Source organism: Mesoplodon mirus (assembly GCF_964341445.2).
Source record: "Mesoplodon mirus genome assembly, chromosome: 3".
Lineage (NCBI taxonomy): Eukaryota > Metazoa > Chordata > Mammalia > Artiodactyla > Ziphiidae > Mesoplodon > Mesoplodon mirus.
Genome location: NC_138978.1, coordinates 120239057 through 120377972, shown reverse-complemented (window position 1 = coordinate 120377972; position 138916 = coordinate 120239057). Strand labels below are relative to the sequence as shown.

The 138916-nt window shown below is 48.6% G+C and overlaps 9 protein-coding genes and 1 pseudogene across 18 annotated transcripts in view; 4 read left to right on the top strand and 6 right to left on the bottom strand.

Moving 5' to 3' along the window:
• TSACC (TSSK6 activating cochaperone) overlaps positions 1-993 on the bottom strand; it is a gene marked incomplete at both ends in the record, with an annotated part of 6240 nt that extends 5247 nt beyond the window's left edge. The window contains 2 exon segments of the mRNA XM_082612196.1: positions 574-686; positions 971-993. Coding sequence (XP_082468322.1) covers positions 574-686; positions 971-993 — 136 coding nt within the window.
• On the top strand, positions 871-16432 carry CCT3 (chaperonin containing TCP1 subunit 3). Its single transcript, XM_082615740.1, has 14 exons — positions 871-1022; positions 2893-2954; positions 3669-3719; positions 3809-3871; positions 4576-4672; positions 6955-7072; positions 9274-9460; positions 10382-10531; positions 11589-11721; positions 11903-11984; positions 13773-13953; positions 14708-14953; positions 15229-15360; positions 16102-16432. The coding sequence occupies exons 1-14, from the start codon at positions 992-994 to the stop codon at positions 16204-16206; spliced, it is 1638 nt and encodes a 545-aa protein (XP_082471866.1). The 5' UTR covers positions 871-991; the 3' UTR covers positions 16207-16432.
• Positions 16433-24259: 7827 nt separating this feature from the next.
• On the top strand, positions 24260-28345 carry GLMP (glycosylated lysosomal membrane protein). 2 transcript variants are annotated; one of them, XM_082612698.1, is made up of 6 exons: positions 24260-24382; positions 24894-25151; positions 25355-25555; positions 25680-25898; positions 26370-26626; positions 26741-28344. In XM_082612698.1, the coding sequence occupies exons 1-6, from the start codon at positions 24305-24307 to the stop codon at positions 26904-26906; spliced, it is 1179 nt and encodes a 392-aa protein (XP_082468824.1). In that variant the 5' UTR covers positions 24260-24304; the 3' UTR covers positions 26907-28344. The 2 variants fall into 2 exon arrangements, with proteins under 2 accessions (XP_082468824.1, XP_082468825.1); XM_082612699.1 differs by lacking the exon at positions 26370-26626 and having other exon boundaries at positions 26741-28345.
• Positions 28346-28349: 4 nt separating this feature from the next.
• TMEM79 (transmembrane protein 79) lies at positions 28350-33193 on the bottom strand (the record flags this gene model as incomplete). The annotated part of the gene is made up of 4 exons (XM_082612700.1): positions 33098-33193; positions 31502-32304; positions 31009-31222; positions 28350-28563 (listed from the first exon to the last, which is right to left on the bottom strand). The coding sequence occupies exons 2-4, from the start codon at positions 32259-32261 to the stop codon at positions 28350-28352; spliced, it is 1188 nt and encodes a 395-aa protein (XP_082468826.1). The 5' UTR covers positions 32262-32304; positions 33098-33193.
• A 1735-nt stretch (positions 33194-34928) lies between these two features.
• Positions 34929-62802, top strand: SMG5 (SMG5 nonsense mediated mRNA decay factor). Its single transcript, XM_082615965.1, has 22 exons — positions 34929-35164; positions 39094-39192; positions 39717-39840; positions 40207-40363; positions 42292-42381; positions 43335-43424; positions 44146-44224; positions 47551-47676; positions 47782-47850; positions 48311-48519; positions 49223-49360; positions 49506-50105; positions 51772-51947; positions 53102-53177; positions 53884-54059; positions 55077-55235; positions 58556-58615; positions 59017-59176; positions 59597-59687; positions 60524-60598; positions 61031-61169; positions 61350-62802. The coding sequence occupies exons 1-22, from the start codon at positions 35091-35093 to the stop codon at positions 61431-61433; spliced, it is 3051 nt and encodes a 1016-aa protein (XP_082472091.1). The 5' UTR covers positions 34929-35090; the 3' UTR covers positions 61434-62802.
• Positions 61064-68173, top strand: PAQR6 (progestin and adipoQ receptor family member 6). Its single transcript, XM_082615973.1, has 8 exons — positions 61064-61169; positions 65353-65428; positions 65891-66018; positions 66151-66356; positions 66481-66607; positions 66999-67095; positions 67302-67452; positions 67787-68173. The coding sequence occupies exons 2-8, from the start codon at positions 65378-65380 to the stop codon at positions 68059-68061; spliced, it is 1035 nt and encodes a 344-aa protein (XP_082472099.1). The 5' UTR covers positions 61064-61169; positions 65353-65377; the 3' UTR covers positions 68062-68173.
• A 709-nt stretch (positions 68174-68882) lies between these two features.
• Positions 68883-71517, bottom strand: BGLAP (bone gamma-carboxyglutamate protein). The gene is made up of 4 exons (XM_082615972.1): positions 69864-71517; positions 69592-69630; positions 69318-69387; positions 68883-69164 (listed from the first exon to the last, which is right to left on the bottom strand). Exons 1-4 carry the CDS (start codon positions 69925-69927, stop codon positions 69035-69037), a joined length of 303 nt encoding a protein of 100 aa, XP_082472098.1. The 5' UTR covers positions 69928-71517; the 3' UTR covers positions 68883-69034.
• A 124-nt stretch (positions 71518-71641) lies between these two features.
• On the bottom strand, positions 71642-116583 carry LOC309801299 (solute carrier family 25 member 44). 6 transcript variants are annotated; one of them, XM_082615967.1, is made up of 9 exons: positions 116436-116583; positions 114826-115012; positions 110468-111105; positions 102048-102175; positions 98362-98549; positions 75919-76024; positions 75069-75169; positions 73654-73849; positions 71642-72152 (listed from the first exon to the last, which is right to left on the bottom strand). In XM_082615967.1, exons 3-9 carry the CDS (start codon positions 111090-111092, stop codon positions 72099-72101), a joined length of 1398 nt encoding a protein of 465 aa, XP_082472093.1. In that variant the 5' UTR covers positions 111093-111105; positions 114826-115012; positions 116436-116583; the 3' UTR covers positions 71642-72098. The 6 variants fall into 6 exon arrangements, with proteins under 6 accessions (XP_082472093.1, XP_082472092.1, XP_082472094.1 ...); XM_082615966.1 differs by lacking the exon at positions 114826-115012; XM_082615968.1 differs by lacking the exon at positions 114826-115012 and having other exon boundaries at positions 73654-73788.
• Positions 116584-123561: 6978 nt separating this feature from the next.
• On the bottom strand, positions 123562-124035 carry LOC309800753 (large ribosomal subunit protein uL23-like; annotated as a pseudogene). The gene has a single exon. The product of its transcript is annotated as a large ribosomal subunit protein uL23-like (transcript).
• A 2367-nt stretch (positions 124036-126402) lies between these two features.
• Positions 126403-138916, bottom strand: part of SEMA4A (semaphorin 4A) — a 20448-nt gene continuing 7934 nt past the window's right edge. For all 3 annotated transcript variants that reach the window (XM_082616549.1, XM_082616548.1, XM_082616550.1), the window contains 9 exons: positions 138460-138576; positions 137971-138095; positions 137637-137809; positions 136430-136580; positions 130953-131133; positions 128744-128862; positions 128477-128634; positions 128095-128195; positions 126403-127708 (listed from right to left, as the gene is read on the bottom strand). In XM_082616549.1, the coding sequence (XP_082472675.1) occupies positions 127116-127708; positions 128095-128195; positions 128477-128634; positions 128744-128862; positions 130953-131133; positions 136430-136580; positions 137637-137809; positions 137971-138095; positions 138460-138576 (1718 nt within the window). In that variant the 3' untranslated portion in view covers positions 126403-127115. The remainder of the gene's footprint in view (positions 127709-128094; positions 128196-128476; positions 128635-128743; positions 128863-130952; positions 131134-136429; positions 136581-137636; positions 137810-137970; positions 138096-138459; positions 138577-138916) is intronic.

The window sequence follows — 138916 nt, the reverse complement described above, 5'->3', positions numbered from 1 at the left end:
GAGTCTCCTATGAACGGGCAAATATTCTGTGTTCTCTCCTAGTTTTAATTTCTGTAATATCCGTCCTTTTCCTGTCTTGTAAGGTAATTTTAAAACTCTGGCTTCCCAACATCTCTAATGCACCGGTAGCTGAGGAGATGGTGGGCAGAGGAGGGAATGGGCGTGGAGAAAAAAAAATCTTAGAGCACTACAGGGAACACTTGAAAAAGTGTTTTAGATAGGATAACTCGGGGGAAAAGTAAGCCATCACCCTCCGGTACCGCTCACAGCCTCAGCAGAACACATTTGCCTAAGAAGGTAAAGGTCCACGCACAGCAACGAGTCAGAGACAATAAACCACAATTCCCAGCGTGCCCGGAAGAATAGTTAACCGCCCAGCCCAGTCCGATCGGACTACAACTCCCATTTCACCCCGCATCAAACCGGCCAGATCTTCCCTCAACCGCCGGTTTAAGCCCCGCCCCTCCATCCCTCCCGGTTGCTAAGGCTGGAACGAAAGCGTGGAAACTGTCACGCCTTACTTGACCTTCGGAACCCGAGAGGAGCTGAGACGCAACAGTTTAAGGACCTCACCTTCGGTGTTAATCGAAAGCCTCAACCCCAGCACCCACCCTTGTAGTTGATACACATGCGCAGTGGCATGCCGGCCAACTGCCCGAGCCTTGGCGCTTGCGCGGAGGTTCGCGCTGCACGCGGCCGGGAGCGGCCACCCTATTGCGCAAGCGCCTGTGCCCTCTCATTTCCATCATCGTGCTCTCTCTATCTAGCTTTCCCTGCGTTCTTACGTAGGGGGCGGGGCTAAGAATGTCAATTGGTCTGTGTGCGTGCCGGTCAGTGAGGTGGGTGAGGTGATTGGTGGTGACCCGGAGAGTAGCGGGTTTGCGTGTGAGCCCTGTGGAAGCGGCGTTTTCTGGGTTTCGCTGGTTCTCTCTCTCCAGAAGGTTCTGCTGGTTCCCCCAGCTCTGGGTACCCGGCTCTGCATCGCGCCGCCATGATGGGCCATCGTCCGGTACTCGTGCTTAGTGAGTTGTGGGAAAGCCGGGGAAGGGACCCCCCTCTTCACCACCCCTCTTTTTCCGCACTTTACAGCCTTGCCTCAGCCCAGTCCCGCTCAGGTCCGGCCACTGAGCCTTCCAGTCGGTAATTTTGGAAGCCCCTTCTCCCGTTTTCCTCTCTTCTCTAACCCATTCCCCTGTCTTGGCAAATGCAAACTGACCTTCCTGTCGCCGAGCCTGTTGAACGGAACGGCGTTCCGTTCTTCACCCCCAACCCCCGCCCTTGCACTCTTCCTGGAGCGATTTTCAGTGTGTAGCTGAATGAATAAAGATTTTTTAGTTTGGCCTAGCTTTATAATCTTGGCCCATCCCTTAGTAACGGTGTGGCCTCGGCCAAACTGCTTGATTAAAAATGGCTCCATCTTTGTTATTAGGGTTAACAGTATTTCCTCATAGGATTGTGAGGCTTGATGAGATAAGGAGATACAGCTGTTTAAAAGAGGGTCTGGCAAACAGCGAGTGGTATCCTTGGCCACTTCCTTTTCGGTAGCCGTCCTCTTGAATTTCTGTTAGTCAACCCCTTTTCACGAAGTAACCCTGCTTCCCTCACTGGTCTGGCTTAGATGTAATTATTCCCTCAAGTGTCCCCTCCGTTGTAATCTTTCCCACTTACCAGCTGAGTTTTCCCAGATTCCTCGATTGGTTCTCTTTACCCTTCGGGAACATCCCAGATTTCTTTCCTTACTTACGAGTCCCATTTCCCTTGTCTTCCCTTGGTATGATTCCAACCTGTGTAACTTACGTATCCTATTTGCAAGAGCACTTGAGATGCCTGACTAGCCATTTTCCCTCCCTCACCATCTTCTTTGTAGAGAATGCTATTCCAAGATTTTATCTATTTTGTCTATACCTGGAAAATAACTGTTTTCAAACAAGAATTCACTTAACCCAGAAAAAAAACCCTGTTTTTTCTGATGACTCCATCAGAAAGGTTCATGCAGGATTTTAGTTATCACTGCCTGAAATAGGAATCGAAATCCTGAGAATTGTGTTTAGATTTGATGGGACTGGATCGAAAATTTTACAGCAAATTGTAGGGAAAATATAATTTGGAGAGAGGAGTGAGACATTACGTAGGTTCAGTTATAGTCATTGGCTTGTCTCCCATTGAGAGGGCCCTGGGGTGACTGAGAGGTGCATTGTGCAGCCCTTTGGAGGTCCACGTTAATCTCTGGCATTAGTGGCTGTATCCAGTTAGGCTCCTTATTAAAATACGTAGTCATCTCTTCCTAATGGTAAATGGGTGACTGAGGCATTCTTGTTGTGTCCAAGCATGAAGTGACTATCTTGGCAAACCCAGACACTTGAGTATGTGTTCTCATTGCACAGCACAGTGTGGGGCACTATCAGTAATTATGCTGGGACTGTCAGTATGATTCCCCATATCCAAGTATGAGAATATGAACCCCCAAACTCCCTTTTTACATAAAAGAGAGATTGATGCTTGTTAGAGACACCAGCCCTTTGAGAATCTCATGGATCTCAGATCTCAGGTTATGAATTCTTGCTGTAAATACATGAATGTTTGGCTAGAGGGAAAGTGATGACCAAGATTCCAAAGTTGAAGCTTTATGGATTGTTTCTTCGTATACCAGGGGTTGAAGTAAATAAAGAAGTAAGTAGCCATAAGTATGTATGTTTACTTTTTAACAGTTTATCGAGGTATAATTGACATACAATAAGCTGCACATATTTAAAGAGTACAAGTTGATAAGCTTTAATCCGTATATACATCATGAAACCTGGGTGTGTTTTTATTTTCAAAGATTGGGGAATAAATAGCTTATATACAGTGGGGCAGTCCTGGGGTGTTGCCTTTTGTTTTTATCTATTTTAGGCCAGAACACAAAGCGTGAGTCTGGAAGAAAAGTTCAATCTGGAAACATCAATGCTGCCAAGGTAGCACATCTTTTAAGTTGTTTATAGTAGTTTGCCTGTATCTTCCTTCCTAAGTATTTCTGTATTTGTTTGCAATTTCGCAGAGGAAAAGTTGACTTCCCTTCCTTCAGGACATTTCCCTCTCAGTGGTAAGGAGAAGGAAGCCTTCCCTCTCTGAGCTAGGCCTAATGGTCTTCTCATATTAACTTGTGCATATTCTATTACTGTACATTGTCTCATAATATTCTATTTGTGTTTGTCTCTCGTACTAGACTGAGTTAGTTGAAGGGAAGAACTGTATTAATTTCCTTTTGTATTCCTAGTACTCATTGTAGATCCTGGATAGGTAGGTATTCAGTAAATATCTTTTGAATGAAAGAATGAAATAGCCCTAGATCTAATTAGCATGGGGTGGAGGCTACTATCACGGAAAGAAATATAAGTACGTGGACCTTCAGTTATCTGGACTGCTGGGAAACTGAAGCTCTGGGAGGCATGTCCCTTTATTTCCTTGTGAAAAGTTATTTCTTTCTGCATCCAGAAAACATTCCCAAAGCGGAAAAAGCAAAGAACAGAATCTAGCCATGTGGCGTGCTGTATTTAAAGTGGTCGCCACCCCTGCTTTAGAAGTGTCCTTGTTAAAACACTGGCTCTGTGGGTTACTCATGCCTCTTCCCCTAACACACTCACCATCTTCTGATTTGTGCCTACATGTTTTGTATTTTCTTTCCATAGACTATTGCAGATATCATCCGAACATGTTTGGGACCCAAGTCTATGATGAAGGTAGGCTTATCTCATACTGAAACTTCGACTACAGATTTTCCCTTTCTGTTTCCTGGGACACTTAAATATAACTTCTGCTTTTCTCCTAGATGCTTTTGGACCCAATGGGAGGCATTGTGATGACCAATGATGGCAATGCTATTCTTCGAGAGGTTTGACTTTTCGTTTTGCTTTAGAAAGCAAAAGTATTTTATAAAGGATACATAAAGAGATAATGTAAATAATGATTAGCTTTTTTGGGCTGCTGTAGCAAATTACCACAGACTGTGTGACTTGAAACAACAGAAATTTATTCACATGGACTGCAGGCTGGTGGTCCAAACTCAGGGTGTCAGTAGTGCCTTTCTCCTTCTGAAGGCCCTAGGGAAGAATCCTTCCTCTTATAGCTTCTGATGCTTGACCACATTCCTTGGTTTATAAACTCCCCTTCTGTCACATTGGCATTTTCTTGTGTGTCTCAAGGACACCAGTGGTTGGGTTTAGTGCATACCCTGATTACCCCTATGACCTCATCTTAACTTGGTTACATCTGCAAAGACCCTATTTCCAAATATAGTTTTCAGGGGATGAGACATCAACATGTTCTTTCAGAGGACACAATTCAACCACAACAATGGTGTTCCCAATAAATAAGCTAAAAGATACTGTTCTGTTCTCAAGAAACTTCAGTAGTTAAGTTGTCCTAATGCATTTTTCCCCCAAAAGAAAAAGACTTGGAAAGGTGTTTTACTTAGATATCTTAGGGGCCACTTTTAATCTTTAAAGCTGTGGTAAAACAATAAAAGGGAGTAAGTGTGGAAGCAAGAAGCTCAAGAGTTAGGACCAAGCAGAATGGGTTAAGAGGTCTTTCTTTCAGATTCAAGTACAGCATCCAGCAGCCAAGTCCATGATTGAAATTAGCCGAACACAGGATGAAGAGGTTGGAGATGGGACCACATCTGTAATTATTCTTGGTAAGAAAAGAATGGAAGGTTGATAAGGAAAATTAGATTGAAACATTAAGATTTTTGCCAGAAATAACGTCAGAGCTTTTTGTTTTGTTTTGTTCTGGCCGCAACGTGCGGCATGTGGGATCTTAGTGCCCTGACTAGAGATGGAACCCGCTGCACCCCCTGCAGTGGAAGCATGGAGTCTTAACCACTAGACCGCCAAAGAAGTCCCCTGAGTCATATTTTAAGAAGAACATTTTTACCAATCCACTAATTATAAATGTTTAAAGAACTTTTTGCTAACTTTCTGTGTATTCTCTCCAACTGAGCATAAAATGTTCATCGTGGTATAGGATGAGCTTTGCAAATCTGGTTGAATAAAATACAGTTCATTGTTGTTACTCACAATAAGTTATATTCTATAAAGTCACCACAAACACTGAATTAGTGAATACCAAACCATCACTCCGGGGGGAGTATGGGGTTAGGTTCCTCAAGCCTCCAGTCACATATTTATCAATGCATAAATATATATGTTTTATGTTTTATTTGTTTGTTTTAAAGACACCTTATTTAATATATATTGTTGATTCATTAACACTGGACTCATGCCCAGTAGCACTATAACTTATGCCTGAACAAAGCTTATTTAGTAAGTTATTGTCTCTACAGGGCACATTACAGCTTTCTTGCACATAGGAAAACTAGATAGTACTTTAGGACTAAGGCCATTTTAAACAGTGAAATCAACAAGAAAATGCACAAAAAATGTGGAAAACATGCCACTAAATATACCACGTAAAGGACACTTGTTTACATGTGTTACATGGGAATTCCCCGGTGGTCCAGTGGTTAGAACTCCATGCTTCCACTGCCGAGGGGGTGGGTTTGATCCCTGGTCCGGGAACTAAGATCCCACAAGCCGTGTGGCACAGCCAAAAATAAAAATTAAAAATTTAATTAAAAAAAATGAAAATCTGTAGCAATATGTTTTTAGGAATTGAGAAAAAAACTATTTTCAATTAGGAGATGCCAATTTATAGTGTTGGCCCACAGGCCTAAAAATAGAATCCTTAACAAAATTATTATAATATGAACTTTTTAAGAATTTTTAAATGCCTTTGTACTGCATTTTGAGAATGGTGAGTTGGGTGGAAATTTGCTTGAGTCACCACCAACTAATCACATCTTTAGATCCAGTTCTTTTGTGGATTGAGAATTAATTACATATGGCTAGTTTTGTACTTTGAAGAGAAACTTGGAGGATGAAAGAAGTAGGTAAGACTCCGTATGCTTTTTCACTTATTTGGGTAGAAGATGAGCTTTAGGTATCAGGCAGAATTTTCTAGCTGGTAATCTTAGTTAAATCTCGTGGAGATATTAAGTAGGTTAAGTATCCATGAGTCTAGGTTTCTTAGACTTAGGTAGCTTTTAAAAAACCAAAACTGCCATTTCTGAAGATACCTTTCTTCTGTGATACTGTTCTGATTCTTCTTTAACAGGGTATAGTCTTCTCTAAGTTAACTTATTAGAGCATGTTTCAAAATATTTGATTATCTTTCTTTTAATATACATGATGGTCACTTAGGAATTCTAAGGTATTGAAATCAAACATTTGAGCACATGCCAAAGAGTATACATGTGAACTTTTACACATTTGTGTACATTTAAAAAATTAGTGTCAGTGGACCTGGTAGTACAGGCCCTTTGTGCAGAAGGTCCTTTTTTGACCAAAATAACTGGTTTTTCCTCTTTAAAACTTTTTTTAGAAACAAGCTTTTGTGTGTGTGTGTATGTCAATTAGAATTAGAAAGTAAGGACAGTTTTTAAAAGGAAGGGACATTTTACCAATAATCCCTCTTCCAGAGGGTAAATTTTGTAAATTTTTATGGGTATTCTTGCAGGTATAAAGGTTTGTGGGTTTTTTTGTTTTCAGTACCAGCAGTTTGACTACATGCTAGGTATTGAAATAATAATAAGCAAGTCAGTTTTCCTTTATTTTTCTTTCAATTTTAGAGTCTTCGGGAAAATGTTTACCATTTGTTTAGGAAACTGGGAACAAATATTTAGTTAGATCACAAGAATAAGTCAACCCTGGGATCAATCTTTGATCATTTAAAATATATCTGTGAGACTATTTTTTTTTCCAAATTTGTTTGTACAAAGTATAAAATTTGGAATAGTATTTGCATACTTTTGGGGAAACCTACTTTAGAAAAAAGAGCAGGTATTTTTAGAAGCATAATGAAGTTGCCTTGATATCGAGGTACTTTTCAAAATGTTTTGGTGTATGTATCTTTTTTCAGCAGGGGAGATGTTGTCTGTGGCTGAGCACTTCCTAGAGCAGCAGATGCACCCAACAGTGGTGATCAGTGCTTATCGCAGGGCTTTGGACGATATGATCAGCACCCTTAAGAAAATAAGGTATTGGAGGTGGGGACCAGAAATGGGTAGTGTCAACTATGGGAGGCCTGGAAGACTAATCTGTTCTTAGATGGTAAAGGAAGGCCGAGCACATCACCAGTAGTTTATACCCTGGTATTATTTTGTGAGAAGAAGAAACAAAGAGGGGAGCAAAATGAAGGGAAGGATAAGAGAAATAAAAGTTTTTAGAAAATGGCAAAGGAGGCAAAGCAGACAAATAAAAGAAGCTAGGTTTAATTCTTCAAAATATATTTTGGTTATATGCAGTCTGCTGGTTTCCATGTTAGGCACTGCTATGGGAAGTGTGTAGTAAGTAAAATACAGTTACCCTCCAAAGTTTTAGATTCTAGTGGGAGAAATAAGTTAAGGAGTTAGATAACTATTCAGGGCTTAAAATACCCTACCATCGTGTATGATTATAACTAATTCATATAATAACCAATTTCTCTAAAGTACTGTGGAGGATGGTAGCCAGTGGTTTTCATTAAAATCAAAAGGACTGGTACTGAAAATGCTATTTGAATCCTCTCTAGTTATCACAGAGCTTGCTGTTAGTCTATGTTTGCTGAGTGCTATAAGGTAATAAAAGGAATATAGGAATGTGTGACTTCTACTTGAGGAAATGTCAGTTAAGTAAGAACATGATAAAGAATGCAAAATTTTTTTGATTAAAAGGGTTGTTTAAAATGTAAAGCCTGGGACTTACCTGGTGGCGCAGTGGTTAAGAATCCGCCTGCCAGTGCAGGGGATACAGGTTCGAGCCCTGGTCCGGGAAGATCCCACATGCCGTGGAGCAGCTGAGCCCATGAGCCACAACTACTGAGCCTGCGCTCTAGAGCCCGCGAGCCACAGCTACTGAAGCCTGCGCGCCTAGAGCCTGTGCTCCGCAACAAGAGAAGCTACCACAATGAGAAGCCTGCGCACCACAAGTAGAGAAAGCCCACGCGCAGCAACGAAGACCCAGCGCAGCCAAAAATAAATCAATTAATTAAATAAATTTATTTTTAATTAGTTAATTAAAACCTATAATTTTCTACTCATATCCTTAGGTTGTCGGGTACACAAGTACCTAGCAATTTGGTGAGCTTTGTATTGTACTTCCTGCTGTTAAGAAACAAAGTATATGATGATATCTGTCTAGCACTCATACAGAAGGAGGTGTTTGATTTAAAAAATTTTTATGGGGCTTCCCTGGTGGCGCAGTGGTTGAGAGTCCGCCTGCCGATGCAGGGGACACACGTTCATGCCCCGGTCCGGGAAGATCCCACATGCCGTGGAGCGGCTAGGCCTGTGAGCCATGGCCGCTGAGCCTGCGCGTCCGGAGCCTGTGCTCCGCGACGGGAGAGGCCACAGCAGTGAGAGGCCCGCGTACCGCAAAAAAACAAAACAAAACATTTTTATGAAGTAAGCTTTGTAAGAATGTAGAGTACACAAAGGATTTATTGAATATTTGGAGCTGAATCGTTAATTTTTTTTTTTTATCAAGCAATAACTGCCTGTATACCTTAGATAATATTTTTGGAGCTATTGCTTTTTCCCTAAAATACATTAAGTCAGCAACTATTTAATGATTGCTTATTGTGTGTCTTACGGTGTTAAAAGGGATTTCAGCAGTATGTGAAAATTTGGACAAGATAGTATCCAAGGTCTCTTACAACTTATGATTCTAGATAGTCTTGCCATGTACAAATTTATAATCTCATTAGAGGAGGCTAAACACCTAAAGACACTGTGGCGCACCGTGTATTATGATGCTAGGTCAAATAGAATCAGTTGTCCAAATGGATAGCACAGACCAATGGTGATTCTCAAGAGGAGCTCTCAGAATTTGCTAGTTATAGGATGAGGTTTCAAAGATAAAATGTATCTTGACCCAAGTTGTGAAAGTAATAGAGTTTATTTGGTTGGAGCAGAAGGTAAAGAAATTTTACTGTAAACTCTGTAAGTGTGGAGAGTTGTCAGACATGAGAGCAGATTACTCAGGGATTTGAGACACCTTTCAGGGATGGGTTAATTGTAATCTTGCTAAAAGGCAGAGGGTGGACAAAGTTACTTCTTGATAACACTTAGTTTCCTACAAAGGAACAGATTCCCCTTGTTCTGCCTGTTGGCCCACTATTATAGTCATCAAGATATAGATGAGGACTTCCTTAAACATCCAAGATCCCATTGAGCATATTATTCGTTTTTCTTTTCTCCAGTACCCCTGTTGACACCAGTAACCGAGATGCGATGCTGAACATCATCAACAGCTCCATTACTACCAAAGTAATCAGTCGGTGGTCTTCTTTGGCTTGCAACATTGCCCTGGATGCTGTCAAAACTGTACAGTTTGAGGAGAACGGTCGGAAGGAGATTGACATCAAGAAATACGCAAGGGTAGAAAAGGTAAACTCTTTGAGTGTGTACTTTGGAGACAAATTATTTCCTAGCATGAGTCATCACACTTGTGGAGGAAATAAGTTTAAATCAGAGCAAGATATTTTTATTATTAGAACCAGGAAGAAGAGTATTTGCTACCTGGAAAACAAAAACTTGAAAAAGAGGGTGCCAAAGAGTTATCTGAAATAATTCTGTTAGCTTCACTGCTGTCCCTACACAAGGTCTACAGGGGCAAGAGAAAGGCTTATTTTTGTGTCTGTATTTGTGCATTTGTGTACATATCAGCCACTGGGTCAGGGAATAAACAAGGGCTCTACAGCATAGCGCTAATAAGCCCCAGAATGCTTTTTCCATCTTTATTAATTTAAGATTTAAAAGTAGCATTAATGTCTTGTGGCCAGTAGATGGAGCCCTATGTCTAAAATTCATGGAAATATCTTTCAGGAAGTAGGGATCTGCGCCCTTTTTTTTTTAAGAAGTATTGTGTGATTCACTCATTCATTCATTCATTCATTCGGCTGCGCCAGGTGTTAGTTGCGGCATGCGGGATCCTCATTGCAGCATGAAGGATCTTTTAGTTGCCGCATGCGGGATCTAGTTCCCTGACCAGGGATCAAACCCAGGCCCCCTGCATTGGGAGTGCAGAGTCTTACCCACTGGACCACCAGGGAAGTCCCTGTGCCCCTTTAAATCTCTGTCAATCACTGAATTTCTGTCTCAGCCAACCTTCAAATTGTGTATCATGGTCTAAGATTGATGTGCTTCCTAGAGAGAGAAATGTGATGGCAACTGTAGTTGTTTTAGAGGTTCATGGAAAAAAGATACTTTAAAAATCTGAAATGGTGGTCATTTGGGAAAGATGAATGTCTGGGCAGGGAGTTGAGAAATTGTCTCCTGGTTGTGGATTGAAGTGGTTCTTTTGCTCAGATACCTGGCGGCATCATTGAAGACTCGTGTGTGTTACGTGGAGTCATGATTAACAAGGACGTGACCCATCCGCGGATGCGGCGCTATATCAAGAACCCTCGCATCGTGCTGCTGGATTCTTCTCTGGAATACAAGAAAGGAGAAAGCCAGGTAATCCCTGGCCCTATTCCTTAAATTTGATGTAAGAATCTGTTAATATGGGCAGGGGAATTAAAAAGTGTTTGTTACATGCTTACTCTGTGACCTTTACAAGTAATCTCTGATTCTTACAACTACCCTTTACAGCAGATGATACTGACTTCCATTTTACAGATGAGGGATCTACACCTCAGAGAAGTTAGGTTAATTGCTTGAGGAACACAGCTGGTATTGGCCAAATCAGAATTTGAACCCAGCTCTGTTCAGCTTCAATTCCACACTATCATGCCACCTTTCATAATGCATCAGTAGAACATAGAGTAGGAGTTAATTGAGCTTTGAAGTGCCACAGAATTTCCAGAGGGCAGGAAGCTCACAAGGCTCCATCACCCTTGGATAAAACAAAGTAATTGAAGCTTATCAAACAGCAGTTGGGGGCTTCCCTGGTGGCACAGTGGTTGAGAGTCTGCCTGCAGATGCAGGGGACACGGGTTCGTGCCCCGGTCCGGGAGGATCCCACATGCCGCGGAGCAGCTGGGCCCGTGAGCCATGGCCACTGAGCCTGCGCCTCTGGAACCTGTGCTCCGCAATGGGAGAGGCCACAGCAGTGAGAGGCCTGCGTACCATAAATAAACAAACAAACAAACAAATAAACTTATTTTAAAAGGGACTGAAAAGTCAAAAAAAAACGGAAGGGAGAGTTTAAAAAAAAAAACAGCGGTTGGGAACAAGAATCGATTTATTAGTGGGAAGAATTAAGATGCTGAGTTACCATGCACACTGACAGGTCAGAGGAAACATTGAACTAAGTGGCTAGAGACCTTAGCCAGACTCCACTAATTGCATTGTGACTTTGCATTCCAGTTGCTTTATAATTAAATGGGGTTAAACTAGATGACTGCTGGAGATAAAGTGGCTTATAGAGGTGTTGGGTCGTGGCTTATTCTAACTCATGCTTTCTGGGGTACATGAGAGTGCTGGATGGAGGGAGTATAGTAGTTGGGATGACCCTAAAGAGCTTTACCAATCCAAAATTTTTAATCCAGAGTGACTTTTTTTCACCACATAGACTGACATTGAGATCACACGAGAGGAGGACTTCACCCGAATCCTCCAAATGGAAGAAGAGTACATTCAGCAGCTCTGTGAGGACATTATCCATCTGAAGCCAGACGTGGTCATCACAGAAAAGGGCATCTCGGGTAGGACTACATTCATTTTTCCAGACTATTGTTGTGGTAGAAGAGGGTCGGTGATTTTTTTCCTCACGTGTTGCCATACACTGAACATAATTAACATGTGATGGTTAGGGTACGTGGAGGATAAAAACCTGTTCAGAACCCAGGGTTTCTCGTTTCCAGCTTGACACCTCTATTCTTGCAGATTTAGCTCAGCACTACCTCATGCGGGCCAATATCACAGCCATCCGCAGAGTCCGGAAGACAGACAATAATCGCATTGCTAGGTGAGTAGGCCAGGTTAAAATAAGATTCTCCTTCCCATGTGCTTTTATTTTGTAGCTTCATAATGTAGTCATCCTTATCTGAAAAAGTTTAGCATAGGATAAAGCCAGCCAAATTATTTACAGATGGAAATAACCTGGGTTTAGCCATCTGCCCTCTTCAGAAGTCCTCTGTCTAGGGACTTTCTGGTGGTCTAGTGGCTAGGACTTCATACTCCTAGTGCAGGGGGTCTGGGTTCGATCCCTGGTCAGGGACCTAGATCCCACATGCCACAGCTAAAGTTCCTGCATGCTGCAACTAAGACCCAGCACAGCCAAGTAAGTAAATAAGTATTTGAAGAAGAAGAAGTTCTCTATCTAGAGTAACAATTATCTGCTGCATGAGACTCTACTGCTCCTAACCAGTAGTGAACAGCTTATGCTTAGACATCTGTGATCACTACCTTGGTGTAGGGGTCCATTTCAGATTAGTCTGTTTTAACTAGCTCAGAATATAGCAGATCCAACAATTACCTTGATTGGATCCTCAGCTGCTGTTAATGCAACCTTAGATTGCACTCACTACTTCAGCACAAATATCTAGGCTCAGATACCATCTATTTTTTTTTTTTTTTTATCTTTATTTTTGGCTGTGTTGGGTCTTTGTTTCTGTGCGAGGGCTCTCTCTAGTTGCGGCAAGCGGGGGCCACTCCTCATCGCAATGCACGGGCCTCTCACTATTGCAGCCTCTCGTTGCGGAGCACAGGCTCCAGACGCGCAGGCTCAGTAGTTGTGGCTCACGGGTTGCTCCGCGGCATGTGGGATCTTCCCAGACCAGGGCTCGAACCCGTGTCCCCTGCATTGGCAGGCAGACTCTCAACCACTGCGCCACCAGGGAAGCCCTCCATCTATTTTTAAGAGTAATTTTTTTTAAAGGTAAGTCTATCCTAACATCACATAATATGCCATAGATCCAAATCCAATTTTATACTTAAAACGCTTTTTCTGAAATGGTTCGGCATACATACATATACATAGCTGACTCTACATGCCCATGAGTGGGGAAAAAGTGACAAATAAAAAATTAGCCCTACATGGGCTTCCCTGGTGACGCAGTGCTTGAGAGTCCGCCTGCCGATGCAGGAGACGTGTTCGTGCCCCGGTCCGGGAGGATCCCACATGCCACGGAGCGGCTGGGCCCATGAGCCATGGCCACTGAGCCTGTGTGTCCGGAGCCTGTGCTCCGCAGCAGGAGAGGCCACAACAGTGAGAGGCCCGCGTACCGCAAAAAAAAATAAAATAAAAAATTAGCCCTACATTCATTAAAACTGGGTGAGACATACACTATGTACTTAATCACCTTATTTCTTGCTTGACCTTTACATTGTTTTTAGTACAGTCCTGTTATTGGCCTTGAGATCTAACTGGGCATTATAGGATGAGTTCTATCTAGAAATGACCATTATGTGTTGCACACTTGGTCAGATATGCATAAGAATTCATTTGTCCAAATTTTAGGGTCCACTAAGTATACTTTGAATTAACCTGTATCTCATTACAGTAGTTGCCTTAGGTATGCACACTTTCACTTATAAAGCCATATTAGTTTAAGGAAACTTCACCTATATATTTGGAAATCTGTTTCACCAGGCAACCAAGATGTCTCGAGTTAGGTAGAAATGTTGCTAGCAGTCCACTTTGGCCCTTAACCCTTACACCCCACCACAGACCCTAAGGACCAGGAAGATGAGTAAAAGTATTTGACATCATCTGGTCTTCTCCCTGTCCCCCTTCTCTCCATCTAATCAATAGAGCCTGTGGGGGCCGAATAGTCAGCCGACCAGAGGAACTGAGAGAAGAAGATGTTGGGACAGGGGCAGGCCTGTTGGAAATCAAGAAAATTGGAGATGAGTACTTCACATTCATCACTGAGTGCAGAGACCCCAAGGCCTGCACCATTCTCCTCCGGGGGGCCAGCAAAGAGATTCTCTCGGTGAGTCAGCCTTGGAAGTGTGACTGAATGATCTAGGTCATTCCATTTCTTGAGAGTTTCCCAGAGGGCCTAAAATCATCCTGTTGCCCATTTATAGCTATTTAATTGCCATCTGAAGCCACAAATCTCTCTCTCCTTCTTTTTAATATTTTTATTTTTAATCATGGTTTAAAAATGTTTTAATGTAAAATTTATCATCTGAATAATTTTTAAGTGTACAATTACAGCAGTTTTAAGTGTTTTCATATTCACATGCAACAGATCTTCAGAACTTTTTTTATCTCAAAAAATTGAGACACTATACCCGTTGATCATCGTTTCCCCATCCACTAGCAACCACTGTTTCCTAGTTTTTTAAGTTGAAATTATAAATATTACTTTTTTTTCCTTAGTGAGGTTAAGTATTTTACCAAGGCATATAGCTAGTAAGTAGAGAGTTTCCACTACACTGTGCAGCCTCCTAGAGTACACAGCTAGACAGGACAGAGTAGAGTTATAGGTCTGTCGAGCACAATGGACAAAAGCCTAACATCCCAGAGTGACACCACATTCTCCCTGGCCTTGTTGCAGTTGTAGTTAATGTGTTTTTCCAGAGTTAGTAGCATCTGCCCTGCCCAAAAGGTTTGAAGGACCTTTCTTAGTTTGCCCTCCTTGGTGGTTTACAGAACTTGGCAGTCAGGAAGTCCTTTGGTGCTTCTGATTTGTCCTTGAGTCATCACGCTTTGGCTTTATACTCTTTGTTTGCTTTCCCAAGGAAGTAGAACGCAACCTCCAGGATGCCATGCAGGTGTGCCGCAATGTTCTCCTGGACCCTCAGCTGGTGCCTGGGGGTGGGGCTTCTGAGATGGCTGTGGCTCATGCCTTGACAGAAAAATCCAAGGCCATGACTGGTGTGGAACAGTGGCCATATCGGGCTGTTGCCCAAGCCCTAGAGGTCATCCCTCGTACCCTTATTCAAAACTGTGGGGCCAGCACCATCCGTCTACTTACCTCCCTTCGGGTGAGTTCCTTTCCATGCTCTGCTCTTGATGGGGTAGGAAGAGCTGTGTTTGGCCTAAGAGGGTAGTTCATGTCTGTCTTTCCAGGTTCTCCTGGTAGCTTGTTTTCCTTAAAATCTCTTCTCTTTCTTATTTTTGATTTGTTTGTTGTCATTGCCGTTTCCTCTTATCCCTACCTTATCAGTGCAGTGTATTTGATTTTTATGTAGTGGTCTCTGTCAGCTTACTTGTTCCTAGTATTTTCCCCTTTAATTATTTATGCTTGTTCCAACTATAGGCCAAGCACACCCAGGAGAATTGTGAGACCTGGGGCGTAAATGGTGAGACAGGTACTTTGGTGGACATGAAAGAACTGGGCATATGGGAACCATTGGCTGTAAAGCTGCAAACGTATAAGACAGCAGTGGAGGTGAGGCACTCTTAAGACATATGCTGTGCTGTTTATTTCCAGATAACCAGAAAACAGTGTGTTTGGTCCAATCTTGAGGAGGGGAGGATAGAAGGCAGAGTATTCCCCAAAATATCTCCCAAGGAATTCCATCCCCCTACTTATATTTAGCTCATTTAAAAAGCAAGGTAGGGGGACTTCCCTGGTCCAGTGGGTAAGACTCCATGCTGTCAATGCAGGGGGCTCAGGTTCGATCCCTGGTCGGGAAACTAGATCCCGCATGCATGCCGCAACAAAGAGTTCGCATGCTACAACTAAGAAGTTCGCATGCTGCAACTAAGAAGCCCACATGCCACAACTAAGGAGGTCCCGCATGCTGCAACTAAGACCCGGTGCAGCCAAAAATAAATAAATGTTTTTAATTTAAAAAAAAAAGGTAGAGGGAATTCCCTGGCAGTCCATTGGTTAGGACTCCGTTCTCTCACTGCTGAGGGCCTGGGTTCAATCTCTGGTTGGGGAACTAAAATCCCACAAGCTGTGTAGCATGGCCAAAAGAAAAAAAAAAAAAAAAAAAGGCAAGGTAACATAGCATAAGCTGCATCCCTTACTGACGGAGAACTGCATTTTACATCCAAGACTCTGAAAGGGTAGATTTCAGATAAAATGGTAATTATATAGGAGGAGCTAGGTGATACGTCTAAAAGAAAACAAGTGTCCTTCCCTTCCTTGCTAACCTCTTTGGGACTGTGGTTTTTCTCCTAGACGGCAGTTCTACTGCTGCGGATTGATGACATCGTATCAGGCCACAAAAAAAAGGGTGATGACCAGAGCCAGCAAGGCGGGGCTCCTGATGCTGGCCAGGAGTGAGCGGTGGCAAGGCGACCTCAACGCACAGAGCCAACAGTCTCCCCCTTCCCTGAGCCAGACTGCCAGGGACACTGTGGGTGTCTTTGTTTGGAAGGGATCGGGTTGAGGGGCAGCCCCAGTCCCTTTCTGTCCCAGCTCAGTTTGCAAAAGGCACTGACATGTAATTCTTCTCTATTGTAAGCTCTCCATTTAGTTTGCTTCCGATGATTAAATCTAAGTCATTTGAGATGGTGGTTATTTGTTTTTCAACCTTGGGTCATATCTCTGCCTCCTGGCAAGGAGGGAAGAGGCAGAAAACCTTACTGGGAAGAGAGATGGGAATGAGGTCATTCAGTATATTTGCCTCCTTGAGAGGGTATTCTTCAGACTTCTCAGTAGATGCTGGTTGCGAAGGCTCTTGGAGTTCAAAGTATGATATTGTAAAGCTTAAAAACGTACCACCTTGTATTCACCACTCAAAGAACAGGAAGAACCTGTCCAAACCATGGGTGTTCCTTGTATGTGGTTGTATGTAGAGCAACACCCAGTACGTGCTAGGGCTCAGGCATTTATCCTAAAGGACATAGAGCATCTGTTTCTGTACTGTATCCTGTAACTTTTCAGAATCTTTACTATCATAACTAGAATTCTTTTTCTCTGCCCTCTCCCAGTGTCGTTCGTTCTTTTTTTTTTTTTTTTGCGGTATGCGGGCCTCTCACTGTTAGGGCCTCTCCCGTTGCGGAGCGCAGGCTCTGCGGCCATGGCTCACAGGCCCAGCTGCTCCACGGCATGTAGGATCTTCCCGGACCGGGGCATGAACCCGCGTCCCCTGCATCGGCAGGCGGACTCTCAACCACTGCGCCACCAGGGAAGCCCCCCGGTGTTATTCTTTTTTTTTTTTTTTCCCCCAGTGTTATTCTTGATTCCAGTCTGTTTTGGCTTGCTGGCTTATTTTCCTGGCATGCTTGTGTCACAGTAGGGCCTCTGCTTTCCCTGTAAGCAGAAACAAAAGATGTAAGTCCCATTTTGTGCTTTGTTTTTATCAAGGCAAAAAAAAAAATGTTGTAGTGGCCCTGAGATGCTGGAACCTAGGTGGGGCTAGCCTTTGATTTCTTAAGAGTCCTTCCTCTGGGCCTTCCACTGTCCCCTTTGTCCTCATGACTCATGCAATCAGACTGTGTCTCCTCCCTGACCACGGGACTTAGTGTTACTAAGTTGAATACTAGGTAGAATAATAATAGCTAGCACACATTGCCTATTGTATAATAGATATGTTCTGTTCACTTTGCATATCCTCAAAAGGACCCTGTAAGAGGGCTTCCCTGGTGGCGCAGTGGTTGAGAGTCCGCCTGCCGATGCAGGGTACACGGGTTCGAGCCCTGGTCCAGGAAGATCCCACATGCCGCAGAGCGGCTGGGCCCGTGAGCCATGGCCGCTGAGCTGGCGCGTCTGGAGCCTGTGCTCCGCAACGGGAGAGGCCACAACAGTGAGAGGCCCGCGTACCGCAAAAAAAAAAAAAAAAAAAAAAAAAAAAAGGACCCTGTAAGATAGGTAATAACCCCATTTTATGATGGGGAATCCAAAACATAAAGTAGCTTGTCCAAGGGCCCCAAAGCTGATAAATGGCAGACCTAGAATTCCTGTGTAGGCAGTCTGGCTCTGTAAGTGCATTTACAGCTGGCTATGCTGCCTGAACAGAGGTGTGCTGTGGAAAAGGGCTTCTGGAGACTCTGCTCTGTTCATGCCTAGTATTTAGCTTCCTGCTTAACCCAGTCTAAAGTCTTCAGCTTGGGACTTACCTGGTGTCACAGTGGTTAGAGTCCACCTGCCAGTGCAGGGGACACTGGTCGTGCGCCACAACTACTGAGCCTGCACTCTAGAGCCACAAGCCACAACTGCTGAGCCCATGTGCCACACTGCTGAAGCCCTTGTGCCTAGAACCCGTGCTCCACAATAAGAGAAGCCACCGCAATGGGAAGCCCGTGCTCACTGCAACTAGAGGAACCCCTCACACAGTAATGAAGACCCAACACGGCCAAAAATAAAATTTTTTTTAAAAAATAAAGTCTTCAGCTTTTTCTCTTCAATGAGAGGCTCTGAAATAAGCCTACCTATCTTTTGCTGAAATCCCTGCGTCTTGTGTTAATTCCCTCAGAGCTTTAAGACCTTAAAGATGAGTTAATTCTCAAGTAAATAAAAAGATCTTGAAGAAGTAGTGCTTGGAAGTTGTGGAGGGAGGAACTGCCTCCCATTTGTTCCTTAACACCTTTCTGAGTCCATTCTGGTTTCAGCTGTAATGGTTAAGCACTTGGATAATTGTACATAGTAGTCTTCCCTCCTGTCATCAGTGCCTCTTTCTTCTTTAAGAGTTACAGCGTCTCCTGAACCTATGAAAATTCCTCCTGGCATGTTAGATCAATCTGTACTCTTCAGTCCAGCTTTCAAAGCCCCTTTGTGCTGTTCAAAGGCTAAATTTTAACAGTCATTAAAGGCTACCCAAGCCACTTTGTTGCTTGCATGAACTCTAAGTGATTCCATGAACACAACTTTGCTGCCACCTTGACTTTGTCATGGTTCTTCCCTGTCAAATTCCTGGATTCAACTAAGTCCTATTCCACACCCCGCCCCCCAAAAGTGGTGTATTGGGGGTGGTGGGGAGACGTGAATTACTATTTACTGAAACCCTTTGAACTCAGCCAAGACTCTTGCTTATATCCTTGCTTGTCAAGTCCAGAGTTGATAACCTCAGAGGGTACAAGTACTTTTTTTCTCAAGAAAAGTGAAAAGTTTTTTTTAAGTTTTATTGAAGTATAGTTGATTTACGATTTTTTTAAAGTTCCAAAAGAATATTTATTAAATACAGAAAAATAGAAATGATTTTCTAAAGAATCCAAAGCCCCTTTATCTGAATCCAACCACTGTTAGTATTTTGTTATCTTTACTTCTAGTCTTATTTCTGTGCAAAACTTTATTGAAAAAGAAAAACAAAAACAAAAAATAGGAACAAAAAGCTCAACACATATAGAACATTTTTCTCATCTATAGTGTCACTTAGCATTGGGGTCAGAGGCATTTTCTCATGGCATTATAACTTCTCTGTAAATTTTTTTAACATCTTTATTGAAATATAATTGTTTTACAATGGTGTGCTAGTTTCTGCTTTTAACAAAGTGAATCAGCTATACATATACATATATCCCCATATCTCCTCCCTTTTGCGTCTCCCTCCCACCCTCCCTGTCCCACCCCTCTAGGCAGTCACAAAGCACCAAGCTGATCTGCCTGTGCTATGTGGCTGCTTCTGTTGTACAGCAAAGTGACATATCTTTTTCGTATTCTTTTCCATTCTGGTTTATCACAGGATAATGAATGTAGTTCCTTGTGCTATATACAGTAGGACCTTGTTTATCCATTCTGTATGTAATAGTATGCATATGCTAATCCCAAACTCCCAATCCTTCCCTCCCCGACCCCCACCCCTTACTAACAACCACAAGTCTGTTCTTTATGTCTGTGAGTCTGTTTCTGTTCCGTAGATCTGTTCATTTGTGGGTTTTTTTCTTTTTTGGCCACACCGCACAGCATGCGGGATCTTATTTCCCTGACCAGGGATCGAACCCGTGCCCCCTGCAGTGGAAGCACAGATTCTTAACCACTGGACCGCCAGGGAAGTCCTGTGTTGTATTTTAGATTCCACATGTAAGTGATATCATGTGGTACTTGTCTTCTTCTGACTTACTTCGCTTTGTATGATGATCTCTAGGTCCATCCATGTTGCTGCAAGTGGCACTATTTCATTCTTTTTTATGGGTAATATTCCATTGTGTGTGTGTGTGTGTGTGTGTGTGTACACCACATCTTTATCCATTCATCTGTTGATGGACATTTAGGTTGTTTCCATGTCTTGGCAATTGTAAATAGTGCTGCTATAGGGGGTGCATGTATCTTTTTTAAATTATAGTTTTGTTTGAGTGTATGTCCAGTAGTGGGATTGCTGGATCACATGGCAACTCTATTTTTAGTTTTTTGAGGAACCTCCATACTGTTTCCCATAGTGGCTGCACCAATTTCTATTCCCACCAACAGTGTAAGAGGGTTCTCTTTTCTCCACCCTCTCTCCAACATTTATTATTTGTAGACTTTTTATCTTTTTTCCTTTTTCTTTTTTCTAGCCACACTGTGCGATATGTGGGATCTTAGTTCCCCAACCAGGGATCGAACCTATGCTGGCTGCAGTGGAAGCACGGAGTCTTAACCACTGGACCACCAGGAAAGTGCCCTTGTAAACTTTTTAATGATGGCCATTCTGACTGGTGTGAGGTGGTACCTCATAGTAGGTTTCTCTTTATGTATAATTAATTTTTATTGCAGTATGGTTGATTTACTGTAGTTTTGATTTACATTTCTGTAATAATTAGCGATGATGAACATCTTTTCATCTGCCTATTGGCCATCTGTATGTCTTCTTTGGAGAAATGTCTATTTAGGTCTTCTGCCCATTTTTCAATTGGGTTGTTTTTTTGTTATGGTGTTGTATGAGCTGTTTGTGTATTTTGGAAATTAATCCCGTGTTGCTTGCATCATTTGCAGATATTTTGCCCCAGTACATAGGTTGTCTTTTCATTTTGTTTATGGTTTCCTTTGTACAGAAGCTGGTAAATTTGATTAGGTCCCATTTGTTTATTTTTGCTTTTATTTCTATTGCCTTGGGAGACTGACCTAAGAAAACATTGGTACAATTTATGTCAGAGAATGTTTTGCCTATGTTCTCTTCTAGGAGTTTTATGGTGTCATGTCTTATATTTAAGTCTTAAACCATTTTGAGGTTTTTTTTTTAGTATGGTGTGAGGGTGTGTTCTAACTTCATTGATTTACACGTGGCTATATAACTTTTCCAACACCACTTGCTGAAGATACTGTGTTTTCCCCATTGTATGTTCTTGCCTCCTTTGTCAAAGATTAATTATCTTTAGGTGTGTGGGTTTATTTCTGGGCTGTCTATTCTGTTCCATTGATCCATATGTCCGTTTTTGTGCTAATACCACGCTGGTGTCTTTTTTTTTTAATTTTTTGGCCATACTGCACAACTTGTGGGATCTTAGTTCCCCAACCAGGGACTGAACCCCCGCCCCCTGCAGTGGAAGCATGGAGTCTTAACCACTGGACCGCCAGGGATGTCCAATACCACACTGTTTTGATTACCGTAGCTTTGTAGTATTGTCTGAAGTCTAGGAGGGCAATGCCTCCTGCTTTGTTCTTTTTCCTAAGGATTGCTTTGGCAATTCTGGGTCTTTTATGGTTCCATATACATTTTAGGATTATTCTAGTTCTGTGAAAAATGTCATGGGTAATTTGATAGGGATCACATTAAATCTGTAGATTGCTTTGGGTAGTAAGGCCAGAAAAATGAAAGTTTTTAAGGAAACTTTAGTTTATCCTAGAGTAGCCATTTGGGGAAAAAACTGAAATTGGATCCTTTCTTCACTTATTACAGCAAAATTAATTCCAGGCGACTGAAAGATTTAAATATAAGAGTACTAGAAGAAGACATGAGATTTAAAAACATACTTACCAGGGGAATTCCCTGGCAATCCAGTGGTTAGGACTCTGCACTTTCACTACCAAGGGTGCGGGTTCCATCCCTGGTCAGGGAACTAAGATCCTGCAAGTTGCACAGCGTGGCTGTAAGTAAGTAAGTAAGTAAATAAATACTTATCAGAGTGGGGGAAAATAATAAATATAACAACATAGAATATTTGCATGGCAAAAAAAGAACAAATGGGAGAGGGAGGATGATGTTTGCAACAGTACAAGAGTTGATTTCCTTGAACTTTTAGAACTTGGCCATTAAGAAGATAGGGCCTCAGAAAAATAGGCAAAGGGTATAAATAGCTCCAGAGAAGCAAAAAGTAAATGACTAATAAAACATGAAGAGATGTTTAACCTTATTCATAGGGAAATGCAAATTAAGTTTGGTAAGCACTTGCCAGGGTGTGGGGGAAATGGGCTCTCAAACATGGTGTGAGTGTCAATTGATGAACCTCATAGAGGGCAACTTGACTGGGCAATTCTACTCCTGGGTATTTATCCTATAGATTTGGTTACAAATATGTATGAAGTGCTTTTCATACAGGGATATTCCTTTCAGTGTTGTTTGCCATAGCAAAATGTTGGATACTATCAAGGCTCTGGCTAAATATACCCATGGAACGTCCACCCTGCAATGAAAGACTGGAGAATGAGACAACTCCAAGTGCATTGATACAGAACATTCCTCAATATATAAGTGAAAAAACAAACTGCAGGGCTTCCCTGGTGGTGCAGTGGTTGAGAGTCCGCCTGCCGATGCAGGGGACACGGGTTCGTGCCCCAGTCCGGGAAGATCCCACATGCCGTGGAGCGGCTGGGCCTGTGAGCCATGGCCACTGAGCCTGCGCATCCGGAGCCTGTGCTTCGCAACGGGAGAGGCCACAACAGTGAGAGGCCCGCGTACCGCAAAAACAAACAAACAAAAACAAACTGCAGAACAGTGGATTCCATTGTATCTTATTATACATATGTATATGGGTATATATGTATATGTATATATGTATTATCAAGTGTGCACACACATACACACACACACGCACACTTGAGGGACTTCCCTGGCAGTCCAGTGGTTAAGACTGCACTTCCACTGCAGGGGGCACGGGTTCGATCCCTGGTCGGGGAACTAAGATCCCACATGCCACATGGTGCGGCCAAAAAAAAAACCCAACAAAACATACACTTGAGCATGCATAGAATATTTTATGAAGGACACATGAGAAACTGATAATAGTGGTTGTCTCAAGGAAGGACCCAGGTTGCTGGGGAATAGGGGTGGTACCCTTTGGTGCCTTATGAATATTGTACTGTATGCATTTTTTATTAGCCAAAATAATTTTAGGATTAGCAAAACAAACAAACAAACAAACAAGAAAGGACTTCCCAGGTGGCGCAGTGATTAAGAATCCGCCTGCCAATACAGGGGACACAGGTTCGATCCCTGGTCCGGGAAGATCCCACATGCCGCAGAACAACTAAGCCTGTGCGCCACAACTACTGAGCCCACGTGCTGCAACTACTGAAGCCTATGCGCTCTAGGGCCCACGCGTCGCAGTAAAGCCCATGCGCCTAGAGCCTGTGCTCCGCAACAAGAGAAGCCACCACAATGAGAAGCCTGTGCACCGCAACGAAGATTAGCCCCCACTTGCCGCAACTAGAGAAAGCCCGCACGCAACAACAAAGACCCAACATAGCCAAAAAAATAAATAAAATTTAAAAATTAAAGAAAAAAAACAAGAAAAATAAAAAGTGCATTCATTCAGCCAGACATGAACTCCCTCCTATGACAATTATGTATCACTTTCATGTCCTGTTTTCTGAGGTTTCTTTTCTCCACAATAAAATTGTGAGCTCTTCCAGGACAAGAACCTGCATAGCTGGGGGCTCAATAAATATTAAAAATTGACAAAAAAGGGCTTCCCTGGTGGCGCAGTGGTTGAGAGTCCGCCTGCCGATGCAGGGGACACGGGTTCGTGCCCCGATCCCGGAAGATCCCACATGCCGCGGAGCGGCTGGGCCCGCGAGCCATGGCCGCGGAGCCTGTGTGTCCGGAGCCTGTGCTCCGCAACGGGAGAGGCCACAGCAGTGAGAGGCCCGCGTACAGCAAAAAAAAAAGAAAAAAAAAAAAAAATTGACAAAAAGAACCCTCTGAGGTGTGCTATCTCTCCCATCGAATTCTTCAAATTCTTCTCTGTGCCTTCCCTGCCACAGAATCATTCTATAGATTACATTTGGATGTTGAATCCAGACATCATGCCTGCCTATAGGTAACTTTAGCAGGACTAGTTGGGTAGGAGAGGTTGGGAGTATGTCTGCAGATGTAGCCTGGGATGACTTGTTTGCCAGGTCAGTTGGGGATGACGAACTCCTAACCCTTCTGATTCTATTCTCACTCACAAATCTGGGTTAAGGGAGGCGGTCTCTTTAAGAACTGTTGTGATGGTCCCGCCCTTTAAAGAGATCAGCTGAATCTGTGAGTCACATGATTTTAGCGTCTCTTCCGCCCTCTGAAGTCGGGACTGCCTGAGAAGCTATGAGGAGCGCCGTGCTCCTCCTGAGTCTACTTCTGACAGCAGCTCCGTTTGGCCTTCTGGGGGAGGAGACCCGCCAGGTGAGGGGCTAGAGCAATAGGTGTTTCAGGATATGCTACCTTGAAGGGTGGTTGGAATCTAGGGCAAACAATTGGTGGGGGTGGAGCGTGCTTGCATTGACAAAAGAGTTTTTCAAACTGGGGGTCGGAGCAGCCATGGGTCAGGGGACAGGATTGTGGAGTAGGGTGGATGTGAGAGCTTCCTGTCTTCCGGTGAAACCTGGACCTTGACTTAGCCCTGAGTGAGCCAGGTCCAAGCAAGTGTTGGATTTCTTTCTTCCTCTCAGCCCTGTGCCCTGATCTCTCCACCAGGGTCAAGGCAGTTCTGGCTCTACCCACCTCTCCTCCACCCCACCTCTGCCCCTTACAACAAGGTTCTGTTAGCTCCCACAAGCATTCCTCTTGCCTAGGCCCCCAAGGTCCCACCCTTTCCCCATCATTTTCCAAGGCCCCTCTCCTTATCCCCAAACTTCTTTGCCCTGTGTCTCTCCCTGATCCTGTTCGCTTGACCCTCCACTGCTCCATGTTCCAGGTGTCTCTGAAGGTCATCTCTGACTGGCTGGACCCTTCCCAGAACCTGCTTCATATCCAGGCAGTGGGTGCCACTTCCACCCTGCACTATGTGTGGAGCAGCCTGGGGCCCCCAGCTGTGCTGCTGGTGGCCACCAACACCCCCAACAGCACCCTGAGTGTCAACTGGAGCCTCCTGATTTCCTCTGAGCCTGACGGGGGCCTCCTGGTGCTCCCCAAGGAGAGCATCCAATTTTCTTCTGCCCTCGTCTTTACCAGGGTGAGGAGGTTGGGGGAGAACCAAGGGGAAGAGTGCAGAGGGGAGGGTTCATTCGAGTTAGAGGGAGAAACTGAAGACTGGGGGTAGGTGAAGTCGAGTCAGGTATGAGAGCGTGGGGTGGGACCAGTGAACGGGGGGTGGTGGTGATTCAGGAGAAAGCTGGACTCAGGCAAGCCTAGTCCCTCCCCACCCCCACCCGCCAGCTGTTTGAGTTTGACAGCACCAACACATCCGATGCGGCCGCCAAGCCTCCAGGAAAATCATATCCCCCATACTTCTTGGCCGATTTCTCCTGGGACAACATCACTGACTCTTTGGATCCTGCCACCCTGAGCGCCACATTTCGAGGCCACCCCATTCACGACCCCACTGGGGCTTTTGCCAATGGCAGCCTGGCCTTCAGGGTAAGGGTATGGGGCATCAGAACTCAAAAGGCTGGTTTACGAGGGTGGGAGTTAATGATGGGGGTCGCCTTCAAACACAGGCATCCACCTGCTTCCCACACCTCCCGCGCCTCTTCCATCCTAGGTTCAGGCCTTCTCCAGATCTGGCCGACCAGGCCAACCCCCTCGCCTCCTGCACACAGCAGACACCTGCCAGCTAGAGGTGGACCTGGTTGGGGCCTCTCCCCGGGGAAACCACTCCTTGTTTGGCCTGGAGGTAGCCACGTTGGGCCATGGCCCTGACTGCCCCTCAGTGCAGGAGCAGCACTCCATCGATGATGAATATGCACCTGCCGTCTTCCAGGTCAGGCTTCCAGCAGAGAAACAGATGGGTGTGGGGTGAAGGGGGACCCCATTAGGACCTCAGAGAATCATTCAACTATTTACCATTTAGCAACACTTCATTCAGCTCCTTTAAGTGCTGGGCACTGTGCTAATGAATTAGCCCAGTCTCTGCTCTCAGTGGAGAAGCCAGAGGGAAGGCGGTACAGTGTGACTAGTGCTCTGACAGATGGGATTTGCAAGGGCCCGGGGGCCCAAAGGAGGGAGCTGAGTGCAGGCTTGCTGAGTGTTGAGGCTGGAAAAGGACCCAGTGCCATCCAGTCCAGCTCCCCTTTCTACAGAGGAGAGACTGATGCAAACAGCCTGTGAGTTCTAGAACCAGGCCTAGGATTCAGGACAACTCGTGACAGATGGAGGCTGGGAAAGGGTGGGGGAACAGAAAGGTCGGGCACCACTGGTCCTCCTCATCCTGCCTGTTTGCCTTTCTCCCCAGTTGGACCAGCTGCTATGGGGCTCCCTCCCATCAGGCTTCATGCAGTGGCGACCAGTGGCTTTCTCCCAGAAGCAGGGGGGCCGGGAATCAGCCATGCCCTGCCAAGCTTCCCCTCTTTACCCCACCTTGGCATACCTTCTCCCCCAGTCACCCATTGTCCGAGCCTTCTTTGGGTCCCAGAACAACTTCTGTGCCTTCAATCTGACATTTGGGGCTTCCACAGGCCCTGGCTACTGGGACAAACGCTACCTCAGCTGGTGAGAGTCAGGGCCTGGGCCAAGGGTTTGGGAGGTTGAAGTGGAGGAGGGTTGGGCCTCTCGGCCTTCCCCGCTAAGCCTGCTCACCTCTCTTTCTCACTCTGCTTGCTCTAGGTCCATGCTCCTGGGTGTGGGCACCCCACCAGTAGATGCCTTGTCCTCGCTAGTCCTAGGCATCATGGCAGTGGCCCTGGGTGCTCCAGTGCTCATGCTGCTGGCAGGAGGCGTGTTTCTGCTGCTGGGCCACAAGCGATACTCAGAATATCAGCCTATAAATTGAGGCCTGCTCTCTAGAGGGAAGGACATTACTGGACCTGCCTTGCTGGTCTGCAGGTTTGAGGGTCAGTATTCCCAGCCAGCTGCTCCCTTTTCCCATCTTGCTTTTCTGCAGAACCTCAGAGACCAGCCTCAACTTCCTCCGGACCCAGGTGGGGCTTCCTTCAAACTTTGAGGAGGGACCAGGGACAGAGTGATTGCTAGAGGGAGGGTCCCCTCAGTGTTGCCTCCCCGCCCCTCCACCCCCCAGTTCCCTTGAATGGGACTCACAGGCCTAAATGAGAGGCCTTCTGACTTGTCTGCTACCCTGGAGGGCATGAAATAGACTAAGTTTTCCCCCAAGGCTTGTCTCTCAGTGTGTGAGTGTTGCTGGGTCTGGTTCCAGGGAATGAGAGGGCTGGAGGTGGGCATGGAAGGCAATTTCTTGTTTGCAGCACCATTTCTTCCCCAGGCCTAGTTCTCTCCCTTGCCATGGGACCAGGCTCCTGCCAGCCACTCTTCAACATGCAGAGCTGGGAGGTCTCTGGTGCAGTCTGAATCAAACAAGGAAGGGACACTTGAGACGAGGGTGCAAACACGAAGGAAGAGCCAAGGAAGACAGTGGTAGTTGTTTATTGTTACACACACATTCATATGGGGTTAACATCAACCACTATGTCTTCCAACCACTCCCAGCCACCACAGGTGTGGGTGCACACGCACGCACACACACACATACATGCACGCACACGCACACACACACACACACACACACACACACACGCCTCTTGGGAGGCAGGTTTCCCTGTCTGCTCCTCTTCCCATGAGAGAGGTATGACTTCTGGGCAGTTTGGAGGTGCAAGGTTACAGGGACCTAAAGGGTTGGAAGGGAGGAGGCAGCCACACTGGATTGGGACAGCTGTAATTGACTTGACTGAGGCTCAAAAGCCTATATGGCCAGTTATGGAGGGTCCTGAACACAGGTCCCCAGGAAGGTTTTCACCAAACATGAACGTCCTATTTGATCTGATGCCCAGCCATTACCTTTAGGCATGGGCAAGGTTTCTAGTCTCTTTGAGGCCCTCTGCTTAGACACCCAGCACAGAAATGGTCAGAGTTTTGGCTGTGGCTCTGCTGGCTGCCTCACAGGAGGCTGGAGAGTGCAGCAGAGTCCAGCCACTGTGGGCCCTAGTGGCAGTGGTGGGAGGCTGCTCAGGACGGAACCATGCCTCTGCTCCTGGTTCTGTGCCCTCAGCATCCTTAAGGAACATGGCTGTCCACCTCTTTCCCTGAAAGAATGTCTGAGTCCCTCCCGCCTAATTGTCCCAAGCTCCAAAGGTGAAGAGGAGTGCCCCAACTCGGAGAGCAGGGGACAGTCCAGGCTCTGATTGGATGGGACCCCTGTCAGGGCAGTAGGTGGGTTCATCCCACCCAGGTACCAGGGCTGGGAGCAAGGGGGTGGGGCGGCTTAGCCCCAGGAGCGAGGCCTGTGGTCTGAGGCTGAGCGGGCATGGTCAGGGTAGTCCAGGCGGCTCTCGGAGGCAGTGAGCATGCGTTCAGGCTCCACCACGAACATATAGTAGAGGTTCCACACCAGCATGGACAGCAGGGGCAGGAATGTCAGGCCGTAGCCAAAGCCTCGGAAGGAGGGGCCCACGGCAAAGGTCAGCCAGTATATCAGCCTGGGAGGCAAGAAAAGATCGGGTTTTCCTCGAGGGGAGTACATGAGCTAACTGGCAACAGGCTGATGATGGGGAGAATACAACGTGAAGGCAGTAGATGGGTGTTGGTCAGCACAACTGATACCTCTAAAGACAGCCAGTGTTTCTGTACTTACCATGTGCCAGGCATGGTACCAATTACTTTAGGGGCAATGTTTAATTTAATTTAGACCCCCACATCTCTATGAAGTGTGTATATTATTCACCTCCCTCTTTGTTTACTTTTCAAATTTTAATTAAAAAATTTTGAGTAGGCAGTATACATTTACATGGTTCAAAACTCAAAGGTACCAGTGAGTATAGTAAAATGTCTTCCTTTACTGATTCCCAGATACCCTATTCTCGTCCTTGACCTTCTCACCTCTGTTCCACTCCCACCCCAGACATCCAATATTATGGTTTCTTGTACATCGTGATGTTTTCTGTACATATGAGCGAAAATATTTATGTTTTCCTTTTCCCTTTTTTTTTGGAAGTTTGGTAGCATACTAAATATAGAGATTGTTCTGCACATTGATTTTTTCCCCTCATTGAATGTATCTTGGAGATTGTGTTATATTAGTATATAAACAGCTTCATTATTTCACAGCTGCAGTACATTCCATTGTATTTACTTCCCCTTTTGCAGATGAAGAAACTAAGATTCCAAAAGGGTTAAGTAAGACTGGTCCAAAGTCACACATTGGGGAAATAGTAAAACCATAGTTTGAACCCATGCCTGTTCATCACCCCATCTCCTGCCATTTTAGAGGGGCTGAGGGAAAGGAGAGAGTAAGGAAACCAGCTTCAAGAGAGCTTGAAGCCCAGAGGGATGGACTAGGCACAACCAAATTTCCCCTCTTGGAAGATCCATTCAAAATACACACTCCTCAGTGGCGGGAGGACAGCAGCTTCCTCTTAATGTATGAAGGATCACTTATTACAAGATTGTGATGTCTCTATTTTTTTACCTGGGAAATGGAGGAAAGAGTAACTGCTGCTTCTCTACTGCACCAGGAGGCAGCATAGCATAATAATAATATAAAAGTTCACATTTAGTGAACACTTACCAAGTACTAGACTGTTGCAAGCACTCTACATGAATTAACTAACTTAATCTTCACAATAACTCCATTTTACAGATGATGAAACTGAGGCACAAAATACTTAAGTAACTTGCCCATGGTAGAGAAGAAGGACCCTGGATGAGAGAAGGAAGGGACCTGGGTTCTAGTCCTGCCTCTGCTGCTGACTGACCTGTGTGACTCTTCTCCCCCAATCTGTAGTCACTTTCTCTCTGTAAAATGGGTAAGATGGACCAGACAATTGCTGGTCCTTTAGCTCCCTGATGATTCTTGGTGCTTAAACCAACTTCTGTCTGAGACCAGCATTCCCCGAGAGGGAGATGAGAAGTTGAGTTACATGAGCAGGAACATATTTATCTTGGGAAACATCTACTGGGAGAACTTGCAGGGCTGCATGATGGTCAGGAGGCTGGTGGGACAAATGACCACTAGACTACAGTCAGAAGTGACAGGAAGACAGATTTAAGCTAAATAGGAAGAATGCTTTAGCACTTAAAGCTACCTGGAATGCTATATGGAAAATAACAAAAGGAAATGTATTAGGGGAAAAAATGGAAAGGCCTGCATTTGGCTTCAGAAATTCAAAGGTGCCTTCTGGGTTAACAGTAGTTCACATGAAAACACCCCTAAGGACTTCAGGTGCCTACAAATTCTAAATGAAAGCAGAGTAATGAGGCTGCCATGAGACCTATGTGGCCTTGGCTTGTATGAACAGGACAATACCCTTGACCAGCCCCCATCCCTCCCATTTGACAAGCAGGAGAATTTCCTGCCTAGAGGGAAGGACACAGGATAGTGAAGGGACCAGGGCCACTTAGCAAAGTAAACACTGGGGAAGCAGATGTTTGGAGTGGGGAGTTGAGAGCTGTTGTCAAAGATCTGAGTTTGTCTAGGCAATTACAGAGGTCAGAGTCAGGGCAGCAGTTTTTAGCACAATATAAAAAAGGACTTTCTAATAATTAGGACTTTTGAAAAATGAAACAAGACTGTCTTATAAAGAACTAAGCACTTGGTCACAGGGGCTGTTCAACCAATGTTCAGCCAATGGCCACCTGACCAGAGTGCCACAGTGGAGTGGCTGCAATGTGTGGGAGGTTGGTCTAGGTGACACCTGAAAGCCCTTCCAGTTCTAGGTTGATACATGTATCTTATGAAAGACATATGAGCTGATCACCTGCTACCAGGTGAGGTAAAGTGCAAGGAAGAAAGTGACTCAACTTTCCGGGGTGCACATTTGGGCTGATGCAGAATCCAGAAAGCTCCCTGGCTCTCCAGACATTCAGATGCCTGGGCCTCTTGAGCACCAGCACCTCCCTCTGCCCCACCCCCAGCCCCAGCTCACCGGGAGATGGCGAAGAGACCAGTGAGCAGAGGGAGCAGTTTGAGGGTGTCTTGGGGCAGGTAGGTGGAAAGCACGGCCAGGTTGAAGAAGTAGAGGATGAAGAGCTGGACCGACTGGGCCACATATTGCCGGTGGATCTCCACCTCTCGCCGTGGCTCCCCAAAGGGCCGCAGGGCAGAAAAGCACAACAGGCTCAGCCCGTACACCAGGATCCCTGGGTGGGGTTGGAGGACACATAGGGTCAGGAGAGGAGCGGCAGGCAGGAAGCTGGAGGCAGGGTTCGTAGCAGAGAGCTCATGGGCATGGGCTCTGCACCGTGGGTGGGGCTGAGGTGGTCCTGGGAGGAGGTGGGCACACAGGGGTGACAGGGTGTGGGAGGCCCTGAGGGTCCAGGTCTAGTGAAGGGAAACTCTCCTGCTCCCCAAGCCAGGCAGGCCCTGCCCTCCAGCCCAGCTCCCACATGCCCCCTCCCTTCTTGCAGGCCCAGGCTCACCCAGTACAATGGGGAAGGTGGCAAAGACCCCGCAGCGCAGCGTGTAGATGAGGCGGGAACTCATGGTCGGCAGGCGCGGGGCATCGAAGGGCAGGAAGGCATATGCCCCATAGAGCAGGCAGGGGAAGAGGATGAGGGCGGCTCCCACCGAGGCCATGGCCTTCAGCCCCTCATGGCCTCCGCATCCCCTGCAGCACCCACAGGAGTACCCAGGCGGCCTCACCACTGCCTCGGCCCACTTGCGCTCCGCGGGCTCAGGGTGGGTGGCCCGGGTGGGCAGGAAGGTCTGGCGGCGCTCACCCTCACTGGCCTCACAGCACACAATGAGGTCTTCCTGGGGCCGCCGCTCAATGCACTGTAGGTCGATGGGCACGAAGGCCCGGGCCACCTTCTCGGGCAGCAGGCTGGCGTCATCTTCGTGCAACTCCTCTAGCTTGGTGGGTGGCTGTGACTCAAGGGGCTCAGGCTCAATGTTCCTCCACCCAGGGGGATCTGAGAACGGGGCACTGGGCTGGGGGCCAGTCCCCCAGGGCAAGGTGGCAGCCTCACTTACTGTGCTGTCTAGACCATCCTCCGTCCCCTCTCCGGCTGTGGGAGACCCAGCTGAAGATCCCGCTCTGGAGGACTCAGCTCCAGGGGGCTCAACCCCATCCTCCCCTTCCAGCTTCCGGCCATTGGGGACCAAAGCCTGGGGTGGGCTTTTCTCCAGGGCCTCGGGCCCCTTCACTTCCAGCAGGGCCAGGGTCTCGGGTTCTGTCATCCTGGGGCTTCACTTCTGGGGTCTACCGCAAGGTCATGTCACCCTGGAGGGAGTAAAGTTCTGTCAGAAGCTGCCGTCCTCTGGCCCTCAGGAGGGGCTGACAGAACAGGAAGTCTCCAGGGCAGCCGGCCTCGTGGACTTTAGTCCTTTCTGGGACCTTAGGGAGAACATGGTCCGGAGGAAGGTGTTGAAACAGAGGGAGGCAGGAGGGAAGTGAGAGCCGAAATGGAGGCACCCTTTCGACATCAAATGCTATTCAGCAGGAGAGGGTGAGTCAGGGGGCACAGGCGCTGGCAGCTGTGGCCTCAGCCAGCCTCCACCCATGCCTTCTACCCCCTCCACCAAAACCCCTGGGGTCATGGCCACCCTAATGCAGGAATGGGAGGAAAAGGAGAGGTCTAGAATTTTGCCAAGGATTTTATTCCCGCTAAGGATCTTCTTGTGGGACAGAGAAGCTGCCCCTTCACCTCCACACCCCCCATTCCCCTGCAGATCCCCAACTGGAACTCTCCTGGCAACTGATACCAATGATTTGCCAAGAGATCTGTCCCAAGGAGCTGGCAACAGCAGTGCATCCTGTTCTTTTGTCTCCAATCTGGGTACCTGGTCAGTTTCCAAACTTCTCAGTAACCCACCCACAACGTCTCCGGAGGGCCTGGGTCTGTTCATTCTGATCTCTAAGTCTAATCAAGGCTGTTTCCCATGCCTCCTCTCTGGTCTTTCTTCCCTCCCTGCCGCCCTCCATCTCACTGCTTCTGGATGGGGCTGATTCCCCTCTCTCCACCTCCTCAAGGACCTCCTAACCCTTAGTGTTTGGACCCATGACACCCACTTACTTTCCATCTGGAGAGAGGTAGAGGGTCCCCAGTGTCCGGGAAGGAGCTGCCCAGCTCCCTGCTGGCTCTGCGAGTATTCCTCTCAGTCTCCCTCCCTTTACCTGTGTCTCCAAACCAGTCTGACCAGAGCAGGTGGGGCCCACTTTAAAGGGGCAGGCCCCGCCCTGCTGAATCTGCCGACAGAAAAAGCATTAAAGGAGGACGTCATCCTTTCTGAAAGTGGGGGTGCAGCTGATCATAGAGGTAAGTGTGTGTCTTAGCAACATGGGATGCGTAGGAACCCCCAGCACAGGAAAGCAAAGGAGGAAGAAGTGGGTTTGGACATCAGAGGGTGCTTGGAGTAGATTGGGATACCCAAAAAGAGGTTGAATTTCTACACTTATTCATTCAATATTTATTGGGCACCTATTATTAGCTAGGCACAGACACAGGAAAGAACAAGATGACAGGCAAAGTGTCTGTGCTTGGGACTTCCCTGGTGGCGCAGTGGTTAAGAATTCGCCTGTCAATGCAGCGTGCACGGGTTCTATCTCTGGTCGGGGAAGAGCCCAGATGCCACGGAGCAACTAAGTCCGTGTGCCATAACTACTGAGCCTGTGCTCTAGAGCCTGTGCGCCTAGAGCCTGTGCTCTGCAACAAGAGAAGCCACCGCAATAAGAAGCCCGTGCACCACAACGAAGAGTAGCCCCTGGAAGAGCGGCCCCGCTCGCCGCAACTAGAGAAAGCCAGAAAGCCCACGTGCAGCAACAAAGACCCCACGCGGCAAAAAAAAAAAAAAAAAGTCTCTGCGATTAAAGAGCTTGTTCTTTTGGGATAACAGATAATAAAGAAGCCTAGCAACTAAACCAATATGACAATTTCAGTAGGGAAAACCTCTTTGCCAAAATGATATTTGAGCTGAGACCTGATGGGAAATCAGGAGAACGAGTGTTCCAGGCAGAGAAACAGCAGGTGAAAGGCCAATAAGTGGGAAAGACAGGTTGTTTCAGGAACAGAAAGAAGGTCGGTGGCTGGAAAAGGAATTTATGTTCCCATTACAGCGGGTACACGGGTCCCCTGAACACCTTGCCTTTTAGGTTAGGTTTAAGGTTTAAGAAAGCAATTGGAATCCAAGGTGATCTTTCCGGGGGCAGAAACGCTTAAGGGTGTACCTTCTCAGTCCTGTGGCTCTTTTCCCCTGAAGTTATTTGAGCTTTGTGAGGGCAGGGACAGTGTCTGGATTGCTCATTCTGTGTCTCCAGAACCCAGCATTGTGACTGGAAGACAGCGGGTGTTCAATAAATGTTTGCTGGACTGGTGAGAGATGAACATGCAAGTGGAAATCTTTGGGTTGGGGTGCGGGAGCTGAAGGGCCGAGGTGCCTGTACAAGAGTCCTGTATTGGAGGGCCTTACTCTTACGCTATGCTTGACTCTTTCCAAGAAAATTTTCACATACACGTTTTTTGTTTGTTTAAATAATGGGGGAAAAGGGAGAAATGGAATCACCCTAACTAGTAATCTTAAAGGGGCTCGGCTCAAATGGGGCGGGGGTGGGGGGTGCGGGCAGAAGGATGGACAAAATGACCACCGTCGGACAAAGCAAAGTCATGCTCCTAGCTGTGAGTCCATCTGCCCAGATCCAGCTTAGCCTCAGCTCCCCCGCAGAGTTCACTGTTCGTTCTCTGGCAGCTTTGTCAATAAAGTTTTTCTTAAGGGCTTGCAGAAGCCAGAAAGAGGCCATGCTGCCCAGAGTTAGTTCTGGCAACTTCCCGGGAGGGAAAACGAGTTTCGCGAGATTTGGTAGCGGCAGGCCACTGGCCCGCAACTTCCAGCTGGTATCGCGAGATTTGGCAGGCGGAGGAGGAGCTGTCTCGGGCAGCCGCCTCGCAGCTATGGCGGCCGAGCAGGGCCGGCGGCGGTGGCGGCTGCGGCTACGGCCGGAGACGGCAGTGGTGGCGGTAGCGGTAGGTGGCGGGGGTCTGTGACCGGGATCCGCCCCCGGGCCCGGGCACCATGAGCCAAGGCCCCCCCACAGGGGAGAGCAGCGAGCCCGAAGCAAAGGTCCTCCACACTAAGCGGCTTTACCGGTGAGAGGGGCCGGGGCGTGAGTGCAGCCGCCAAGGGAAGTGGGGGGACAGCGAGGGGCGGGGCCTCCCGGGCGGGCGGGCTCTGGTGCCGGGCTGGGGTGCGGGCGAGGGAGGGGGTGCAATTTTGGAGGGAGCAGAGGGGGCGGGGTCCCGTAACGCGGGATTGAGCCGAAAGAAGAAGGAATTGGGTGGGTGGGAGGTTGGGAGGGAAGCACGTGGAAGGATACCTCCCGCAGTGAGCTTGGGGCGGGCACCGAGCTTTGCGGATTTGGGGTAAGAAGGTGGGAATTGGGGACTGCAGGGGTTGGGAAGGTGAGGGTGGGGTCACAGATAGGAGAAAAACCCGGAAGAGAATGGTGCTTAGAACCCTGTAAGGACTTACAGGGAAGAGCCCTGGACTGAAATCAAGAGAGCCAGTTTCAGCTCCTTGCTTTGCCATTCTCTCACAGTTTAACCTTGGGCCTCAGTTTTCTCATCGTTAAAAGGAGAGATTTGGATTTGATCGGCTTTGAGGTCCCTTATGGCTCTAAGTTTTGGGAATCGGAATGAAAAGAAAGAGGCTGGAAGACTATTTGTGTTGGACTGGAAGGGCGGTGAAGGACTTTGAGTCCAGAATGTTCTTAGGTCATAGGAGCCCATTTCAGGGCACCTGGGGACTCCTGAGTTCTGCCTTCCTTCCAGCCTCATGACTACAGTCTCTTGCCAGGCAACTTCCATTCCTGGTTTCTGATTTCCACAGTGCCACTCACACTCCTCAACATCTTCAGCCTTTCAGCCCTCTGTTGGGAACAGGCCAGTATGAGCTCTTCCCATCCTGAGTGAGCTCCTCCTGCCCCGAGTCGAGGATTTTTTGTGTGGGGCAACTGAAACATGGGCTTTTGAACTGGATCAAAATAGGTTGAAGCATAGAGACCAAATGGAGTTTTCTGCTTTCTAAAAGGGAGTAGGGTTTGGGGTTTTCATTCGGCTCAGGCTCTATAGAACCAGAGGTGTTTGCATGAGAAGACCAGCTTCAGAGCCATGGGCCTCATCTTGACAGTGAAAGAGTCAAGAACATGTTGTCTTTTCCTCCCTTGAGTAGGCATCATGCCTGTTCTGGCTTCCTAAGCCAGAAGGCAGAGGGGAGTATAGGCTGATCCAAAAATAGAAAAGTGATCCAATCTATCAGCCCCTGGGCTCTCACTGTGGGTTGCCCCAAGCAGTCTCCAGGTGGGTGAGCAGTTGGCTGGGATGGCACGTGTGCCTTGTCATGCTGCCGATCGGGTGTCAGTGCTGCCTGTCAGACAGAGCGTGGGCAGTGCTTGCAAGATTCCTTACTTGTCTCCAGCTTTTGGAAATGGCTCTGGTCATCCTTCTAATCATTCACAAATCTTGTTTTTTTCTCAAGCCACTACCCTCACAGAACTGACTGACTTAAGCTGATATGTTTGCATGTGTGGCTTACATGTGTGCATGTGGGTATCTCTGCTGGTAATTGTGTGTTGTTGGCTTTGGGCAGGATGGAAATTTGAGGCAGCGGATCTCTTTTTATTATTTATTATAGCAATGTTGATTGGTGGGAAGAACTGGGGGAGGAGGGTCTGATTTCTTGGCCCAAGGTAAATATGTTTTTAGACTATGTAACTGTCATCCGACCTTCAGTAAATTTGGGAAATTCCCAGTCTGTTTACAGAAATGAAATTCTGAAATGTTTTAAGCCCCTCAGAAAAGGCAGCTGGAAAAGGGATGCTGGAAGGGACACAAGCACCAGTTAATTAGGCCAATTTTAACTGTTTTTTAAAAAACATTTTCCTTTTTTAACACTGTGCTAGGCCTAGGATTACAATAGTGAATGAGACACAAGACTGGTTTTTGTAGTTTTTGTTCTAAAGGAGATTACAATTTAGTGGAGGAGCTTAGGGTCTGGTGGGAAATGTAGAAGAAAGTGCAGAGACCTCTCAGGTTTAAGAGTTTGCAATTAGAACTTCCTTGAGTAGTGGTTACTAACCTTTTTGAATTGAGAATCTAAGGAAAGCTCCGGGGCCTGTCCATAAAAATACATACACACACAGCCTCCTTACATCCGTGCATGGCACTGAAGGTAAAAGCCCTTTCCTGGGGACTAAGCTGGCATATCACTGATGGCTGCCTGGTGCTGCCCTTGGCATTGAGGGCCAGGATGGCTGAAAGGGCTTGGCTTCCATCTCTAGGCAGCCCAGGAGGTGTTTGCAGAAATGCTGGGCTCTTAAGATTGCCTATGAGAAGGCCTTGATTACCATCCCACCCACTCAGCTGGGTCTTGGCGGTCACTTCGCCCTGTACAGGACAGCTTTTAGTGGTGTACCACCTGAGCCACCACAAGATGCTAGCCTGCTGTGGCCCACTTTCCCCAGCCCAAGAGCATGTTTCAGTATCCTGAAACAATTTTGGACTGTTTTAGGAATCATCACTCCCTATTTTTTGGTGGTTTTGTGTCCAGAGCTGTGCCTGATTCACCTGTTCTCACAGCTGCTGTCTGTCCTCTGGGTTTTACCCTTCCAGAGATGATACTTACCCAGGCACCTCTTGGCCATCCATTGTAGAGTTTCCTTGAACTTTTCTCTTAGGGTCTGGAATATCTTCCTCAGGATGAAGACTAATATTTTTTGAGTACTTACTGTGTACGAGGCACTGTTACAAGTGCTTTATATATTAGCTAATTTAACCCTCACAAAGTAGGTGATGATATTAATCCCATTTTATAGATGAGAGAACTGACACATAAGGAAGTTAGATTTTTTTTAAGGGTTTTTTTTTTTTTTTTTTTTTTTTGGCTGCATTGGGTCTTAGCTGCGGCACACGGGATCTTCGTTGAGGCAGGCGGCATCTTTCATTGTGGCGTGCGGGCTTCTCTCTAGTTGTGGCTTTTGGGTTTTCTCTCTCTAGTTGTGGTGTGCGAGCTCCAGGGCACATGGGCTCTGTAGTTGAGGCACACAGGCTTAGTTGCCCCGCAGCATGTGGGATCTTAGTTCCCCGACCAGGGATCGAACCCATGTCCCCTGCATTGGACGGCAGATTCTTTACCACTGGACCACCAGGGAAGTCCCAGAAGTTAGATTTTTTACCCAGGACCACATAGCTGATAAGAAGTAGAGCTAGGATTTGAACCCAGGCTGTCTGGTTCCAGAGCCTACACTTTATATTAAAGAAACAGTTCCTTCAGCAGGATCCAGGAGACCTTATAACTAAGCAGTTTAGGGACACCCTCCCCCTTTCTCTTACCCCATTATTCCAAAGCAGAATTTTATATTAGGAATGCCTTTCCTTTATGTCAGAGATAATAAGCCTTTGCATAATAATAATTTATTCATTCCACCAATATTTGTTGAATGCCTGCTGTATATATATTATTTCATTTAATCCTCACAACAGCCCTTTGAGGTAACTGCTATTATTTCCACTTTTATGGATGTGGTAACTAAGGCTTAAAGAGGTAGGTAATTTTGCACAAAGTTATAGAGTTAGTAAGACACAGCCAGGTTCAAACCCTAGATGTTTTGCCTGGCATCACAGCCTATGCTCTTTCCATTGAGAGAGTCTACCTTCCCATATCACAGAGTTTCTCTACCTTGGCACTGTTGACAGTTGGGGCAGGATAGTTAAGGTGGTAGACTGTCCCATGTATTGTGGGGTGTCTAGCAGCACACAGTAAATGCCAATAGCAACGCCTCTTCTTCCCCTCCCCCAGGTAGTGACAATCAAAAATGTCTTCAGCATTGCCAGATGTCTCCTGAGGGGACTGCTGTATCAGGATGGAGACTGTGTTCATCTTGTTTTGTACGGAGCTCAATCTGCAGCCATTTAGTTTCCCCACCCCAAATTCTTTAGCTTTTCCTCTAGGATCAGTGTTCCAGCATCATAGGTGGACCGTACACATGGCTCAGAGGCTGTTTGCTTATATTTCCCTGCAGGGCTGTGGTGGAGGCTGTGCATCGACTTGACCTCATCCTTTGCAACAAAACCGCTTATCAAGAAGTGTTCAAACCAGAGAACATTAGCCTGAGGAACAAGTAAGCTGAGACTCTAAACTACACATGCTTACAGTTTCTTTATTCCTTTCCACCTGAAGCCCTGTCACATATAGACACACGTTCCCTTTTATCTCCTGACCTCATGGTACAATAATGGGGTATGACGTCTCTGGCCTTCCTAAGAGGGAGAGGGGATCCCTCACTCTCTGCAGCTTCTACATCTAGCACCATTAGAATGGTGTTTGAGTTGGAGGAGTTGGCCATACTGCATAATGAAGGAAGGAAAGAGGAGATACAGAGGCAGAGTAAAAAGGAGAGAAAGGTGCAGGGAGAGAAATGAAGATTATTAAAATTCTTATTGCTCCTGCCTCTGTCTTCTGGGGCTCCCACTGCCTTCCAGGACTGCTGTTGTCTTGGGTCCTACTGACTGACCCTGGATGTCTATTGGGAGGTACAGAGATTTGTCAGTCGGGGTGTTGGCAAATGCCTTCTTGTCCTCAGTTCTTGTGTCCCTCACCAAGGGATGGGCAGTCCCTCTCATGCTCTCCTCTACACCATCCCAGGCTGCGTGAGCTCTGCGTCAAGCTTATGTTCCTGCACCCGGTGGACTATGGGAGGAAGGCTGAGGAGCTGCTGTGGAGAAAGGTGTACTACGAAGTTATCCAGCTTATCAAGACTAACAAAAAGGTAAGGGGAGGTCAAGATCTTGGGAAGATGTTTGTCTAAAGAGGGGAAGCTAAGGAAGAAAAGGATAGCTAGGCAAGTAGGCCAGAGTATGGTTGTAGATAGGGAAACCAAGGAAGAGATCGCAGAAAGGGAGGGAGTCATATGGAATTAGGATCAGGGAAGGAGGGGAGCCTGATCCCAGATGGGGAGACCAGAGAAGTAGGTCTAAGAGTATAGGGGTAACTTGTGAGTGAGAGGAGATGTGGATAAAGTTCCAGAGCCAAGAAGATAAGTTTATTTCTTCAGGGAGATGACTATGATTAGGGATGGGGGAGCAGAACTCTGATCTTGTTGCTTAACTAGCCCCTTCCCTTTCCCAATCTCCAGCATATCCACAGCCGGAGCACCTTGGAATGTGCTTACAGGACACACCTGGTCGCTGGTATTGGCTTCTACCAGCATCTCCTTCTTTATATCCAGTCCCACTACCAGCTAGAACTGCAGTGCTGCATCGACTGGACCCATGTCACCGACCCCCTCATAGGTCAGTGAAACCTGAAAGGTGGGCTCAAGGAGCAAGTTCATATACTTCTACTTCTGGCCTTCTTATCCCTCAGGATCCATGTACCTTGTGACCCAGCCAGGCAGAGAGGATTCTAGAAGACCTACAAATGCTTCATGAAATTTGGATTTATCCAAACAAGCGTATGACTTGGGGTAAAGATCTTAAAGAAAGAGAGAGAGAGACCTCTTCAGTCTGGGATTGTAGACCAGTGGGGAGTCGGGGAGGGAATGGAATGATCTAGAGCAGGTCTGACACTACAAGATGTTATTAATAGCATTTTTTTTTTCTTCCAGTTGAATTTGGCTGGCATTTCTTTTAACTTTAGAGATTCTTTCCTAGTATTTGATGGAAGTATTAAAGTTTTTAGAAATGTTGGGGAAATCATGGACATTCTTTCAAGATAGTGCAAATCTCTTTTTGGCCTTCTGAGGTACTGGCAGCTATGGTGGTTTTCTCTTCAGTTCAGCTATCCTTTAGAGCTCCTTCCCTCTTCCTCCAACTCCCCTTGCTCTTTATACCCCCTACCCTCCCCCCCCAGCCCCATGCCCCTTCCCTCACCAGGACAAAGACATTCTGGGTCAGAGATGGAGGTTGTGTCTGCACCCCTATGTGGCAGCATTCTCTGGTCGGAAGCGAGCACTGTACTTTGTACATTTAAAAACATTTAAAAACAAAACGATGGGGAGTTCCCTGGCAGTCCAGTGGTTAGGACTTGGCACTCTCACTGCTGGGACCCCGGGTTCAGTTCCTGGTTGGGGAACTAAAATCCTGCAAGATGTGTGGCGCAGCCAAAAATAAAACAAAACAATGTCAATCCAAGGCAACATTTGTAGGTGTTATACCAGATTGCCAGAGGGGTCCATAGCTTAAACAAAGATTAAGAACCCTTATTTCAAAGGGTCAGTTCCCCAAACCATTTTAGTTTTTCTCCTTATTGATACTTCTCATTCAGCCAACTCAGCGATGGTCTCTATAAAAAATATTAGGAAGGGCTGCTCAGAATGGGAGCTACACACCCAGGAGGGTGACTGCAAAGTGGAATGGATAGGAGGATGGTTTCTGTAGCCATACTGCCAGTTGAATCCTGGCTCTGTCACTTACCTGCTGTGCAACTTTGATTTCTTTAACTGTAAAATGGAAGTAACAAGAGTAACTACCTCATGTGGTTGCTTTGAGGATTACTTAAGTTTATATTTTAATACACTTAGAACAGTACCTGGCACATGGGAAAACTGCCTGCCAAGTAGCTGAAGCTCTCTGAAGTTACAAGGCTGCCTGGGTGAAGGGAGAAGAGAGAGCCCATGCAATATGCATGGGTGATGGCTCTGGCCATCACCAGTCCTCAGGTCAGGCAAGATGACCTCATTTCCCTCATGGATAGACTCTCCATAGGCTGCCTTCTCTGTGGACCTCCCACCAGGCAGAAGCCAGGAGCATTTACCTTGGCCTCATTCAAATGCCATTCTTCCTGGGCAAGTTTCCCATCTTTATCCAAACCTTTTACCTTTAGGTAGGGAGCTGCTACCCAAGGCACCCACAACTGTACTGACACTTGAGCCTCACCTCTACTTTCTAGAAGTCTTCCTATGATGACCTTTCACATGACCTTCCCCCAGGGAGCTGTCCTAGGTTGAGGACTATAGCCCATCTGTTCTAGTTCCTTTCTGTCCTGTGAATGACTCCTGCCTATGAGTTTCTGTGTGCCTACGTCTGTCTGCCTGTGAGCCTGTGTCTCTGTCTGTGTCCTGGATGGGTGACTTCTCTGCCCCATAAGGCCGTGTTCTAAAACTAGCCCTGGATTCTTTATCTCCTTTCTCCACCTAGGAAAGGTGTTTCCCCTAGGTAGGGACAGAGGAGTGGGCTTATAAGCATCTCTCTCTCTCTGTCTCTCTCTTTCTCTTTCTCAGGATGCAAGAAGCCAGTGTCTGCCTCAGGGAAGGAGATGGATTGGGCACAGATGGCATGCCACCGATGTCTAGTGTACCTGGGGGATTTGTGTAAGAATCCGAACCTTTCATTTTTCTCTGTTTTGGGCTACAGGACAGGATCCAACTGCTCTTGTTGGTACCACCCTTTACGTGATTGGAGAGCAGGAGGCGCAATGTGGCCTCTGATAACTTTTCCCCTCCAGTCTGTTCACAGTGTTTCCTTCTTTTCAACTGTTCGTGCATGAGTCAAAAAGGATGGTGAATACACAAAGAAGGAAAATGTCTTTGCTTTTTAAGAAAGTTAGGGTGATAACCTGGTTTCAGTGGTGGGTTAGGAAGATTTTAATTTGATGTCTTTCTCCTTTGGGGTTTTCTCTTCATGGATTCCTAGAGGAATTGCGGTTAGACCTCAGGGAGGACTTACCTGCTTGAAATATGTTTCTCAGAATGGAAAAGTACTCTCTTGCTTTATGGCCCCCGTCTCTAGTCCTGATAGACAAAGGTTCTGTCATTAGGCTGCCAGTGTGTGGCTCTCAGATGCATTATCCTTTATTGATCTGAGGCTCGTCTTCCTGCCCCCATCCCACTCCTGGACCCTTTATAGGCAGGGGGCACAGAGAGAATCAGCTGTTTCACAGTAGATTGACCAAGTGTCATTAGTAATGTCTTCTCTCTAGAACTGAGCAGTTGAATTCCAGAACCAAATATCAGAAGTCTTTTCAAGCATTTATATATGCTGCAGCCCCTTCATTGGGAAGAGATAATCAAGAAGAGCCTCTTTACTTTACAAACACTAAATATTCTTTACATTTTGGACCTACCAGCAAGGAAGAGAGTTGAACAATTTGCCCATAGTCATGCAGACTTAAGACTGTGCCAGAGACCCAAGCAGCCTGCCTTCTAGCTCAGGTATCTTCCTCCCGGGCTCTTATTACAGTTCTCCAGAGTAGACTCCCAGATGAGGGGAGGTTTTTCTGAAACACGGAATCATTGTGTTTCTTTTCCTTCTCTCCCTCCTGCAGCACGATATCAGAATGAATTAGCTGGCGTAGACACGGAGCTGCTAGCTGAGAGATTTTACTACCAAGCCCTGTCAGTGGCTCCCCAGATTGGTAAGCGGACCGCCCCCCACTGGGGCCTCCCAACCCAGCAGCATTTTCCAAGAGGAAGACAACGTTGAGATGGCAGGCAGGCCATACTCACTTCCCCCTCGGTCCTTCCCACCCACTCTCAATTCTTTCATACTTCACCTTGGTTCTGCATTCTGCCCCTTGTAACACACACTCAGAAGATGGTGGAAGGAGAAGAGAAATGGGAAAGTCTTGAACTAAGAAGGAAGGAGGCAGAAGAAGAGGGAGAGACAAGATGGCTTCCCTGTCCCTGAGGTTTCTGTAGAAAGAGGAGACCGTACTTCAGCTGCCCCCACGGAGGCACAGTGAGGGAAGGGATAAGGGATAAGGCTCCATTACAGGGAAAGATGGGGATTAGCATGTAGGAAGGAGAACTCAGAGGTGAGAGACTGAGCTGGGATAGAGGAGAGGGCTCCATGGAGTTCAGTCAGCATTGGAAGAGGCACAGCTGCTGCTGAAGGCATGGCAGCCGTCAGTGCTGCAATCCCTGGTGGTCCAGGTGGGCTTAGACTGATAGGAAGTGAGTCTAGAATAGATAACGCCCTGGAGGAGCACGATTAAGCTGCTGATCACCTGAGACACCAGTGTCACCTGCAGACCCACTGTTCTCCCCGTGAGTTCTCTGATGCTTAACGTGGGTTGGGCCTTGCAGCTTTCGGTGAGTATTATGGCTACAGACTGTGTGACTTCTCTTTCTCTCCAGGAATGCCCTTCAACCAGCTGGGCACCCTTGCCGGCAGCAAGTACTATAATGTGGAAGCCATGTATTGCTACCTGCGCTGGTAAGTATTTGCCAGCTCTTTCCCCAGCCCTACTTTCATGTCTGCACAATTCCTGCTTTGTTTTCTCTCTTCCCTTTCTCCCTTCTCTAGCTCCTGGGTGAGATAGATAGGAGAATGCTAAGATTGAGGGGGTCCCTTCTCTCAGGGGCATCCTGACACAGCCCTGCTGCTTTTCACACAGCCACCTGGACTTGTAGATACTTGGGCAGCTGAAGTAGCTGTCTGCTGTCATGAAAAATAACAGGATTGCTGCCTTCCTGAAGAAAGAAAGAAAGTTGATATAGTTGATAAAATGTTACCAAAGTAGCCTCTGACAAGAACTTCAGAACTGTAGAGCTTCAGTGTCTTGAGGTGACAAAGATGACAGCATGCGGGGACAAGTTTAACAGGGTGGATCACTGCTTCCCTGGCTCTCACACTTAGCTCTTAGAATGGAAAAACAATTTTTTCAGGGCACCCAAAGTTGATTAGGCTTAGGTTACTAAGTCACCATAACCAAATGCACATGAGACTGTTAGGTAAATGAGAATGCCATTGGTTAAGTTTTAGTGAGACATAAACTGCCAGGAAACTCACTGTTGCCATATAATCAGGGCCAAAGTCTACTCGAGAAGCCAAATCTATCTCAGAAGAAGTTATATAGTGAATTGGGCTTCAAAGCCTAAAGGGAAAAAGGGTGGTCTTCATAGCTTAAATGCTCAGCTACTAAGGTGTAAAGTAAAATAACCTAATTCTGCCTTCCTGGTCAAGGAAACCTGTTTTCCTGTATCAACAAACATTTACCCTGTTCCTTTACTAGATCACTACAGACTGTCCTCCCATCCACTGTATTCATTTTTTTTTTAATTGAAATATCCTTGATTTACAGTGTTGTGTTAATTTCTGCTGTTCAGCCAAGTGATTCAGTTATACATATATATACATTCTCCTTTATATTCTTTTCCATTATGGTTTATCACAGGATACTGAATATAGTTCCCTGGGCTATACAGTAGGACCTTGTTGTTTATCCATTCTATATATATATAATAGTTTGCACCTGCTAACCCCAAACTCCCACTCCATCTCTCCTCCACCCCCACTTCTCCGTTGGCAACCACAAGTCTGTTTTCTATGTCTGTGAGACTGTTTCTGTTTCGTAGATAAGCTCATTTGTGTCAATATTTTGGATTCCACATATAGGTGATATCATGGTATTTGTCTTTCTCTGTCTGACTTACTTCACTTAGTATGATAATCTCTAGTTCCATCCATGTTGCTACAGACAGCATTATTTCATTCTTTTTTATGGCTGAGTGATATTCCATTGTATATATATATATATATATGTATCACATCTTTATCCATTCATCTGTAAATGGACATTTAGGTTGTTTCCATGTCTTGGCTATTATAAATAGTGCTACTGTGAACATAGGGGTGCATGTATCTTTTTGAATTATAGTTTTGTCTGGATATATGCCTAGGAGTGGGATTGCTGGATCATATGGCAACTCTATTTTTAGTTTTTTGAGGAACCTCCATATTGTTTTCCATAGCGGCTGCACCAATTTACATTTCCACCGATAGTGTAGGAGGGTTCCCTTTTCTCCACACCCTGTCCAGCCTTTGTTATTTGTGTATTCATTCTTGAATATGATTACCAGGTTTATAACCTCCCGTTGCATCTTTCCCATTCCTTGCGTGCCTTCCAGGGAATGCCCCTCTTACTTGTCCTGGATCCCTCATCACATTCATAATCATGATTTAGGGTGAATCACTTTCAAAGAGAGCCAAGCACATCCAGGTTTGGGAGGTGCCAAATAAGGTCTTCCTCTACTATGCTTAAACAATAATATCTCATGGTTTGTGGGTTAGGCATTTGGCTAGGGCTCAGTTTGGCAGTTCTCCCCCTGTTGGCATTGTCTAGGGTTAGTCAGTGGTATTTGGCTGATTTGGGGGTCTGATATGTCTGGAGGGTTGGTTCATCTGAACCCCTCTCCCTCTCCATGTAGTCTCAGGGCCTCTCCATGTGGTATCTTCCTCAGGGCAGATTGGACTTCTTACATAGTGGCTCAGGGCTCCAATAGCAAATAATGACCCAAGAAACTTGGGAGTAGAGTCTGCCAATCTCTTAAGGCCTGGGCCTGGAAACTGGTGGAGTCACTCCTGCAGTATTCTCTTGGTCAAAGCAGTTGCATAGTCATTGTCTCCCACCCTCACCCCCTGCCAAGATTTAAGGGGAGGTGACACAGAACCCACTTCTCAGTGGAAGGAGTATCAAAAAATTTGTAGCTATATTTAATTCACCACTGATGTGTATTTCTTCTTTTCTATCACTGCTTTTTGTTATTAAAAGACGTTTCAAAAAACAACATTTTTTAAAAAAGTATAGCATGCTGTTAAGGTCATAGGCTTTGTGGTAAGACAGACTTGGGTTGGAGACTCAGCTCTACTATGTTTTAGCTATGTGACCTTTGTTTTATTGATTGATTGATTGATTGCCGCAATCTTGGGTCTTCGTTGCCCCGCATGGGCTTTTTTCTAGTTGCGGAGAGCAGGGGCTACTCGTTGTTGCGGTGCACGGGCTTCTTATTGTGGTGGCTTTTCTTGTTGGGGAACACGGGCTCTAGGCACCCGGGCTTCAGTAGTTGCGGCTTGTGGGCTCTAGAGCGCAGGCCCAGTAGTTGTAGCGCACGGGCTTAGTTGCTCCGCGGCATGTGGGGTCTTCCCAGACCAGGGCTTGAACCCATGTCCCCTGCATTGGCAGGTGGATTCTTAACCACTGCGCCACCAGGGAAGTCCGTTAGGTGACCTTTGCATTATACTTGATCTCTCAGGCTTTACTTCCTCATCTGTAAAGGTGGATAATAGTAAGGTACAGTGCCTGCCTGACACAGAGTTGGGTGCTCAGTACATATTTGCATTTGAATGAATATCGTGAGGATGAACTGAAGTAGTGTATGTAAATATCCTTGCACATAGTAAATGCTTGTTAAATGCTACCTATTAAGTGCTCTGTGCTTTAAGAAAGATGAAGGATAGTGTATTTCAGGGATGGTAACTAAGTTAAGTTTGTAACATTCAGTGAGATTAATTGTCCCATTTCTAGATACAGAGGAGATGGGGACATCATCATTACTCTGATTAATCTGGAAGTTGTATGTGTGTATTTTATTAGTTGTATGTGTGTATTTTATTCACCCTGAGTACATACATGGAAGGGGAGGCTGGGGGCAGCCTGTATTGACTAGAAACAGTGCTCCCTAAATCCCTGGAAGACTGACATTTCCCCCCTCCACCTCTGCCTCTGCCAAGACTCAGTAGCTCACCTCTGTCTCCTCCAGCATCCAGTCGGAAGTGTCCTTTGAGGGGGCCTATGGGAACCTCAAGCGGCTGTATGACAAGGCAGCCAAAATGTACCACCAGCTGAAGAAGTGCGAGACTCGGAAGCTCTCTCCCAGCAAGAAGCGGTGAGTGGGGCCTGTGGGAAGAGGGGGTCTTCCTGCAGTTGGTGCAGTAGGACCACAGGGACTCTGGAGCTGTTCACCATTTACCTTGGGCTCCTCTCATTTCAGATGTAAAGACATCAAGAGGTTGCTGGTGAACTTTATGTATCTGCAAAGCCTCCTGCAGCCCAAAAGCAGGTGAGTGGAAGAGAGTGAGCAAGAACTGTGTCCTGTGAGCCCCATCCACGATGGCTTCTTTCTGGCAGGGGACTTGAAGAGGAGGGAGTGGGCTGGTGAATTCTGCCTTTCGATTGGAAATTCTTTAGCTGGTTAGTCCTTTCTTGGCATCCCTCACTGTCTCACCCTAGGTTCTGTGCCCGTTCTCTGGGTGGCTTACCCTCTGGCACAGTGGGTGCTTACTAGATGTTGAAGGAGTGGCCTAATGGGAAGCCTACCCACATCCCTTCCACTGCGTGTCTGCCCTTCCCGTGTTATTCTGTCTGCTTTGGAGACTAGCAAGCACTGATTCCCCCTGCTCCCCTTTCTGAAGTCTCCCCTAAGGATCCTGCGGTCTTCTCTCTGAATCCTGTATTCCCAACTCTTTTTGCCTGCCCCAGCCCCCATCACTGACCTCCCCTGTTATCCTGCCCTTCCATAGCTCTGTGGACTCAGAGCTGACATCACTTTGCCAGTCAGTCCTGGAGGACTTCAACCTCTGTCTCTTCTACCTGCCCTCCTCACCCAACCTCAGCCTGGCCAGTGAGGATGAGGAGGAGTATGAGAGTGGATATGCTTTCCTCCCGGACCTTCTCATCTTTCAAATGGTCATCATCTGCCTTATGGGTGTGCACAGCTTGAAGAGAGCAGGTAACTCTCCCTCTGTCCCTCATTTCTCCCCGACTGGCTTCTGGGATCCTCACTACCCTTTTCTGCAGCTCCTTATCCACAAACTTGCTTCCACAAGCAGTCCCTTCACTACCTGTGTCGCTGCCTGGCTGTGGGAGATAGGGGCAAGGAACCCTGCCCTAAAGAAGCTCCTAGTGAATGAACAAAGGCAACAGCGTATTCCCACCCCCTCCGCCCTCCTGCACCCACAAACACGCGTACCGTTGGCCAGGACCCAGGCAGACACAGTGGTTGAGATGCTTAGCTGATGATCCAGACGGAATTCAGACTTGCTGGGGGTGGGGGCAGTTAGGCAGTTCTGGAAACCTTTCTGCCGGAGGTGTATGTAGAGCAAAGTTGGATGGAAGGGAGGGAGAGGCAGGGCTGGGTGCAAAGATGCTTGGGGCATATGGGGAGACGCTTGCGTGAAGGCATCAAAGCCAGGGAGGATGAGATGGGACAAGAGCATCCATGAGCTTACATGAGGAGGCAGGATGAGCTGGCACATTCCACATTACAGGATGAGAGTGAAGAGACCTGAGAAGTCCTTTTTTACCTTAGAGGAAGTTTTCAGAGGTAGTTGGATCCTTGGAAGGGTTGAGAACAGGTGAGATGAGGTTGAAATTAGTGGAGCCTATTCCTCTTCAGGGCCCTGGGCCCCTAATGCTGGCTTTCCTGGTTTTAGGATCCAAGCAGTACAGTGCAGCCATTGCCTTCACCCTGGCCCTCTTCTCCCACCTTGTCAATCATGTCAACATACGGCTGCAAGCTGAGCTGGAAGAGGGCGAGAATCCCGTCCCGGCATTCCAGAGTGATGGCACAGGTGCAGGCACGGGGGAGGTTGTGACTGTGGAAAGGTTAGCATGGGGTGTGGGGATCGTGGCAGGGGAGGTGCTGTCAAAGAGCACCTGCCAGTGTCCTCGTTCCGGTTTGTCCCTAGGCTCCACCTGACCATCCTCTTTCCACAGATGAACCAGAGTCCAAGGAACCCTTGGAGAAGGCGGAGGAGCCGGGTCCTGAGCCTCCTCCTGCAGTATCTCAAGATGGCGAGGTCAGAAAGAGCCGGAAGTTCTCCCGCCTCTCTTGCCTCCGCCGCCGGCGCCACCCACCCAAAGCTGGTGATGACAGTGACCTGAGTGAAGGCTTTGACTCAGACTCGAGCCATGACTCAGCCCGGGCCAGTGAGGGCTCAGACAGTGGCTCCGACAAGAGCCTTGAAGGTGGGGGAACGGCCTTTGATGCCGAGACAGATTCAGAAATGAACAGCCAAGAGTCCCGATCAGACCTGGAAGATATGGAGGACGAGGAAGGGACACGGTCCCCAGCCCTGGAGCCACCTCGGGCCAGGTCAGAGGCTCCTGAATCCCTCAACGGCCCACTGGGCCCCAGTGAGGCCAGCATTGCCAGCAATCTACAAGCCATGTCCACCCAGATGTTCCAGACTAAACGCTGCTTCCGACTGGCTCCCACCTTCAGCAACCTGCTCCTCCAGCCCACCACCGAAGCTCCCACCTTGGCCAGCCGCAGGCCCTGTGTCAATGGGGATGTGGACAAGCCCTCAGAGCCAGGTACTTGGGCCTCTCTTCATCATCTTGCTCTGGTCCTCACCTCCGTACCATCGGCATTCATCTGAGAGAGAGCACTTTTTTCTCTGTTTGTGTACCTCTCATCCCCCCCCTCACTGCCTGGCTTTTGGCTGCTGCCTATAGTGTGGCCTGGCGTTTTTTCCTGGGAATCCCCTCTGCCGCTCACTTCCTTATTCTCAGCTCCCAGCTGATTTCATGGTCTTGTTCTCCTCCCGCTCCCACCTTTGCCCCGTGGGTTTGGGGCTTTTCTCCCTACACAGTACTGCAGCTGTAACTCCCTCCCGTGCCATCCCAGGTCCTACCAGGGCTCCTGGAAGCTAGAAAAACCAGCACCCACCGGGGCAGGTGGATTAGAATGAGACTGGTTTCCTGAGGGTCTTCCCCTGAGGTGCAAAGGGAGCACCTGCTCAGCAGCAGCAGTGAGCATTTGCGGCATCTACTCTATGCCAAGCACTAGGTTGGATTTTTTGGGGGTCTTATCTAATTTTCACTGCAGTCTCGTGGTGGAAGGGTTATCATCCCTATTCTAAATTCTGTTCTTTACCTCCAAGCTTCTGTGCACAGTGCTGCTTTGGTCTGGAACATACTTTTCCTCCCTTGCCCCGAGCCTATTGCTTGGCTAATTCTCACTCTAGATTTTAGCTTGAAAGTCAGTTGGTCTGGGATTCCTCCAAGGGTAGGCTTCTTGTGGGCTCCTGTAGACTCTGCACCTTGGCAACTTCCAGCCTTTTCCCACTCAAGTGACATTGTCCGTTGACTTGTCTGTCCGTCCCCTGCAATACCATGAGCCTCTTGAGGGCAGGGCAGTCCATGTTTTGTCTATCGCTGTATCCTCATTACCTAACACAGTGCTTGGCACATGGTTGGGACTTAGAATGAATAAAAGAAATGAGGAAGCTGATGCTCAGAGTTGGAGTGTGAACTACCTAGTGTTCTAACCTGCAGACTTGAAGAGCTAGGAGTTGGAAGTAGTTCTTTTAATTCTGTACCCCTTTTCTCCCCACCTGTAGCTCACTTCTGACTGTCAGCCCTGCCTTCTGCACAGTATAGGCACATCATAAATATCAGTTGAGTTAGTAGCTGTAGACCTCACAAATTAGCTCGTATTTTTATTTATTTATTTATTTATTTATGGCTGCATTGGGTCTTCATTGCTGTGCACGGGCTTTCTCTAGTTGCAGCGAGCAGGGGCTACTCTTTCGTTGTATTGCGTGAGCTTCTTATTGCAGTGGCTTCTCTTGCTGCAGAGCATGGGCTCTAGGGCACGCGGGCTTCAGTAGTTGGGGCACGTGGGCTCTAGAGTGCAGGCTCAGTAGTTGTGGCGCATGGGCTTTGTTGCTCCGCGGCATGTGGATCTTCCCGGATGAGGGATCGAACCCATGTCCCCTGCATTGGCAGGCAGATTCTTAACCACTGCACCACCAGGGAAGCCCCTTAGCTCGTATTTTAAAAGGCACTAGGCTCTTGGCTTAAAAGCAACCAGTTAGTGGGCCTAGAAAAGTTAGGCAGGAGCCTGATTCCTCTCTTCTCACATCAGAATTCTTCAGAAGAGTCCAAGCAGGTTGGGGCATGCTCCCCCCACAGAGCTGAAGCCTGTTGCCATGTGCCTACTAGTCGCTCATCCTGGTTCTCTGTCACCCACCCCCAGCCTCTGAAGAGGGCTCTGAGTCGGAGGGAAGTGAGTCTAGTGGGCGCTCCTGTCGGAATGAGCGCAGCATCCAGGAGAAGCTGCAAGTCCTGATGGCCGAAGGCCTGCTTCCTGCTGTGAAAGTCTTCCTGGACTGGCTACGGACTAACCCCGACCTCATCATTGTGTGTGCGCAGGTGTGTCACTCCACTCCCACTGCTCTCTGTCAGGTCCCAAGGTGTTAGGGGAGGGCGCCAGCCAGGATGGGGTGTGGGAATCCCCTCAGGTGGGCTGGTCAAGACAAAAGTTATTGTCAAGCACCTGCTCTGTGCTGGCTCCTTATGCTTTTTACGGGTCAAGGATTGGGCATGACCTTTGTCCTCAAAGAGTCTGTGGCCTGGGCTGGGGTACAAATTTTGTGGACTGGGAAAATGAGAGCACTGCTTATTCTGCTTTGTGTCCCCAGTGCCAGGCATAATGCCTGCCATTATGAGTAATGTCTATGACAGTATGTGTTCAAGGGCTAACCTTGATAGGTAAACACCAGAGTCCAGAGAAAGGAGAGAGCACTGAGTAGTGACAAGAGAGATGAGACTGGGAAGTGACAGGATATTCAGACAACGTGCAGGTGTTGTGAGCAGGGAAACGGCTTAAAGAGAGTCCTATAGCTGGAGCGAGTGGTGTCAGAGGCGGGCTGCCATGGAGACTGGCTGGCGTGATTGTGACCTTTTCCTTCCTTTCTCAGGTTCAGAGTCTTAATCTTGAGCCTCCGGTGCCCTGAGGCTTTTCTTCAGTGTTGCTTTATTCCAGTAGCACACCTGCCTGCTGTGGAAGACCCTTTTCCCTGCAGGTCGCCCTCTTCCCTAGATGAGGGAGTTTAGGTCAGGGCCAGGCACAACCTTGGGCATGTGCTTGTGCCTGATGACAGCTAGTTAGTCATTGTTAGTCATCGAGGGCGGTGTGGTGAAGATGGGGGTGCAGGTCATATCCCCAGAGAGGTGGCCCAGTGTGGGCACGTGGAGGGCTGAAAGGAAAAGTTTGTGCTAGACAGGGAGAAGCTTCCTCCAGTGCTCTAGCTTTTTCCACTACCAAGATCCAGAGAGTTTCTCCTGTGGTTTCAAGCCTTCAGCGGTTGATGAAGTTCAGTGAGGCTTCATGGTCCCCTTCTTCATTCCTCCCTGTTTTCCAAGTCCTCCGTGAGCCTCCCTTGGCCTCTTTTGTTAATTTTTCTCTCAAACGCTTCTAGGCCTGTGACCATAGTCCCAGGCCCCCCAGATATAGTGCTTTTCTTGTTCACTGCCAGCCTCCAGCACTGCCCCAGCTGAAGGCTTCCTCTTCTCTCTCCCTCAAGAGCTCTCAAAGTCTGTGGAACCGCCTGTCTGTGTTGCTTAATCTGTTGCCAGCTGCTGGCGAACTCCAAGAGTCTGGTGAGTGAGTCCCTGGCACTGTCCTCCCTCTCTCTCCCTCACTGGCCCCACAAAGCCCGCCTCCCCCTTCCTGGTAACCTGGCCCTTAGGGTAAGGAGGTTAATGGGATTCACTGCCTAGCCTCCCTAACACACAGCAGTCATTGTGGTCTGGGCCTCTCTGGTTTCCTGCCCCAACACTGCCCCACTGTGGGCAGGTGGCCTGGTCCACCAGGGAGTGTGCTCCCTGAGGAAGGCAGTGGAGTGGCGAGAGCAGAGTGAGGGGAGCCTGTGAGCCAGCCCCAGTCACTGGTGTGGCACCGATGCCTTCCTCATTGAGCATTGACCTTGACCATCAGAGCCCATCTGTCTGGTTCATCCCCTCCTGCCACCTTCCAGCTGGAAATCACCTTCTCCTACCTCTGGACTCACCCAAGGGCAATCCATTCCTTCTTCCAGAGCTCCTCCTCTCACATCCATCCTAGTGTAATTGTCCCTCTGTCAGGGGGCCGTCCCAGTCTGAGCGGTCCTCTAACCCTCCCAGCTCTGGTCTCCTAAAGCTCTGCCTGACGGCCCTGTGTACCCATCTCTCCTTTCCTCCCCCCCATCTCTCCCCACTTCGTGTCCGAGGAGTGTGTCCTGTCTCACAGCCTCTGAGGAAGGACTGTGTCCCTCTGACTGGGGGCTCCCATAGGGCAGGTGGTCTCATGTGTCCTCTTTCTCCCCAGGCCTGGTCCTGTGTCCTGAGGTCCAGGATCTTCTTGAAGGTTGTGAGCTGCCTGACCTCCCGTCTAGCTTGCTGCTCCCAGAGGACATGGCACTTCGCAACCTGCCTCCCCTCCGGGCTGCCCACAGACGCTTTGACTTTGACACGGATCGGCTCTTGCTCAGCACCTCAGAGGAGGTGAGGATATCATTTCTCACGCCACAAGCTCTGTTGTTCATCAGACTCAGTAGCAAAGCAGGGGCTCAGGGCTGGAGGGGGCGGGCAGGCACCCCTTCCATCCAGACAGGGAGCATGTCCCTGGAGCTGCAGCTGTGAGTCCTTTTTTACTCGGTGAACCATTTGGACTTCCTTTCCTTCTTGGCAGGATGTCCTTCCACAGGTTTGCTGTTGGTAGTGTCTCCCTTTGTAGAACAAGCCTCCTTCCCCTTTCTCCACCTTTTGGAGAGGACAAAACAAGTAAATTATTAGGGCTTTGAAATCTCTGTTGGTCTCTTTTCTCTTCTGAGCCCAGTCTCCTCTAAACTGACCAGCAAACAGTCAGAAAGTTGGAGCTGGAAGGGAATGTGCTACCCATTTAGTCCAGTGACTTTCACCCTTGAATCTGTGTCACCACATGGGCCGTCTTGGGGCACAAAGGGAAGCCAAGTGGACAGGCGTCCCAGCCTCTGTCCCCAACACACACACACACACACACACACACACCACCCCCACCCCCGCGTTGGTTCCTCCTTCTCCAGCTTGGCTTGATAGGCTGTTTTATATTTTAGCATTCTAAATAAGATTTTTGTTTGATGGGGAAAGAAGGGTTTTACTGACCAAAAACATAAGTTGGAAATGGTGATCTAGTTTGTCCTTTCATTTTACATGTTAGAATCTGAGACCCAGAGAAAGATGGCATAAGCACCCAGGTCTCGTCACTCTCAGCCCGTGCCCATGTCTCTTTCTTCTCAGCCCTGAGTCCTGCTTCTCTAGTCCTTCTGGGAGTCTCCTCGCCCTACTTGCCCACTCCTTTTCCATTAGCTAGAGGCCCTGGGCCTCGGCACTCCTCTTTTCCACCCCATAGACCACAGGCCTTACGAGGGAACCCGTATTGCTGAGTTGGCTGGGCTGGCAGGGACAGCGGAGGGGAGGAGCGGGGGCCAGCGGGCCTGGAGGGCCCTACTCAGCCGGGCCGCCTCCCATGTCTCCTCACAGACGGTCGTGCGCATCTGCTGCATCCGCAGCTTTGGGCACTTCGTTGCCCGCCTTCAAGGCAGCATCCTGCAGTTCAACCCAGAGGTCGGCATCTTCGTCAGCATCTCCCAGTCTGAGCAGGAGAGCCTGCTGCAGCAGGCCCAGGCCCAGTTCCGCATGGTGAGTCAGGCCTCCCCTCCCTGTCTGCTCCGTTCCCATGGGCTCACTGAGAAACCCAGGGTCAGAGGCTCAGACACACTGGTGGCCCTCGACTGAAGAACCTGGTCATTGGGGCCGGGGAGACTGAGCCTGGGGAGGGAACTGAGGGCTGATAGGGAGTGAGAGTTGCTTTGAGCAGGGGCAGCCTGGCACCGGGCCTGTATGTAGACTGACTGGGGACTGAGGGCCATCTCTGTCACCTCCTAGTCTGAATTGAGCAAGTCAGTTAACCTTGCTAATTCTGTTTCCTCATCGTTTACACACGAATAGTTGAATCAGCTTTATGGGGTTGCTGTGACTGTGGAATGATAGTGAATGGCAGGCACTTTGCACTTTGCATCATGGAGTGTGTGCTGTGGAGTATGTGTGCTCAGCAAAATGCTCTTTCCCTTCCCTTTTCAAGGGTTGAAGACTGCGGAATGGAGGGATCCTGGCACCAGACACCATGCAGGAACCCTCCCATCCCACAGAAGCCTCAAAGAGTAGGAGGTGGCCTATGTTACCTCTTTTCCAGTCAGTCATTCATTCCACAAATATTTACTGAGAATCTGCTCTGTGCCAGACCCGTCAGTATCCTAGGCATGAGGGTTACAGGAGCAAACAAGACAGGCCTTTCTCTTGTGAGGCTAGTACTTTGTGAGCAACACTGGGTTCTTTAGTGGGGCCTGCACAACCCTGGGCGTGTTGTCCTCCCCAAGCTAAGTGGCACCAGTACATTTGGGGGGGTGGTGTCTGGCGCGGGAAGCACGGCCCACGTGTCTTGGCAAGCCCAGGGGTTCTTCTTCATCTCAAGCCAGTCTCCTCCCCCATGTTCTTCCTTTCCCCAGCCCCAGGCTCCCCGACCTCTGAGCACCCCCTTCCTGCGGATGGGAAGGGGCACAGTCTCCCCAGAAACCCCCCTCGCTGCCTTAAAAGCAAGCACGTTTTGTTAAAAACTAACCTTTTGTGTTAAGGCTTTCATTGCTGTTGCATAGGGGAAAACACAGGGGGTTACAAAAATAATTATGGGGAAGTCACACAGCTTCAAAAAATGTTAGAGTGTTTGCAGGCATTTCCTCTGGCCTAAAGCTCCCGAAGACTCCTCCTGGGGGCACGGAATACTTGAAAACCCCTCTGGTGTGGTGCTAGACACCACAGGCCACGGTGGACCCAGGCCACACTGCCTGCTGGGACTGCCTCCTGCTCTGCCTGAGTCATGTTTCCACCCCAAGGGGTTTATCCCCTGGCAGCAGCAGCGTGGTCCTTGTCATACTGCCATCTCCCATCATTTATCGAGAGTTTTCCACGTGCAGAGCTGCTTTGCATGTGACATCTCATTTAACCCTGTAACAGCCCTGTGAGGTGGGCACTTGCAGCCTCATTTTATAGACGAGGAAGCACAGAATGACAAAGGAGGAGGTATCAGTGGCAGAGCCAGGGCTCTGGAATTGGAAAGACCAGGCTCTTGTCCTTGTTCTAAGCTGCTGTGGGAGCTTAGCTTCTCTGCAAGCCAGGCAGGGCGCTGCTCCTACTCTCTGGGCTCTAGTGTCTGCCTGGTTTAGGGACCCCTCTTTCCCGATGGGTCTGGTCTTCTGCCTCCCTTTTTTGCTTTCTCTACCAGAGTTTCTTGAAGGGGACACTCTGCGGGTAAGTGGTGGACACTTCATAACCATAGTATAATTATCAAAACTAAGAAGTTAGGGGCTTCCCTGGTGGCGCAGTGGTTGAGAGTCCACCTGCTGATGCAGGGGACACGGGTTCATGCCCTGGTCCGGGAAGATCCCACATGCTGTGGAGTGTCTGGGCCCGTGAGCCATGGCCGCTGAGCCTGCGCATCCGGAGCCTGTGCTCTGCAATGGGAGAGGCCACAACAGTGAGAGGCCCGCGTACTGCAAAAAACCAAAAAACAAAAACTAAGAAGTTAGGATTGGTACAATCCTGTTAACTATAGACTTTATTCAGATTTCACTAGTTTTCCTGTAAATGTCTATTTTCTTTTCCAGAATCTCACATTACATTTGATTGTTTTAATGTCTCCTCAGCCTTTCCATGTCTTTTTTAAAAAAATATTTATTTATTTATTTGGTTGCGCCGGGTCTTAGTTGAGTCAGGCGAGCTCCTTAGTTGTGGCATGCGTGTGGGATCTAGTTCCCTGACCAGGGATCGAACCCATGCCCTGTGCATTGGGAGCCCAGAGTCTTAACCACCGCGTCACCAGGGAAGTCCCTTTCCTTGTTTTTTATAATCTTGACAGTTCTAAGGAGTATTGTTCCTTAGTTGTTTTGTAGAATGTCCCTCACTTGGCTTTGTCTGGTGTCTTCTTATGATTAGGATGAGATTATACATTCCAGATTAATATTTTAGAGCATCACTCTGATGGTGCCAGTTTGCTCGTCAAAGAGCCTTCAGTGGCTCCCCATGTCTTTTAGAATAAGTCCCCATCTTTAGACCGTACTAAGGAATTTGGACTTCATCTAGAAGACAAAGGAAAACCATCACAGGACTTTTAGTCAGGGTCATGGTGGATAGCAGATGGTTTTTGAAAGATTGCCTTGGTTGCAGGCAGAGAAAATGAATTGGGCTGGAGGCAGAAACCAAAAAGAAGATGGTTATATAATAGTCAAGGTGGGAGGTACTGGCTTAGACCAGGGTTGCACATTGAAGATGGAGGGATGCAGAGGGATGTGAATGATTTTTTAGGAGGTACAGTTGACAGAACTGGGAGGCTGGTAACTTCTGGGGCTGAAAGAGAGGGAAAAGTCAAAGTCAGCTAGCTTTCTGACTTGGCAGATGGTGGTTTACTTAGCAAGCTGGGGAACACTAGAGGATGAGAAGCAGGTTCTGAGAAGCAGGTTGGGCTGTCAAGTAGGCATTTGGGTATGTACGTCTGGAACTCAGGTGTGGTCAGGTCTGGGCTGAAGCTGCAGCTTTTGGAAGAAGTTGGCAAGTGGATGATGATAGAAAGCGAAGGGGTGCATGGATGATATTCCCTGGGAGGGAGGACAGATTGAGAGGAGCAACCCTGAGACACAGACAGGTGCCATCCCCTCCCTCTCTCCCCAGGAGGCGTGAGCTTCTGTGGGCTGCTAATAGAATGTGTTCAGATTACACGAGGGATATTTTTTCTCCCACACCTCCCTTCCCCTCACTTAGCAGGAGTGATAGAGAGCTGACTTTATATGAGGCCGTACCTATTTCAGACTCCAGGAATCCCTTTTGGTCTTCTTGATCACTGGAGAAAGGCATATTCATTCCCCCAGCTTCTTGTCCCAAGCTTAGCACCTGGTATTTTCCCCTTGTAGGCACAAGAGGAAGCTCGGCGGAACAGGCTAATGAGAGACATGGCCCAGCTACGACTTCAGGTAAGAAGTTGGGGCCCCGCGCTCCTTCTGCTCTTGATCTGGTTATTGCCTAAAGCCCCCTGGCACGTCCTCAGCCCTTCAGCTTCAGCCCCTGTTCTGCCCGCTGCGGCTCTCCACCTTGCCCTGGCTACCCTCCCAGCCTCCTAGACTGCCTTCCAACTGCTGACTTGTCACTGAGCTTCCGTGCTCCCTTCTGCTTTCACTTCTGTCTCTTTTCCTTCTCTTTCTCTTCCTCTTTCCTTTAACCCTTGTTTCTGTCTACTTTTCCTATGAGGCCATTCGTCGAAGGGGTCCCTTGTTCCCATTGGCAGCAGGAGGAGCCCCATAGGAGCCACCTTGAGTACCATTCTTCCCCTGCCCAGGCTGCACGCAGCTGCACCCACTCTGCCTTCTCTCAACAGCTCGAGGTCTCTCAGCTGGAAGGGAGCCTGCAGCAGCCCAAGGCCCAGTCAGCAATGTCTCCCTACCTCGTCCCCGACACCCAAGCCCTTTGCCACCACCTCCCTGTCATCCGCCAGCTGGCCACCAGTGGCCGCTTCATTGTCATCATCCCAAGGACAGGTAAGTGTATTGGAGAGGTGGGAGCAGAGAGTGTGGCTAAAAGAGAATCTGGCTTGGGATTGAGAGACCCTTACTTGGGGCCCAGTTTACACACAGTGGCCTTGGTCAAGTCCTGCCACCTCTCTGAACTTCAGTCATTTCATCTGCGAAATGGGCATGACAATCCCTGTTAAACCCTGACTCACAAGATGGTTGGGAGAAACAGATGAGAAAATCTAAGTGAAAGCAGTTGGTAAGTTGCCAAATACATTGTTGGCAGAAAGTGAGTCTTTGAAAGAACTTCAGGATTCCTGTAGGAGCTACGGTCCCTTTTCCTGCAGTGTGTCCTGGAGTGAGTGCAGATGCTTCTGCAGAGCCCCATGTCACGACAGCCTGAGCTCATCTGTTCTGTCGTTCCCCCACCCCTATCTTGCCCGCCAGTGATTGATGGCCTGGATTTGCTGAAGAAGGAACACCCCGGGGCCCGGGATGGGATCCGATACCTGGAGGCAGAGTTTAAAAAAGGGAACAGGTGAGTGCAGGCCTGGCTGCTGAGCCCAGACAACAAATACGTGTGTTCCTCGTGTAAGACACGCCCCTGCTCACAGTTGGCTCACTGCCTGGGGAGGGAGGCCGAAGACATAATTAGAAGTCAGGGTCTTAGGTGCTGAAATAGACAGCGATTGGAGGAGCCAGGAGCCCTGTTGGGAAACAGTGACCTGCTGTCCATCTACCTCTGGGGCAAACATGAGATCACTGTGACCGGGGAGAGGGGAACAAGCCCCCACCTCCAAGCTGTGGACTCCTTTGCAGGAGGTTCTCCTGCTTTAGGTGATCAGGTTGACCAAGGTGGGAGTGCCTTCATCGGGGCTGCCCAGGGGCTTCCCATGGGGTTGGGGGGACAGATGGCAGTGTTATAGGTGCTCAGCCCAGCACAGGCCCTTCCTTCTGGCCTTTGGGGCCAGAAAAGGACTAGACACTGGGTGTAGGGAAAAGGGAGAAAGCTCCCTGCTCTCTGCTGGCTGGCCCACCCCTCCTCTGCATCTGCCCTTGCCTGGTCAGAAAGCTGCACAAAGCCTGCTTGTTCGGACCTTGTCTCCAGAAGCACTGACTTGAAAAGCATCTGCTGCTTCTCCCCTCCCAGCTCCTCCCCAGGGAGGAACCAAAGAATTGATGTTATCAGGAGGAAAAGCAAGCTGGGCTCAGCAGCTAGGAAGCCACTTCAAAATGACTCCAAACAGACCTGTGATGGGGGAGACGTGCCCCCTCTCCATTAAACTGGGTCCCCTGCGCCACAATGGCCTGCTTTGTATGAGGTGCCCTCCCTCTCCCCTGCCCCCAACCTTCACTCTCTCGTCTCCTTTGCAGGTACATTCGCTGCCAGAAAGAGGTGGGGAAGAGCTTTGAGCGGCATAAGCTGAAGAGGCAGGATGCAGATGCTTGGTAAAATTTCAGCCCCACCCCTAGAACCTCAGATAGGCCGCCTGCCTTGCTCCTCTGTGAGCACTCCCCAGGACAGAGGGACGGGGCCGGAGAATCCTGTAACAGGCAGCAGGACCAGCGTGGGGCCAGGCTCATTCTGCCAGAGGCCTCCTGCAGGTCTCACCTTAGATGGAGTGAGAAGTTGCTCCAGCATCTGAGCCCCCATGGCCCTGAGATCCTTGGGCTCAGCTTCCTTACTCATTGAACCTTTGCCCAGTCCCTGTAGCGTGTCCTCCAGGGCCAGCTTCCAGGACCCACTCCTCTGGGCTGCCTGGTTTCTCTTGCTCTCTCCTGGTGCCCCCCTCACCCCCAGCTTCCCCTGTGCCCTGGAGATCTGGTGTTCAGGCTGTGCTAATGCTGGGGCTTGGCCCGCCTTCCCCCTGCTTCCACCAGGACGCTCTATAAAATCCTGGACAGCTGCAAACAGCTGACTCTGGCCCAGGGGGCAGGTGAGGAGGACCCGAGCGGCATGGTGACCATCATCACAGGCCTTCCGCTGGACAACCCCAGCACGCTCTCAGGCCCTATGCAGGTGGGTCACGGGGTGATGTTTGGCAGAGTGTGGAATGGGGACGAGGTACTGGAGTCGACTCCCTCAGACAGACAGCTGCCCTTTTCCTCTTCCATCACCCCTTCCCCAGCCCCTCAACGACTTGTCCCAGAGTTTGGGAGGTCAGGCCCTCCTCCATTTGTCCTCCCCCCAATTCTACAGGCAGCCTTGCAGGCCGCTGCTCATGCCAGTGTGGACATCAAGAATGTTCTGGACTTCTACAAGCAGTGGAAGGAGATTGGTTGAGACCGACCCCCAGGCCCTGCAGCGGGGCTGACTCCAGATCTCTCCTGCCCTCCCTGGCAGCCAGGACCACCACCTGTAGTCACCCCACCACACGCAGACTCACGCACGCACACAGGAAGGAAGCCCAGCTGCACACAGGCTGCAGGGAGGGCCCAGGAGCCAGCTGGGAGGGCGGGGTCCCCCTGTTGCCAAGACGACGTCAGGAAAGCAAGGAAAGTGCTTGGAGCAGGAGAGGCCTGTGGGCCCCTAGCCAGCCTTCCTGCCTCAGCCCCCCTGCTTTCCCCAGGGGCAGGTGGCAGGCACGGGTGTCTGCGTTTCGTTGGAGTGGTTCCTGGACCTCTGAGGGGAAGGGACAGCAGAGGGGCCCTTCTTCCTCACCCAAGACGCAGGGTGGTTGGTGCCAGGAGTTTGGGCCCTCTGGGCCTGGGGGTAGAGTTGGGTAACACCAGGTGTCTGGGTGGTTCTCTGCAGACCCTTCCTGTCCTCGAGGATCACCCATCCCCCTCTCATCTCCCTTTGCAGGGGCTGGGCAGCTCTGGAGCCCTGGGGGCTCTTGAGGAAGAGGGGCCTGGAGCTGCCTGCACCAACAGCAGGGCAGGGGTTAGAGCCCCTCCGCCTGCTGCAGGGGCTGCACACCCCGTGCCCCGCGTCTGCTTTCTGTCTCCCTTCGTCCAGCTTCCAGGGCAGGGAGCAGGCCCACGACGGCTGCAGGCAGTCTGGCCTGTATGCCAATGAGGGCTTCTGTGCCCACCAGCCCCATGGTCACTGCGCTTTGTGCTCTGGGCTGCTGTGCTGGGACAGAGTGGGATGCCAGTAAGAGGAGAGGGGGGTGAAGTTTGAGGCTACAACCCCCCCCTACTATCTAGGGAGGGGCCTGTGTTCGGCTGGACAGCAGAAAGGAGAGGCCCCTTGAAGCTGCTCGGCCAGGGACCCTCTGCCCTGATGGGCTTCCCTACTTTTGTCCTTCCCCGGGACTAAAGGCCTGGAGGAGCTGAGCATGGGGCTAGCTTCTGGAGTGTTGAGGTGAATGTGAGAGCAGAGATCGTGAATAGCTCAGGGCAGTGAGTGGAGCAGCAAGAGGGGGGCTGAGTGTGGGAGGCTTTGGCCAGGGTTGCCTCGGCCCCTCCTCCTCAGGCTGCACATACAGCTCGGGCTGGGGGTTGAGGGTTGGGGATCTCAGCTCTGCTGTTCCCCACCCCAGCGCTAGCCTAGCTTCCCAGACTGTTCTCGGAGGAGAACAGGCTTCCTGCCTCCTTCCTCTAAGACAGCAAGTCTGGGACAACCTGGGGGGAGTGGGATCACCCCCACTTCCAGTCCCTGGCAGAGACTAAGACTAAAGCATCACTTAATAAAGACCCCCAGAAGCCCACTCCTTGTCTCCTGGTGCCTTTCTGTACAATTTTATTGGGACATTGGAGATTACATGCTGAAATGGCAGTTTGGAAAGGTTTCTTTGAGGTGGCCCAGTTGAAGCAAGAAACCAGCAGTTGGAGCACAAACTCCAGAGATGGTTTTGATGTGAAGTTCATTGAACTGAGCTGCTGCCTTCACAAGGGTGATAGGTGAAAACAATATACAGGTGATCCTGAACAATATGCGGTTTTAGGGCGCTGACCCCTATGCAAGCAAAAATCTGCACTTGATTTTATAGTCCGCCCTCTGTATCTGCAGTTCCAATTTAGTGAAAGAAAGCTGCATATAAACGCAGTTCAAACCTATGTTCAAGGGTCAACTATTTTGAAGGCTACATTGCTCCCTGGGGGTGGTTTGTGGTTTTCAGCTGGGCCCTCTGAATCAGGGAGAAACTGTCTCAAAGGAGAGGTGAGGGTGAACCTTGAAACCAGCCTCTGAGTCTTCAACCCCATCCCTCCGCAAGGACTGATACCTCAAGTGTGTCTGGGGAGTGGAGAAGCTTGGTGAACCCCTCGAGGTTGAACCAACGTATTCACCAAATGCATTTGCTCTGGATTCTGCCCAGCACCAGGCACTGAGAGGCACCGAAGCACAGTGAGGAGAGGTTTTGGAGAATTCAAGCTCAGGGTTTGGGTTCCTCTGCCCAGCTTGAGGCAGAGCCACTCAGCTCCTGGGAGAGCCTGGAACCCTGGAGCTGTGGGGCAGCCTGGTCTGAGGGGGGCGCTCTGCACCACCCTGGCTGCATCCTGGCTAGGGCCTTGGCCTCTTCCGGCCAGTCTGCTCTCGGTGGGGTGGGGTCAAGCTGGAGGGGCTGGCTGTGCGCTGGAGCCCAGAGTGAGCTGCCTGCTAATGGGGCTGGGCCACCCCGCACTGCTCCTTGGAGGCTGGACAAGGCTGGGATTGTTCTCTGGCTCCCCTTTGTCTCCCACTCCCCGCCCAGGCCTGGCCCGCCTGCCCGCCACTCTCTTCTCCCTCCCATTGGCCCGGCTGGCAAGAGCCAGGGACTCCACCCGTGGAGCCCGGGGCCTGCCGACCCACCAGCTTAGGAGCGCCCATCAAACTCTGGGTAAGGAAGCTCACCTGGGACCACGAGGCCCATTCTGGGGAGCTAGAGGCCACTCGCTGGCTCCGGCCGGCCCCTCCCCCATTTCCATGGCTACAGCACAAACTCTACTTCAGAGACCTCTGAACCCCAGTGCTGAGGGAAGGGACCCTGAGGGGAGCTAGACGCCAGCATCGTCCTGGTCCACCCCTCCCCCAGGCAGCTGGGCCGCACTCAGGATAGGTCAGTATACTCCCATCCCACTTCCGGGAGAGGTCATCTATCTTAGTTTCTTTTTTTTTTTTTGGCTGCGCCCCGAGGCTTGTGGTAGTGGGATCTTAGCTCCCCCACCCGGGATCAAACCCAGGCCTTCGGCAGTGAAAGCACAGAGTCCTAACCACTGGACCGCCAGGGAATTCCCGGGGTCATCTGTCAAATCTCAGCTAGGGTGCAGGGACTAGGGACCAGGTTGGCCTTGTGCCTAGCAGGGTCCCCAGCACCCAGCTCAAGGGCAGAGGGCCCCCAAAATGTTGAAAGACAGGAACAGAGGCTTAGGGTTCAGGCTGGCGGTGTGAGGGCCCGGAGTGTGTGCGAAGCAAACATGCACACACACAGTAGGCAAAGCGATGACAGGAAGAGGCGCGGGGCGGGGCTGGAAAGTTTTGGCCTGGAGAGGCGGGAGGAGTGTCCTGTTCTCCCTCCTCCCGCCCCCGTGGCCCAGCCCATCCACTTGTGCCAAGGAATGTGCCTGGGAGAGGCGGCCTGAGAGGCGGGGGCGGGGGGCGGGGGGAGTGAGCAGCAAAGCTGCGGCCACCCGGAAGCAGCACACAGGTCTGAGGCTGAGGGGCCGGGGCTCAGGTGGGGCAGGGACCCCAAATGCCCCCCGGGGCACAAGTGTAGTCTTCAGAGAAGAGCCAGGCATCCCCCGAATTCCTTGTCCCACCGGTAGGCATCTGGCCTCTCCAAGAATTCTCCCTGAGCCCCCTAAGTTTTCTGTGCTCAGCCCAGGCACTGTGAGCCAAGGGGCTTTCTGGTGCTGGCAATGGCGGTGGCGGTGTGAGCTTAGGCTCTCTGTGTGCTGTCCTCCATAAGTCAGGGTTCTTCTGAGACAAAAACTGGGGGTTGGGGACCTGGCTCCAGGGTCCAGGGTTACTGAGGCAGCCTTCTGGCTGAGGAGGACCCTCCACTCCTTGCTGAGTTGAGGCTGACCAGCCCCTCTCAATGGGGGAACTAAATAGCCCCCAGGCTAGGCTGGGGAGGGGTTGGGGTTATGACCACTGGGGAAGCTGGGCCAGCCTCCCCTGGCCTAAAGGAAGCAGCATGGTGGCCAGCTACCACCCGCATGCATGCCTGTGTACACAGCCTACCCTGGGACTCAGTGACCAGGTCCAGCCTGGACCTGGGCGAAAAGGGACCTGTGGATGGGGGCAGATACCTAATTCCCCCCCTGCCCTTTGTCTCTAGGTCAACGTGGAGGTGCCGGGCCACCATGCTCAGTCTCAAGCTGCCCCAACTCCTTCGCGTCCACCAGGTCCCCAGGGTGAGGGATTCACCAACTCCTTCTTCTCAGGGGACTGGCCGGGGCAAAGTTTCTTCTCTTTTTGCAAGTGCAGAAGTCCCTGCTCTAGGCTAGCTCTTATTCCTGCCATTTCAGTGTGGGACTCTTCTGCTCTCTAAGGAACAGGCTTGTGACCTGCTCCCTAGAGCCCAGAACACTCCTTTATCCAGAGTCGGCTTCCTCAGAGCACGCTGTGTCCATCCTATCTTGTCCCCTTACTCTGCCTCTTCTGTTTCTCACCTGAGTGAGAAACTGGGTTTCTCTGGGTACTGGAACCTGTGGTGAGATGGGGTTGGATTTAGTTTGACTTTGGGGCCATTGTGATCTCCAGCCCATTCCCTTCCACCCTGCTTCCAGAGAAAGGGTGGGACACAGTGGAGTCCCTTGGAGAGAAAGGGTGGGACACAGTGACTCCTCTCCTCTCCCTGCCCCCCACAACCCCAGGTGTTCTGGGAAGATGGTATCATGTCTGGCTACCGCCGCCCCACCAGCTCGGCCTTGGACTGTGTCCTCAGCTCCTTCCAGATGACCAACGAGACCGTCAACATCTGGACTCACTTCCTGCCCACCTGGTGAGGGAGGCTCTGTCCCAGGCTTGGGCCTCGAGCTCAAGGGGGTACTCAGGCGGACCGGGACCGTCCGGGCCCGCGGGCTGCACTGGGAGTCGCTGGGGGTCCGGTGGCCTGAGCACGTGCCTGATGCAGGTACTTCCTGTGGCGCCTCCTGGCGCTGGCGGGAGGCCAGGGCTTCCGGTCGGAGCCCTACCACTGGCCGCTTCTCGTCTTCCTGCTGCCCGCCTGCCTCTACCCGTTTGCGTCGTGCTGCGCGCACACCTTCAGCTCCATGTCACCCCGCGCGCGTCACATCTGCTACTTCCTGGACTACGGCGCGCTCAGCCTCTACAGCCTGGGTGAGCCCCACGGCGGAGGCGGGGGCGGTGGGCAGGGGGGCGGGGGCGTTCCGGGGCGGGGCGGGGGTGTGGCGCGGGGGTCTCCGGGGCGGGGCCTCAGCTCCCCTCCCCCGCCCCCCGCCAGGCTGCGCCTTCCCCTATGCCGCCTACTCCATGCCGGCCTCCTGGCTGCACAGCCGCCTGCACCAGCTATTTGTGCCCGCCGCCGCACTCAATTCTTTCCTGTGCACCGGCCTCTCCTGCTACTCCCGGTGGGTTCTCGGCCAGTGGTGAAGGGGAAGGCGGAGGGACAGGACAGGGCACCCACAAACACTTGGACACCCAGGACCGCTGGGTTGTGCCTGCGTTTCACTGCTCTTGAACAACACTGGTAACAATGGGACCGTTTATTGAGGACTTACTGTGCCCAGACCCTGTGCAACACCACCATCCCTGCGCTGTCTCTCTCTCACAGCCACCTAAGAGGCAGGTGTCTATCCCCGGCTAACAGCTGTTGTCACTTACAGAGGAGTCATGTGGCCTAAGGGCTTTCACAGCCACTAAGCTACACTGACATTCCATCTTGGCCAAAGGTCCCCTGCCCTCCTCTGACCTCCACCCCAGCGTAAGGATGGTGACCAGCCTTTCACTCCCGCCTCCCAGGTTCCCCGAGCTAGAAAGCCCTGCGCTCAGTAAGATCCTCCGCACGGCCGCCTTCACCTATCCCTTTCTGTTCGACAACCTCCCGCTTTTCTATCGGGTAAGGCTCCTGCTTTCCTGTCCTGACCCTCACAATGCCCACTCCCAGCCCTGCCCCCTCGATCCCTGACTCAGCCCTGCCGCCCACCCTCCTAGCCCAGCACCCAGTCCAGCTGTGCCCTCCCCCTCCTCATCCTCACCAGATCCCAGACACATCATGTCCACCCCCAAAGCCCCTCCCCATCAGCCCTGCTTTTCCTTTGCCAGCTCGGACTGTGCTGGGGCAGGGGCCACAGCTGTGGGCAGGAGGCACTGAGCACCAGCCACGGCTACCACCTCTTCTGCGCGTTGCTCACTGGCTTCCTCTTTGCCTCCCACCTGCCTGAGCGGCTGGCACCAGGACGCTTTGATTACATCGGTGAGAGCAGACCTGGCCTGGCCCAGGAGGGGATGGGGAGACAGCTCCCCAGAGCACAGAGTGAACTGAGTAAAGGAGAGTATTCCTGGCAGGGTCCTCAGGGTCCAGGCCCAGCCCCAGTCCTCAGATAACAAAACCAGCAGCCTGTAGGCCAGGGGCTCTGTGCACAGCAGCTCACTCACTCTTGCCAATAACTCTGGGAGTTGGGTTTCTTATTCCCAGTTTTAGGGGAGTAGCAGGCCCAGAGGATGTGGTGCTCACCATGGGTCACAGGATGAGTTGGGGCAGCCCTGGGGATGGGGTATGTGCCCTCACCCGCCCATCCTCCCCACAGGCCACAGCCACCAGCTATTCCACATCTGTGCAGTGCTGGGCACGCACTTCCAGCTGGAGGCGGTGCTGGCTGATATGGGATCTCGCCGAGCCTGGCTGGCCATGCAGGAACCGCCGCTGGGCCTGGCGGGCACAGTGGCCACACTGGGCTTGGCGGTGGCCGGGAACCTGCTCATCATTGCTGCTTTCACAGCTTCCCTATTTCGGGCTCCCAGTACGTGCCCCCTGCTACAGGGTGGCCCGCTGGAGGGGAATACAAAGGCCAAACTACAGTGAGGCCCCAGCTCTGAGCCTGCCCTGGAGGGAAGCAGAGGCCAGACCCCGCCCCCCATGCTGGGGAGGAGCCCAGACCCAGGCCTGATAAGATGGGGGCACTTCTGAGCCTGGAACCAAGAGGAGTGGCTGAGGAGGGAGTGCGGAGATCAGAAGGCAGAGGAGAGGAGAGGGGCTGGGGGGCTGGTAGAGAGTAGGAGGGTCAGGGAGGGTGCTCTTGATGGGGCTGGGGGAAGTGCTGAGGGTCTGAGAAGGGAGGTGCAAGTGTCCAGGCTGGAGTTGCCCCACCCTCCTTCGAAGGCTGGGATGGGGTGTTGGGCCCTTTCAACTGGTCCCACCTCTGGTGCTCCTGGAGCTTCTGCTCAGCCCAGGCGAGAACTAACATGACTAACCCAGGCCCATCCTGAATGCTTATTAACCAGGCCGGGAGGCCCGCTACTGCCCCCACCCCCAAACCAGGCAGTACCATCTACCGGAAGCTCTTTGCCTGTGGTGATGAGGCCGTCTGTCCTGGTCACAGCCGTGTACTCCAGGCGTCCAGGCCTTTGGGATCTGGTCTATTTGGGTGTGTCACAGATGGGGCAGTGGGTTGAGGTGGGGGAGGGTGCTGGGCTAGAGAGGAGAACCCTATTTAGACTTTAGGAAGCCACCTTCAATGCTTCTGGACTGAGGCAGGGATAAATAAATAACTCAACAACAGATTTTGGGAAGCACTTTCTGGGACTGAAAAAGGTAAAACCTCCTCTCCACTCCCCATCCTCCCAACACCTCCTCCTCACACTCCATAGATGGACAAAGAATCACAGCCCCACCAGTTCCTCTTCCGGAGTTTATTCTGGAGCAGCTGGGATGATGCTCCCAGCTGCTGGGATCTCACACTTGCCAGGCAGGGAGGTCAGGGTGAGGGGAGGGGGAAGGGGTCCCGGAGAGGAGCCAGAGCTGGGGGCTGCCAGCCAGGCCGGCAGGGCTGAGAGCTCTAGACTGTGCCGTAGAAGCGCTGATAGGTCTCCCGGAAGCCAATGTGGTCAGCCAGCTCGTCACAGGCAGGGTTGAGCTCACACACCTCCCTCCTGGGCTCCAGAGGATCTGGGTAGGGGGCTGGGGTTCTGAGAGCCCAACACACTGGCATCAGCCTCCATGCAAAATGCCCACCCCTCCTCCCACTGCACTTGGGGCTCCAGAGTCCTCCCACAGCGGCCGCTCCTCCCAGCCCATCCTGGAGATGCAGGGCCCTGGCCCAGCACCTCCTTTTCTCTCACCCTAGCCCATGATCCAGGTAGCGCCTGAGTCTCTTCACCACCTCGCTGCCCTCCTGCTTGGACACAAAGGCTGTGGAGCAGAGGGTCAGGGGTCAGGTGACTCGGAGTTTGGGTGGACAAGGTGGGGAGTAGGCTGGCCTTCCTGAGAGCCAGATGGGAGGGGGCAGGAGGGGAGAATGGGACTGAGGGGACCAGGGCGAGACAGGGGTGCTGGGAGTGGGCAGCACCATTGAGTGATACAGGGCACAGCTTCCCATCAGGCCCTGCCTCATACCTGCACCTTTGCCAGACTCCTCATCTCTAGGCTTTGCATCTGCAAGAAAAAGGAGCCCAGTTCACCCCTGCTCATCTCTAGGGCTCTCCCTCTCCTCCCCTCTCCCCTCCTCTCCCTCCACAAGGACAGCAGTGGGGGCAAATGGACTGAGCCCACAGAAAGGTGGTTAGACTGCCAATAGGGACTGCCAGTGGAAGGGGTGAGGAGAGGTGAGGCCAAGGTGCTTTCCCCTCACAGCTCCCGCGGGCTGGGGCAGGGGTAGGGGCACTCACCTGCCCAGCCAGCGAGGCAGAGTGTGGCCAGGGCCAGTAGGGCGAGGAACATGAGGGGCCTCATGGTGTGTCTGTCAGCAGCTGCGCTAGGGCTGCTGCTCAGGACTCAGCTGGTCTGCCCCTCCCAGCCTCCAGCGCTGTTTTATACTCTCTGGGCTGTGCCCCAGAGGCAAGGGTGCGGGCGGGTCTTGGGGGAATCTACCAGGGCTATTTGGTGGTCATCCGCCTAGGCCAAACCCCAAAGGATGTTGTGGTTAGAGCTGCGGCTGCCTGGGCAGGCCCCTGGGAGTGATGGAGGAAGATGGGCCTCAGTCCAAGACTGCCAGCCTCCAGACAAGGTCCCCAGCCCCTCCTCAAGGGGGTCGCCCCAGGTCCCCCAGCGCCTACTCATTCTCCCTCGGAGCCCCAGTCTCAGTTTGAGCACCAGCGGGGCAGACCGCGAGGGGTAGGGGTGGGGAGCCTAGAGAGGAAGGGGGGCCCAGAGGTCCAAAATAGATTCGCACAGAGCTGGGCTACAGCCTCCCACAGGCTGATTTCCACTGTCAGCCCTGTGGGCAGGAGCCAAACTCAGGGAGGGAGGGCCAATGCCCTCATTCACCCCGAGGGCCCCTGGCCCGGAGAGACCTCAACAGCAGGCCTGGCATGGGGGCGGCTCGACTCTGCTCAGGCCCTGAGCCTCGGGACGGGGGAAGGGGTTGGGGCAGCATAGGGCCAAGAGCCAAAAGCCAACACAGGTGTGGCCAGGTGTGAGGTAAGGACAGCCCTTCTGTCTGCGACTGGCCAGGTGGGCACTGAGGTGGGAACCCCCTTCCCCATGCCCCTCGCACCTCTGAGCTCCTGACCGCCCCGCCCCGATCCTTTTCCTGCCCTCACAGCCTCCCCACTGCCAACAACCCTGGGGACCTGTCCTCTGAGGGGCAGAACATCCAGCCTGAAAAGCCCCACCCCACACCTGAAAGCCACTTCTGCTTCAGCTCAGCCTGGAGAAGAGGGAGGGTGTCCTCACCCACCACCCACTCACCAGGTGGAGACCTGCCAGACGAAGCACTGCTGCCTCCACCCCGCGGCCGGTGGCTAGATGTTCGGGTGTGTCCAGGAGGAGGGAGGAGCCGCTAGGCTCAATATGGGGGGTGGGATTGATGATCAGGGACCACTCTGCCATCTTCCCGAGTGTCCCCGCTGTTCCTAGACAGACCCAACCAGGCCTCTCTCTACAGAGTTAGGGTGAAGCCCTTGCCAGGGAAGAAAGTTCTGCCCCCACCCATACCCACCTCCTTCACCCTCCAGTCTGGAGGAAACACCCACCCTGCCTTTGGCTAAGTCACTCCTGATGCCCTGTGGCCCTGGCTGGGGAAGAGGGGGTTGTGAGAAGCCAGAAGACAAAGTCCCAGCCATTTGGAGGGCCCACTTGCTCCATGTTCGAGCACTCACCAGGCGCAAACAAACACCTAGGGAGGCCCACCATAGAGCCTCTCAGAATCAACCTAAGGCAAAGAGAAGGGCAGGCGCAGCTGGACAGAGCGACACCCCCCCCCCCCGGCAGCTTGTCCTGGCCTCAGGGAACCGAAGGCTCCTGGTTTCTGTGACAAGGGGCTTCACTGCCCTTCCATACATGATGGTCAGATACACCCCCCACCAACCCACCCCAGCCTGGAGGCTCTCAGAGCCCTGCAACTGGGGCCTCGATTGGAGCCAGGACTCTGGAGTCCAGGGTGGGATCTTGGCCCAGGAGAGTCCTGGGAGAGGCCAGGCAGAGGGAGCATCCTCACAGATTACAGTGTAGTGGAGGAAGTTTATTTGTGGATGTGGGGAGAACATGGCAAGGGCCCTTGGGCTGGCCAGCAAGGGGGCAATCAGTGGAAACTGAATACAGATTCCCCAAGCCAGGTCCTAGGGAGGGCTCAGGAATAGGCGATATGTGTGGTGGGGGTAGGGTGGGGGGTTGGCCTGAACCTAAAGGAGAGGAAGCATGGTGCCTAATTCCCAGGGCGGGAGCTGGCCAAGATTCCTAAAGTTAGAAGAAAACAGGGAGGAATCTGAAGGTAGTGTGTGTTTTTGATCCCAAGGGAGCCCCAGAGGCACAATGGCAGTGGACACAGCTGAGGCCTCCTTCTCCGGCAAATTCCATCACTGCTTAGGGACTGTTCTCGGAGGCAGCTCACTCAGGCCCAGCATCCTGGACCACAGGCCCTTGACCTTGACTGCCCTCTGCTCCTGGGCCGGGTCCTCTCCTCCTCACTCAGGCTCCCTCAGCACGGCCACCAGCTCCTTCTGTTCTCTGTGTAGAGCCTGACATCAATGAGAGAGAACAGACAGACTGGGAGATGAGAAAATCCAAACCCTTTCCCTCCACTGTCCTTGACTCCAGGCCTGGGTTTCCCCCAGGATGATAAGGAAGGGGTCTGTAACTCATATCACAGGCCCAGCAGGGCATATTAGGAAATCCGCCCCACTCAGCAGTTGTTTATGGCAGGCTGGGTGCCATGGCCACCTAGGCTGGGCCTCCCCAGAGCAGAGCCGATTTTCAAAAAGGGCCCCTTAAGTGTCCCCTGATCCTCTGACCTCACCGGAGATTTGTAGCAGAAAAACTTTCTTAAACTAAGTGGACTTTCAGCTGGGCTACAGACATGGGAATTGTAGTGAAAAAGGGCTCTTTGAGCCCACACAGGGCTCAGCACTGAACACTCAATCCAGCTGACCCACTTCAAACAATGGTTAGCATCTGTAGCTGTAATGGGAGAGGTGTGGCTATAAGAGCAGGGGGCTTCCTTCTTCCTCTTAAAATAGAAGCACTGAATGTCAGAGCTGGCAGGGCGTCGGGGATCACTATTTGGCCAATTTGGAAGCCAAAGCCTAGACAGGGGAGTGACCCTTGGCCTCATGGTGATGAAGCGCCAATAGCAGAGCAGCCAGAGGACTCAGCAAGGCAGCCCCGAGACACAACTCTCAACTATGGAACCTGTCCCAGGAGACGGTGCTAGGCGGAGGCCTCGGTTATACCACCTGGGTGTCTGCTGTGTAGAGCCTGGGCCACTGCACTACACTACACACCCCCAGGGCCAGTGTGTTACAGCAGGAGGCTGAGGGGTGAAGATAAGAGGAATCAGAGCAAGGCACCAGCCTCTCTCCTGCTGTCGCCTCCTTGAGGCTTGGGGCCTTGCTGAGGTTGGGGCAGGGCCTTCAGATTGCCCCTGACTGGTCTTGGGAAGAAGACCAGGGGACCTGAGAGCCATGGGTCTGGGGACTTATTCCCCTCGGGAATAGGAGGGTCTGCCCCAGGAAGGGAGCTGTCGAGTGGCCACAGGTAAACATAAGTTGGACACCTAAATGATGAGGAGAACCCAGTGCTGGGCCACCGTTCAAGCCCCACTAGAAACCCTCTTTTGGAACTACATTTTGAGCCGGCGAGAAAATCCACCTCATCGCTCCGTAGCCGCATGTGCTAACTGTGTCACCCAGCCTGACTACTCTTCCCCCTTATTCACCAACTTGGCCCCAAGTGACTGTGGGCCACTTTCAGAAATTGAGTTCACCCTCAAAGGGCCCGTATTTGTTGCATGGAGGATATGTCTTAGGTATGTTGACGGCTCTAGAAGTCATTCTGCTGTACACATTTTAAAGGTACTGGGCAGTGGTCACGTGCAGTAGAACCACCATAGCTACAGAGGATTAACCCTGACCCTGACATGGAGGAGCCATCCCATGGCAAGTCACTTGCCCTCCCTGGGCCCATTTTCTCCTGGGCTGCAGCAGGGGAGCACGTGCCTGAGGGCAGGGCCGGGACACTCACCTGCCAGGCCTGCTGCCGGGCCTGGCCCTGCAGCTGCAGCTCCTCCACCTGCCTGCGCCCGGCCAGGACGGCATCTGCCAGCTGCCTGTTCTCAGCCTCCTGTTTCTGCACACGGCGCTGCAGGGCGTCCCGCTGCTGCAGAAAGTAGGGCACCACAGTGCTGCGCAGGTCCTTCTCTGGGATCCCACTAGGGCGCCTGCAGGGCCGCAGAGGGCGCAGGGGTGAGGACAGGGAGTCGTTGTGTGGAGTAAGGCTTCTCCTTCCAAACCCAGCCAGTGGCATTCCCACCTTCAGCCTCCAGCTGGCTGGCTCTCGAGGCCTCTCCTGCGGTCCCTCTCACTCCCAAGACCCAACCGCACGGCTCCTGCTCCTGAGGGGACGCTAACCCCTTGTCCCTTAGCTTCAGCTCCCAGAAACCCATCTCTCCTCTTCTCACCAACCCGCACCTTAGCCCTCCTCCTCATCCACAGACACTCCCTCCAGCTGTAAACCTCCAGGGCTGGAGATGATTTCCTCGGTCCTTGTGACCATGTGCCTTGCTGGTGCATCCACACCACGGGACTGTGAGCTGGAGAGATGGGGGATGGTGGCGGCCTGAGAGCAGGCCCAGACCCCAAGAGGCCCTGGCTGGCTAATGTGAGAAGATAAAGGAAAGACAGGTCTGAGGAGGCAAGAGTTTAGGGGGTTCTGAGTGCCCAGAGTGAGGAGACAGGCCAGTTCTGATGGGCAGTGGGGTAGAAGCCACTGTAGGTTCTTTAAAAATTCTTTCTCAGTTATAAAAGTTAATTCTCTTAAGTTATGAATGTCACAAAGCATTAGCAAACTGAAAAGCACAAAAACGGTTTTTACTCCTCCTGACCTAGGATTCTACTCAGGCAGGGAATGGAGGCAGGAGGCAGGAGCTCAGGCCGCTCGCCACCTCGGTGGCCTCAACTCTCCACTCCTGTCCCCAGGGCCTCCTTCTCCATCCTGCCCAGAACAACCTGGCAGCAGGGCTGCCCACTGGAATGACAGCCCCGGTAGAGAAGGTCTTTCGTGCCTTAGTCACTGCTGAATCTCTGGCATCTACAACAGTATTAGGCGTATAGTAAGTGCCTTCTAAGTGTTTGTTGAATGAACAAACGAATAAAAACCAGATGCCTGGGCCAGAGTAATCGACATAAGACTCCAAACCTCACTATTGTGCCTCATCCCACTCCCTCTACCCTCTCTCTTGCAGGCCAGATGGGTCCTGAAATGAGCTCCCCGGGAAGATATCTCTCATCCTGGTCACCTCAACCCCCTGGACTACATGCGCTTGCCCCCAGCTCTCCTCCCCCAGAGGGGCTATGCATTTGTCTCTCTGTTCTGGGTCACTGTTTGGTGTTGGTCCTCTCCACCTGTCCGTGCTGGGGGGCAGGCATCACCCTTCTCACCAAGCCGGCTGCTCGCAGTCCTTGCTTCCTTCCACAATCACATCCAGCGCATTCAGGACAGCTTCCAGGTTTCCCTCCGCTTTGATTTCAGAGATTTCCTCCTGAAGAGAAAAGAGGAAAGAGCTATAGTAATACCAGACAACTCCATATGCTGAACTACTAACGGCACTTAGTAAAATTTTAGCTAATTTAAGTTCTGTCTTTATACAAACATTCCAACTTTTCTACATGTGACTTTTATAATTAAGAAAATAAAGTATAAAATAGAATACGTTTAAAAAGAGCCTGCAGCAAGCCTCTCCTCCTGCACATCATCTCTGAAGGCTGCATCCCTGCTGTTGTCCCCACAGCTGAGCACCCTTTGCGGACAGCACACATACATTCTGACGCTTAACGAAGCCCATCCTGGAGTGTGACAGCACGGAAGTTAAACTCCCAAGAGGCATCACGTAAAGACAGGAATGGAATCCTGTCCTTTTCTGTATCTCCTCCGGTATGCAGTTCCAATGAATTCAACAATTTGCTAAATGCCTCCTCTGTGCCAGGCTTTGCACCAGGTGCTGGAGAAACACAGAGGAGTAGACCCAGGCGTGCCCTCGCTGAGCTCACAAGGTCAGGTGGGACAACTAGAAACTCAATTACAACACAGTGCAATGAGAGGAGGGGCATTCAAGACACCCCTGTCATTTGGAGGGAACGGATGATGGCCACTGCAGCCTGGGAGCACAGAGGACAGTTTTGGGAACTGAGGGTAGAGAGGGGCTGAGGGCAGGGTCCCTGCCTTCAGGGGGCTGACGATCTGGAGGCAGGACCCGAGCCAATAGTGCCTGCCGGGCTTCTTGCCGCTCACCTGGATAGACGTCCGCAACTGACTCACAAACTTGTCATAGGTGCGTTGTGTCGTCTCAGGCTGCAACTGGTAGAAGCACTTGTAACAGTCAGTGAACCTCTGGTAGCTGGGGGGAAGGAGAGAAGGCAAAGGTTGCGGGGTTCAGAGCCATAGGCTCTTGCCTGGGCAGCCCTGCCCCTCGTCACAGGACTCTGAGCCTTGTCTCCTTCATGGCGTTGGTTAAAGGCAGTGGATGCAAAGTGTCTCATCTGCAGCTCCAGTCTCTGAGGATGGCTCAGCCCCACCAGTCTCCCCACTTCCTCTCAGCAGAGCCCCAGTTGAGTTCACCCTCTGAAGGGTGGGTCACAATTAGGCCAGCCGTGGTTCTTAAACTTGACCTTACCAAGCACCAAATCACCAGGAGAGCTTGTTAAAACCCAGATCGCTGGGCCCCACCCCCTCCGTTTTGAACAAGCTCCAAGGTGATGCTGGTGCTACCGGTCTGGGCGCTCCACTTTGAGAATCTCTGGTCATCCTAGTCCCCTTGCAGGGCTGCATTAGGACAGGACATGTGGTCTCTGGGAGAGGTTTCCTTACTCCTAAAAAGAGCCACACAGGAAGGAACTGACGTTTGTAGGGCATGACTATATTCAGGTGGTGCCTCTAGCTCCCGGCAAGCATGGAGGGCCTGGTCTGAGCGCAGAGTTTCTACCCTAAGGAGGCAGAGCAGAAAGAGGGAAAGAACCTGGGTCCCTGAGAACATCGTCAAGCTGCTGAAAACACCCACCTGGAGCAACCCTACCTTGGGGCTTCTTGCTAGTGAGCTAATGGATTTCTCTTATTATTCACGCCATTTAAAATCAGGTCTCTGTCACTTGGCAGCAGATACACCCCTTGTAGCTGGAAAGGTCAAAGGGTACCCAGTACACTCCCAACGGCTTGTTCTTCTTGGAAAAAGAAACTCAAATAAGGTAAATGGCTGTCTCCTCTCCCTCCTCGTTTTTGTGTGTGTCTCTCAGCCTGCTCTCTCAGGCCCTTCCCCTCCACAAGTGTTCACTGGGCACCTGCTATGTGCTGGGTGCTCCGGGTCAGTGAGACTGGCACGGCCCTCCTAGAGCTTCCAGTAGAGGAAGAGATGGCAGCAAACACAGAAATTCACACGTGAATGTGGAGAAGATTACTTGTGGAGAGTGCCTGGAAGGAAAAGGACCGGGGTCATGGGGCTGAGAGGATGTACCATGGGGATCACCTCTAAGTGTGGAGGTGGTTGGTGAAGCCCTCTCTGATGAAGCAATGTTCAAGGGACCTGCAAAAAGTGTCTGAGGAGGAGTCCTGGAACACAAAAAACCCACCCTGACGCTTCGCTATGGGCCCAGATACCCCTCAGCCATGTAGGCCAGGCTGCTGGGCTCTGGACAAACAGGGGCTTAGGTACCTGGAACCCCATGCATAGCCCCCACCACTCCCAGGGAGTCACTACTGGGTCCTCCCTTTCTCATGGCTCTTTGGGCCTCCTGGACTAATTCCTACCCCCAAAACAATGTCTTCTGAAACAGGTGCAGTGTGAGAGCAGTGGTGTGCTGAGGCCAGCTTACAGTGGCTTGCAAGAGATAACTGTTAAACTTCCAGGAAATCTGTGAGCCAGTTGTTAAACACAGCCATTACTGAAAATTAAATTATACAAAGTTACAATAAATTATATTAAAAACAAAGGTACCGGGACTTCCCTGGTGGAGCAGCGGTTAAGAATCCGCCTGCCAATGCAGGGGACATGGGTTTGAGCCCTGGTCCGGGAAGATCCTACATGCCGCGGAGCAACTAAGCCCATGTGCCACAACTACTGAGCCTGCGCTCTAGAGCCCGCGAGCCACAACTACTGAGCCCACATGCCACAACTACTGAAGCCCGCGCACCTAGAGCCTGTGCTCCGCAACAAGAGAAGCCACCGCAATGAGAAGCCCGCGCACCGCAACGAAGACTAGCCCCCGCTCGCCGCAACTAGAGAAATCCCGCACGCAGCAACGAAGACCCAACGCAGCCAAAAATAAATAAATAAAATAAATAAATGTATTTAAAAAAAAGATACTAACTGCTCAAAACATATGACTTCCTAATCATTCTACACATTTTACTCTGCTCTGGAAGCTGTTTCCATCTATGGTCTCGATCTGTGGCAACAGGTGTGCTGCTGCCCATCTCTTCTCTACTGTGTGTAGTGATGCTATGCTGGTGAGCTTAGGAGTATTTACACCTCAGAAACTGGCAAACACTGCAAGCCAGGGCTTTATTTCAGGAGAGCTGGCTGTACGCACCTACCGGCACACCTCTGGGTAAGGGTGACAGTCTCTCATCCTTCTGAGGGTACACATTCGATATCAGTACCCCTTGGAGGCTAAACCTAGGTACCAAAAGGACAATACAAAGATGACAGGTATCATTTCAACCCGCAGCAGAGCCCCAGACATCTTGTTGTTTTGCTGCTGACCCCACGAGCCACGCAGCCATGTGGCTACATGGAGGAATGTGGAGGGATACATGACACCTGACAAAGCACAGCTGGAATTGAAACCGGGTAATTGTGGCTTGAAATGGGTTTGGCTCAAACACGGGAGATCCTGTTCCTCCTCCCAGCCCACTCGCCAGGCACATCTGAGCTGGGTGCATCTCCACCCAGTTCAGGCGGCTGGCAGCAGACAGGGCCCAGGGAAGGGGTGAGGATAATTCTGCCCACTGGTGCTGCTCGTCAACTCTTCTGGTGTCCCCTTTGGGGTCTGAGACTTCAGTGAAAGTGAAGGACCCAGAAACATGCACACTGTTACAAACACACAAGATGGGAAACATATGCTCCAAGGACATGGAGGGAGAACAGCCAGGTTGGAGGCCAGGAGAAAAGTGATTTCTTTTCTTTGCTTTTTTTTATTGGAGTATAATTGCTTTACAATGTTGTGTTAGTTTCTGCTGTACAGTGAAGTCAATCAGCTATATGTATACATATATCCCCTCCCTCTTGGACCTCCCTCCCCCCCCATCCCACCCATCTAGGTCATCACAGAGCACTGAGTTGAGCTCCCTGTGCTCTACAGCGGGGTTCCCACTAGCTGTCTATTTTACACATGGTAGTGTACTTATGTCAAACCTAATCTCCCAATTCATCCTACCCTCCCCTTCCCCCACTGTGTCCACACGTCCGTTCTGTATGCCTGCGTTTCTATTCCTGCCCTGCAAATATATTCATCTGTACCCTTTTTCTAGATTCCACACATATGCATTAATATATATTAGTTTTTCTCTTTCTGACTTACTTCACTCTATATGACAGACTCTACGTCCATCCATATCTCTACAAATTACTCAGTTTCATTTCTTTTTATGGCTGAGTAATATTCCATTGTATATATTTACCACATCTTCTTTATCCATTCATCTATCAATGGTCATTTAGGTTTCTTTTCTTCTAGTTTCATTGAGACATAATTGACATACAGCACCCTGTAAGTTTAAGGCATACAGCATAATGATTTGACTTACATATATTGGTAAATGATTACCACAGTAAGTTTAGTTAATATCCATCATCTCAAATAGAAACCAAAAAAAAGAAAGAAAAGAAAAAAAAGGATTTTCCTTGTTATGAGAACTCATAGGATCTACTTTCTTAACAGCTTTCACATATACCATACAGCAGTGTTAACTGTAGTCATCAAGTTGTACGTTACATCCCTAGTACTTATTTATAACTGGAAGTTTGTATCTTTTGATCACCTTCATGCAATTCCCTCTCCCCTCCCAGCCCCCAGGGATTCCCTTCTTGAGAGACAATGCAGACTTGGGAATGCTGTGAATGCCCTTGTGAATTTCCCGAAAACATACATTCACCGAGAAACGGTAAAGTGATGCATTTTAGAAAACATTCATTGCCACCCCCTCCAAATGTCAACTTTTATCTTCTCATGTAAACTCTAGTATCTTTGTGGCTAGGGACGCCATCTGCAATGGCGCTGGGATTTCCAGGGTACCCAGAACAGTGTTAGATACATAGCACACTCAAGACATGCTGTAGGCCAGGCGACTGGGGCTGAGACCTGAGCTGCCTGGCCTCAGGCTTGGTCCACTCCCAGCCACCTCCCCTACCCTGGACCCCAGGGTACCAGGGCCTGGGCTACTTGGACAGAGCAGTCCTCTTCACAGAGCATCCCCAATGGCCTCTCTGCCAAGCCCCCCTTTGCCCTCTGCTGGAACAGTCGGTCTCCTGGCCTCGGCCTTCCAAGGGTATGCAAGGGGCCATCCAGCTTTGTGCTGGGTAAGTGTATGGCTCTAAAGACTGCCTGTCCTTTTGCCTAGGTTCAAATCCTACCTCTACCCCTCATCAGCTGAGTGATCCTGGACAACTTCTTTACCTTTATAAGCATCAGTTTCCTCCTTTGTCAAATGGAGATAACTATCCATAAGTCACAAAATTACTGTGAGGATGAAATGAGGTTACATATATAAATACTTAATACAGTGCAGAGCACACCCGGAAATGCTCCATGTTAGCTACAATTATTATTACTATTCTCAAAGGAACAGTCCTCACCACCCCCTGAGAAGTGTAGAACACAGTCAGTAACTTGGCTTCCCAGGGTTAAGAAGTCTGCAGAAGGCAGGGGCTGAGTAAATGCATCTTGGTTGCAACTGCATATGCAGGAAGAACCCATTGGCCCCCACTACAAAGAAAAGGCTACACTGTGGTCCCACAAAAAGGACCACATTTGTCATCAATGACAGTAACTTTTTTTTTTTACATCTTTATTGGAGTATAATTGCTTTACAATGGTGTGTTAGTTTCTGCTTTATAACAAAGTGAATCAGTTATACAAATACACATGTTCCCATATCTCTTCCCTCTTGCGTCTCCCTCCCGAAAGTAACTTTCAAAAGCTGCATTTACTGCTTCAAAACAGAGATGACTACATTAACTGATTTTAACCTATTTTTTCTCTTAAATACTTCTTGTGCAATATCTGAGATACCATCACTGTTTTTGAATTCACTGATAAAACACGTCTTTTACTGCACTAAAAACTCATTGTAAACTGAGTTATCACACAAGTTTAACTTAAAGTACTTAAGGCCAGAATCAAACTCTGGTGGCTAGTCAATCTGTCAGTTTATATACGCAGATAAATTGTGTAGGAATGGAAAGACAGAGGCACAGACAAGTAAACACGTGTACTAGTGCTAAGGAAGCCCTGGCTTGCCTTCCTTCTCCATGGTAACCGGCTTGCTGCCCAACTGAATGCATGTTCCACAGACTGTCCGCCAGAGGGCGGGTGAGAACTGGCGTTTCCGACCAGTAAAGGAGTGGAGGCCAAAGACAGACCAAGACGGGTAGAAGCTGGGGAGCGCAGTGACAGAAATTCATGCTCTCCACCCTCCAACCACCACCTGTACAGCTGCCCTGTTTCATTAAGAAATGTTTCTCGGACTTCCCTGGTGGAGCAGGCGTTAAGAATCCGCCTGCCGATGCAGGGGACACGGGTTCGAGCCCTGGTCAGGGAAGATCCCATATGCTGTGGAGCAACTAAGCCCGTGCGCCCTACTGAGCCCTCTAGAGCCTGCGAGCCACAACTACTGAAGCCTGCGCACCCTAGAGCCCTTGTTCTGCAACAAGAAAAGCCACTGCAATGAGAAGCCCATGCACTGCAAAGAAGAGTAGCCCTCACTTGCCGCAACTAAAGAAAGCCCGTGCACAGCAACAAAGACCCAACACAGCCAAAAATAAATAAATAAATTTATTTATTTATTTTAAAAAAAGAAAGAGAAAAGGGAAGGGAGGAGAGGGGAGGGAAGGGGTTTCTCTGTTTGGTCTTTCCCCCTCCCCCCCCTTCTCAGTCCCAGGACTGAGAAAGCAAGAGGGGGAAAAGAAAACAGAAGTGTTCCTTGATGAAAATAAGAGGTCAGTCAGCCACATGTAAATCAATTAAGTTAGAACATTCCCTCACACCATACACAAAAATAAACTCAAAATGGCTTAAAGACTTAAAATATAAGACCTGACACTGTAAAACTCCTAGAAGAAAACACAGGCAAAACATTCTCTGACATAAATTGTACCCATGTTTTCTTAGGCCAGCCTCCCAAGGCAATAGAAATCAAAGCAAAAATAAACAAATGGGACCTAATCAAACTTACAAGCTTTTGCACAGCAAAGCTTGTATAAAATGAAAAGATAACCTACGAACTGGGAGAAAATATTTGCAAGTGATGCAACCAACAAGGGCTCCCTGGAGGAAGCAACGTCTGAGACCTATGAGAGCAGCAGGAGTTGGTCAGAGGACAGAAGGCCCTGGCAGCGCAGCTGAAGAGTGCACAGGCATGCCTGTGTATGAAGATGTAATAGCAAGAAATGTGTACTGAGCACTGACTAGAACCAGGCACTGTTCTAAGCATTCTATATGGAGTAACTCACTTAGTCCTCACGATAACTCTATGAAGTAGGGTCTATAATCACCATGCCCATTTTTCAGATGCGAATGCTGAGGCAGAGAGAAGCTTGTCCAAGGTCACAGAGTTGGGACATGGTGGAACCACCTGCTCTGGATCAGGTGCCTTGGCCTCCAAGACACACAGTCTGCAGGCTGGTAGGCCAGACACATATAGAGTCCAGACCGTATCATGATGGGAAGAGCTAGAAAAGGGTTTTAAGCAGGGGTGGGACAAGATCATATTTGTATGTTAGAAGCTCCCTCTGGCTGCTGTGTGAGGGTAGACTCAGGAGGCACAGCTGAGGTGATTGCCGACTTGAGCAAGGCAGACACAGTGGGGATAGAGCAAGGTACATGGTCTGGAAACACACAAAGAAGAGAGACTCAGCATGATGGGGCTGAAGTCGCACACCACAGTCTGGTGAGTCATACCCACACTTCAGAAACTAATCACTGCCAGCAGCACGCATCATCTGCACATTCAAAGAGGGTGAGATATTTCTGAAACACTTATTTAATCGGAACATTTTATATATCAAACCACTCTTTTTCCTGTGAAAAACTGTTTCCTATGAACACCAACAGTCTCTGCCACTAGTTTAAAACTCTACCAGTTCACGTACAAATGCAATCAGCTCTCCTTCCTTGGTCACTGTCAGACGTAGGCTTTAAGTCAGTTTACACAAATCACACTCTGCAGCACATCCCAGGCTGCAAGACTGGACCAGGACAGGCACTGGACCAGTCTGGCATCTAAGAACGTAGGAACTGTGAATCACCTCTCACTCCCTTCAGCCCCCCGGCACTGACAACACATGTGGCACAGCTGCCTGGTGCCACAGGTGCCCCAGTGCTAACTCCAACTGGGGCCCAACCAACACCAACTCTAACCAACTGCCTCTCTTGGCGGGTCCTGATTTATAACAAAACATAGCAAGCCTCATCTGCTTGCTTTAAGAGAATAGCTGTTTCTCAGAAGGTCCGGGAGGCTGTAAGGACAGAAAAGAATCCTTCATTTTCAGAGGACAAGGGAGAGGTCGCAAATGGTAAGTTCCAACAAGGCCACGTTTCTATGTTCTGAAGCCTGAGAAAGGACAGATTCAGGCGTCTTTGCGTCAGCCGGTTGAATGAAAGGAAGACAGCCTAACTGAAGACAGGGTGTGGGTCTGTGAGATCTGATAGCCCAGCGAGGCCAATAATCTTCCAGTCACTCTGGAGTGCATCATATAATTTGCCCCCCTAGTTAAGCTAACATGAATGTGAAAAATATGCTGAGCTGTAGGGAAAACCAACCTGCAGTTTAAAATATCCGTTTGGATAAATGACATGTGAATAAACTAGCTTTTACTATGTAAAGATTCCTGTCCTCGCTATAAATACTTGGTCTTTGGGATTGAGGACTTCTAATGACTTGGGAGAGGGTCAAGTATTTGAATACATTTTAAAAGTCTGTATTCATACAAGACATTTTACTGAGCCCTTTCTATGTGGAAACCAGCCATAAGTTCCTACTTAACCAAATGAGGGGAAGGCTGTTCTAGCGAGGAGAAGCAGTAAGTGGAAAGAGCAGGTGGCAAGGGTGGGGGGACAGTGCAGCACTCAATGCAGAAGAGCTTATGTGCGTGTGTGTTTGCACCTGCACACAAGTGTGCATATGCTGCATACCCATGGCCCTGATCATGGCTAGAGAGACAGGAGGGGCCAAGGAGTTAATGGCCTTTTACACTAAGCTAAGGAGCTGACATTTGATTCTGGAAGCAACCCTGAGCCAATTAAGCAGGAGAAAGACATGCTCAAATCTGAGCTGTAGACTGGAGGGGGCAGGACTGAAGCTGGAGGGCCATTTTGGAAGCTGGTGCAACAATCGTATAAGAGATAGTGAGGGCCTGAACTAAAGCATTTGCACAAGGATGGAGAGGACACTGAGGATACAGGCTGGAACCAACAGGGCTTGGTGGCTGACTGGAAGTAAGGGGTCAATGAGGACTCCCAAATCTCTGGCCTAGAGAATGAGTAGATGGTGGTATCTTCAACCAAGTTTGGGACCACAGAGGGAGGAGAAATCCTGTTTTGCTGAACTTAATGGTTCTGAGGGACACCAAGTGGAGATTTCTAGTAGTAGACTGTTAGAGATCAAGGTCTGAAGCTCAGGAGGAAGATGTGGCTTGGGAACCCTCATTTATTCCAAAACTATTAACTGAATATCTACTATGTGCCAGGCACCATAATAAGCAATGAGTAGAGAGTGGTGAACAAGACAGATAAGATCCTGTCCTCAAGGACCTTACGTTTTATGTGGGGAAGATAGACCACAAACAAACAGGCAGACAGTAGAACTATACACTGTGATAAGTGCTATGAAGGAATAAAATAAAGTGCCATGATAAAGAATAACCAGGGGAGAAAGGTGGCTTTAGAGAAGGTCAGGGAAGAGATGGAGGAAAACCATTTCTGGCAGAGCAAACAACAAGTGCAAATGCCCTGAGGTGAGAAAGCTCTTGACATTCTAGGAAATGAGGAGGTTAGTATGACCAAGTATAGTTAGAGAGGGGAACAAGAAGTAGGCAGGGGCTAGAACATGTGGGGCCTTGGAAGCCATGGTAAGGAGCAATGAACAGTCACAAAGGACTTTCAGCAGCAGCAAGATATCAAATGGGATGTGATCATGAACATGTGTAGGTGAAGTAAGGAAAGGGCAATACTCACACATTTAAGGGACAAGTGGAGAAAGAAGAGCCCAAGAAGGAGCAATTAGTGAGGCAAAGGGACAGAGAATGGGGTTGCAAGCCAAGAGAGAAATATCAAGGACAGGGAAGTGGTTAACAGTCAAATGCTGCAAGGAAAGCAAGTAGGTTAAAGATGAAAAAATATCCAAAATATTTAGCAACAAAGAGTTATTAGTGACCTTGAAAGGAAGGTTTTAGGGGAATGGTGGCAAATTGCCCTAAGCTGAGGAAATAACTGGAGATGGAGAACTAGAACCTGAGAATGCAAAGACCCAAAGCCACAACCTGGGATGTAAAGGGAAGGAAATTGATGGGGAGGTCGCTAGGAGGATGCAAGATTGGGCATCTCTCAGGCAAATTTGTAAATGTATAAACTCCTGCCTGGTGGTCTCAATTCTCTCTATGAACCAGGTGTTGGGGTCATTTTCACTGAGAGGGTCCCGGGAGCAGAGCAGGGGAAGGGCCTGAGGGACATGATGAAGATTTTGAATAGCTACTGTGGAGAAGGGCAAGAGAACTGGCTGGAGACACGAGGATCATGTGCTCACTGAGGGCCCACATGAATTCCAAGAACATGACTTTGTGGAGGCACCATTTTCCACCATGGGTGAGACTCTACAGTGCTGCTCGGAGGCTGAGCATAGGGGCAGAGGAGTGCAGACAGGATACTGAAGTTCGGTTTGACAGTCGGTGGGCTGGAAGGATGAGGGAGCAAAAGAGCTGTGAAACAGAAGTGTGGCTGCCTTGCATCTCCAACTGAACCTATCCAAACAGATGTCTTGATTTCCAACCCCAGACCCATTTCTCTCCCCCAGCCCTCAGCGGGGAGTGTTTCTTCCCCATCTCAGTAGATGGTAAAACCCTCCACTAAACCACCATCATGAAGAGTCAGCATCCTCTTGGAGTTCCCCTTTCCCTCATCTTCCCCTCCAATCCATTCTTTTTTAGCCTTTTTAAAAAATACATTTATTTATATTTATTTTTGGTTGTGTTGGGTCTTCACTGCACGTGGGCTTTCTCTAGTTGTGGCGAGTGTGGGCTACTCTTCCTTGCGGTGCGCAGACTTCTCATTGCAGTGGCTTCTCTTGTTGCAGAGCATGGGCTTCAGGGCGCGTGGGCTCAGTAGTTGTGGCTCGTGATCTCTAGAGCACAGGCTCAGCAGTTGTGGCACACAGGCTTAGTTGCTCCGCGGCATGTGGGATCTTCCCAGACCAGGGATCAAACCCGTGTCCCCTCAATTGGCAGGCGGATTCTTAACCAATGCGCCACCAAGGAAGTCCCCATAGTATTTTATTAGATAGTTATTATATTTACGTAACCACATTCTTCAAATAGTGGACATTTTTCGTGGTTTTCAACTATTTTCCATTGAACATGGAGCTACGATGAATATTTTTTGTATGTAAACTTTTTTGAAATAATTATAGATTTGTACGAAGCTGCAAAGAAATATATCCTCCCCGATGTTATTAACATCTTACACAACTATAGAACAATATCAAAACCAAGAAGCTGACACTGGTATAATCCACAGAACTCATTCAGATTTCAACAGTTACACATACATTTGTTTGTGTGTGTACATCTTTTTTTTTTTTTAATTTATTTTTGGCTGCGTTAGGCCTTCGTTGCTGCGCCCGGGCTTTCTCTAGTTGCAGCGAGCAAGGGCTACTCTCCATTGTGGTGCGTGGGCTGCTCATTGTGGTGGCTTCTCTTGTTGCGGAGCACGGGCTCTAGGCACATGGGCTTCAGTAGTTGTGGCTCACGGGCTCTAGAGCGCAGGTTCAGTAGTTGAGGCAACGGGCTTAGCTGCTCCGCAGCATGTGGGATCTTCCCGGACCAGGGACCAAACCTGTGTCCCCTGCATTGGCAGGTGGATTCTTATCCACTGCGCCACCAGGGAAGCCCCTGTGTACCTTTATCACATGTGTAACCACCACCGCAGTCAAGATACTAGATGCTTTTTAAATATATTTGTCAGACTTCCCTGGTGGTCCAGCGGTTAAGAATCCACCTGCCAGTGCGGGGGACACAGGTTTGAACCCTGGTCCAGGAAGATCCCACACGCTGTGGGCAACTAGGCCCATGCACAACTACAGAGCCTCTGCTCTAGAGCCTGCGAGCCACAAATACTGAGCCTGCATGCCACAACTACTGAAGCCCGCATGCCCTAGAGCCTGTGCTCTGCAACGAGAAGCCACCCCAATGAGAAGCCTGTGCACCACAACGAAGAGTAGCCCCTGCTCGCCACAATCAGAGAAAGCCCGCACGCAACAATGAAGACCCAACACGGCCAAAAATAAGTAATAAATAAATTTAAATAAATAAATAAATTTGTCATGATGTGGGCTGGGGTCTCAAAAAAATCAGAGTCTAGAAGCCTAGAAAGACCTTAAAAGAATCCTACCAACAATCGATCATCTGCACAGCAGTCAGAGTACCTTTTAAAGACCAGTCACTGTATTCAGAGCATTTCAAATAAACAGATTTTTAAGCCAGTGGAGAGCCATCTCTCACACACGGAAAAAAAAAAAAAGATCAGTCACGACTTAAAAAACATCAATGGCTTTCCATTTCTCTTAGAATAATAAACTCCCTTGCATCTAGTAAAAATAATAACCTCTCTATATAATGCAACAAAGATAGACTATGGGGAAAATAGATATAAACAACTGTGATGGGAGATTTTAAAAAAGAATGGCTCAATCAAGATTTTTTAAATGAGCATATAAAAAAAAAAAAAAATATATATATATATATATATATACACACTTTGGCCACGCCTTGTGGCATGCGGGATCTTAGTTCCCGGACCAGGGATCAAACCCGTGCCCCCTGCAGTGGAAGCATGGAGTCCTAACCACTGGACTGCCAGGGAATTCCTAAAATATTTTAATAATAAAATTTAAAAGCTCAAACTAATAAATAAGTATAGAATTTTATACCCAAGAAACAGAAACTGCACTCTTTTCAAGGGTACATGGAACACTGACAAAAATTGCCCATAGACTTAGCCATATAGAGCCAGTGACAAAAATTCCCAAAAAAATCAGCATCACACAAACTGTGTTATTTCACCATAATGCTATAAAATTAGAAATTGCAATAAAAGGAAAACTTTTTAAAAATTACATGTCTGGAAACCAAATGACATACTACTAAATAACCATTGGGTTAAAGAGGAAATGGTAAGGAAAATTACAAAGTACATAAAATTAAATGACGATGCCCGTATGTAAAAAAATGAAATTGGACCTCTTTCTTATATCATACAAAAACTAACTCAAAATGGATCAAAAACCTAAATGTAAGAGCTAAAACTATATAGAAGAAAATATAGCTGTAAATCTTCGTGACCTTGCATTACACAATGTTTTCTTAAATATGACACTAAAAGCTCAAGCAACCAAAGAAAAAACTCTTCTCAATTTTTAACCTAAATAAATAAAATTAATACGTAATCTAAATTGGACTTCTCAAAATTAGAATTCTTACAAGTTAACAATAAAACGACAAATAACCCAATTAGAAAATGTGCAATGAGGGACTTCCCTGGTGGCTCAGTGGTTAAGACTCCACACTTCCAATGCAGGGGGCCTGGGTTCAATCCCTGGTCAGGGAACTAGATCCCACATGCACGCCACAACTCAGGAGCCCGTGTGTCGCAACTAAGGAGCTGGCAAGCTGCAACTAAGGAGCCTGCCTGCCACAACAAAGCAGCCCACATGCCACAACTAAGGAGCCCTCAAGCCACAACTAAGGAGCCTGCCTGCTGCAAGAGCCAGCACAACTAAATAAAAATAAATAAATAAATAAATAATTTTTTTTTTAAATGAGCAATGAATTTGAATAGACATTTCTCCAAAGACAATACACAAATGGTCAATAAGCACATGAAATATGCTCAGCATCATTAATCATTAGGAAAAGGCAAATCCAAGATGCTATGACATACCAATTTACACCCACTAGGACGACTACTGGCCGTAATTAAAAAGACAGACCTAACAAGTATTGGTGAGGATGTGGAGAAATCAGAACCCTCATAAACTGCTGGTGTAAATGTAAATTGGTACACTTGCTTTGGACAACAGTTTGGCAATTCCTGAAAAAGTTATACATAGAATTGCTATACACTCCAGCATTTTCACTTCTATGTATATCCTCAAGAGAACTGAAAACACCTGTTCACAGATGGTCATAACAGCATTACTCATAATAGACAAAAAAAAGTAAAAACAACTCCAAATGTCTATCAACTGATGAATGGATAAATGAAATATGATATATCCATACAATGGAATTATTACTCAGTCATAAAAAGGAGTGAAGTACTCATATATACTACAACACGGATGAACCCTGAAATCATTAAGCTAAGTGTAAGAAGCCAGACACATAAGACCACATGTTATATGGTTCCATTATATAAAATGTCCAGAAAAAGCAAATCCATACAGACAGAAAGTAGATAATGGTTACCAGGAGCTAGGAGACTGGGATGAGAAATGGGAAGTGACTGCTAATGAATACTGTACAACGTTTCTGGAGTGACAAGAATGTTCTGGAATTAGATAATGGTGACAGTTCCACAACTTTTTGAATATACTAATTTCACTCATTAAAGGGTGAATTTTATGGTATATGAATTAAATCTCAATTTAAAAACAAATGACTATGAAAATATTAGATATAAGAGTTTGTAGAAACCAGCAAAAGCAGTAATTATATGAAAATTTATGGTTTTAAACACATTTTTCAGAAAACAAAAATAATTGAAAAAGAAGAGTTAAATGTTCAACTCAAGAATTTTGGAGCTGTTCCCTGGTGTTCTACTGGTTAGGATTCCAGGCTTTCACTGCCGTGGCCTGGGTTCAATCCCTGGTCTGAGAACTGAGATCCTGCAAACCTGCATGGCGTCGCCAAGAAAAAAAAAAGAAGAAAGAAAGAAAGAAAGAAAGAAAGAAAGAAAGAAAGAAAGAAAGAAAGAGAATTTGTGAAGAAACTAATAAAATAAATCTAAATAAATTTTTAAAAATAAGGATAGATACAAAGACAAAGAGACCAACAGTAACCTCAAAACACAGAAATTTAAAAAAAAAAGGCTGATTCTTTAAAAAGATTAATAAGATAGAACTCTGGCTACATAAACTCCAAAATAAACAGCATATAATGGAAAAAAGGGAAATAATGAAAATTAAATTAATAATTTCAAACAGTTACAAGTTAATAAAATATAACAGGTGAAAGAGACAAATTTCTGGGGGGGAACCCAGTAAAATGGCAAATCTGTCACAAGAAGAGATAACATCTAAACAGACTTGTAGCCATTAAAGAAACAGAAACACCAAAAATCTGCAACAAACACTATTGGGACACTTTGAGGACAAAACAAAGGTGCCTACTGCATCATTGCTCTTTAACATAATACTGGCAGTCCTCGACAACCCCAGAAAGTTCTAGGCGCAAATGAGCTCTTCCAAACTTTTGAGGACTAGATAATCCTGATTTTATATAAATCGTTCCTGAAGAGGGATATATGTGGCTAATATACCTTTGGTTCTATAAGCTGATAAGGACAGTGAAAGAAAAGAAACCATAGGCCCATTTCACTTATAGCATGCAAACACTGATCTAACTAACTCCAACTGTATTTTTTAAATGCATCATAATTAAGTAGATTTATTCCAAGAATGCAAAGATAGTTTAACTTCCATAAAATCTACCAATGTAGATCATCAACGTTAATGAACTAAAGAAAAATTATACGATCTTCTTAACTGAGGAAGAAAACATTTGATAAGTTCAACACCGAATCATGATCTTTTTAATAATTCTCAGAAAACTAGAATGAGACAGGGACTTCCCTTATTTGCCAAAAATACATACCAAAAATTGCAGCTGAATGTTTTGAGGATCCAGAAAAATTCATTCTAAAGTTTACAAGGAAAAAATCAAGGTTCTCAAATAGCTGGGTCAATTTTAAAGCGAAGAGAGAAGAGGAACTTGCTGTACCGGACTTACGGTTTCCTACAAAGGTTTGGTATTAAGAACCCATATGCACTGGCACAAAGACAGGTGAATAGATCTGGGGCAGAAGAGAGACCCAAGGACACAATAGGTGGAGGGACTTGCCATACCATAAAAGGGGCTCCCTAAAGCAATGGGGACGAACGAACTGCTTAGTTGACAATGACTGGGAAAACAACAACAACAAAAAGACTGACTGAGACTACCACTTTACACCTGAATCCAGACAGATCACAGATTTACAGTAGAGAGTAAAATGATAAAATAGCCAATAGAAGAAAACACTGGAGATTATCTTTGTGACCTGGGCATGGGTATAGCCTCTGTAAACAAGACCTCAAAAGCTCAAGCCATAAAATGAAAAACATGAATTACATGAAAATTAAGGGTTTCAAAATACAAATTGAGGGCTTCCCTGGTGGCACAGTGGTTGAGAGTCCACCTGCCGATGCAGGGGACACGGGTTCGTGCCCCGGTCCGGGAGGATCCCACATGCCGCGGAGCGGCTGGGCCCGTGAGCCATGGCCGCTGAGCCTGCGCGTCCGGAGCCTGTGCCCCGCAACAGGAGAGGCCGCGGCGGTGAGAGGACCGCGTACGGCAAAAAAAAAAAAAAAAAAAGGTCCAAAAAAAAAACTTCTACAGAAAACAAGTGGGCAGTTCACAGAAAAGGAAACCAAATGACTAATGAGGTGTATGAGGAATTGCCCACACCTATGAGGAATTAGAAATGTGCAAATTAAAATAATAATGAAATATCCCTTTCACACCTTCAGAATAGCAAATATTAGAATGGTAGATACCCAGTGTTGGTGAGGACACAGGAGAAAGGAACAGCTTTTCTGGAAAGCAATCTGACAAAACATAGGTAGATATAAACCCTTGGATCCTGTGATTCCAATCCATTATATACCTCAGAGAAATTCTAGCACTAGGCTGTGAGGGTATGTACCCTGGCATAATTTGTGGAGGAGGGAGCTGGAAGCAACCAGGTGTCATGATAGGGAATGGGTAAGTGCTGGATGCATATCATGAAATGACAAGCAGCACTGAGAGCTCTGAACCATATGCATTTATAGTATATGGTTAGATCTTTTAAAAAAACATCTATTAAGTGAAAAAAGACATATGCAGCACAACTATCATTCATATAAATTTAAAACATACACAGACAGGGTACTTCCCTGGTGGCACAGTGGTTAAGAATCCGCCTGCCAATGCAGGGGACATGGGTTGGAGCCCTGGTCCGGGAAGATCCCACATGCCACAGAGCAACTTAGCCCGTGCACCAGAACTACTGAGCCTGCACTCTAGAGCCCATGGGCCACAAGTACTGAAGCCTGCACATCTGGAGCCCGTGCTCTGCAACAATGAGAAGCCCACGCACCACAAGGAAGAGTAGTCCCCCGCTCACCTCAACTACAGAAAGCCCTCATGCAGCAACGAAGACCCAACGCAGCCAAAAATAAATTAATTAATTAAAAAAAATACACAGACAAAACAACACACTTTACAAGGATGCAAACTTATTCAAATGTCACCTCCCTGCACTCACACTAACCCAGACCCCTTCCCCATTGCTCTCCGTTCCTTCACGCTGATTTATTTTTCTTTATGGCACAAGAAAGTCTATTCCACAAGAGCAGGGACCTTCCTATCTTGATCACTGCTGTATCTCCAGCTCCTAAAACAGAGCCTGAGACACTGGAGATGTCCAAAAAACATTTGTACATGAATACATGAATAAATGGCGGACATATAGCCAACAGAAAGCAGGGCCTGTGGGGAGGAGAGGAGGGTAAGAATGAGTAAGGGAAAGCCAATCAATCAATGGAGAGATCTTGCCTGGACATAAAATGATGGTGTGTCATGAATGGTCCATAAAAATGATTAAAAATTATTTTATCAAATTTATTACTATGGAAACTAGGCCCTGCTTGATAAGGCTGTCACCTGCCTGTGCGGCCTCCTCTGATTTTACTCTCACTCTGCCAGTTCCTAGAATGCCCTGACCATTTCAGGACCTTTGCACAAGCTGTCCTTCCTTCCTATAAGCTTTTTCTCTAGTTCTTTGAAGAGCTGGTTCCCTCTTATTCTTTGTTTCATATCAATGTCACTTCCTCAGAGTGGAATCCCCTAACTATCCTATCTAGTGTTTTCCTTTCCCTCAAGTTGCTCGTTCATTACCTTACCAAACTCCATGATTATTTTGTTTACTTCATGTCTCTACCCACTGAATGTAAGACAGGGGCCTTGTCTGCTTTATCATATCCCCAGCACCTGACACAGTGCCTGGCACAGAATAGTCATTCAAATATTTGCTGAGTGAATCAGTGAGTGAAGAGATGTATCATAAGGTTTTTGTAGGAAAGGTAAAGTCCTAAAACCAGGAGGGAAGGAAACAGGGAGCAGATGAGAGTCTTGATGTTAAAGAACAGGGGTAGTGGGGACATAGCGGGTGGATGGAAAACAGGCTGTGGTCAAACCCCTTAAAGTTCTGATTACAGTGTTTCAGCATTAATGTTCTGGGGTATGGGACCATGGATAAAACTCTTCCTTTAAAGTGTCCAATACTGTTGTGACAGGATGGGACCTGGGACGCTTTGCTGCAGTGCTTGCACCTAGGCAAATGTCTCCTCAAACAACAGAATACAAAGTAACTATAAGGGACTAAAAACAACTACATACATGCACAGTTGGTGCAAATTCTGATCAAGATACAAAAAGACCAAAAAGCCAGCTGTCACTTTTGAGGTGTCAGGAGCAAAAGCAGGGTACTGCCCATGATCCCTGCACACAGCACCACTGAGGGGGTGGGCAGACCACCTAAGCCACCTCTCCAGCGGACCAATGGATCCACCCCTACCCTCACCCCATTTAAGGGACCAGCTCACTCCCCCTCAGAAAAACGAGCAAGGACACCTGTAACTTGTTTTCACTCCCTCATGCAGCAGCATGAGTCTCAATGAAGCCTTGCCTGAATTCCTCCTCTGGCCTCTTATCAATTTCTATTTTTTAAAAAAAATATTTTTCCTTTTATTCATTTTTTTTGGGGGGGCAGGTTAATTTATTTTATTTATTTTTGGCCTCGTTGGGTCTTTGTTGCTGCACATGGGCTTTCTCTAGTTGCAGCGCGCGGGCCTCTCACTGCAGTGGCCTCTCCCGCCGCAGAGCACGGGCTCCAGGCGCCCGGGCCTCAGCAGTTGTGGCTCGAGGGCTCTCGAGCGCAGGCTCAGCTGCTGTGGTGCACGGGCCCAGTTGCTCCGCAGCATGTGGGATCCTCCCGGACCAGGGCTCAAACCCGCGTCCCCTGCATTGGCAGGCGGATTCTCAACCACTGCGCCACCAGGGAAGCCCATATCAATTTCTGTTGATTAAAGTGTCCAACAATTCAGGTCAACGGCATTGTTAGAATATTGTTCATATAAAGTAGAAATCAAGAGAGGAAGTGTTTCTTTCTATGGTAATACGTTTAGTCCTCACAACCACCCAAGTGAAGGTTACTACTTCCATAACAACAGCTAAAAGTCTAATGCTTTCTACGTAGCCAGCACTGTTCTAAGAGCCTTCCGAGTTTTTACTCATTTAAACCTCAGAAAGACCAACCCTATGAGAAAAGTACTATTGTTCCCATTTTATTTATGAGGAACGGAGGCAGAGAGCAGTTAAGTCTCGCTCACTTTAAGTTGGGCCTTGAACCCTAAATCTAACTCCAAAGCCTGTGTCTTTCCTCTCAACCACCTATAATCAAAACTAGGTTTACTGGGGACTTCACTGATGGTGCAGTGGTTAAGAATCTGCCTGCCAATGCAGGGGACATGGGTTCAAGCCCTGGTCCAGGAAGATCCCACATGCCACGGAGCAACTAAGCCCCTGCGCCACAACTACTGGGCCTGCGCTCTAGAGCCTGCGAGCCACAACTACTGAGCCTACATGCTGCAACTACTGAAGCCCGTGCGCCTAGAGCCCCTGCTCCGCAACAAGAGAAGCCACCACAATGAGAAGCCTGCGCACCACAATGAAGAGCAGCCCGGACTCGTGGCAACTAGAGAAAGCCCGCAGGCAGCAGCTAAGACCCAACGCAGCCAAAAATAAATAAAATAAATAAATTTATAAGTGCATCCATTATTTAAAAAAAAAAAACTAGGTTTACGGGAAGGAGTAGCTACTTGTCCTAAATGTGCTCCACATTACCTGTATTAGTAAACATCACGTGACTTCCGGAGGCTTAGGAATTGAGGGTAGAATATGGCTGTCAATCAATAACCCAGAACCCCAGACCCACGTGACTGGGCTGGTTCCCCTGGGGCCGTCCTGGTCTCGCGGGGTTTAGACTCTGGCGGGACAAACCCTCTTTTTGCCTCTCGCCCACTTCAACCTACTGCGAGATTGGCAGCCTCACTTCCTCCACCTTACCTCCCAGCAGCGACCAACTTCTGGATGAAAGTGTCCACCATGGTGTCAAAAAGCTTCACCCTCGAGATGGTAGTGCCGGGGCGCGCAGATTCCTGAGACAATTCCTCAGGCCCTTTTTCCTCACAGCCGCTGCCTACGTTGACGCCACTCGCTTCGGCCATGTTGAAATAAAACCGCCAAAGCTAACTGGCCCGGCCGCTCCGCCCACCGAAGCCCCCGATTGGCCGCTCCCGGCACTGCGCGCCTCCGACTGGAAGCAGCGAATGTCTATCACCGAGCCGCGGGGAGGGGAAACTGCCGGAGGCGGAGGGTTACACACACATTAATACAAGAACGATACACTTACGTAACACACTTTCTCGGCAAGCGGGCAAAATAAGCGAAAAGCTCAAGGACTCAATAAAAACGTTTAATTACACTTCGGAGACTTCATACAGTGCAACAGTGAATGTTCGCTGTTAATAGTCACGAGTCCATTTTATCAAATGTTAACTGCATCTGCACTTTATTCCCCTGTCCTTAAATACTCCCATCAGGTTTCCTGTCTTGCCCAGTCTCCCTAAAGTTTCTTCCAATTTTGGCTACAGACCAATATATCAAAAATTCCAATTGGTCCAGATCCATGGTCCTGGGAAAATGGAAGCCCACTATCCCACCCCCACCAAGACATTTTAACCAAACCCAATCCCAGTCCCTAAAATATTAGATGGGAAAGTAGGGGCCAGGGGTCCCTTTTAGTAAATGCCCATCATCCTTTAAAACTGTGTGTGTGACAGAGAAAGAGAGACAGGAAACAGGTGAAAGACTGAAATACTGTACAAGAAAATAAAACAGAAGAAAGTCTGGAGGAGTCTGGGATGGAAACAACCTAAGACATGAGAAGCAGGAGACTACCTCCTGTCCATGATACTTTACCCACTTCGCAATGGTGGGGAAGGACTGAAGACAAGCCTGTAAGGAGGGGAAGGTGTGGAGCTGAGAAAACCAACCTCCAAAGGTCTCACTAGGATGAGTTTAAAGAGAAAGGAGGGACCCCTGGCTTCTATTATGTTGGTGGTTCTTAGGGTAAAGGAGTGACTGAGAGGCAGGAAGATTCAGAATGATCTGTGGGCCCAGCCCTTTGGATGACCATTTGTGAATAGAAATTGGAGGACTCTTGACAAAGTACAAGAAGGGACAGACAAAAATAAGTGAAAGAGAAAATAACCCTCAAAGATAGAGCCCAAGATGGGCAGTGGTGGTGGTGAAGGTAGAGAATTCAGATTCTGATCTTGCCTGGGGGATAGAATGTGGGGCAGCCATAAGAAATATCAAGGCTTCAGGTAGCTAGCACCTTTCAAATTGGCACCATGGCCTCTCCCAGGGGGTGGGACCAATAAGAAAGTTTGAAGGGTCATCCAAGCCAGATGTCTCAAGTAGAAGTGCAGGGTTTGATATGCCTTCTTCTCATTCCATTTACTGCACCTCTCCTCACCTGCAAAACAAGCTTGGTAGAGGAGGTGTGTGTTGTGCGGGAAGGATGAGGCAGGGAAGGAGCACTCATCATCTAGCTCCTGAGAGCTTCAACAGATCATCTCGGCAGTATCAGGCTGGTAAATGCAGTGGTCCTGGTATTGGGTGAGTTCCTGACCCACCCTTTACCCGCCTCCAAGCATCCCTCTAGAGGGTACCATGACCGGGATGACTCCTCAGATCAGAGAGAAGAAAAACACAAACAGTTCCACATCTCAGAGATTCCCATTGTGAGACAACATCTGTTTCTGTGAGTCCAAGTGATTGGGGTATATATGTGTGTCATGACTGCCTGGGGCTGAGAACCTCCACTGCCCTCTCCTTGGCTCAGCTGGTCGAGGGAGATGCACTAGGGCACACATATCCTCCTGTCACTTTCCAAACCAACTACTCTCTAAACCAGACTTTTCAGGGTAGTGTTCCAAGTCCAGTGTGTCCCAGACAGTCTGATCTATTTAGAGCTGCGCCCACCACTGTAGTCATCTGGGCCAGGAGGAAAAAAACAGCTTATATATCCTGGGGCTGCTGGGACTGAAGGGACTGGGAGGGATAGATAACTGGGATTGAGGGAAAAGCTACATGATATTTTTCCACCTGTCTGAGGAAGGGGTGGGCTCTGACTGCAGGATTGGTGCTTTAGCAGGACTAAGACAGTAGCCTGGTTCACAGAAAAATACACACACAAAATAAAGTATCAACATTTCTCCCCAACCTAATAACTCTCCAAAGAGAGGATGAGTGCTCTGGAGAACCAGAGGTTTTTGCTGCTCCCACTCCCTATGCAAAAGTGCCTGGCACCTTGCCCCCAGTGGCAGGGAAAAGCAGAGTAGTCTGGTGGGCAGCTCAGTCCCAAAATAAAAATAAGCAAGCCTAAGAGATGAAGCAGGAAAGGGCTGATGGCAACTGCTTGGAATCTGGGCTGAAAGCCCAAGAGGAAGAACCAGTGGTAGTAAGTAAGTAAGTTCTATGTGCAGCTCTTCTCAGGATCTCAGGGACACAGATGGAGGGGGAAGGCAGAGAAGGGTTGGCAGGGGATGGATGGAGTGGGATTGGCAGGGAGAGTGGATTTCCTTAGGGCAGGACAGTACCTGTACTGAATGAGTGAGCCCAGTTTGGCAAGAAAATTAAAAAATAATGAGAGCAGGGGATCCAGGCGTGGAGCCTCTTCAGCAAGAGCAGTTCAAAGTCTCTGTCCCTGACTCAGGGCCGGACTCGGTATATGGTGGGGCACCTGAAGAGGGTGCTACCCTCTCCTCTCTGCCCCCGACCCAGAGTAGTGTGGGAAATAGCAGGCTTCTCTCCCCATCACTGGTTACCAGTGTCGTGAGTCCACCAGCTCAGGTCGGAGGCTGAGTTTCTTGAGGCTCTCGTAGCCCACCACAATGACAATGGTTGAGGGCGTGGCTGAGATGATTCTGGCGGAGAGGCCTTTCATGAGGCCCCAAGGCCCCTCTTCTGCCATCAGCTGTCGGAAGGTCAGGATGATGGAGTTCTTGCCCTCAACCTGGAAAAGTCAATGCATTGGAGGACGACGGTCTGCAGTCAAAGCCCCTCTACCCAATCTCCCTCTGCCTTAGGCTAAAGTGGAAAGAACTAGACTTGGGAGTCAGAGGGCTGGACTCTGCTTCTGTGGGACAGTTCAGCACAGTGACTGAGTATGGGCTCTGATGCCAGACTGCCTGGTATGAATTCTGCTCTGCAATTTACTAACAGCATAATCTCAGGTACTTTACTTAACACTTTGCACCCCAGTTTCCTCAAATATAAAATAGTAATGGTAATACCCACCCTGTGTGGTGGTTCTACGAAGTAAACAAAAGAATACTTGTAAATGCTGAGAACAGTGCCTGGCAGACAGTAAGTATTCAATAAATGTTAGTTATAATTAATATCATTAGATAAACTACAGAGTGATGAGTCTTTGGACCAGGTGCTTCTCTCTGGTCTCAGGGAGGCTGGATTAAATCACCTCTAAGGGCCTCTGCAGCTCTGTTATGGGCCAGGGTTCTTGGCCTTCCCAAAGCAATAGAAATTGACTAGAGGCCAGACAAGAAATTCAGGCAAGGCTTTACTGGGGCCCCTGCTGCACAAGAGAGGAGCAAGAACAAACAACAGCTTCCTTTGCTTGCTCACTCCCCAAAGGGGGGTAAGCTTGTTTCTTATATGGGGTGAGGGTAGGTGTGTGTCCAGGAGTCAGGCCAGAGGGGTGGCTTAGGTATTTTGCCACCCCTTTGGTGGCGGTGTGTGCAGGGAGCATGCACAGTACCCTGCTTTTGCTCCCGGCACTTCAAAAGTGGCAGTTGGGTTTTTTGGTTTCTTTGTATCTTTTGGGTCCAGAATTTGCCCCAATTGGGCATGCACACAGTTGTTTTTAGTCCCATATAGTTTCTTTGTATCCCGTTGCTCAAGGAGAGGTGTGTCCATGTGCAAGCCCTGCAGCCCTGCAGCACTGCAGCAAAGGGGCCCAGGTCCCAGCCTGTCTCAGCTCTACCAGTGATTTTGATTCTGATCATCTCAATCCCTCTGAAGCCCCATGGCTAGAGTCCTCCCCCTCCAACCCTGTCATCTCCCACACACCGTGACCTGTCTTCCCTATCATACTGGAATCTTTTCTCTCTTTTTTCTTAATAGTCTTGCCCTCTTCTTCCCCCCCACCCCCATACCTGCCACCAAATTACACTTTTAGAGATTACCCCCTTCAGACCTTCAGCCAATGCAGGACAGACACACTCCTTGTTATACTTCCCTCTATTCACAAGGTGGTCCCATCTCTGACTAAGAACATCTCCCCATTCCTCTCTGCCTCCTTTAGCGCCCTCCTCCACATTCCCCCTTTCCCTTCTTCCTCTGACTAACTGTGCTCCCCTAATCCTCCACTTATCCACAGCCACGTCAAGGGCTTTTTTAGCTATGGCCCTGGTCCTCGTATGTGCTGTCTCTTCCAGCCTGGGAACTCCTCAAAGTAAGGACCTGTCCTTTCCCTTGAATCTCCTCATGGAACACCCAGAACGAGGCTCAGGAGAGAATAAGGATGGAACCTATACACTTTATTATTTGCAAACCAATCAGATGCCACTCATTTTCAAATGTGTGGGTCGTGGAGGGGGTGCATTCTTTCCTAGGGACCAATACACAGCTGACCCTCGAACAACATGGGTTTGAGCTGCATGGGTCCACTTATATGCAGTATTATTTTTTTTTCAGTAGTAACAAGTAACACCAGTACTAATAAAAAATTTTTAAATAAATAAATTAAATAAATATAATAACCGGGAAGACTTTACCATTGCTATTTAACCTTTATGGATTGCATATCTCTCTAAACATGTCAAGATATATTCCTGTTTCTCTAAAGTACACAATTGGTTAATTTAAGAATTCCATGCTTATGCTAACATTAAATTTAAAGAGATTATTTTACTTCTCTGGAAATAAATCAAAATTGTACATAGGGAGCTTCCCTGGTGGCGCAGTGGTTCAGAGTCCACCTGCCGATGCAGCAGACATGGGTTCGTGCCCTGGTCCGGGGAGATCCCACGTGCCGCGGAGCGGCTGGGCCCGTGAGCCATGGCCGCTGAGCCTGCGCGTCCGGAGCCTGTGCTTCACAACGGGAGAGGCCAGAACAGTGAGAGGCCCGCGTACCGCAAAAAAAAAAAAAAAATTGTACATAGGTAGCAGAGTTACTACATAAAAAATTGAATTTAAAATTGAACTGCCTGCTTATATTACCCACAATGTGTTTAAATATCTTTCACTATAATCTATACCAAAATGATTTAAGTAAAAATTCATTTTTATTTATACTTAAAAAAACCCAAACACTACAGTACTATGCGATCTGTGGATGACAAACCACAGATTCAGAGGGCCAAGTTATACTCAAGTTTTCAACTATGCGGAGTGTCAGTGCTCCTAAACTCCATGTTGTTCAAGAGTCAACTGTACCTAGATTTACCAGCCACCTCCATCCCAACATCCTGGTTTCAGGGAAGCTGACTTCACATCCATCTGCTAAGGTTATTTTCCTTCCCTCTCCTTCTCACTGTAACTCAATGACCCCACTCTCCTGGGCAGCTGTCCTGTTAAGTTACCCAAATCAGATATTAAAATTCCCCCATTCTCTCTACCTAAAGCTTTTTAAAAAACATTTATTTATTTATTTTATGATTATTTATTTTTTAATTTTATTATTTATTTTTTTATTTTGGCTGCACTAGGTCTTAGTTGCAGCATGCGGGCTTCTTAGTTGTGGCATGTGGGCTTCTTAGTTGCAGCATGCATGCAGGATCTAATTCCCTGACCAAGGATCGAACCCAGGCCCCTTGCATTAGAAACACTGAGTCTTACCCACTGGACCACCAGGGAAGTCCCTCCACATAAAGCTTTATATAGCAAAACCTACCATGTGTATATTGTACATCATCATTCAGATTCTATTTCCTTGGACTCGGGGCTGTGAAACTGTCATTAAGCTGACTAAAGACAGGGACTATAATTTCTGAACAACACCACCCAGGGCTTTGTCTGTGTTTGTGCTGAGTCCACACAGAACAATCTGTGAAACCTGTTCAAGGACAGTTATTTTCACTGTAGAGAGCACATAGCCAAGTGGAGAAGCCAGATAGACTTACAAAATTAACTAAAATCATATTTCTAATAACCACAAAGCTACAAGGTAAGGAAAAGGTGGTTGATAGGCTATGCTATTATGATGAAAGCCTAGAAGAAAGCAGTAAGAATTCCTAGAGGCGTGGGCAAGGAAAGGAGTAGAGGCATGCAAGGTAGCAGACAGGATGACAGAAACAGTCTAGGTGATTCAAAGTGCTCAGCTGGTTTCTATAGCTGGTAAGCATAACCACAAGGAAGAGGCTTGGATGACCAGGAGAAGGCTGGCTAGACTAGAGGGCCATGACACAAAGAGGTCAGGAAATACTGGAGGGCCTGAAGATCACACTTCTAATGGTTTATCTGGGAGGAGGGTAGGGGAGAAGACTGGTCTTACCTGTACTCGGGTTCGGATGACATCCATGGGATTGGTGAGGATGGAAGCAGTGGCTGCAGCCAGAGGCCCCGAGATGGCTTGAAAGACGATGTGAGGGCACTCCTTAGGGCAGAGGGATGAGAGCTGCTCTGGAATCAAGGAAAAGATAATGCCTCAAGACATGAGGTTCCACTCCATGCACCCCCAAACCTTTTCTACCAGTTGGCCCAACGATGACAAACCCTCCATCCTTAGCCACCTTAGACCCATCTTTGCTTCCATCTAAACCAACAAAAAAAAATTTTTTTTAATATATTTATTTATTTATTTTCGGCTGCATTGGGTCTTCGTTGCTGCACGCGGGCTTTCTCTAGTTGTGGTGAGCAGGGGCTACTCTTCGTTGCAGTGCGTGGGCTTCTCATTGCGGTGGCTTCTCGTTGCGGAGCACGGGCTCTAGGCACGCAGGCTTCAGTAATTGTGGCACGTGGGCTCAGTAGTTGTGGCTCGCGGGCTCTAGAACGCAGGCTCAGTAGTTGTGGTACACGGGCTTAGTTGCTCCGCAGCATGTGGGATCTTCCCGGCCCAGGGCTCGAACCGGTGTCCCCTGCATTGGCAGGCGGATTCTTAACCACTGCACCACCAGGGAAGCCCTGAACCAACAAAAATGTTTAAATCTCAGGCCCCTTCCAAAAGTCATTTTGCACAGGACAAAATTCCTCTGGAGAAGGGAATTTCAAAACCTCTTTGCTTGCTGACTCCTTTCAGAAATCACTCCTGATGTAAAACTCTTATGCTTACGCTCTACTTTTCACAACTCACTGGCTAGAAAAGCACACACCACATATTTTCTTATACGTGCACTGGATAACTGGTAAGATACATTAAAAATTGGTAACACTGATTGTCTTTAAGGAAGGAAGCTGGGTGACTGTGGTAGGTGAGGAGTGTTTTCACTGCATACCCTTTCTTACCTTTTGAATTTTGAACCATATGAATGTTTTAAAAAATAAAAATAATTACAATTAAAAGAGAAAATCATATCCTACAGTGAAAACTTTTCTTCAGCCTATATCAAGAAAGGAAAATTGGACTTCCCTGGTGGCACAGTAGTTAAGAATCTGCCTGCCAATACAAGGGACATGGGTTCGAGCCCTGGACCGGGAAGATCCCACATACGGTGGAGCAAATAAGCCCGTGCACCACAACTACTGAGCCTGAGCTCTAGAGTCCGCAAACCATAACTACTGAGCCTGCATGCCACAACTGCTAAAGCTCACGTGCCTAAAGCCTGTGCTCCGCAACAAGGGAAGCCACTGCAATGAGAAGCCGGTGCACCACAAGGAAGAGTGGCCCCCGCTCGCCGCAACTAGAGAAAGCCCGCGCGCAGCAACAAAGACCCAACACAGCCAAAAATAAATTAATTAATTAATTTTTTTAAAAAAAGGAAAATTCATTTTTCAAAATGCTGATGAAGATGGAATAATACCCAGATTCACCTAGTCCCAGTGTCACTAGGAAGTTCACCTGCAATTGAATTATTTTGCTTTTCCCTCTCTGGAGGTGAGAGACAAGAGTTCGTTCATTTATTCAACAAAGATTTATTGAGTGATTACCATGAGCCAGTCACTTTGGGTTCGAAAGATACAACAGTGAATAAAAGAGCCTCAAATCCCTGCCATTATGAAACTTACATTCTAGTGGGGGAAAACAGACAATAAATAAATAAAAAGCAAAATATACAGCTATGTCAGACATGTTGTGTGCTAATTATAGAAAAAAATAAAGCAGGAAAAGGAGATAAGGAATGCCAAGGGCAGAAAGGGTAGAAGGTGAAGTCTAAGCAAAGCCCTAAAGGATAGTATAACCCTTATAGATCTGTGGCGAGAACTTTTCAAGCAGAGGTAACATCCTATTGCAAAGGCCCTGAGGCATGAGCATGCCTGAGGTCTTTGGCACCAAGGCCAGTATGCCTGCAGCCGAATGAATGAGGGAAAGAACAGTAGATGAGGTCTAAGAGGTAGGGCCCTGAAGCCATTGCATGGACTTTGGCTTTTACTCTGAGTGAGACTGGATGTAAAATAGATTTATCACCTCCAAGGTTCCCTCTCAGTTTTCTCTGTACAATTCAGTCACCATAATACCTTTAAGAATTTTTTCTTTGGGGGAGGAGCAATATAGGGGTAGGGGATTAAGAGGTACAAACAAGGGCTTCCCTGGTGGAGCAGTGGTTGAGAGTCTGCCTGCCGATGCAGGGGACATGAGTTCGTGCCCCAGTCCAGGAAGATCCCACATGCCGCCGAGCGGCCGGGCCCGTGAGCCATGGCCGCTGAGCCTGCGCGTCCGGAGCCTGTGCTCCGTAGCGGGAGAGGCCACAACAGTGGGAGGCCTGCGTACCGCAAAAAAAAAAAAAGAGGTACAAACAAGCTACAAGGATATATTATACAACACAGGGAATATAGCAAATATTTTGTAATAACTATAAATGGAGTATAACGTTTAAAAAATGTGAATCACTATATTGTACACCTGTAATTTATGAACTATTATACATCAACTATACTTCGATTTAAAAAAATAATATTTTTTTTTTCTTATGCTCCTAGTTTTGGTAATTTACGGCCAGGCAACTAAAGATTAGGAAACAAGTAGGAGGGTGGAGGTTGGCAGGACAAAAGCGAGGGCTTCCAAGTCCGAAGGCATGACAGAATTCCTTAAGCCCTACCAGAACCACCTCTCCCCTGGATTTCTAATCACTGTTTCCCCAGGGTCGGCATTCAGAAAGAAACAAAGTGAACTGGTGGCCCTGCCTCAAGGGTGTCTTGTTGCTCCTGAGAAGAAAACATTTCACAACCACTGGAAGGCAGCATCTGGACTGGCACTGCCAGCCTCCTTAAATCTGTCTGCACTGGTGTCCAGGCCTGCAAGCTGCAGTGGGATTCAGATTCCAATTCTAATCAGGCACACATGCCATTTTTCTGGGGTTTAGGAAGGGGATGAAAAAACAAAGGCAAGAGGGTGGGGGAAAGAGCCCCATATCTTTCCTTCTCCATTATTCATTCAACAAGCATTTATTGGGCATCTATTATCTGCAAGGCAGAAGATAAACCCAGGTTGACTTGGTTTAAGTCCTTCCTGGCTAAATGACTTTGGACAAGTAATGTAAGTGTTTATTTAATGCTTACTATATGCCAGGCACCGTGAAAGCACTAGACGTAAAACAGAGAAATGAACAGGAAAATGCCTTCATGGAACTTACAGTCTAATTAAGGAGCTGGTGGAAACTGGGGATAAAATAATTGCAAATTATGACAAGTGCTATTAAGGAAAATAAGGTGCTACAAAAGAAAACAGGGCTTCCCTGGTGGCACAGTGGTTAAAAATCCACCTACCAGTACAGGGGACATGGGTTCAAGCCCTGGTCTGGGAAGATTCCACACGCCGCGGAGCAACTAAGCCTGTGCACCACACCTACTAAGCCTGCGCTCTAGAGGCCATGAGCCACAACTACCGAGCCCACATGCCAGAGCTACTGAAGCCCACGCGCCTAGAGCCTGTGCTCCACAACCAGAGAAGCCAATGCAATGAGAAGCCCGCACACCACAATGAAGAGTAGCCCCCACTCACCGCAACCAGAGAAAAGCCTGCGTGCAGCAATGAAGACCCAACACAGCCAAAATAAATAAATAAATAAAAATTTTAAAAAATCAATTTAAAAAAAGAAAACAGGAAGAGCCTTCTTTCCAACTGGGTAAAGAAGTCTTCTTCGGACTTCCCTGGTGGCACAGTGGTTAAGAATCTGCCTGCCAATGCAGGGGACAGGGGTTCAATCCCTGGTCTGGGAAGATCCCACATGTCACAGAGCGATGAAGCCCACGCGCCACAGCTACTGAGCCTGTGCTCTAGTGCCTGCGAGCCACAACTACTGAAGCCTGTGTGCCACAACTACTGAAGCCTTGTGCCACAACTACTGAAGCCTGCGCACCTAGAGTCCATGCTCCACAACATGATAAGCCACCGCAATGACAAGCCTGCGCACCGCAACGAAGAGTAGCCCCCACTCACCACAACTAGAGAAAGCCCGCACGTAGCAACAAAGACCCAATGCAGCCAAGAATTTACAAATTAATTAATTAGTTAATTTTTTAAAAAAGAAGTCTTCTTTGCAAAGATGGCATGTACACTGAGGTTTGAAGCATGAGAAGGACCCAGACACACAAACAACAGGGGAAAGGGTATTCCAGGCAGAAAGAACAGTATCTGCGAAGGCCTTGAGGTGAGAACAGAGCTTGGTGTGTCTCAGGAACTGAGAGAAGGGCAGTGAGAATGGACCAGAGTGAGTAAGGGGAGAGGAGCACAAGATGGGGCTGGAGAAGCAGACAGGGACCAGATCACATAGACCTGTATTGACCGCGAGAAGCATTAGATTTTATTGTAAATACCTGTAAGGCAGCGTTGGTAGATTTTAAGCAAAATGGAGTGACAAAAACCAGTCTACTCTCTCAACAAATATTTACTGAGCACTTACAATTCACCAGGCCCTGAGACAGACAGTGTCACAGAGTGTGGCACACAGTGGGTATTCAGTAAATGTTAGTTTCCACCCCCTTCCAAGAAACTTTCCAGTCAATTATATCAAAATAAAGCTGGGGGGGAAAAAGCATTAAGAAAAAAGAAGAACCTGTGCAAATAATAGAAGAGATAGGCACATACAAGTAACATCAAGGCAAATGTTCTAACTGCCTTAAGAAAGACTGAAGCAATGTCATGGGGGTTGCAAGGAGGGAAAGATCATTTCTGAGTTGAGAGCTACATGGAGAGGATGGGAGAGGAGGCAATGAGTCATGATTTCACCAGGGTAAGCGGACCTGGAAGGCATCTAGCAGAGGGATATGAACACAGCAGAGGTGGGAGAGATAATGCACAGTGGAGGAATGGTGTGTGAACTGGCCTGGCTGCAGCATAGACTATACATAGGGAAACAGCAGGATGTTTCACCGAAAAGGGAAGGTGAAGTCAGGCTGGAGAGTCTGGATTTTACTGAGTAAGCAAGCAGTGGGAGCCACTTAACATCGCAACCAGAGTTTAAAGTTAATCCATTAGGGGGACTTCTCTGGTGGCGCAGTGGTTAAGAATACACCTGCCAATGCAGGGGACATGGGTTCAAGCCCTGGTCCGGTTAAGATCCCACACGCCTTGGAGCAACTTAAGCCTGTGTGCCACAACTACTAAGCCTGTGTTCTAGAGCCCACGAGCCACAACTACCGAAGCCCTCGCGCCTAGAGCCCATGCCGAAACAAGAGAAGCCACCGCAATGAGAAGCCCGCGCACCGCAATGAAGAAGAGCCCTCGCTCACCACTACAAGAGAAAGCCCATGCGGAGCAACGAAGACCCAAAGCAGCCAAAAATAAAAAAAATAATAAATTTTTTAAAATAAATAAATAAAGTTAATCCATTAGGGACTTGTGTGTAGATAAGAAGGAAGAGATTTGGAACAGCTAGAAGGCTGATGCAATAGTCCAAGAAGGTAGGAACAGAACATGGTTTCCAGGAAAGGCAGTGGGAATGGAGAGGAAGTTGGACAAGACATTCCAGGGTCACCAGGACTAGATGTGGGGACAAGGACAAGGGGCCAAGCACTATGCCCAAGGCCTCAGTTTCAGTGATTTGGAGAATAACATGGCCACTGACACATGAAAGTAAGTCAGAAGAGAAAGCCAGCTTGGGATGAAAAAATGGTTAATTGAAAAAAATTTCAGATGTAAGTGCATGCCTCCAGGTCAAAAGGTCCAACAGTCAGGATGTCTGTCCAGAGCTCTGGACAGGTAAGTTTGGGAACAGAAATAGAAATTTTGGACATATTAGAAAAGGACAACTCTAACTGTAAATGAAATCAAATGAGGAGAGAGGGGTGAGGCCAGACTCCAGAGAAAATGCTCACGTTTCCTAGGAAGGTTCTCTTAACATTAAGATTGCCAGCATCCATTCCCAAAGAATCTGATACAAAGGGTCAAGATGGAGTCCGTGTATCTGAATTCTACCAAATACTCCAGATGAAAGACTGTTAAACAGAAGAAGAGACAGAGCTACCAAAAAAAAAAAAAAAGTACAATTAGAAAAATAGGAGAGGGACTTCCCTGGTGGTCCAGTGGTAAAGAATCCGCCTTACAATGCAGGAGACACAGGTTCGATCCCTGGTCAGGGAACTAAGATGCCACATGCCACGGGGCAACTAAGCCCGCGCTACAACTACTGAGCTCACGTGCCTCAACTAGAGCCCGCGTGCCGCAAACTACAGAGCCCACGCGCCCTGGAGCCTGTGCCCCACAGCTAGAGAAGAGAAAACCCGCATGCCACACCTAGAGAAGCCTGCATGCCACGGTGAAGAGCCCGCGCACAGCAAGGAAAAGATCCTGCGTGCCTCAACGAAGATCCCGCGTGCTGCAACTAAGACCCAACGCAGCCAAAAATAATAAATAAAATAAATAAATAATAAATAAATCTTAAAAAAAAAAAGAACCAGAAAAGTACAGTACCATAGAAACAAGGTGATTATAAGTTAGGAAGTCATTACAAAATTTGGTCAGAAAAGTTCTAGGTGGGATGGGACAGAATGCCTACTGCCAAGGCTTAGGAGCCAGCAGCAGGGATTTGGGAGGCTACAAGCACATACTGCCCTAACTGGAGTTTGGTAGTTACCCAAAGCTACGGATATCGCAGGGTAGCAGGCACACACAGGTCCTGCTCTTGACAATGTGCTTTGCCCTTTCAGAAGGAAATCTGGCAGTATGTTTATTGAGGCCCTCAAAAATGTTATCTTTTGACCCAGAAATCCCATTTCTGGGAAATACTTAACAAGTAATGCCTTGTGAACAAAAATACATTACAGGAGTAGAGAGGCTCAAGATTGTATCACACCTTGAACTTAATTTAAATATTTATTTATTTATTTTGGCTGCACCGGGTCTTAGTTGTGGCATGAGGGATCTTTGTTGCGGTGTGCAGGATCTTTAGTTGTGGCATGCGGACTCTTAGTTGCGGCATGCATGCGGGATCTAGTTCCCCAACCAGGGATCAAATCCAGGCCCTCTAGCATTGGGAGTGCAGAGTCTTACCCACTGGACCACCAGGGAAGTCCCCTGAACTTAATTTAAAAATAGTAAGTAGGGGCTTCCCTGCTGGCGCAGTGGTTAAGAATCTGCCTGCCAATGCAAGGGACATGGGTTTGAGCCCTGGTCTGGGAAGATCCCACATGCCGCGGAGCAACTAAGCCTCTGCACCACAACTACTGAAGCCTGCATGCCTAGAGCCTGTGCTCCGCAACAAGAGAAGCCACTGCAATGAGAAGCCCTCACACCGCAATGAAGAGTAGCCCCGGCTCACGGCAACTAGAGAAAGCCCGCGCACAGCAAGGAAAGACCCAACGCAGCCAATAAACAAATAAAATAAATCTATTAAAAAAAGAAGAAGGGGGCTTCCCTGGTGGCGCAGTGGTTGAGAGTCCGCCTGCCGATGCAGGGGATGTGGGTTCATGCCCTGGTCCGGGAGGATCCCTCCCCACATGCCATGGAGCGGCTGGGCCCGTGAGCCATGGCCGCTGGGCCTGCGCGTCCGGAGCCTGTGCTCCGCAACGGAAGAGGCCACAATGGTGAGAGGCCCGCGTACCGCAAAAAAAAAAAAATTAAAAAGAAAGGGTTTCCCTGGTGGCGCAGTGGTTAAGAATCCGCCTGCCAACGCAGGGGACAGGGCTTCAAGCCTTAGTCCGGGAAGATCCCACATGCCGCGGAGCAACTAAGCCCGTGCGCCGCAACTACTGAGCCTGCGCTCTAGAGCCACACTGAGCCCACGTGCCATAACTACTGAAGTCCGCGCACCTAGAGCCTGTGCTCCGCAACAAGAGAAGCCACCGCAATGAAAAGCCCACACACCGCAGTGAAGAGTAGCCCCCGCTCGCCGCAACTAGAGAAAGCCCGTGCGCGGCAACGAAGACCCAACACAGCCAAAAATAAATAAATAAATAAATAAATAAAATATTTTTTTAAAAAGAAAAAAATGTAAAAAAAAAAATAGTAAGGAAAGGCATCCAACTCAAAAGCTCACTATTACCCATTGCTTTCATCTTTAAATCCTATGGATTTTGTCCCTCCCCACCTTATGATTCTCTGCCAATACTCCACTAAACTTAGTTGATCCTGATGCATCGAGAACATACTCTATGTCCTACAGTCATATACTTTACTTGTCTGATTCCCTCCACTATAATATTAGCTCCTTGAAGGGAAGAACCATGTCTTACTCATCTCTGAATCCTCCTGGATTCAAATGTTTGCTGTATGAATGGTCCAGTCTCCCATTAAATCACTCATTCCAACATGCACAGAGCAACAGCATCTCTGTCCATTAGTAACCATCCTCCACCCTCACCCTCCTGGTCCCTGCTTACCTGCATAGAAGTGGTAGAAGGGCCACCAGACAGCACTGTTTGGGATGTAAGTAAGCAGCGAAGCCACGTAGCCCCGGTAGAAGCCACGAAGTCCATCAGCCCGCAGGATCTGTCTGATGATGTCCTTGGTTTGGCCAAAGGCAACTACCCCTTGTCCCTCTGGATTCCCTCGCACTTGGAAGCGGCCCATTTTCTCACCCTTGCGCTGCATCATCAGGTGCTGGGAGACCACATCAATGGGCACCGTGATGCTCTGAGCCACGAGAGAGGCCGAGCCACCGGCCACCAGTGATTTGACTGTGTTGCTCTGGCTGTAGTCAGCTACAAACTTCCGGGTGAGCTCATAAGTGGTAACATAGCACTGGCCAGATATGAGGGTGAAGGTGTTGACCAGGAACCCCCGGTAGAGGCCAGTCACACCATCTGCCCGTAGGATCTTGATGAAGGCATCAAAGGTCCCATGGTAGAGGCTCTTGCCTTTCTGAACCTGCAAGCGAGTGCGGATGAGGGTGAATGGGTAGACGCTGACACGGATCATCATTGTCATTGCCACACCAAACACGTAGAACTTCTTCTTGTCCAGGTGTTCCCACTCGATGATCTGGATGTTACGTTTGTCCTCCATTGTGCCTGGAGACCTGGGGATTTGAGCAGGGTGGAGGGAATTCTGAAGGAGATCAGAATTTTCACTTTCCCCTCCTGGATGGGCTCTGAAACCCCATTCTCAGGCTTCAGCTCCTAGGGTACTCACTTCTCCAAAGTTTAGACTTTACCCAGTCTGGCTCTGCCAACCTCTGCCTGATACTTCCTTCATGGATCGGGATAGTGCCCTCTTCTCTCTCCTTTACCAGTCTGTCCCAATTCAGGACCCCTCTTCTGAAAATTGTTTCTCACCTCAGCTCCCTACCCCCAGCTTATCAGATCATCTATTCTGGTCTCTCTGCCTCTGCCCAGGCCCTGGTGTCATGGCCCATTCTCCTTTTCCTTCTCTAGCTCACCAAGACAACTCAGGATGCTGTGGTTAAACCAACCACCTGGCCTTTAAGTGGGCTAATGGGATGTCACTAAGTGACATTCTGGAGGCTCCTAAAGGCTAAAGGGAAGTGATCCATTTCTGACACTCCTGGGCCTACTGAGGAGACATGGCCTTTGGCCTTGGGCCTTTGAGCCTCAGCAGGGTGCCTCTTTTACCACCATTTACCAGCTGACTCACCTTACTTTATTTCTGGTTTCCCATGCTGGCGCCTCTGAGCTCCTCCTGACCCACATTCACTACATGTACACTTTCTCCAGTCTGCATTAGAAGAAAGTGCGAGGAAGAAGGCAAGTGGGGCTTTCACTCCACAGGCACACACCCCCCCCACCTCCCTTCCTTCTAATGAAAAGAGTTAGAAATTTAGGAACAAGCCAAAGGTCAGAGTCCTCTTTGGTTATTAGATAACTCACTCTAGAGAAAGAAGAGAACCACCTGAGAGCTAAGCAGTTTCCCTGAAGAGTCTTAACTACAGGGTAGAGAACATGCTTGGCCTCTTTCATCCCCAAGCATATAAATAATAACCTCAGCCCCTAGGTAATGAAGGGAAATTCAAGTGACAGAAAAGATATAGAGACTCTGCCTTTGAGAAACTCAGTCTCTTCAAGGGGACACAGTATCCCTCTGGGGAATGGATATAAGACACAGAGATAAAGAAACCAGGGCAAATTAATGTACATGTGGCCCTCATGTTAAGTGTATCCACTGACTAAAGTTTCAAACAAAACTAATAAGCTTACAACTGTAATAACTGTATAAAATCAGGAGCTTTCAACTTAAGAAATGTCAAATGAGGGGCTTCCCTGGTGTCACAGTGGTTAAGAATCTGCCTGCCAATGCAGGGGACATGGGTTCGAGCCCTGGTCCAAGAAGATCCCACATGCCACAGAGCAGCTAAGCCTGTGTGCCACAACTACCGAGCCTGTGCACCACAACTACTGAGCCCGCATGCCGCAACTACTGAAGCCCGCGCGCCTAGAGCCTGTGCTCCACAACAAGAGAAGCCATCACAATGAGAAGCCCGCGCACCACAATGAAGTGTAGCCCCCGCTCGCCGCAACTAGAGAAAGCCCGCATGCAGCAACGAAGACCCAACATAGCCAAAAATAAATAAAATAAAATTAATTAATTAAAAAAAAAAAGAAAAGAAAGAATCCGCCTGCCAATGCAGGGGACATGGGTTCGAGCCCTGGTCCGGGAAGATCCCACATGCCGCAGAGCAACTAAGCCTGTGCGCCACAGCTACTGAGCCTGTGCTCTACAGCCCTCGAGCCACAACTACTAAAGCCCGTGTGCCACAACTACTGAAGCCCATGTGCCTACAGCCTGTGCTCCGCAACAAGAGAAGCCACCACAATGAGAAGCCCACGCACCGCGACAAAGAGTAGCCCCCACTCTCAGCAACTAGAGAAAACCGGCGTGCAGCAGTGAAGACCCAATGCAGCCAAAAATTAAATAAATGAATAAATAATTTTTTAAAAAAAGAAATGTCAAATGAGAGGACGTCATATATTGGACATACACATAGTGACAATGTGTAGGATACTGGACATTTTCAGCCAGAAGGGGAAAGTGGGAAGTTAAAGTCCAGGAAGCAGGAAATCAGGGGCTCCCTAAGCTCTGAGAGAAATCCTTAAGGGATGGGAAAGGAGGTGGCCACATCAAAAGGACAACTCTAGAGAGGTGAAATGTTCTACACAGGCAGTCCCAGCACCAATGCCTTGACAAATCTCATGTCAAGTGTATAACCAGAGTTCATCCTCAACCACCTTCCCCAACCAAAGGTCCCAACCAGCCTAAGTAGCTTCTTGGTTTACCATATAAGTCAGTGGGGAAGCAAGGTTAGCTTTTTGGAATTTCCTAAGCTGGATTGCATCACTTTCATTAAAGTATAAGATACCTGCAGTGCAAACTGAGTACGTGTGAGCCGAGGGAAAACCTCAGCTTCAAGGTGAGGCATGGGTGAGGCACATGTAACCAAGACAGGCTTCTTGGAGGAGGACAAAGCAGCTTGAATGGAGGAATACATGTGGACAGTGAAAGGGAGAAAACAATGGCTTGAAACAACTGGGTTGACCAGAACAGAGAATCTAGGCCATGGGAAATGAGCTAGAGATGGGGTTCTAGGAGGAGAACCCCTGGAACACTGATGTGCCACTTGCTGTGGGCGAAAGTGGCCCTTCCTCCTGCCTCAGCCCAGGACACCCATCAAGTCCAGTGCGGCAATCTTCTCCTTTAAGGCCCTTCAAGAGAAGGGGATCACTGTATCACTGACAAACAGGGTGCTTGGCATCCAGGGTCCCAAGGTTATGTGTCCATTTCCACTGAGAGAGGAGGAGAAGAGAGAGAGACACTAGGATTTACTGAACACCTATTACCTCAAGTAATCCTTACAACTTAACCTCTACACAGTTAAGACACTTCTGCTAAATGAGGAGATTGAGGTACAACAAATAGGTTAAAAGGAACGAGCCCAAGGCCACACAGCTGGTCAGCGGAGGCGGGATATGAGCCAAGTCTGCTCCTCTACTCCAGCGTGCCCTCCACACCACGGGAGCTGAGGCGTTCCAGCACAAATCACTCTGTTCAGTATAAAGCCAGGTCATTCCCACCCCTGGGAGGCAGAATTAATGCCCTCATGACTGCCAGTCACCCAAGGGTTAAGCATAAGCTCCTGGCAGCAGATGCCCAGGGATTTCTCTCAGCTTTGTTCCATTGAAACCAAGAGCTGCCTCTGCTTTCCCAGCGTGCTTGTGGAGTGATTGAGCTGAGTGGCTGGGCAGGCCTGTTGTCATCACAGGACAAATACGGCAGGGCTCAAGCAAGGACTCCTGCCCAGCTCATGGATACTGTGTGCTGAGCAGGGCAGAGAGCCAGAGCCACGAAGGACTCTGTTCTAGGACCTGGTTTTGTGGGCACTGTCTCAACTTATCAAACTGAATGACAGAGTGCCAACAACTCTTGATGAGAAATCCTACAGCAGCACCCAGCGCCCCATTTCCCCACTTTCCTCCATCTCTCACATGTGCCAGTCTATTTTAAATTCCCAGAAAGAAGGGAGGACTCTCCACAGCCAAGGCAGGTAATTTCTACCATTACCATGGTGACAGAAGAAGCCACTAAGGGTCATGCCACAGAGGGCTGAGCCTCTACAGTTGAAGGGGAAGGCACTGCACCCACCCCCTCTATCCCTTTGAAAGGTGGGTTGCTCCTAAAAGTTGGGATCTCAACCTGCTCCTTGTTATTTAACCTCCAGACTTCCCACTGAAATATCAAAACCAGTTCCTTGTGTTTCACCCTCTGGAAAAATCCTCCATGCAGATACCTGTATGCTCACTTCCTTCAGCCTTCCTTTCTTCCAATTCAATCAGCCCAGCTTCTTTATGGCTCTTTCCCAGATCCTTATTTGTGTGCATGGCTCCAATTCTGAATTTTCCCCCATCTTTTAACACAGCTTAGACACAAAGGTTAAAGTGCTTCATATGGAGACCCAACAGATGACCCAGGATGTCCTGAAATCATCAAATGAGATGTCAGAGGCAGAACCCCCACTGCTGAGCCCATCAGAGGAAAGGGACAAACTGGCCCAAGTAGGTATACCTCCTTCTCCACTTCCCCTCTCCCTGTACCAGAAAAAACACACCAGACTGTTCACTAGGTTCTGAGATAAGATCCTGGTTCAGGACAAGGCAGTGTCACCTGGAATGTAAGGTCATTCGATGAAAAGAACACTAGTAGTCAGGAGATCCAAGTCTGAGTTCCACTTCCATTACTTACTAGTAGGATTGGAACCAAGTCACTCCTTTGAAATTCAGTTTCCTCATCTGTGAAATGGGGCTAATGAGGCCTGCCATAGCTATGTCACTGTGGTGCAACTCACATGAGCTAACGTGTGAAAGCACTTTGTTAACAGCAAAGCACTTCTATCACTGCAGAAAGCTCTACTGGACAGTGCTGCTCTAAATCTTTGCTACTCAGAGTGGTGCACAGACCAGCAGCATGGGCATAATCTGGGAGCTTGTTAGAAATACAGGATTTCAGGATGCTCCATAGGCCTGCTGAATAAGAACCAACATGTTCACAAGATCTCTGGGTGGTTAATACATATATCAGAGTTTGGAAAGTATTGCCTTAAATATTAAGGATTGTCAGTATTATAACAACGATAACTACTCTAGGAGTCCAGGACCATTATGACTAGGTTAGGAGCCCTCTGACTCCATCCTGACTTGTCACCAGGACTGGGCTCAGTGATGACTTCTAGACTTATTCAAATCTTTTCGGTCAACAACCCCCCCACACACATCAAATAGCCACCTACAACTCCTGACAAGACATCCGTGGGGTCTGGTCCCCACTTCTGTGCTGGAAACATCTTTGCTTCCTCCTTCTGTTCCTCTGTACTTCTTACTGCAAGTGCATCAAGGCTTTGCATGCTGGGAGCTATCTACCACATGAATGTGAATATATTTACATGCTTTCCCACCTGTCCTAATGAACATGCATTTCCTTAGGGAAGTTCCCTGGCATGCCTCCAACTTCTCCCTTCAAGGCAACCTCCCCTCTGGGGCATGAAGCGATTTCCACCCAGCCTTCCTTCGGTCTTCCATAGGTGCCCACGTGATCCCTCATGACAGACACCACATGACAATCCTCTTCACCTACTCCACATGACACCCCCTTTAAGCTGCTTCTGTCCTGGCCCCCGAGGTGCCCCCTCGCCATGCCTCTCGGCATGCTTCTTTCTCTGTCAGCGAAACTCATGCTCCTCCGACAGGAAGAGATGACTCGTTGGAGTCGCCCCTCATTCCCCAAACTGCGTGGCGGGCTCCCACTGAATTGCAGCCGGGCACTGCAGACACCCGCTGCCTCCCTGACAGGTCCAGGTCCTCGGAGACCTTAGTCCTCAGGCACCCCAAGCCGGTGGTTTCTTACCTTCTCACATCAGGGCGGTTCCGCCCCGTCTGAGGTGAACTCCAAGCGCAGACCTCTACGCCGCAGCTCCCACTCTATCCTCTGTTTCTGGCGACTGATGGCCTCCGGTCGCATCTTCCTCCATCTCGACCGGGCTGCCGGTACTGACGGAACCGGAAATTGGGACTTTGTCACTCCCGCCCCCTACGGGGGGCGGGGATGAACGGTGTGCAACCCCACCAATGGCATTCTAAGTCTTTAGCCTCTCGCCCCGCCCCCGCAGCAAGGGTGGAAGGTCCTGGGAACCATCTTGAATTCGGGCAGAGGCCACGCCTTTATTGGCTTCGTCATGCCCTTAGCTCTACAGCGCATGCGTTTTCTGTCTAATTCTTGGAAATTAAAAGTCACTCGGCGCTTCTTAAAGATCTTGTTCTAAATGGGTCACCTTGCGTTTCCGATCTATTGGAATCCTTAAATTCAAATCTAATCTGTAAATTTTTGTGTAATTTTTCTCATCTACAGAGCCAAAACAGAGGCCAGTGTGCAGCAGGAAGGACTAAGTTTAGACAACCAATTTTAAGGTTTGGGAACTCAAAAAACTGCAGGAATAGGGCACATCCTGGAGGTGGAGTGGTCTCTTCCAGCTCTAAAACTATTTGCTTATACATGGATTTAAAAGAAGAGGCAGAGCCTTTTAAATAAGGGACTGGGAGGATGGGGGTGGAGATTAATTTCAAAATAGATATTTCTACAACTCAACAACAAAAAGAAAAACAACCCAATTTTTTTTAATGGGCAAAGGACTTGAATAGATGTTTCTTCAAAAAAGATGACCAGGGTTTCCCTGGTGGCGCAGTGGTTGGGAGTCCGCCTGCCGATGCAGGGGACACGGGTTCGTGCCCCGGTCCGGGAAGATCCCACATGCCGCGGAGCGGCTGGGCCCGTGAGCCATGGCCGCTGAGCCTGCGCCTCTAGAGCCTGTGCTCCGCAACGGGAGAGGCCACAGCAGTGAGAGGCCCGCGTACCGCAAAAAAAAAAAAAGACCAAAAAGCACATGAAAAGATGTTCAATATCATTAGGGAAAAACAAATCAAAACCATGAGATTCCACTTCACACCCACGAGGATGGCTAAAATTAAAACAAGCAAGCAAACAAGAACCTAGAAAGTAAGAAGTGTTAGCAAGGATGTGGAAAAATTGGAACCCTCAGACATTGCTGGTGGGAATGTACAATGGTGCAGCTGCTGTGGGAACAGTTTGGTTGTTCCTCAATATGTTAAGCAAAATTACTATATGACCAAGCAATTTCGCTCTGAATATATACCCAAAAGAGTTGAAAACAGGTGTTCAAACAAAAACTTGTACACAAATGTTCACAGCAGCAGTCTTCTTCACTATAGCCAAAAAGTAGAAACAAACGGTGGTATAACCATACAATGGGATATTACACGGTGAATAAAAAAACAAACAAAAAAAGGAATGAAATATGGATACATACTATGATGTGGATAAATTTTGAAACCATTATGCTAAGTGAAATAAGCCAAACACAACAGTCACATATTGTGTAATTCCATTTAGATGAAATATGCAGAACAGACAAATCTATACAGACAAAAAGCAGGTTAAGTGGATTAGTGGTTGCCAAGGACTGGGGGGAGGAAGAGTGCAGAGTGACTGCTTAATTAGTACAGAGTGTCCGTTTGGAGTGATGAAAGTGTTCTGGACCTAGATAGTGATGATGATTGTACAGCACTGTGAATGGCTAAATATCACTAATAGTAAATTTTATGTTATGTGTATTTTACTACAATTAAAGAATTTGATACCTCTAGGAAAGATCCCTCCTGAACAACAGATTTGTACTGACAATTGCCTCAAAATATCTAATGGACATTTCAAACTTAGCGTGAAAGTTAGTTTTATGTCAATCTGGCTAGGGCTATAGTAACTAGTTATTCACTAATAGGTGTTGCTGTGAAGGTATTTTGTAGGTGTGGTTAACATCCACAATCAGCTGACTTTAGGTAAAGATTACCTTGATAATGTGGGTGGGCCTCATCCAGTTAGTTGAAAGGCCTTTGGAGCAACACTAAGGTTTCTCTGGGAAGAAATTCTGCATCAGGACTTCAGCATGGGGCTTCCCTGGTGGCGCAGTGGTTAAGAATCCGCCTGCCAATGCAGGAGACACGTGTTCGAGCCCTGGTCTGGGAACATCCCACATGCTGCAGAGCAACTAAGCCCGTGCACCACAACTACTGAGCCTGCACTCTAGAGCCCACAAGCCACAACTAATGAAGCCTGTGTGCCTAGAGCCCGTGCTCCGCAACAAGAGAAGCCACGACAATGAGAAGCCTGGGCACCGCAACGAAGAGTAGCCCCCTCTCACCACAACTAGAGAAAGCCCGCTTGCAGCAACGAAGACACAACACAGTCAATAAATAAATTAATTAATTAATTTAAAAAAAAAGACTTCAGTATGGCTGGGGTGGGGGGAGAGATAAATTAGGAGTTTGGGATTAACACTGCTATGTATAAAATAGATAAACAACAAGGACCTACTGAATAGCACAGGGAACTACATTCAATTATCTTATAATAACCTACAATGGAAAAGAATCTGAAAAAGAATATATATATATATGAATCACTTGCTGTATGCCTGAAACTAACACAACATTGTAAATTAACAATACTTCAATTTTTAAATGGTAAAAAATAATAAATAGGGCTTCCCTGGTGGCGCAGTGGTTAAGAATCCACCTGTCAATGCAGGGGACATGGGTTGGAGCCCTGGTCTGGGAACATCCCACATGATGCGGAGCAACTAAGCCCGTGCGCCACAACTACTGAGCCTGCGCTCTAGAGCCCGCGAGCCACAACTACTGAGCCCATGTGCCACAACTACTGAAGCCTGTGCACCTAGAGCCCGTGCTCTGCAACAAGAGAAGCCACCACAATGAGAAGCCCGCGCATTGCAACGAAGAGTAGCCCCCACTCGCTGCAACTAGAGAAAGCCTACGTGCAGCAACGAAGACCCAACGCAGCCAAAATTAATTAATTAATTAATTAATTAATTAATTTTAAAAAATCCCGTCAGAAAATGGGCAGAAGACCTAAATAGACATTTCTACAAAGAAGACATACAGATGGCCAATAGGCATATGAAAAGGTGCTCAACATCGCTAATTACTAGAGAAATGCAAATCAAAACTACAGTGAGGTACCACCTCACACCACTCAGAATGGCTATCATTAAAAAGTCCACAAATAACAAATGCTGGCGAGGGTGTGGAGAAAAGGGAGCCCTGCTACACTGCTGGTGGGAATGTAAATTGGCGTATCCACTATAGGAAACAGTATGGACATTCCTCAAAAAACTAAAAATAAAGTTGCTATATGATCCTGTAATCCTATTTCTGGGCATATATCTGGAGGAAACTATAATTCGAAAAGACACACTCACCCCAATGTTCATTGCACTATTTATAATTAGCCAACCTAAATGTCCATAGACAGATGAATGGATAAAGAAGATGCAGTACATATATACAATGGAATATTACTCAGCCATAAAAAAGAACAAAATAATGCCATTTGCAGCAACATGGATGCAACTAGAGATTATCATACTAAGTGAAGTAAGTCAGACAGAGAAAGACAAATACCACATGATATCCCTTATATGTGGAATCTAAAATATGTCACAAAAGAATGTATCTATGAAAAAGAAACAGACTCACAGACATAGAGAACAGACTTGTGGTTGCTGGGGGCATGGGGAGAGGATGGAGTGGGAGTTTGGGATTAGTAGATGCAAACTATTGTATATAGAATGGATAAACAACAAGGTCCTAGTGTACAGCACAGGGAACTATATTCAACATCTTGTGATAAACCATAATGGAAAAGAATATATGTATATGTATAACTGAATCACTTTGCTGTACAGTAGAAATTAACCAACATTGCAAATCAACTATACTTCAATTAAAAAACTTTTTTTTTTTTGCGGTACGCGGGCCTCTCACTGCTGTGGCCTCTCCCATTGCGGAGCACAGGCTCTGGACATGCAGGCTCAGCGGCCATGGCTCACGGGCCCCGCCGCTCCACGGCATGTGGGATCTGCCCAGACCAGGGCACGAACCCGTGTTCCCTGCATCGGCAGGCGGACTCTCAACCACTGCGCCACCAGGGAAGCCCTAAAAAAATTTTTTTTAATGTTCAGAGCTTGACCACTTCCCATCACCAACATACTAACACCCTAATCTGAGCCACCATCATCTATCACCTGGATTATTCCAGTAGCTTCCTCACTGGTTTCTTTGCTCCCACCCTTGCTTCTGCTATGTACCAATCACAACAAAGCAGCCAGAGGGATACTTTTAAACTTTAAGTCAGATCATGTCCTTCCTCTGTTCAAAATCCCCCAATGGCTCCCCCGTTTATTCACAGTAAAAGCCAAAGTCTCTACAGTGGTCTACAGGGTCCTACAATCTTCCCCCATGCACACACAGCATCTTTCTCCTTTCATGTACTGTTCTCATTCCTGCCTCAAGGCCTTTGCATTGGCTGTTGCTTCTGCCTAGAAGCTCTTTCTGCAGGCATCCACATAGCTCCTACTTTCACTTACTTCATTGTTTCATTGTTCAAACATCATCTTATCAATGAGACCTACTCTGAATCCCCTATTTAAACTTGTAGACACTCCTTCCACTCTCAACCTTCTTTCTCCAACTCAAATTTTTTTCTCCATAGCACATCTCCATTTAAAGTACTCTATCAGGGGACTTCCTTGGTGGTCCAATGGTTAAGAATCCATCTTCCAATGCAGGGGACGTGGGTTCGATCCCTGGTCGGGGAACTAAGATCTCACATGCCATGGGGCAACTAAGCCCACGTGCTGCAACTACTGAGCCAGCGTGCCACAACTAGAGAGCCCGTATGCCGCAATGAAGAGCCCACATGCCGCCACAAAGATCCCACATGCTGCAACTAAAACCCAATGCAGCCAAATAAATAAATATTTTTAAAAAAATAAAATAAAGTACCCTATCAGAAGTTCCCTGGCTGCCTAGTGGTTAGGATTCTGGGCTTTCACAGCTGTGGCCCAGCTGGGGAAGATCCTGCAAGCCGCACAGCCAAAAAAACAAAAAAAGTTGTTTATAAAGTACCCTATTTATTTTACTTATTTATCTCTCTCCTACACTAGAATGTAGGCTCTGTGATGGCAAGAATAGTGTCTGTTTTGTTCACTGATCTGCCCTCAGCACCCAACAGTGCCTGTCACATAGTAGGTGTTCAGTAAATATTTGTTGAATAAATGAATGGATTTCAGCACTGAGAGAGTGTTTACCATATGCCAGGCTCACAGAAACACAATGAAAAAGCAGCACTGTATGAAAACGGTTATACTGAAGTGTGCATAGGTCACTAACTCTGCATGGCAGGGTAGAGAAGAACACACAGAGAAGATGCTGTTCTAGAAGGGAGACACAGCATGCCCAAAGAACCTCACTGTTGGCTCCTCTACGCAGAATGTCTATTCATCTCTGTGTCACCAAGGCCTGGAATAGTGCTAGGCACTCAGTAAAGCTTTCCAGAAGGCTGTATAGAGGGGCTCAGGATTTACAAGTAGTGCATAGATGTGGATGGAGGAGCTGGAGGCAAGCCATGCCATACCAAGGGGTTTTCATTTTTTTAATTCTGGATTTAATGAAAAGCCTTTTGGAGTTTTAAGCAGGTTTTTTTTTTTTTTTAAGTAAACTACCCTTTATCAGAGAGTGGAATGCAGGACGGGAGCAGGAGAAGGTGGCAGAGGCTGGTCAGGAGTCAGCTCTGGCCGTCATGGTCAGTGATCCGGGCCTTTGGGAATGGAGAGGTGCTGAAGAATTCCAGGAAGAGAGAGGAGGAAGAGGAGATGAGACTGGTGGTCCACTAAATGTGGAGGGGCTGAAAGAGAAGAGGTCTCAAGCTTCTCCACCACAGTGTGCTTAACTAGCATAGGGAACAAGGGAGGGCAAGTAGGTTTGAAAGGGTTGATAAATTCAGCTGGGGACACGTTGCATTAGAGATGTTTGTGGTGTATCCAGGTGGCTGTAACCAGTAGCTAGAGGGGGAGACAGGAAGCCTGAGCTTGCAGTACTCTGTCCCCCACGATACCTCTTCCCCACCCCACCCTGGGCTCTGACTGTTGCTAGTCCGTCCCTACTGCCAGATTGTGAGGGTAGGAAGCAGGTCTGATTCAGGTTTCTCCCCAGCTGTCTAGGCCAGATTCTTTTTTATTTTTGGTCGGGACGGGGGTGGGCATGCTGCACTGGCACGCAGGATCTTAGTTCCCTGACCAGGAATCAAACCTGAGCCCCATGCAGTGGAAGCACAGAGTCCCAACCACTGGACCACCGGGGAAGTCCCTAGGCCAGATTCTGAACCATAGCAAGTACTTTGTGCATGTTTGCTGAATGAATAAATGGGCATCCTTGGTTGAGAGGTGAGAGTGGAAGCAATAGGCATGGAAGATATTGTCCAAGGGGAATTTTCAAGGGAAATAAGAAAAGAGAAGTGCTTAAAAGACCTGAGGAGCAGTGGCCAGAGAGTTAGGAAGGTAAGCAAGAGCACAGCAGCCAGAGACCAAAGCATAAGTGTTACAAGAAGAAATTGTCACCAGTGTCAAAGGCTGCAGAGAAGTCAGGTAGGATGAGACTGACCAAGGTTTTGCTCTCATAAACAGTAAGCATGGGCTTCCCTGGTGGCACAGTGGTTGAGAGTCCGCCTGCTGATGCAGGGGACACGGGTTTGTGCCCCGGTCCGGGAGGATCCCACATGCCGCGGAGCGGCTAGGCCCGTGAGCCATGGCCGCTGGGCCTGCGCGTCTGGAGCCTGTGCTCCGTGACGGGAGAGGCCGTGGCAGTGAGAGGCCCACGTACCGCAAAAAAAAAGAAAAAAAAAACAGTAAGCATTTGCCAGGTGCCTCCTCTCACTAGAGCATAGTGCCTCACGCTTTAGGCTGTGGAGATGGGGTTGAGATACCTCCTGCCCCCAGGGTGCTGAGAGTCCAGCAGGGGTAACTGCATGTGCCATCCCCTTCTGTGTTTTACATTCTTTCTTTTATATATACTGAAAACTTTTATATTTAGAATTAGCCAGCTGGACTCAGTTTAGATGATCCCAATTTTGTTGGCAACATCCAAAGCATCATAGTCAGGAACCAGTCGAACATATGCCTTTTTCTCTCCATCAGGCCTGATCAGGGTGTTGACCTTGGCCACATCAATGTCATAGAGCTTCTTCACAGCCTGTTTAATCTGGTATTTGTTGGCTTTGACATCCATATTGAACACCAATGTGTTGTTGTCTTCAGTCTTCTTCATGACTGACTAGGTGCTTGATGATGGCATAATGGTCAAGCTTGTTTCTCTGAAAGGCGCTCTTCTGAGGATATTTGGGATGCCTCCTGAGCCTCAGTGTTTTGGGCTGTTGGAAGGTAGATTACATCAGACATTCTTTTTTTGTGGCTGTGGACGCCTTTCAACACTGCTTTCTTGGCCTTTAAAGACTTTGCTTTGGCTTCAGCTTTGGGAGGGGCAAGGGCTTCCTTCTTGGCCTTCAACACCATCTTCCTGAAAAGCTGTGTTTTACATTCTTATGGTTGGGTCTAAGTACCTCATGAATGATGTAGACAGTGAGTGCGGGGGAAATCTTAGAGAAGACTAATCATCCAGGACTGGGGCAGGCTGGGAAGATGGCACGGAGGAGATAGCCTCTAAATTATACCTTAGAGGGAGATGAGGAAAGAGTACATTCCAGAGTGATGTTGGTGGGAGGCTGAGAAGGAAAACAGAGAAAAGGTGTTCTGGGAGCCTTTGGGTCACCTGGATAAAGATGTCCAGCAGGCTTGTACTTGAACTGGCTGGAGGACAGGAGAAAGCTCAGCTCTGGAGCTATGTATTTGTTTGTTTGTTTGTTTTGCGTTACACGGGCCTCTCACTGTTGTGGCCTCTCCCGTTGCGGAGCGCAGGCTCAGCGGCCATGGCTCACGGGCCCAGCCTCTCCACGGCATGTGGGATCTTCCTGGACCGGGGCACGAACCCGTGTCCCCTGCATCAGCAGGCAGACTAGCAACCACTGCGCCACCAGGGAAGCCCTGGAGCTATGTATTTGACAATGAGGGATCCATAATGCTTAAAGCAGGAAGTTTCCTGTGCATCCCTTCCCTCTGAGAGGTGAATAAATTGAGGTGCAGACAGGAAGAGCTGTCCAAGTCTATTAACAGCAGACGAAGGCCCCAGGAGCTCAACCCTGGCCTCATTCCCTTTCCTCCACCCCACAGCCGTTGGCCTAGAGGTCATGGCGAGCCACAAGAGAGAAGGTCTGGAAAGGGTGCTTGGAACAGTGAAAGCCAGGCCTCAGGGTAAAAGTGCATTGAGTAATGGGAGGAAGAAAAGGAACCGGAAGGGGAGAAATACCAAGAGAAGCCAAATAACGCCAATAAAGGAGCCCTAGCAGACAGGAACTTGAGATATTTGCACACCCATGTTCATTGTAGCATTATTCACAATGGTGAAGAAGTGAAAACCACCCAAATGTCCATCAGCAAACAAATGGATAAAGAAACTGTAGTCTATAGATACGATGGAATATTAATCAGCCTCAAAAAAGGAAGAAAATCCTGTCATATACAGCAACATGGATGAACCTTGAGGACAGTATGGTAAGTGAAATAAGCTAGTCACAAAAGGCCAAATACTATGATTATATGAGGCACCTAAAGTAGTCAGACTAATAGACAGAAAGTTGCCAGGGGTTGGGAGGAGGAGGAATGGTGTTTGATGGACATCAACTTTCAGGTTCGCAAGATGAAAAAGTTCTAGAGATCTGTTATACAACGATGTGAATATAGTTAACATACTGAACTGTATGCATAAACTGTATGGTTAAGGGGATAAATTTTATATCACCATATGCTTTTTACCACAATTGAAAATTTTTTTAAAAAAACTTTTTTTTTTTTTTGAAGAAAAAGCCATAGTAGAAGAGAGTTGTAAGAAGAATAGTGTGGCCAAGGTGTAAAGACTGCGCAGAGGTCAAGGCCAGTGGGGAGCTTCTGAGAAATCGTGGAGAGTCATCTGAGCAGAGAGGTGGGGGAAAAGCCAGACAGACCACAGGGCATTAAAGAGGGTGAGGGCGAAAGTGGGGGTGGGGTGAGGTGGGGGGCAGCAAGAACGGACCCTGCCTGGTGATTGGTGGTAACAGGAAAGAAAGAGTTAGTGAGGGTGGAGGGGGTAGACTGAAAGGGTGGAGCTGTGGGAAGGATTATTGCTTTGTTTTCTTTTTCGGTACAGAGAGCACCTAACACACTTGTGGGTGGAAGAAGGGAGGTTAACGATGAGGGAGTAAGAAAGTGGGGAGGGCGATGCAGGGGGTCTTGGCACAGCGCAAGGGGCAAACGCACCTGTTAGCCTTCGTTGGAGGAGGGACATGTGCCTTCGTGACAGGAGGGAGAGGGGGAAGGTGATAAGGGGGTGTGGACAGAGTGTTTGTCAGATATTGGGAAGGATGTGGCCAGGATGGGGGTGACTGCACAGTCTTGCTATAAATTCAATCCACCAAGAGTTGAAACCAACAGCTTGCAGTGGGAAAGGGGGGCTGAGGAGGAGTCAAGAGAAGTGTGGGACAGCTGGGGACAGCAACTGTGGGGCTGCGGCACGGAGTCCGTGATGGATGAGGTGCTGCCTGGCCAGCAGACACACAGACGTGTGTTGGCCCCAAAGGCAGAGTTGCAGGCACTCTCTAGCAGTGCCTGGAGTGGAAGAAAGGGCTGTGGGGCTGGCTGGGGGCTGGGAGGCAGCTGGCAGGGCAAAAAAGGTGGTTTGGAGTTGGAGAGAACAATCACTCTACAAACCTACTAATGTCCTCGGACTGCCTGCTCCCCTTACCTCCCACGGTCCTCGGCTGGAGTGCTCTGCTCAGACAAAAACAGCACCAGTCATAAGCTTTGTCTTTTTAATAAAAAATAAACTGTCTGTGACAAGTGGTTTTTGAATCCCAAAACAAAGGAGAGGGGAGAGGAAAGGGGTCCAGGGAAAAGGAGTGAACAAGGCTCAGATCACCCCTGTGTTCTAGCCAGGCCAGAAGGGGTTAAATCTGCCCCAACTGAAACAAGATGGAAGGAGGTGAGACTTCAGGAAAGACCTCCCTGGTTGAGTTGATAAGGGGAGCAGGAAGGGAGCAGCTCCCTGCAGAGTCCTGGAGAGCCTTGGGAGAGGGGAGTGTTGGTGTCCAAGGTGGCAGCTGCTTTTAGAGTGGAGTCTCCAGGTGTGGTGTGCTATCTTACAGTTGCTTAGGTGTTTGGTGTTTTAGGGTCTCCTGTAGCAGTATGTTTCTGGAAGGTCCTGGAATGGCCAGAACTGAAGGATCCTCTCTAGGTCCTCCTATCATAGCCTAGGTCCAGGTCTGGGGCAGCCCCTCATTAGAGAGGCCACGTGCTTGGCAGAAGGGAGTCCCATAGGGGAGTCAGGCCGCTGTGCCCAGCCCCGCTGAGTGCTATGGGTGGCACAGAGTGGCAGAGAAGGTCCTCTTGTGGGAGGAAGGTGGTCTTTTGTGCTACTCCCACCCTAGTCAGGGCTGCACTGCTCCCGGTACCCCCAGCCAGCACGGCCAGGCACTCTGCCCTACCCGACAGCTCCAGCTTGTACCCAGAGTTTAAGCCACCTCAGTGCCCTGGAGGTTGTTGTCAGTGTCCACATCACTGGCAGAGGTCCTGCATTCCTTGGGGGATTGGAGGCACTGCTCCCTGCTCAATAGGGCCTTCTCCCCGAGGGGCAGGGTCCCACAGCCTTGGACCTTGCCCCGGGCTCGGAGTGACCCCAAAGGGGAGGCGAGGAGGAAGATGAGGGCTCCTGAAAGCACTAAGGCAAGGAGTACAGTGACGGTGAGGAAGTGGGGCCAGTAGGACCGCGGGGCAGCCAGGGCAGCCCCACCACCGACTCTGGTCAGCGGGGCCTCCATGCGTTCCCGGGGAATGCCCGCCAGTTCAGGATCCAGGGCCAGGGGTTGGTCCTGACTGTCCACCCAGTAGGAGACCACAGGGTATGAGAAGTCATTCTCAGTGGCCCAGCACTGATAGAGACCCCCCACCCCATCTCGCAATAGCAGCAAGAGGGAGCCACGGTAGACTGTGGAAGAGATGTCCGGGATCGCTGCTGCGCCGTGACTCCAGCGGTAAGAGGCCAGAGCTGAGAGGTGGGGGCAGGGGAGCTCCAGGATAGAGTTGGGGACAGCCAGGACTTCTTTAACTGTAGGTAAGGGAAAGGGGCCAAAGGTTAAGGAGAGAGCAGGCAGGAGGGAGTCTCTACCCGACATATGCGCCCCAACTCCCACCTCCAACTTCTATTTCAACTCCTAAGCTCAACTCTGACCCCTTTCCTATCTCCAGTCTGGGCCCCATACTAACCTCCCCAGTCCATCTGACTCCAACTCTGACACCAGAAGTAACCCCAATCCTGAATCCCAGCTTAGAATTCCTATCCCTCTTCCCTACAGCCTACATCCCAATCCATTCCAACTCTGGGTATTCAGGTCTCAAGCCAGGCAGGTGCTGGGGGAGAAACTGAGGCAGAAATGCCCACCCCCTCCCAGAAGTCCTCCCGAGCCTTTGTACCTCCCCTGGTCCCACACTCACTGATTTGGGGGCGGCTCCGAGGTCTTCCACTCCTGCCCACGGGGCCATTGGCACATGCCCACTCTGGGTTCCCACGCTCCATGTCCTGCTTCCAGGACTTCCTGAGAAGGCAGGGAAAGCAAAAATTATCCCTTGAAACAGCCAAGAGTGGGAGGAGGAGGGAGCAAGAGAGCGAAGTGCAGGGGGGAAGAAGGTGGGTCTGGGAGACTAGGTAGAACAGAGAGGAGGGGAAGAGAAGCCCAGAGTGGGCTGGAGCAGCTCAGAACTGCCTGATGAAACTCCATCCCTGAAGGAGCCCCCCACAGGCCGGGGGAATCTTGAAGGGAATGTGTTAGTAGCACCTGGAAAGAGGAAGACCATAAGCTGGGTAACTGGCACTCACGGGATGGGGGTGGGCAGGAGGCGGCAGATTTGGGACTCTGGGTCCCAGGCACAGTGAGGGTCCCGGGCAAGGACACAGTCCACACAGCTCTCATAGACACTACAGTTGGCTCGGGGAACCCTCCAGATGCCTCCTGAGAAGCCTGCAAACACTGCGCCCTGGAAGAGAGATGGAGAGTGTCAGGGCATCCTCGCCACACCTAGGAAGGACCCAGCACCCAAGGCCTGCCCCACTAGAAGGCCATCTGAGGGTCAGGCCCCTTCCCACCTGGGTGGGGGCCAGCTGCAGGTTGCGAACAGGCTCAGGGTCAGGGAACAGCTGGATCTCCTCCACCAGATAAGTGTTGTTGTCCCCACTCACCACAGCCTTGTGGAGGGACCCTGTGCCTGTGAAGAGACAGAGAGAGCTGAAATTGTCTGACCCCATCTACACACCCCTCTCGTGCTCCCTCTCTGACTCCAGATGGCTTCCCCAGCTGTCAGAAAGTTCCTTCTGAAGTATGCACTGGACAAAGATCTGTCAGACCGTTTCCCTCTATGCCACGGAGATGGAGCTTGCTTGTAAATGGCTGGAAATCCCTTGCCTCTCGGTCCTTCCTTTGCAACTGCCTGATAAAACTCCATGCCTGGAGGAACCCAACCGTCCCCTTTCTCCATGGACATGGGGCAGTGGACTGATGAGCACTTCTGTAGAAAATCACATCACCAGACTCCCTCACCTCCATCAAGTGTCTCTGCTCAAAGGCACTTCAGTGAGTTCTACCCTGACCACCCTTTTAAACATTACTACCACCCCAACCGGCATTCCTGACCACAACCTGCTCTATTTATTTTCTAATCTCATAATGTACCAAGTAATTGACTCTTCAGTATGTTTATTGTCTGTCCCCATGTACTCCAAAAAGGAGCTAGATTTTTGTCTGTTTTGTTCTCTATTGTATACCCAATATATGCACAGCTGATGTCCTAAAAGAATGAATGAACCTGATGGGTTTCTTCCACTAAAGCTCAAGGTCATCCACCTCAGCCAGGCCCTCAATATATGCTTGGCAATCTTCCCCATCTCCCCCGCAGACTGTCTCTCCTTTTTTCTCTCTCTCTTTTTTTTTTTTTTTTTGCGGTACACGGGCCTCTCACTGTTGTGCCCTCTCCCGTTGCAGAGCACAGGCTCCGGACGCGCAGGATCAGCGGCCATGGCTCACGGGCCCAGCCGCTCCACGGCATGTGGGATCCTCCCGGACCGCGGCACGAACCCGTGTCCCCTGCATCGGCAGGCAGACTCTCAACCACTGCGCCACCAGGGAAGCCCTCTCTTTATTTTAAAATAAATTTATTTATTTTTGGCTGCGTTGGGTCTTCGTTGCTGCGCGCAGGCTTTCTCTAGTTGCAGCAAGCGGGGGCTACTCTTCATTGTGGTGTGTGGGCTTCTTATTGTGGTGGCTTCTCTTGTTGCAGAGCATGGGCTCTAGGAGCACGGGCTCAGTAGTTGCGGCTCGCGGGCTCTAGAGTGCAGGCTCAGTAGCTGTGGTGCACGGGCTTAGTTGCTCCGTGGCACATGGGATCTTCGTGGACCAGGGATCGAACCCGTGTCCCCTACATCGGCAGGTGGATTGTTAACCACTGCACCACTAGTGAAGCCGCTCCTTCTTTCTACGATGAATATTTGAATCTATTCCTCTCTCCTCAAACCTCCCACCTTTTCTACTCCTCAGTCTCCCCCCGCCCCTCCCCCGCTCATGACCTTGTGTCCTCCTACTTCGTAGAAAACACAAGAGCCTTCACAAAAGAGCTCCCTCTACTTCTTGCCCATTTCCCCCACAAGTCTATACATTCCCCCTTTCAGTTTTATCCCCCCTTCTACTCCTTCACTCCCATCCCAGCAGAGGTCTGTACCTCCCCCACTCACGACCAGTCCCTCCACCTGGTTCTAGAACCAGGCTTCCTGCTGCCTCTGCAATTTAACCTGCCATTTAGCCCCTCACCTGCCCATCCCTTCGCCATCTCCCTCTCTACTGGATCCTGACGCTCTTTCCCATCTTTAAAAAGATTGCTGGCTGGATCCCACGCCCTCCTCCAGTTACCTCCCCTTCCCCTCTTCCCCTTCACAGCCAAGCTTCCGGATGCGTGATCTGTGATCTCTACTCTCGCTGTTTCCAGCTCCCCCTCTATCCTCCCTCACTCTTCACCTCTCTATAGCATGTCTTCCCCATAAGATAAACAGTTCTTGCTAAGGTCACCAAAGCCCTCCATGTTTCTCTCCCCCACCAGACTGAAAGCTCAGAGAAGGTAGGGACAGGACTGTTTTGTTCTCCCACTGTATTTTCAGAGCCTAGCAGGGTGCCAGGCACAAAGTAGGTGCTCAGAAAACATTTGTTGAATGAATGCCTGAGTGAATGAACTCAAAGGTTTCCCTCCTCAGCCCGAGTTGCAGTCCCTGCTCTGGTCCCCTGAGGGGTGGCCTTCAGCCCTTTACTCACTGGTACCCAGGTACATGACCAGATGGCTATTCCTGTCGATGCCCTGGGCTGTCTCCACCGCAAGCCGTGTGTACTCCACACCAGACTTCACCAGCAGGGGTGTCCCCACCACCGGCTCATCCATCAGGAAATGGTCCTTCATGAAGGTCAAGGCTTTATCAGAGGAGGGGCCCTCCGAGCACTGAAGGGGAAGGAGGCAGATCAGGTCAGCTTTCTCCTTCCTTCAACTCACCCACTGCCTCTTCCCTCCCTCCCTCCCTCTTGGCTAATATCCTTTGCCTCCTTTCCTCTTGGCAGTCCTCATTTCAGGATGGGGATTAAAGCTGGACTCAGGAACTGCCTGGCTTTGAATTCCAGCCTCTGAATTCAGCGTGCCTGTGGTTCCTTAACAGTGTAATGGGCCTATTACCAATACATCACAGGCTTGCTGTGAGGATGCAATGCACCAATACATGAAAAGTAATTAGAACAGTGTTTGGCATAAAGTAAGTATTTCATAAACATTAGCTGTCATTATTTTCCTCCATCATCACCTTCACCAAGGATGCCTGGCCACCAGCAGGAAGTAGAGTGAGGGTCCCTTGCAGACAAGGACCACCTTGAACTCATGTCTGTAAGCCCAGGCTTAACACAGGACCTGGCACACAGTTGGTGCCCAATAAATGTTCGCTGAGTCAGTAATTGAATGAATGATGTCACAGAAAGGGGTGGTGAATAGGGAGTGTTTCTCATCATGGTGTGGCATGAATTTGATGCGTGACTCTGGGAGAGTCCCTTCTCCATTCTGGGCCTTCTTTTTCTTACTCATAAAATGAGGGGGTTGGACCAGCTGTTCTCGAAAGGCCCTGCCAACACCAGCATACTGTGGCTTTGGGACACCTGTGTCCTGATCTTTGGTCACGATTCTTGTCCTCCGTTTCCAAGAGCACTGTCTTAGCACCAGCCCCAGCTCTGTCACCTACAAGATATGTCCTCAGACAAGTTACCCCGCCTCTATGAGTTGCAACTTCCTCATCTGTAAAGTGATGTAATAACATCTGTATTTCATTTTGATGCCAGAATGAGCATATGCACTTACTCTCACTTCCTCCCAAAGGGATTTTTTTTTTTTAAAGACACAGACCTACAGGGATGGGGAGAACAGGAGAGGAGGCAAAAGCAGCCACATTTTGGAAGCTGGAAAGCAAATGAACAAATAGGAAAAGACTTAGCAGGATAAAAGAATCTTCTTAAGCCAGCCCAGGGATAACCTCAAACTATCTGATTTATAAGGCAGAATTCCTGAAGTTCATGGATTAGTGGCCCCAGTCACCTCTGGAAATGGGGTAAAGGAGGGGCTGAATAAAGAAGATTATTTGAAAGTCTCTTTAAGAAGTAGGCAGGTTTCCTCCCAGCTCCATGCCACTGAGTGACTGTCCCTTCCATACCCTTGCCCCAAACTGGAGGTTTATTCTCTGGAGAGGGTAAGACAGAGGGACTCTGAATGGAGTACAGTAGAGATGGGTGACACCACCATGAAAGCAGGGGATTAAATCCAAGTAGACACAGTACCTTCACCCAGCCCTCTTTCCCCATGGCTCCCAGACACCAGGAGCCAGATCATCTCCCTCCAGGCAGAAGACTGGAAGAATCTACTCCAGGAAAACTGACTAGAGGTCCAAGAGGAAAGACTTAAAGATATTGACATTGAAGGTCCCCAACAAAGCAGTCCAGCCAGACCATCCTCAGGGGAGCTATCACGGAGCTCAAGTTGCCAAGTCATGCCCAGGGTGCAGAGTTTCCAAACAGCTTCATGGTCCCCTCCCTCTTAAATATGAGTAGATAGCCAAGGATTACCAGATATGTGAGTGAAACCATGAACATGAAAGAGATCAAAACAAGGAAATGGAAAAAATGAATAAACAAAAACCTAAGAGGAAACAGAAATGATTCAGAGAAAAGAAAACCACAGCAAAGTATCATTACTATCTTAAGAGAGATAAGTATGAAGATAGTATACCCATGAAACAAGAACATAATGCTACAAAAGAGGAGTTCTTATTTCAAAGAGTGTGGCCAGAGATTACATACTTCCTGAAAGAAGACCACACTACCACTATGACGTAGTTTTGTTCCCGAAAATCAAACTTTAATCTGATTACATCTCTAGATCCAAACACCAACCAATTTACAGAAAATACTTAAACTCCATCACAGAGATGCAAAATCAAGATCCAGACTGTGGAAAATTCTACATAACAAATAAATTGCAAGAGAAAAAAAGAAGTTAGAAAGCGAACATACAGACTAAAAGAGACTGAAAAGAACAACCAATCCAAATTTACAGATCTTATTTGGATTTTGATTCCAATAAACAAATAATATTTTTTAAAAACCCTTATGATATCTGTGAGACTATTAGAAATTTGAACACTAAATGCATATTAGATTAAGGGACTATTATTAATTTTTTGGTGTGATAATGGTACTATGGCTATGTTGTTGTTGTTTTCAAAGCCCTTATCCTTTGGAGATACATACTAAAATATTTATGGATGAGGTAATGGGATGAATGGTAGCCCCCCAAAAGACATGTCCATCTAAAACCTGTGAATGTGACTTTATTTGCAGAAAGGGTTTTTGTATACATAATTAAAAATCTCAAGATGACTCATTCTGAGGACTTTCCTAGTGGTCCAGTGGTAAAGAATCCACCTTCTAATGCAAGGGACGTGGGTTCGATCCCTGGTCGGGGAACTAGGTTCCCACATGCCGTGGGGCAGCTAAGCCCGCGTGCCACAACTACGGAGCCCACACGCCCTGGGGCCTGTGCGCCACACTAGAGAAGAGAAAACCTGCACGCCACAACTAGAGAGAAGCCCGTGCAACGCAATGAAAGATCCCGCATTCAGCAACTAAGACCCAACGCAGCCAAATAAATAAATAAATAAATAAATAAAATATATTAAAAAAAAAAGATGACTCATTCTGGATTACAATGGGCTCTAAATCCAATGACAAGTGTCTGTATAAGAGAAGTGGAGGAGACATACAGAGATAAGGCAAAGTGATGACAGAGGCAGAGATTGGAGTGATGTGCCTACAAGCCAAGGAACACCAAGGGTTTCCAGCAGCCAACTAGAAGCTTAGAGCGAGGCATAGAATAGATTTTCCCTCAGAGCCTCCAGAAGGAACCAACACTGCTGACACTTTGATTTCAAACACCTGGCCTCCAGAACTGTGAAAGAATAAACTTCTGTTGTTTCACACCACCACGTTTGTGGTAATTTGTTACGGCAGCCATAGAAAACTAATATGGATGAAATGATACAATAACCAGAATGTGTTTCAAAATAATAAGAGGAGAAGTGGGTGGGGTATAGATGAAACAGTTTGATTGGCTATGAGTTGAAGCTGGCTGATGGGTGTACGGAGGTCCATTACACTATTCTGTCCACTTTTTATATATTTAAAATTCTCTATAATGGAACATGTTTATAAAAGACATTCAAAGCTCAAAAAATCTAGTAAATTAAATATCTGATAGCAGAAATTAAAAATCTGATAGAAGGATCAGAAGATAAAATTGAGATACTCTCTCAGAAAGTAGAACAAAACCAAAGACATGGAAAAAATCTTTTAAAGGATTTTAAAAGGTAGAGGACTAGTCCAGGAGGTCCAGAAAGAAGTGAAAAAACATTCTGACATTAGAATGTCAGCTCCATGAGGAAAGAGACTTTTGTCTGTTTTGTTCACTGCTATATCCCCAGTGCCTACAACAGTGACAGGTGGCCTCAAAAAATATTTGTTGAATGAAAAGGGAACAGGAGGAAATAGTTCAAGAAAACTTCTTAGAACTGAAAGAACTAAAATTCCAGGCTTAAGGGGAAAATTGAATGTCCAGACAATGAACAAACAGATATCATCAAGGCACAATCATGAAATTTCAAAACAACCAGCGACACAAAAAAGGTACTACAAGATTCCAGTGAGAAAAAAAACAGGTGACATTCAAAGAGTTGGGGATCAGAATAGCTTTAGACTTCTCAACAGCAGCACTGGTAGCTAGAAGATAATAGAGGAAGCCTTCAAAGTTTGGAAGGAAAAATATTTCTAGTCTCGAATTAGATACACCTAGGCAAACTATCAAATGTGAATGTAGAATAAAGACATATTCAGACATTCAAGGTCTCAAAAAAATTTACCTGCCATGTATCCCTTTCCGGGAATCTCCACTAAAATGAGATAGTGAAAAAAAAGAAAAGAGAGGAAGTTGTGGGATGCAAGAAACACCAGATTGTCGCAAGGAAGAGGCAAAGGGAATGCCCAGAATGATGAGGAAGCGAGATTCCAGGATGGCAGCTGTGTCCCGGATGTAGTTAAGATGTAGATGTAGTACAGACTGCAGCAGATAGGAAGGATCTCTGGGAAGACGAAACTCTTAGAATACCTAATGGATCTGTTTTTAAAAGAGATTCAGATAACTGAGGAAGAGTTTGGGGTTGAATTAAAGATAAGAGCTTAGAAAACAAAGCAAATAATAATAATAATAATCAAGATAATTACTAACCCCAGGGAAAATTTTTAAATTATGCAAAAAGGAAAAATAATCATGGCTTACTACCTGGCTCAGTTGTGAATAATGAATCATAATATAAATATTGATCTAACCAAAATTACTATAAAACAATAGTAATGAGATGAGGGGTGGGTGCAGTGGTGTGTTGATAAGGCAGCTCTGGGGAACGACAAGCGGGGAGACCTCTGATTTGAAGTGTTTGCTGATTTCCATGATGTATTATTCCCACCATGGCTGATTTCAAGCTATCAATGTATTGTCACTGAACTCGGATTTGTAAAGAGATGCACAAAGGGTTCTTGATAGTTGCTGCAAGCCAGTTCCAGCACATCGCTGAGTGCGGGTAGGGGACATGGTTAAATCCTCACCATCCAGAATGAGAATTCAATAGACACTGCCTGACACTGAAACATCAAGAAGTAGCAAGAAAAGTATTTCAAGATTTAGAGATAAATATCAAAAGAATCAGCTAAAAGAGTTGAAGGTGGTTGTCTCTAGAGAGGAAAAAGTGCTGAGGATAGGAAACAGGGCTGTTTTTTGTAACCAACCATGTAAATCTGAATGATTGTTTAAATGCTGTACATATACACTCTGATCAAAAAACAAATAAGAAATGCAGGTGAAGATGCCCAAGACAGTCCTTGGCACAGCCCGTGCTCCCTTGTTTCCTTAGTGATGTACCCAGGTATTTGGGGTGCACTCAGCTGAGGTGAAGAGGTGCTGCTCTGTGTTTAGGATGGGGTTGGACACATGTGGAATGTGGGCAGCCAGAATGGGTGAATATCTGAGCAGACAGGACCTGGGGGTGCGGGGAACACTAGCATTTATTGAGCATTTATTATGCTGTGATAGGTACTTTGACATGCATATTATGTGTCTGGGGAGGCAGGGTTTGCTCAGTGGGATGGGTAGTACTCACGCTGCCTGGCCGAGGACTGATATCAGGGAACCCGTAAGTAGTCCAGCGTGAAGTCTCTTTGTTCAATTCCTTATACTTCCCCTCAAAGACATGCTTGATGCCCTTGAGTGAGAAAGCACAGACAGCAGAGCTCCTGGTCCCACCAACCTGCCTGGAGAAAGCCAGAGGGGACGTTGTCTGTAACCTCCTCTGCTATACCAGGAAGCTCCCTTTCCAGCCCTGGCCCACCCTTGGTGAGAAACCCCAGAAGGGCAGGAGGATGAAGGGCTGGGTCAGCCCCCAGCTGTGGTGATAAGGGCTAGGAGAGCCCCAGACTCTAGCCCATCTTAGGATCCGAGGTGTGATTATCTTTAATGAGAATTAAATGGGGCTCATGCCCTGGGGTGTCTCCTGCCTGGCCTGCCCAGACTGGGCCCCTATGGGAGGGGCAGCATAACCAGCTGCCCAACAGGCTCCAGATGAAGTGTTCCTCCTTGGGGATCCCATGTATTCCTGGTCCTCAGATAAACAACCAGAGCCTAACTACAACTATTTTTATTCCTTCAGCCTTGGTCTGTGGAGACAAAAGGTCTCTCTTGTTCTCTTTAACCTGTGCCATACACAATATTCTCAGTTCTGGATGCCATAGATACCAGACCCTGCTTACAACAGGTATCTTTGATACCTGACATATTGTCAGCAGATACCAGACCACAGCAAGTAAGTTAAACTTTCTCAGCCTCCAAGCAATGACTGCATTTTTATCTTATGTCGCTGGTGGTGTTTCACTCTTTGCTCTGACCATTAGGAAGCTCAGAGCTAAATTTGTGCCGACATCCCAGGACTGCACATTCGTAACGCACGTTTGTAAAGCACATGTGTTATGTGCTGATCGGATCCCTGGGTTCTCTTATTCTCTTTTTATTTCCATTTCCTCATGGATTTTATTTTATTTTAATGTTTGCCTTTTGTAAGCTGCCTCCTATCCTTTTTGGAACCAGGCAGGATATAAACTAGTAAGAACCTTTCTGAGCTTTATTTTTCCCATCTACATTAAGGGCATGAGTCAAATTCCTGGGAGACGGTGACGATCAAATGCCTTCGTATGTGAAGTGTGGAGTATGTGCTCGGCTCACATCAGTTCCTATCCTCCCTGGCGGGCCAGGGCAACAGGGGTGCTGACCCGTAATCCCGCTTCCAGCCGCCACGTTCCCGCCTGGCTGCTCACCACTGAGAGGTGAAGACAGCGTAGACATAGGGATCGGTGGAGGAATTGTCTGCCAGCAGGACAGCGTGACGGATGACGTTGAAGGGCAGCTGCCCCGGCTGGGCGCAGAGTAGCTGGGCCTTCAAGAAGGTGGTCCACTTCTTCTGCAGCAGCTTTTCGCCGCCCACGTCGTTCTAGGGGCACCGGAGGAGTCAGGGGACGCCCCCTGCCCCACGTGACCTCGCCCTCTTCTCCACCCCTCACTCCCATTGGTCCCTAAGCGCTCAGCCCCGCCTCTGCCATCTCCCCATTGGCTCCTCCACAGCCAGGCCCGCCTCCCGCCCAGGTTGCAGACCTTGCAGACTCTGGCCACCCGGGATGTGTGGAGCTTCTCGAAGAACTCAAACTCGCTGGCTGTCTCCTCGAAGAAGAAGTAGACGACGTGGGTCGAAGGGATGGCTGCCACGAAGGAGGCGTCCTCTGCAGGGGCGGGGCAGATGGGCTAAGAGATGGAGCACCTGGATGCCCTGGCCTCCCCTTTGTGAAAACCCTTGGCTCTGGAGGACAGGAGACATGACCTCTCGGGTCCCACAGCTGGTCGAGACGTAGCCATGGGTGGGGGGTGGGGGCGGGGAGCGACTGGTACTTCTTTCATTATTTATGTAAGATGAAAATTTCAAGAGGACGGGAGCTTTGTCTTCTTCCCTGCAGTACCGCCAATGCCTTGCACACTGTATGCCTCAACAAACGAGAGTTGAGTAAATTAACAGCAGTTCACAGTGCCAGGTCTCCGGGACTTGGGGAAGGGGGCCAGACCTGTGCTGGATGGGGCTCAGGTCCTTACGTTGCAGCCAGCGGAGGAAATTGTCCGTCTTGAGGACGGGCTGGGATCCCAGTGTGCGCATCAGGATGGGCTCACTGCCCAGGAAGTTGTTCATGGTGCCGGAATAGAGCATCCCATCTAGTGTGGGGAGAGGAGGGGAGACCTCATCAGTTGGAGGGTTGCCCCTGCCCTCCTCAGACCTGTCAGCATTCATATCAGTCTCTGGCCTCCTTCAGGTGTTCTATACCTTCCTATGGAATCCCAAAGCCCAGCTCACAGCCCCCCACTGAGCACCGTTCTTAGGTCCTTGTGCCCACAGGGAATGGCCAACCTTATGGCCCCCAGTGTTTTGGCACTTTTCTCTGGCTCCTCCCTCCCATGCCCAGCTAAACCACTTGCCAGTTAGAATCACTCATTGTTGCCCGAAGACGGCTTCATTTTGTTTCCGAACCTTAAGTCCTACCCTTTTCTTCATGGA

Excerpts from the sequence above, each read along its gene's own strand:
- PAQR6 (XM_082615973.1), top strand. The coding sequence starts at position 65,378 with ATGCTCAGTCTCAAGCTGCCCCAACTCCTTCGCGTCCACCAGGTCCCC. Across the intron at positions 67,096-67,301 it reads ACCTCCCGCTTTTCTATCGG|CTCGGACTGTGCTGGGGCAG; the intron begins GTAAGGCTCCTG and ends TTCCTTTGCCAG. Across the intron at positions 67,453-67,786 it reads AGGACGCTTTGATTACATCG|GCCACAGCCACCAGCTATTC; the intron begins GTGAGAGCAGAC and ends TCCTCCCCACAG.
- CCT3 (XM_082615740.1), top strand. The coding sequence starts at position 992 with ATGATGGGCCATCGTCCGGTACTCGTGCTTA. Across the intron at positions 1,023-2,892 it reads TCGTCCGGTACTCGTGCTTA|GCCAGAACACAAAGCGTGAG; the intron begins GTGAGTTGTGGG and ends TATCTATTTTAG. Across the intron at positions 11,985-13,772 it reads GACAATAATCGCATTGCTAG|AGCCTGTGGGGGCCGAATAG; the intron begins GTGAGTAGGCCA and ends TCTAATCAATAG.
- LOC309801299 (XM_082615967.1), bottom strand. The coding sequence starts at position 111,092 with ATGGAGGACAAACGTAACATCCAGATCATCGAGTGGGAACACCTGGAC. Across the intron at positions 73,850-75,068 it reads GACTGCGAGCAGCCGGCTTG|GCGCCCTAGTGGGATCCCAG; the intron begins GTGAGAAGGGTG and ends GCGGCCCTGCAG. Across the intron at positions 72,153-73,653 it reads CCCGGCAGCAGGCCTGGCAG|GCTCTACACAGAGAACAGAA; the intron begins GTGAGTGTCCCG and ends CATTGATGTCAG.
- BGLAP (XM_082615972.1), bottom strand. The coding sequence starts at position 69,927 with ATGAGGCCCCTCATGTTCCTCGCCCTACTGGCCCTGGCCACACTCTGC. Across the intron at positions 69,631-69,863 it reads CTGCCTCGCTGGCTGGGCAG|ATGCAAAGCCTAGAGATGAG; the intron begins GTGAGTGCCCCT and ends TTTTTCTTGCAG. Across the intron at positions 69,165-69,317 it reads TACCTGGATCATGGGCTAGG|AACCCCAGCCCCCTACCCAG; the intron begins GTGAGAGAAAAG and ends TTGGGCTCTCAG.
- GLMP (XM_082612698.1), top strand. The coding sequence starts at position 24,305 with ATGAGGAGCGCCGTGCTCCTCCTGAGTCTACTTCTGACAGCAGCTCCG. Across the intron at positions 25,899-26,369 it reads ATGCACCTGCCGTCTTCCAG|TTGGACCAGCTGCTATGGGG; the intron begins GTCAGGCTTCCA and ends CTTTCTCCCCAG. Across the intron at positions 26,627-26,740 it reads GACAAACGCTACCTCAGCTG|GTCCATGCTCCTGGGTGTGG; the intron begins GTGAGAGTCAGG and ends TGCTTGCTCTAG.
- SMG5 (XM_082615965.1), top strand. The coding sequence starts at position 35,091 with ATGAGCCAAGGCCCCCCCACAGGGGAGAGCAGCGAGCCCGAAGCAAAG. Across the intron at positions 44,225-47,550 it reads ATGTATTGCTACCTGCGCTG|CATCCAGTCGGAAGTGTCCT; the intron begins GTAAGTATTTGC and ends TGTCTCCTCCAG. Across the intron at positions 47,677-47,781 it reads CTCTCTCCCAGCAAGAAGCG|ATGTAAAGACATCAAGAGGT; the intron begins GTGAGTGGGGCC and ends CTCTCATTTCAG.